The following is a 137,500-nucleotide window of genomic DNA, read 5'->3' as shown; positions in this document are numbered from 1 at the left end:
TTTTTTTTTAGAAACGTACCATAAATCTGGTATGTTGCGTTCATGATCATTTCAGCATAGGGAATATAATTAGTCTTTGCGATGCGATAATGCTTTACAATTATTTATTCCAAGGGAACTTTTATTATAATTTTTATCACATGAAAATACTCATTGTACAATATATCTCTTATGGTAACAAATGACAAAATTTGTTCATTATATATATATATATATATATATATATATATATATATATATATATATATATATATATATATATATATATATATATATATATATAAACATCGTCACATGAAAAAATGTATATTACGTATCGAATACAGTTAACTGAATTCAAATTTAATGTCATAAAAAAATATATATTTTCACTGAATAACGACATAAGATTTCAACCAGAACATTATGTTGCCGTTTCTACGCCTTTACGAACAGACGAAAATTAACGGTTTTCCCAAACCAGTTTATTATGAAACCACTAAAAGATATGAAGATTATGAACTGCCTCGGCTTGACGTGTCACCCTGGGTTAACAGCTACTGTTGCATTTGTGGCCCGAGTTCCTGGTCCCACTCAGATATCGTTACAACAGGAAGTGCCAGTGGCTGGGATCGGGAGTGCCTGCCTAGTGCCTACTAGTGGCTGTCTACACTATAGCATGTTAAGAGGACATGCTCCCTAATCCCCCCCTCGCTTGTATCTTCCACGATTCCTATAATTTACAGTCTTCTAAAAGGCGGTTCTGGCGCTCTCTCGTAGCGTCCTAGCTTGTATCGTTTCGCGAATCCTATTATTTGTCCTGTTTGAAATTGCGTGTTTGTCATCTCTTTCGAGGTCAGATCATATCGTGTTTTTACTTTTATATTCTTCTCGTATTCTCTTCTTGGCTTCATGCGAATGAGGGAATATAATTATTTGCGTCACTATCCCCAATTTCAAAAAAGAAAATGGGGAACGAATCCGTTCATGCTTTTGCAAGGCATTGAGAATTAACTTTGGATATGGTCAGTGCCTGAATGGGTTGCCACTACTAAAACACCCGACATGAAAACGTTCAATGGACCTATGTCCCCTCTGCCTGTTAAAATAAGCAACATTCGGTCTGGTCAGCGCCTGGATGGGTGAAAACCAGGCACTGTCTGCATTCAAACTCGGTAAAAGTTTCTGGACACGAAAACATGCAATCAGAAAACTCATCCTATCCACAAATTCTTTAAAAAATACAACAGGCCTTAAGAGTCAGTTGTGAGTGACAATGAGTCACAGTGAGGCCCTTACTAATCCCTTTTATGGTGGGTTCTGTTGTAATTTTATGGGCATATCTGATTCAGCAGCGAGCAGGTCAGGGTTTGCTGAAGAGGCTTGTTCTGTTAAATTCCACTGAGCCTCTTTTTGACTGAAGGTACTTTTGTACCTGGTAGATAATAGTGTTACGGGTTGCACACAGGTGGGAGGAGGGCATGAGTAGGCCAATAACATTCCAAAATGTTTGGTTTGACTCGTGAGGAGAGCACTTTTAGGGGCCACATTCCCCATATTGAAGGAGGCGTATATATACATGTGTATATACATACATTATATATATATAGTATATATATATATATGTATATATATATATATATATACACATATATATACATATATATATATATATATATATATATATATATATATATATATATATATATATATATGTGTGTGTGTGTACACACACACGCATGCAGATACGCCACAGGAAAAGTGGAAAAGTGGGTGTAAATCCCGGCTGGTCGCGTCTTTATATCTAATACCTCTTCCTTAGGACTGAGACATAGTGGTAGAAATTTACTAAACCAATGTCAGAGTGACAGCACAATCGAACATCAGACACAGCTGGAAAGCCAAATATTCACACGTTGACAGGTGGAGAAAAACGGGGATGAGCAGTTATAGTTAGTTTCTGAAGTCAAAAATCTTATTTACAAGTATGTTTATGATGGAGGCCTCACACACCTTTTTCCGGCATGTCATCTAACTTCCAAAATCTATACATATTACATATTTCTTTTCAAATTCATGGATCGAGTTCATAAATGCATATACTTATAGTCATAATCTTACAGAAGCCTCTTTTATAAAACTCAACTCGATGATTAACCAAGAAACGAAAATTTAAACAAAAATCATTATAGAAATGGAAAATGACGGTAGCCTAACCTTTCGAGAATAATGCGTGATAATGTCAACCCGGCTTCTGTAGGCACCAGAAGAGTATATGAAGATCTAGACCTATTCGTATGAACACAATAAGGAGGCAGGCGAGTGTCTGGAGATTTGTAAACGAAAAACCACAAAAGAGATATGAGTGGCAGAATTTCACAGGGGTCCTTTGTGTCACACGGCGTTTGAGGCCATGATGAACGCAGTGATAATGAAAAAGCACTGTCAGGTCACATGGAGAGCACAAGTGGTGCTCGCGAGCGACAGGTTGGTAATCACTGCTCCACCGTATATGAAGAGCAAGTCCATAAAGAGTAAGTACTGGTATTATACATCAATAAATGTGCTCTTACTTATGTTTCAGAATTTCCCGTGTCTCTCTCGTCCAGGAAGCAAGATAACACTTCGTTGTGTATTAAAAAAAAAAAAAAAAAGGCGTCAGAAGCCAATTCTGGATGGTGCAATAGTAAATAACTCGCGTGCACAGTTTTCTCGAAGTGTCTTTCATTTACACAGGGTAAGTTACTCTATACATTGGACAACAACCGGTTTTAAAACAGCTCTCACACGTGTCTCTCTTGGGGTTATTTTGTTATTTTTTTTTATGAAAATGAGAACGCACCGAACTGTAAATAGTTATGCTCACTTTTTTACCGGTAGGATTTTTCCGAGTGATCATGAGCCATTGCCAGGTCACTGTGACACTTCTGATAAGGATTCATCCTTTTATCCTGTATTTACTTCGTAGTTTTATATATATATATATATATATATATATATATATATATATATATATATACATATACAGTTTGCTTTTATTAGAGATAAGAAGATAGCCTTATGCTCTTATGTAGTCCAGACTCGAGGAAAGACTGAAAAGTGCGAAAAAAAAACGATTTTGTGAATTACGTAGACCCATCTTCTTCTTTAACGTAGACCCAAGACCCATCAAGCACCCAAAATCAATCTTTAGGATAATTCATCTCATGGTTTCATTCTAAACACGAAAAAAAGAACAAATAAAGCATTCACGCACATTTGGAGTTTGGAAGTCCGATTAATCTAACGAAATTAATATTTGTTCTGTTTTGCTGCTACTTGTAATTTTCTATGGCTCTATACACTGCTCTCTCTCTCTCTCTCTCAGCCTAATTTCCTATTCCAATCACGCTCTCATGCGGCAACTACCATTGCGTCACTAATGACACCAATTAGGCCAAATTAGCCGCCGATATGGCTATCTCTCCCCCACATACTCTTGTACCACATAGGCCTATATGCTTCCTGATTTGGTGGTTACACTGAAGGACAGTTTTCGGCGGCCGGCGTCTTGGTTCTTTTTTTATTTATTTATAGTGACTTATCATTCCTCATATGTAGGCCTATTTGTATGTTATTAAGGAAACCTTCCCCTGCCAAGCAAAGGAACCCAGCTTTGAATAACGAGCTCAGGAGCCGGTTATGTACGATCCGTTAAAGCCCAATGCTCATTAACTGATCTAGACAATGAATTATTTCCCTGATAGTCAACCAAAGTGAAGAGTCACAACCGTTGGAGAAAACGAAATAAAGCTAACATTCTCTTCCAAAAAGAGTGATTAAATAACTCACCTTTATCTATGTGTATTACAAATTTAATGCTCGTCCCATTCAATATACTCTCCATTTGCACTAATACATTGCTACAATCTTCCACTGGTCGAAGGCATGGAGGAAATCAATTTCTGTCAACTGTTTCAACACAGCTGTTTTCTTCTTGACAGAATCAACTGACCCTAACGTGACGGAGTCCCTTTACGCACTGATTTAACTTTTGGGAAAAGATAAAATTCGCACGGTGCTAAATCGGGCGAATATGTAGGGTGTATTCTCTAGAGTCTAGACCTTGTCTGTGTCAGTGTTCACAGATTCAGCTTATCATTCGAACACTGAGTCGGCGGTCTTTTCGAACAATCTGACTGATATTTTTCTACATTTTCTTCGGTTCTTTAAGTGCAAGGAAGGTCGTCCTTGGCGTTCATCATCGAAAATCTCACTTCCCTCGCTGAACCTTTTGTGCCACGAGACAGGCAGCCATCCCATAAGCTGTACTAAGCATTTGGAGACATTATGTTGGTGTTTTGTGCAATTGTACTAAAATATTCAAATTGACACGTTCAACTTTAAAACTTAGCGTTTTTTAGGCCCACCACAGAAAACACAACGAAACTAAACGGCGACTTACAATCAACTGAACGTCATAGAGTGTTGCTGCTTGTCATGCGGGTTCAAACATGTTCAAAGTCACCGCACATGCAGTTATGACAGGTTCTGACTGCCTTGTTAACTAGGTGGAATCAAAGTCTCATTATATGATAGACATGCCTCGTATATACTGTACACATATAATATATATTTGTATGTGTGTGTATGTGGTTCATGTTTTGTACGTAATCAGCAGCAGCAGTAAGACTAGTAAGCACTTCTCAAGTAGCTTACGTAAAGTCAGGGAGAAAACCGCAGCATAATTGCTCATATATTCGAAGGCCGAATAATTACCAACCACTAACCAATAGGCCTATTTTTGTGAATCTCGAATTAATGACTTTAAAACCTTCAACGCCTACTATATGAAATTTAAACCGTGAGATTTATACATCAGATGGCATTAAGATACTGTTTAATTTCATAGGTCTTTCTCATTCCAGAGATCCATACTAGGCCTACTAAGCTTCCGGGAGGCCTTCGGCCAAAGGTCCATGCTCGCATAAGCCCAGCCTAAACTAAACAGACTAACAACCAACCTTTCATTCCCTTCATAGTAATAATAATAATAACAATAACAGAGATATGTATCCCAGTTTAAGAATAACCGTAACATTCTCGTGCAAAAGAGGATCATTCGCTAAGTAGTGTTCAGTTCCATTTCTGTTAATCTGAGCGTCCACCTAATAATAATAATAATAATAATAATAATAATAATAATAATAATAATAATAATAATAATAATAATCTAATATATAGTAATAATAATTTCCAAGTTGATCTTGTCCTTCCCGGAGTGAAACTTTCTTTAAAACTTTATTGCCGGGAAAATATCACTATTTAAAAAAAAAAGGAAGAAATATAAGTTTAGCGAAAAATCATCACCGTCGTATCCTTTTCTCTCGTCGTCGAGAGACATATATGTAATATACACACACACACACACACATATATATATATATATATATATATATATATATATATATATATATATATATATATATATATATATATTGTATGTGTGTATATACATATATACTGTATCTCCCGACGACGATAGAAAATGAAACGACAGTGATGATTTTTCGATAAATTTATATTTCGGTCTTTTTGGGGAAATATTGATATTTTCCTGGCAATAAAGCTTTCAAGAAAATTTCATACCATCTGCTGCGAGAAAGAATCGTTGTCTCCTGGTACTGTAATATCTTCGCGTTTTCCCTGAAAGGACGAGAGAAATGCCAGTAGCGCATGCACAGCATATAGCCCCGTAACTCAGTAGGTGCCCTGACTCCAAGGCCTCCAGTGGCCATCTCGGGGATCCTCCAATTCGTCTTGAAGCCTTCAGAGACAGCATGTGAGTACAGTAGGCGAAGAGTGTGGTTGAAATGGACTGGATGACGAAGCAGAGATCGACTAAAAGAGATTTTCCAGAGGGAAAAGTACATCAGGAGAATGTCAGAGAACTTCAGTCTACAATTGTTTACTGATGAAAATATGGACTACTTCGCGGAGCAGGATCGAGGTTCCTGCGATTATGGATTTATTCAGCAACTCTGCAGTTGTATTGTCACTTATGGACGCAAGCTCTCCATTCGAAATAAGGAAGGAAATAAAGAAGAAGAGAGGAAACAACGCGATGTTAAAATGATCTAAAACCTTCGAAATTTTCCTTGAAGACATTTTGGAATCCTTCAATCTCCGGCTCCTGGAAGGAAGAGAAAAATGCCACTAGCGCATAGGCCAAACTCCAAAGTTTCCAGGAACAATCTCCGAGATGCTTCAAATCGTCTTCAAGCTTTCAGAGAGAGCAAGTGTCATATTTGAAAAGTTGGGTTAGAGAAAGCAAGAGTATGGTGAGGGGACTTGGACATCAGAGCAGATCATTTAAAAGGAGAAGATAAGGAAGAGAACTGAAACAAGACACTGGAAATGGAAATTCAGAAGAGGACGAAAAAATAACAAGAACACCCTCCTCAGGATGGGAAGTCCAAAGAGGCTGCTTCTAGGAAGGCAGGTATCCTCCAGGCTGGGGGAAGGGCCTGGAGACGGCCCAAGAACTTCAAATGAGGCCCCAAAGGCTCGCCAGTCTCTTGAGGCCAGCCTTGAAGGGAAGGGTCCGATCCAGAGGCTGCTTCCTCGGAGGAAGGCAGGTATCCTGCCAGGCTGGGGAAGAGGGCCTGGAGAGAGCCCAAGAACTTCAAGGATGAGGCCCAAAAGCCTCAAAGGCTCGCCAGTCTCTTGAGGCCAGCCTTGAAGGGAAGGGTCCGACCCAGAGGCTGCTTCCTCGGAGGAAGGCAGGTATCCTGCCAGGCTGGGGAAGCGGGCCTGGAGACGGCCCAAGAACTTCAAGGATGAGGCCCAAAAGCCCCAAGGGCTCGCCAGTCCCTTGAAGCCAGCCTTGAAGGGAAGGGTCTGACCCAGAGGCTGCTTCCCTGGAGGAAGGCAGGTATCCTGCCAGGCTGGGGAAGCGGGCCTGGAGACGGCCCAAGAACTTCAAGGATGAGGCCCAAAAGCCTCAAAGGCTCGCCAGTCTCTTGAGGCCAGCCTTGAAGGGAAGGGTCAGACCCAGAGGCTGCTTCCTCGGAGGAAGGCAGGTATCCTGCCAGGCTGGGGGAAGCTGGCCTGAGACGGCCCAAGAACTTCAAGGATGAGGCCCAAAGCCCCAAAGGCTCGCCAGTCTCTTGAGGCCAGCCTTGAAGGGAAGGGTCCGACCCAGAGGCTGCTTCCCGGAGGAAGGCAGGTATCCTGCCAGGCTGGGGAAGAGGGCCTGGAGATGGCCCAAGAACTTCAAGGATGAGGCCTCAAAGCCCCAAAGGCTCACCAGTCTTTTGAGGCCAGCCTTGAAGGGAAGGGTCAGACCCAGAGGCTGCTTCCTCGGAGGAAGGCAGGTATCCTGCCAGGCTGGGGAAGCGGGTCTGGAGACGGCCCAAGAACTTCAAGGATGAGGCCCAAAAGCCCCAAAGGCTCGCCAGTCTCTTAAGGCCAGCCTTGAAGGGAAAGGTCCGACCCAGAGGCTGCTTCCTCGGAGGAAGGCAGGTATCCTGCCAGGCTGGGGAAGCGGGCCTGGAGACGGCCCAAGAACTTCAAGGATGAGGCCCAAAAGCCCCAAAGGCTCGCCAGTCTCTTGAGGCCAGCCTTGAAGGGAAGGGTCCGACCCAGAGGCTGCTTCCTCGGAGGAAGGCAGGTATCCTGCCAGGCTGGGGAAGCGGGCCTGGAGACGGCCCAAGAACTTCAAGGATGAGGCCCAAAAGCCCCAAAGGCTCGCCAGTCTCTTGAGGCCAGCCTTGAAGGGAAGGGTCCGACCCAGAGGCTGCTTCCTCGGAGGAAGGCAGGTATCCTGCCAGGCTGGGGAAGCGGGCCTGGAGACGGCCCAAGAACTTCAAGGATGAGGCCCAAAAGCCCCAAGGGCTCGCCAGTCCCTTGAGGCCAGCCTTGAAGGGAAGTGTCCGACCCAGAGGCTGCTTCCTCGGAGGAAGGCAGGTCTCCTGCCAGGCTGGGGAAGCTGGCCTGGAGACGGCCCAAGAACTTCAAGGATGAGGCCCAAAGGCTCGCCAGTCTCTTGAGGCCAGCCTTGAAGGGAAGGGTCCGACCCAGAGGCTGCTTCCCCGGAGGAAGGCAGGTATCCTGCCAGGCTGGGGAAGAGGACCTGGAGATGGCCCAAGAATTTCAAGGATGTTTTCTCAAAACCCCAAAGGCTCACTAGTCTCTTGAGGCCAGCCTTGAAGGGAAGTGTCAGACCCAGAGGCTGCTTCCTCGGAGGAGGGCAGGTATCCTGCCAGGCTGGGGAAGAGGGCCTGGAGACGACCCAAGAACTTCAAGGATGAGGCCCAAAAGCCCCAAAGGCTCGCCAGTCTCTTGAGGCCAGCCTTGAAGGGAAAGGTCCGACCCAGAGGCTGCTTCCTCGGAGGATGCAGGTATCCTGCCAGGCTGGGGAAGCGGGCCTGGAGACGGCCCAAGAACTTCAAGGATGAGTTCCTAAAGCCCCCAAGGCTTGCCAGTCTCTTGAAGGCAGCCTTGAAGAGAAGGAAGGCAGGTATCCTGCCAGGCTGGGGAAGCGGGCCTGGCGAGGGCCAAAGGCTCCTTAGGGAGGCCTGTTCTTTGAGGGCACCCTTGAAGGGGAATGTCCTCTCCAGAAGAGCAAGGCAGGATTCCTTGAGAGATCTGATAAGAAAATCGTTTCAGCTTGATTCCCCGTTAATAGAATGCCCTTTATTACTTTATTTCTGTTTTTCAGATGATCAAAATATATGTTTTACTTTTGTATTATACTCTGCATCACCTAGTTCGCATCAAAATTCTCCCATGCCAAGAATTCATTCAGGGGAAAGTATATTTCATATTATTGTTGCCCCAGTCTCTCTGTAGTACTTTGCGTTCGTTCAGTGCCCCAACCTTGGGAACTTAAGACTTCTCTTCTTCTCAGAGTTCATTGATGAAGAGGGTAATTATCGTCTTTCTTGGGATCTCGGAGAGGATGTTTTGAAGTTCGAGGAGGAAGCTGGTTTTTTTGAAAATTTATAACGTATCGTCAATTTATTTGTACCATTTTGTCAGTTTCTTGGAAATTTTACCTTTCTTATTCCCTTGAGGCCGCATTGTTTATTAATGGCGATGATGACCATAGGTATTGCAACGTTGATACGTATGAGGTCAATGAAACACCCGAAGAGAAGTCCTTAAGACGAAGGACCCAGTTCACGACTGGCAGCCGCTGTTTAAACAGTGAGTCCTTCAACTGCCCTCCTGCCCCGCGCAGCGTAGCACGCGCCTCTCGCTAATAATAATAATAATAATAATAATAATAACAACAACACAGGGACATCTCGAACAATAGACAATTTTTCCATTCCTGTTAAACTAATCCATCTATCTAATAATAATAATAATAATAACACAGGGACATGCAACCCAACAGAAAGATAAACGTAAACATCTCGAACAAATGACGATCATTCGCCTAATAATGTTTGATTCCATTCCTGTCGATCTGATCGTCCCTTTCCGTGCCACGAAATATATATAAAAAAAGGGAAGACTTATCGTTCACACAACTCACAGGCATCATTACAAGGCGATAACCAGCCAATTACCGGATGTCAAATGGGTGTTAACCTCCTAAACTCCATCTGACCTCTCCTTTTTCTTTTATCGCTTTCAAAGACACCGTATAATTTCCTCTTTGGGTTCCATATTCTGGACTCTTCTGCCAAACTTCAATACATATATAGTGATAAATGCCAAACTTCAATACATACAGCAATAAAAAAAAGTCTATTACATGACTTATTGTTAAGAAAAACATAAAACTATTAGAGCTATATCAAACTAATGTGACCGGACAGGCTCTGAATACATATAGTAACAAAAAAGTCTATAACATGACTTATTGTTAAGAAAAACATAAAACAATTAGCGCTATATCAAACTAATGTGACCGAACAGGCTCTCGGTGACTGAGTTTCAAAGGTATAGGCCTATGTATAAGGTGTCATTTAGAACTGCCGTGCAAACGGAAAACATTACCAATGCTTTCTTGTTTGTGATCACGCTTTCGATCTGACTTTCTCTTGCAACGTATAAAATACAATATACACATTTCTTCCATGAGAATACTTGTGTTCTATTGAATTCCCTCTGTTCCGTATTAACATTCGTCTGCGTTATTCGACAGAAATATTAAAACATCGGTCATTCAAAAACACCAATGCAATGGAGTTGAGGCAACAGCTACAAAACTATAATATTACTCTGCCTATCTTTGAAGCTTTACTCTTTTCTTTTAAACATGTTCTCTCTCTCTCTCTCTCTCTCTGATTTGGTTACACAAGGAGTTATATTTCATTACCAACGTTGTCAAAAAAATATGCCATTGCTGCAAGAAGCTTCGAATTGGAAAGACTACGACCCTTAAATCTTGTGTAGCTCCCAGGGTTATTTTTCACCGTTATTGATTAATGCCCAGTTACTGTCTTCTTTCTCTAGTAACTTTAACCTTGTAATTAACATTATCATTATCATCATTACCATTATCGGAATTACTACTGTTACCAGTTTTCTTCTCGCTTCTTCTCCTTCCCTCCCCTCTACATTGCAGGGAAGCTGCTGTTGGGATGCTATATAACCTCCGACATTCGAGCCAGGAGTAAAAAAAGAGAGAGAGAGAGAGAAAAAAAAGTGGAGCGTCGCTTAATAACAATCATAAATGTTCTGACACAAAACTTACTTGTCAAACTAAACGTTTCCTTATTTCCATGTAAGTGGATATTGGCGTGCTTCCCCAACCTCTCTCTCGCTTGCACACATGCAAACACATAGACACACGCGCGCACACAACAAACCTGACCCTCTCTGTCACTCTCTCTTCTTGCATTTCTCTCATCATAATTACTCTCTCTCTCTCTCTCTCTCTCTGACACACAAACGCACGTATCACACCCCTCTCTCTCTTGCATTTCTCTCAGCATCATTACTCGAACGCTCACCTCCTCTCTCTTTCTCTCTAGCTGCTGTTGTTGCTATTAATTTTATTATCTCCCTCAACCACCACCGTCTCCATGCTCCTCTCTCTCTCTCTCTCTCTCTCTCGCTCTTTCTCTCTCGGAGAGCACCCCAACCAGTCCCCAACCCCTCGCCAAGGCCCACCATCCACCATCCACCATCCACCATCCACCACCCAACCATTAACTACTTAGGCCAAATTAACCATCTGTTGGTGAACACAAGAGGCCTTAGGACACTCGGTCAACCGAAGCATTGTTTTGTTTACATTGAAAGAAACAGATGATGATGATGATTACGCTGATGATGGCGTGGGTGGTGATGATAGATATTTTTTATGTTTTTTTTGCGCTCATCTTTTTAACTTCTGTCTAGGAAACTTTTAAATTGAATCTTTCGCGTTTATTACTTTTTTTATAATACAGAAGTTGCGTGAGTAACTTGCAGCGGCGTCACACGAACACATGAGTCTAAATACGAACACATGAGTAAATACGAACTATGGGTCTAAATGCGAACACGTGAGTCTAAATACGAACATATGAGTCTAAATACGAGCACATGAGTAAATACGAACATATGAGTAAATACGAACATATGAGTAAATACGAACATATGAGTCTAAATGCGAACATATGAGTCTAAACAAACACGTGCGTCTAAATACAAACATGTGAGTCTAAATACGAACATGTAAGTCTAAATACGAACACAAGTCTAAATACAAACACATGAGATTAAATACGAACACGTGAGTCTAAATACGAACATGTGAGTCTAAATACGAACACATGAGAACACGTGAGTCTAAATACGAACACGTGAGTCTAAATGCGAGCACATGAGTCTAAAGTCACCTTTGAACGTTCGCTTACATGAAAATGTTCTTGACTAATTAGATGCCTGTTAAGATGAAATATATACAGTATAATCCCAAGATCAAAATAAGTTTTTTTTTTAATTTTTCATCGTTACTTTTCCACTTCCTTCAGTTTTTCCTGACCATAAACGTCCAAAATTCTTGCAAAGATAATGACATTACTACAAAGCATTTTGTCAGTATTTTTACTGCGTGCACTGGAACAAACTTCAGTCTGTAACGCCTGTGGCATCTGGGCAGAGGATGAGTTTTACTTAATGTCCACAACTGTTCGATTTTAGCGAGAGAGAGAGAGAGAGAGAGAGAGAGAGAGAGAGAGAGAGAGAGAGAGAGAGAGAGATGATGTAAGAAGTGCTGCGAGATGTAGGACTATGGAAGAGGTAAAATGCAGTATATTTGACGCCTGGATGAGTTTTACTTAGTGTCCACAACTGTTCGATTTTAGCGAGAGAGAGAGAGAGAGAGAGAGAGAGAGAGAGAGAGAGAGAGAGAGAGAGAGAGAGAGAGATGATGTAAGAAGTAGTGCGAGTTGTACTAGGACTATGGAAAAGGTAATATGCAGTGCATTTGAAGGCTGTAACTTTAGTTTAAAAACACGTAGAACTAAAATACGAATTAATATACAGGAGTGAAATTTTTCAAGGATGCAGAGAATAGAGAATAGAGGTTGCTGTATGCTTGAGACTCGCAAAAAAATGACCAGAACTTTGATGCAATAATGTATAATGATAACAATATATAGCGGGAGGTGAGGGGCATAATGTGATTCGCAATCAATTTTTTTACGGGAGAAACTAACTGGGTTTCACTAATGCAACACAAAACAACGACAGTGGAGTTAATGATATATATGGTGATATCGGATCGTTTACTAAACTAACGTCACAAATTCAAAGGTCAACGAGACTAATGGAGATGAGAACGAGCCTCAACTTTAGCGAGGCTGCATAAGTATAGCTCTCTCGTAGGTTCAACTTAAGCTGACAAGTTTTGCGTCAGATAGGGTACAGTAACAGTCCTCCATAGGAATACTCAAATTGTTGTTATAATACTTAAACATTTGTATCTTTAATATCATATATCGCAAAATAAAAAAAACGTAACCGGTAACCAGTAGATAAGTACATGACTGAATGACTCAATCGCGCATTATTTCTCATGGCATGTATGCAAAGTACAAATTATACAGTTCTAACACGCAAATGCAATATATACCCCTTTAAGAGAGAGAGAGAGAGAGAGAGAGAGAGAGAGAGAGATGTATGGCTGCAATCGAAGGGGCGTAGCAATATTCATAAACCAACATGTCCCCTCCATAAACAAGCGCCCCACTTTGATAGAGACCAGGTAGGCGTTCGCCCGCCATAATTTTTGGTCACTAAGTACAGGTGACTCCTCCGATGAACAACTCCTGCCCCCACCCTTCCTCCCCTTCACCTATACCCTCTCCTGCCCACCTGAGGGAGGGAGAGGACCCTGAAGGGCCGAAATGACCCTGGGAATTGTCACTGGCTTCATCCATCAGCGTTTAATGACAACTCAAGCATCGGCATTATCCCGATGACCGAGGTCTCGCTCATGTGATCACTCACCATCAATACTCGATCAGTGTCGCCCAAATTCTGGGTTGAGGAGAGACAGAGACGGGGTCTTACCTTAGTCTCCCTGGAGTCCCTGAGTCCCTGCGTCCCTTATCCTCGTCGTTCTCCGTCGTCATTATCATTATCGACACCATCATCATCATCAACAGGAATTATATCGGCCCATCGTTTTCAAACGTTACACCGGGGAGGTGGTCGTCAGGCGGGAACTGCGGCTGTGACGTCACGCGGTTTCTCTTTCTCTCTCTGTGGAGAAAGGGAACAGCGGTGAAATATTTCGTTGGCGATGAAGACGATGATGTTCATTATGGGTATGATGAGGAAAAACAAAGAAAAGAAAGCTGTCGGAGGTTTTGCAAGCACTGGGATCTATGAGGTCGTTCAGCTCTGAAACGGAAATTGACAGTAAAAGGTTTGAAAGATGTAACAGGAGGAAAACCTCGCAGTTGCACTATGAATCAATTGTCAGGAGAGGGAGGGAAGTTAAGGTGGAAGTTTAATGAATAAATCCAATATCTTCTAAATGTCAAAATTACTGTAATGTAATGTTTTGCTCGATTCTTTTATTACCTTTAATTCTGCAAGATTTGTTTCATGATTTGTATAGCAAATTAAAAGTAATTAAAAGCCAAATATGAATTAATGATGGGAAATTCGGGGAAAATTTGTTTGTGTGAATTTATGAAGTTATATGATTGATTGAAATAAAAGTTTAAAGTTTTTCAATATAGAAAATAAATAAATAAAAAATTAATTACCTTAAATAAAACTAATTGAATAAAAATAATGGTAACGAATAAAAATGAGATAAAAATAAAAATAGATGAAAATAGAAATAATGCGGAAATATGTTAATAATATATTTTTTATAAAATTATACATCTGGAAATTGTGCGCCAGTATGTAAGCTAACATAGACTCGATATTAATATCTAGACTTATGAAATTTAGTGACCACGAATTCATCGATCTTGGAAGGTAATTTGGTAGGACGTTGTTACAGTCATATTATCAATTTCATTTGACGATTTAGGCTTTTAGTTTTCTGTAAAAGAAAACTCTTGAGATGGCTATTTGTCTGTCCGTCCGCACTTTTTCTGTCCGCCCTCAGATCTTAAAAACTACTGAGGCTAGAGGGCTGCAAATTGGTATGTTGATCATCCACCCTCCAATCATCAAACATAGCAAATTGCAGCCCTCTAGCCTCAGTAGTTTTCATTTTATTTAAGGTTAAGGTTAGCCATGATCGTGCGTTTGGCACCGTTATAGGCGCCAACAACACAGGCCACCACCGAACCGTGGGTGAAAGTTTAATGGGCCTCGGCTGAGAGTTTCATGGGCCATGGCTTTGTTTCATACAGCATTTTACGCTGTACAGAAAACTCGACTGCGCCGAAGAAACTTCTGCGCATTTTTTACTTGTTCTTGCTAGTTTACTCTTGCTAAACTTCAAGTCCTAAAATTGATTTATTTGTTCATTATGAAGCATTGGTGATACAGTACTTTGTCTTAGGTTTTTATTTATAAAACCTAATTCCGTGACTTTTTGTGTACTGTAGATTGTACAGTTACATTTCCTTACCTCAGGATTCTTAGGAATTCACTGTTTTTATTTGCCAAAATGGGGATGGTGAGTGGGAGAAGGACTGTATTCAAGGAAACTGTCAAACTGTTTAATTGATTAAGAAAAGTTACATAATTCCATTAAAACGCTTCTCGTGTTCGAAGAAAATTATATACAAGAAAGATACCACCCAAAATAATAATTAGCAAATATTGAGATATATCACACTCTTGATTATTAGCGTATCAGTAAAATAAAATGAGATAATAAACCTCGAAAGAGCCATGTAAAAAAAATATATGATTTCTGGGATTCTGTGAGTATAAACTTTCATGATTTTTTTATGTCGTGGTAATATGTTTTTTTTTTTATCAACTTTGGTCAAGAGAAAGACGAGAAAGCACCTTGTATTATTCTATCTTTAATTCATTTTTCTCCAGTTAAAGCAACTCCATTTTGCGAAACAAACTCACGCCATAACCAGAGATTTCTACTCCTTGCGGAGAGAGAGAGAGAGAGAGAGAGAGAGAGAGAGAGAGAGAGAGAGAGAGAGAGAGAGATCCTTACAATCTATAAAAAAAAAAAAAAGTTACGCTCACCAACGCGCTAGTCTTGAGAGAGATTGAGAGAGAGAGAGAGAGAGAGAGAGAGAGAGACTGACTCCTCTGTGCACAAATGACCTGCGGTGCGAATTCCATTGCAAAACTCAAAGAAGAAAATGAACTTCACGAAAATAGTTCCCTTTCATTGCATCTTCCTAAAAAATTACTGAGGTAATAATAATAATGATTCCCTTAAGAATAACTCAAATAATAACTCTCTCAAAAGTAACTCAAATAACTCGCCATTCACAATCTTCTCCGAGACTCAATAGACCTAACCCAAACACCCAAGAAGAAAAAATAGTCTCATGTTTATGAGCGCGACTGACTCTATCATCACCCTCTTCATTTTTACCTTGTTATTCTTGCAGATAATGATGCGACGCTTTCCCCTTCTTCATAGGAAAGCCATAAAATCATAAAAGAAAAAAAGTCCTTTCTCGGGGGAAGAAGGAACCCATAATTCATAAGTGACCAGGAGGGGCCGAAGAGATAACCATTTTGCGGTCCACGCTCAATGAAGCGTTGTACGATGTACTTCGTCACATTGTCATAACGTTTCTTTCTCTTTTTATCTTATTTTATTTACTCTCTAGGGGACGCCTCTCTTTTTGCTGCATTATATCTGAATTGGCGATTCCAGGATTGATGGTAATGATGTTGGTAAACCCAAAGCTACCGACTTTCATGCGTATTTTCCTCCAACTCCTCTTTGACATATCATGGTTTATTGGTATTATGAGATTTATGCCCCTAATTTTTAACTCTGTTGTAGGCTGAGTATCGGCTTCACCATTATCATTACTATTCATAAATTTCAGCCAAATCTAACGTTTTTTTCTATGTAAGTATCAATAATAAGATTTAATTCAAGAATGAGATGCGAGCCCCCATAAATTTTTTTATCAAAACTATTGCACACTCAGTGTGAAGCAGTACTGTTTACGACGTTCGAGAATGCAGTATTTGGCAAGAGAAGAACAACCTGTAGTGCGGAGATCTCTGTAATATGCATTGCAAAGGAAGGACAGGTATTTTCCCAGAGAGCAAACCAGACTTTCAAGGTTCCAGTGGAGCTTTTAGTATGAGAAGCATGAATGAAGAGTATGGCCGTTCGATGAACAAAGCAAAAAGTACGAGAAAACTGGTTTTTATGCCTTCGCTGTTCACAGGTAGGAAAATTTCGGGAAAGAGCGGGAAAACGTTATACTATATAAAACATCTGCCAAAGCGGAAGACCGATTGGTTTTAGTACTTGTATAGAAACGAATCCGAGAATGATGTATACTTGCAAGAACACATTCAAATTTTTTCCCAGTTGAAGTTTCAAGGACTTTCGCTACTATAATAAACTCTTCTCGTCCCCACCCTCCTCCCTTCCTTGCTAATAATGGCCACAACTTTGAGCGATCCTAATCTTACCCACATTTCGCTTTTCGTCAGGTTTTCTAATTTTCAGATACCAATGACGTGATTATTTATGCATTTTAATGGTATGCTAGAGAATATTTTTACATAATGCATTATTTTTTATATTCTGCCACTTTATCCCATTGACATTACTGTTTATTATGGCTAAAATCAGTCACCGAGTTATTGTTTCATAAAACCTCAGATGGCGGGTCTCTATAGTTTCAACTGTTGAATGTAAACCACCTGTGCATCAAAATCATGGTCTCACGTAGTTTCTTCTTTATGTTCTACATTTGCTTAATACATAAGTAAAATTGAGTCATGAGACACGAGCTTAAAATCTACAGTTTCTAAAGTAGGTGTAATAACATTTGCATAAATACAGGACTTAGCATACTTCCTTAGGCAAGTACTTTTTTCAGCTGCTCTATGCTCTTGAAAAAGTTCTACCATTTCGTACACAAAGTTCCCAACTTAAAGACGAAAGGTATTTACGTATTCAGATATTTATGTATTCAGATATATCAGTGCAGTACTGGCTGACGGTAGTAGTTTCCAGATCCAAGAGAACCAAGTTATGTGCAGTCTCCAAAACGGTACTAATGTCCAGTAAAATTAAGGTACCACCCTTACGACTTATAGTTCGATCGCAAAACCTTCAGGTGAAAATTTAGAACAGTTCCCAATATTTACAAATTATTGATATTCGAAAGATTTAGGTTACAGTATTTACACTAGGAACACTAGTACAGTAACGCCCAGAAAATGACAGTCTATCTTTTTTAGGCAATTAGAACAATTACTTACTGTAAAAATTAATTTAAATGTGGCAAGGAAGTCACAAATCCAGTGAAACTGGTGGAAACTTTGATTCTACTCTCAAGGTTAGCATAAATTTCAGTTTAACATTTCCATGGATCCTAAAGCATATGAGTTTCTTATAAAAACATAGCAACAGTAAAGTTTAGTATTGATTCTCATAGTATTCCCAAACTAGCAACAGTAAAGTTTAGTATTGATTCTCACAGTACTCCCAAACTCTTATGCCAACGCATAGCTTACATTACACTTCACTCATCCTCTAGATAACATGTTATCTTTACTTTTAATATGATAGTCGTACAGTGTAAGGTCAAAATCAAAGCCCATCTTGTTAAATATGGTTTTTAAAATTTTATTTAAAAATCTGAGTGGACATTGATCTGAAATTACACTTAAACTATGACAAGTGTGATTTGCTTAACATCAGATTTCTCTGAAGCCATTAAAAGTGTCTAAACTTTCGCATAACAGTATGCCTGTCGATGCGGTTTAAGTATATAACACATCAGATGCAGCACAATCACCAGCTTCCATTTGAATGGCGAATGGTTGATCGAATTCTGATCTAAAACACAGGGGGGATGATAGGAATGCTTTGATGAAGTCAAACGCACGCTGACTCTTCAGGCCACACGAACTTCACCTGTTAGACTAGTCGCGAGAATCAGCAACAGCAGCAACCGTTAGACAGCCCTTCTGCTAGTAGCTTGTAATTTGTGGATATACGTGACACTGTCTTACGACGCAATTATTCCACACCCCATGTAGTATGTCCTTATCCAGAGGTACACTGCCAAATTCACTGCAAATCTTACATTTCGAAGTCGTCGACGCAAACCCAGTGATTTCCAGGTGTTCTTGCAAAGAGGAGTCAACAGACAATACCGGTGTAGACGATCTAAACCAGAGCTAAGATTATTAGCAGATGAAAGTGTTAAATTTTGAATTTCCTACTGTCAAAATAAGTCCTGGCAAGAATATAAGTCATGGCATGCCTGCAAAGTCTATAGTGACAATTAGGCAAAATTTCCTTAGATCTACCCTGGGCATTCTATTGAAACGCATATGGAACAATTTTTAACTGTTATGCATAGAGGCTCTTCTTTATTGTTTTTTTTCGTTTCTATTATTAGCACAACTGATTCATCAGACCTGCTGTCAAAAGCAAATTTCCGCATTGAAACTATTGCTAATTACTGTTTCTACTGGGTATTTTCTGCAGTGACTCTACTACAGTACTATATCAGGGACTCTGTTACTATATTTATTATGAATCTTACACGTTCGTCTTATTATATCTAATTTATCTATATGAATTCCAAATAGTTCTGGATCATAAATTGTTCCTTGTATTAATTTCACTTTTATTCCGTGGTCTTCTGTTCCAACTGTCGGTCACCTTGTCACAGCCTCATCATTTTTATTCATCCTCTTCAATAGCAATTCTTAATATTAACTCACTTTAAGTATTTTCTCGATACAATCTTTCAATTCAAGTTCGTCTAAGCACCCTTCGGCGTCTCGAAACCGTACATGTGTGTGTGATCACAGGAAACTATTATAGTTAACTGCATAATAGTTTTTTCTTCAGTTAGGCCTTCTCATGAGAGAAAACGTAGTGACAGCATCAAGGGTGGAGAACGGCCGCTTTTCATCTTCTCTGTTTTCTGATCTTGTCATTAACGTCATCATCTTATTTTCTTAAAAATTCTTTATTGTCTGCGTTTTCATGTTTTTATTTGATAATCAGATTCATTTTCTTTACCTGCATCGTCTTCCTTCTCTTCCTTTAGTCCGTCATTCTCTCCATTAAGATTCATGTTCTCTTCAATTTTTTCGAAATTCAGTTTCGTCAGAATTGCCATTCTCATTGCGATTCTCTTCATTTATTCTATACATCAGCTTCTTGACCCGAAATATCTACAATTCTCCATTGGCACAGCCAGGAACAATGCTATTCTGTAGGAAACCAGTCAAGGAGGAGTACAGTTGTAATTACAGAAAGAAGGGAGTCTACGAGAAAACTATAAAACAGACTGTGGGCAAGAATGTCATCTTTGGCCATTTTCCAGATATTTTACTTACACTGACGAGTTTGAAAAGAAACCCCCCCCCAACAACTATTTGGGTATTTGCAAAAATTCATTATATACAAGTATGTGGTGGCATTAAGAAACCGGTAACATAGAAAAGTATAAAACTGAGTTCATGGAAATCCATTTACTATAAAGTAAGATAGTTTCCATGGCGACAGATCATCCTGTATCCATCTATATAATCTGTGAGGTCACTCAAAGGATGTTATAAAAGCATTGTCGATTTTCGAAATTCGTTCTCTAGACATTTGAACACACCAGATCCAATAGGGTAAATAAGCTAAGCATGAGAGTCAGTCTACCAATAAATAAAACTACTGATATAAAAGCTTTTATAGATTAATATTAATCTATAAAAAATGAAAGTTCAGCTGAAAATCACACTTAAAATTTTTTATAAATAAACATCATCGTAAACCTATCGCCGGCAAGATCAGTAAAGCTTCTATTTACTATTTCTTGCCCATTGAAAAAAAGAGATATATCAGACCTTATATATAACAATTTTTAGGTGTAGAATAACTCAAAATATCATAAATTAAATATAATTCTATATAAGATTAGCTTATTCTATACAAATGTGACATAAATTATAAGAAAGTTAAGAATGCCTACTAAAACCTCTCCTTGTATCTACTCCTGAAGGGTTACACTATCGAGCTCTCAGCTGAGAGGACGTCAACATGGCTGCCCGGGCTCAAGACTTACCTCCCAAAGGTGGATATGCACCTATCTCTTTCAAGAGAATACCTGCGAAGTCGCTGTTTTCGGGTAGGTGTTTAGTTAATTGATAGTTTTATTTTCATGATCTGGGTATACGAAGTTGTATAGTGCTGAGGTTTTCCCTTAATATGAGAGGAAAAGTGTCGCCTCGGCAAGTTTACCGTAGGTTTGACCGTCTCATAATTATGCTGAGTTTTTAGGTGTCCAGGGATTAGCTTTACTTTAAAATAGTCCCCAAAAATCATGGTATGCTATAGTATATGATACAGATATTGCACCCTATTGCTAATATTGGTGATTCTACAGTAAAGATCCGCCGGGCGCCGTGTTTATTACCAGCCCCCCGGAGATTAATATGAAAAACAAATTGCCTACGGCAAATTATTTACGACCATTTCTGTATAGTTTAGTAAAAAAATGATAAAAAACGAAATCTCCATGCAGAGAAAAAAAACGATATCTCCATGCAGAGATTTTCAGTAAATTATCCAACTATATGATGTCTTGGTATCCCAAGCCAAGCTTAGCTTACGGAAAGCACCCCTTAAATTTAGCGTAGGGCCGTTGTGGACGGGAAGTTTTAATTGTTGTCAGTAATTTAGATATTGCAAAACCAGATGTTCCCAAGTGATACAGGCTACTAGGTTTTGATGCAAGTCTCACGAACTAATGCATTTGTGGTAGAGGAGCGCGGTAGTCGACTTCAGTTTTACCTGCTTTTGTCAGAAATGATTGTTTAATGCATTACAACACTTCCCATATCTAATAATAAGATGGGACTCTGAAAGGTTACTTTGGAATGGATGCAGAGTAGGGAGACTGGTAGGCGTGAGAAATCCTAACCTTTCCTAGGTAAAACTTGAGTTTATTTACGCAACCTGATTCCTTCCAGCTGCCGAATGGGACAGGTTACCACCTTTTTGGGTCCCCCGCCTCCTCCCGCCAGGTCAGGGCACGTCGCCCTAAGTGAGGTTAGGTAGGTAAGATCTGGTTAGTTCAGGACCTGGCATTATAGGAAAGGTTAGGTCTGTTTATGTATGCGGAACCTGTCCCAGTCGACATCTGGTGGAATCAGGCTGTGCAACTAGCAACTAAACTCAGTTTTACCCTTTCCTAGAATTCTGTGTCTGACGTATCTAGACCTAACCTTCCTACCTTAACTTTTAATTTTTTATTTTCATGGAATTTTTCTTTTTGTATTTTATTTTTACTAGATAGAAGCATTTAAGAAACACTGATATGACATGTTTATTAATATCATTAAAATTCATAGTATAGGAACCTGTTCTAGTGGGTGTTTTGGAGATGGGTGTGAATATTGAAATTTGCAGCCCACACAGCAGACATATTACAAATGTTTCACTTCAGATACCATATAGATTCCATTTTTTGTTAGTTCTCAGAATTTCCATCTGTAAGGATTTTTTTTAGGTTAATATGCAATGTAAGCAGGCAATGATAGTAGGAATAAAAGTAGAAATTTTCATGCCAGATTGTGTAACAATTTTTTCCTTTTATTCTAGGCCTGCCATTATTCATTGGATATGGCGTTGCAACAGCTGTTGGCAGCTATATTTACTACATGACATTGAAAACAATCAGGTGAGTTGTAATTTTGTAGCTATTATGGAATGCTAATGCTTTCTGAAGTGTAAAACTGAACAGAACTGTAGAAGATTTTGACAAAATTCAATTAAGGCATATCCATGACTTGTCATTCACTTTTATTTGCAATTAGGGCAGTATAGTTCAACAGTACTCTGACTTCCCAACTGATCCATGCATTAAATATAGCTGTGTTAGTGTGTTAGTCAGTGGTGGTTTGCACTCAGCACAATCAGGGATTAGATAATTTTGGTTTTTTATCTATTATCTGTGGGTCAAGTGGTGTGGGTCTCTAGGAAATGAAAAATGCTGAAACACTTTAAAATGATTACCTTTTAATGTATTTGCCTGGTAGCAGGCTTTGTCAGATAGTCTGTAGCATTTTAGATCCCCTGATATCGTATGAGAACAGCTTGCTAATGGGTTTTTCAGGTACACTCTGCCATTTTTAACAAAAAACTTTGTTGACGTTGAGGATTTGTTGTTGATTATGATGGGGCAGTGTGAGACAGAAAATACCAAATAAAAAAAATAGAGCATTGTATTGTCATCAGACCAGTGATAATACATGGTTTAGAAACATGGGCATTAAGAAAGAAAGAGGAGCAGAAGCTGGTGCAAATGGAAATGAGGTTGCTGGGAATTACTGGAGTGGTAAAGACTACCAATATGGTCGAGATGGTTTGGGCATGTAGTAAGGATGAGTGAGGAGGAAGTGAAGAGGGCTATGGTTTGTTGGTGAAGGGTTAGCAGAGGAAGATGCTTACAGTTGAAATAGGTGGGTAAGATGCATTAGGCAACCCTTTAACTTAGGGATTGTGTTGGGGATGAGGAAGATTTATTATTGATTATTGACCACTTATTAAATTGTATATTTTTTTTACTGGAGGTTTTCATTTCATAAATATATATTTTTTGTTTTGTTTTATTCTAAAAATCTTTTTCATATTTAGGAGCGAAGAAATCGAAATGAGGAGTGGTGATAATGCCCTCATGCCCTTGTTAATGGCAGAACGAGACCGTTCCCTCCTCCTACAGTTGCGTAAGAACCGCGATGAAGAGGTAAGCCATTCTTTCAAGTACTTTATTGGAATATGTTAATGTGTTTCCTCTGTCATGGGTATAAAAAATAGTTATGGGAGCAGCTGGTTAGCTGTGAAAATCTTTGTTTTGGTATGGTTGTAGTATATTATCATTTACAGAAATTTTAGTCAAGAAATTGGTCAGGATATCATTTATATAAATTCTAGCCAAGAAATCCTTGAGTGACCATATCTTTTAATGCATCTTTCAATTAAAAGGGAAAAACATTTCAAATGCCCATCCCCATATATTAATTGTACATAAATGAATTTAATGATAGTGGCCATGTAACCTTTGAAATTATGAGGTGAAATCTTATTAAATATTGCTTTGTAAAAGGGCATTTATTTTTTTTACCATTATACTAAAAAAAAAGGGGGCCAAAATTGTATCCTTTCAAATACAAAAAGCAATGTCTTTTACCAGCAGTTGGCCAGGTTTAAGCCTATCCTATCTTAAGTTAAATTTATTGAGAAATGGTGGAGAAATAAGAGTTTGAAGTTATAAAAGTTGTTTTGAGAAATGGGCCTATATAAAGTTAGAAAGTCTGACAGTATGGTACATTGCAGTGTTGTTTACACCAAGGTTTCATAGCTACTGAACTCACTTTCAATTGTCTAGTATTTATAGGAAAGATTAATTTTGATAGTGTTTTTTTAATATGGTATACTTTATAGTACTATACTTCATATTTATTTTGCTCCATTCCTGGTGATTCAGGTTTGGGTCTTTCAGTGACAAGTATTTTCCTTTCTCTGTATTTTCACCACATAACTAATCAAACCTCTCTGGGTATTTGTTTTAAAGTTTGTCTTTTCTATATGCACTCTTTTATCACTGTGATTTACATTATTTCTAAAATACAATGAGCACCAGTACATGTAAAATTGTTAGTTATTTCCTCAGGTCTCTTCCTAGTCTTGGAGTTCAGTACTGTGCAGTTTGCCTTTTTGTAATACGAGTTTGTATCATCGAGTTAATTGGTGATATAGTTAAGTTGTGGGGAAGTGTGTGATATTGATTTGGTGACTTGGAATGCAAGTCAGGACAAAAATTGTTATACATCATAATCTTGTAGGGTGGTACTGCCAAAAGTTTCCAATGTAATGCCCTCTATACAGTTGTAAATACTATGTGCATCATTCCTGTGGCCATAGGTACATTGCCTTCTGCTTTTGTTCTCCCTAATTATCCAACTCTGTTGACTTGATCCGGTTGTCGCATGTAATTTTCTTATCACCGTGGGTCTGAATACTGGATATGATAATTTCCTTGTTCACTATACAGTATTAACTCTGTATTTAGATATTTTAGTTCCACTTGTATAAACCCTATTCATGGTGGAGTTTATGTATTTAAAATTCAGTAGCTTTCTTTCAGTCCAATATTGTTAATGCTTGTGATGAGGCATTTACCAGAGCACCATGTAGAAAGGAAGAGGATATACAGTTCTATATATTTGTTGATCTTTAGAAAGCATTTGACACAGTTGTGTGCGCATTACAGAGGCGTATGAGTAGACTGTAATAAGATTCTAATATCATGACACAAGATAAGTACATAAAAATTCAAAATAAATGGTGTCTCTCAGATCAGGACTGAGTCCCTCTTTGTTTATCATTGTTATGGGTACTAGTAAACTTAAAGAAAAAAATGCAAGTAGGAAAGTGCCTGTGTGGTGTAGGGATGAATTCAATACCTTCTTGTTTTGATATCCATTCTTTTTTTTTTTTTTGTAACTAGTCTCACTTGCTGATCTTAAGGGGTCTACTTTTTATTTTAGTTAAAAAGGGAGCTCTTCATATTTTAGGTGCAAAGTCTCTCACTTTAAAGGGAAACTATCATTACATTGGGAGACATCCATTAATGTTTTGGTTGAAAGAGCTGGATGATATTTGGATAAAAATTGTAATTTGTAAAACATCTAGTTCTTAATGGGGGCTGTGACTGTGTAAGAAAGCATTTCTTCTCTTTATTCTCTATTTCATTTGTTTCTTGAATCATTTTACTAATTATTTACTAGGAGGAAGTTGTAATTATGTTGAAACTATGTGGGTGAACATCATAAATCCCACAGTTAATTTGTTGAAGCTACTTGGGTAAATATAATAAGTTCCATCCTCAAATTCAGCTTATGCATTACTGTATTGGTGTATTTTAATGTTTCACATCCAAATAAAATTGATGATTTTTAAGTAATATTACAAATAGTTTTCAGTTTGGGACATATTTGTTTTTAATTCATTTTTTAATTTCTTTACAGGAGAAGCTCATGGCTGGTGTAGAAGGATGGGAAGTAGGTACTTACTATGGTGAACCTATCTACAAGACTGTTCCCCAAAGTAAATTCATGGATCCAATCCCTAAGGAATACTATGCCCACGGACCTAGCAGCAGTTATTCACGAGGCACTCATTTCAACTTATGGGTATAATTTATTCAAAAGAGGAAGATATTCTTTATTGTAAATAAATTTTAGATGTAATTGCCTTTGTAATAAGGCCTTATATTAACTGTTCTTATATTAAACTGGTTCAACTAATAGTTGGTTCATTAATCATATTTTAAAAGTATGATATGATAACATTTTTTTTTTCCACGTCTGCTTTGCTTAATGGGTGACTTAGTAAATATATCATATATTTACCCTGGAATTTAAGAGCTAAACGGAATAGGCAATGCATATTGATATTGGAAATTTTGTTGACACATTGTATTACATAAGAAGGGAATAAAACCTCATAAAATTACAGTCCATATGGCGTAGCACACCACTTTATAATGAAAAACATGTTTTCTACAAAGTACTGAGGAAATTTATGCTTGGCACATAGGCAAAAATACTACTGCTTCCTGAAGAATGCATGATCTTTTCAAGGTACTGTACTGTAACAACAGATAATTTTCATTAAAAGGAAAATGTGGTTCCATATGGATAACGGCACAAAGAAGCTTTTTAACTGTCTTCTTCGCTTTCTTCGTCTTCATCGTCTTCTAACCAGTCGATGAATTTTTGTATCTGAAAAGCGCAAAATGAATTTTAGCTATGTGATTTTAATAATTATCATGAAAGCTATGTAGTCCACAGTATAATAAAGATACTTGTTTTACATACAATTTTTCCATGCATTCATATAACTTACCAGGCTCTTAATAGTAGCGGAAACTGGTGTAGAACTGCTTTCTTTTTTATACCAATAAATGATGACTTCATTATCCAACACATCATGCACCTGATTTAACTCGTAAAAGATTTTCTGGGCTAAAGGTAGATATCCTTTGTGCTCATTCATTAGTGCCTGTAAATAGATAACTTGGTAAAAACGATTCATAGTGATATCTCAAACTTTTTCACAATGTATATATGTATTTCAAATTGACTATGGAAATAACATTGGAATCATAGGTTTACTAGTTATTCTTCTGGTAGGAATGATTTTTACTTACAATCTGCTGAAGTAAAATTAGCCAAAGAAACATAAACTACTTTCTGAAGTAGTAGTAGTAGTAGTATGTTGGCCAAGATGCCAATCACTACCACTCAAGTAGGGCCACACTAAAACTAGCCAAACAATCTGATGTAAAATCCCTGACTTGAGGTCCCAGTGGTTGGCCTTAAGGCATAAACCTCACACTTAATCAATCAACCTTACTAAGATATGGCAGTTAATCTTTTTACACACTGCATAATTTAAAGTAAAGTATTATCACACTTTACCTGGGGTTATAAAACATAAAGTAAGTTAATGATCAGTCAACAACTGATCCTAAGCCCAAAGAATAATGGGTGCATGCTGTTTGTTAATACTGTAATGGCACACTGAGCTTGTAAAAGATGTAAGCTCCACAACTGAAAATGAGTTCTCAAAGCAAAGAAACACCAGTGCCTCGCAGGTTTTAAGTTGGCAGAAGACGTGAAGAATCAACAGGGAAGACAAAATCAGCAGAAATAAGGGGTGAAATTAAGGGACGTGTTATAGAAAGAGAGACACGGTGCAGAGTTATGATGAGCAATAGGCAACTGAAGAAAAGACATCCTTGAAGCTCTGGCAGTGGACATAATAGGAAAAAGATATAGAGAGACAGATAGGGAATAGATGAGGCAGGTGTCAAGGGAAAAGAGAAGCTGGGAAGAAGAGAATCAGAATCTCAACCCAACAGAGGGTAAAAGCAAAATGTTCAGGACAGGAATGTGGCTGAAGAAATGTGAAAAATAGGGCTAAGTATTAGTATACATATATGATGAGAAGTTGCCTGAATGAAGGGGCCAGGCCAATGCTTTGACAAATTTTTTAATAAGAAATTTAACAGGAATCAGACTATGTTGGCTAAAAGAGGGGCTAATAGAGAACCTAACGGCTGATGAGATTGTTAGTTATGAAATTAACAGAGCCCTTGGGAAAAGAGGATGCATGGCAATGTGAAAATTTCTGAGGAGTAGGACTACTTCAGCATGCTATGATGACATTGGAAAAGGTGCTAAAGGAAAGGTTGAGATAACTGTTAAAATTGCTAATTGGCAGTGTGGCTTCAATGACAGAAGCAGCCTCTATAATGTGGTAATTACAAGAAAATTACCAAACACCAAGGTAAAGATTACATCACATATTTCTGTCTTGAGAAAGCATTTGACAGATACTGAGAAAGATAAATATATGAGCATTATGCAGGTAGGGGATGCCAGAAAAACTCATAAAGATAATGATATTAATCCAGCATAACACCAGAATTTGCATGAAGACAATGGCAGGCTTTCAGAAGAATCTGAGATTACTGATGGTGTCCAACAAGGATTAGCAATGAGACTTTTGCTTTTTATCTAGCATAACACCAGAATCTGCTGGAAGACAATGGCAAACTTTTAGAAGAATCTGAGATTACTGTTGGTGTCCAACAAAGATCAGCCATGAGATCTTTGCTGTTTATCACAGTAATGGAAAAAGTTACAAATGAGTGCAGAAAATGGAGATCCCTGGGAGTTAATTCATTCAGATGGCCTACTGCTAACAGCACATGTGAAATTGCATGGAAACTTTATAATAGACTGTATGGATATATCAATAGGACAGCTCTTTCAAGTTACAGTCAATAGTCATGAGCATCATCTATGCCTGAACCTCTCCTGAATAGTATGGCCCATTACTTAGATATCATCTGTGCTCATAAGATTAATACTAGATACAATAGCGACCCGGACAAAATTCAGTCTTCTTATGTTTTTCATATCAGTGACTTTAGTTTCATTCACCAATCCCTTTATAATATATTCCTGTGTGTAATACAACTCTTGAATTCTAACTTTTCCTCAAAAAAACTTGAGTTACAGTACCTTTAATTTCCCTAAAGCCATTGATCTGAAATGCCATTAAAACAGCGATGAAACCAAATGTGAAAGTTCCTGATACACAAAATATACCTGTATGTATGTACACACACACTTCAGACATAAACATAGGCTGGAAATAATTCAATAATAGAAAATATACCAGTAAATAATTTAGGTTACTTTGCTTAACTGCTCAAATAGCAAGCTTCATCTAATTTCTTTTTGAGATTGTGTGTTTCACTTTTGATCTTTGCTCTGATAATCTTTATATTGGGTCTCTTATCCTCTAAATTTTTATATTTAAGTAAGATTTGTAACAACCTATTCAAGGACTCAGGTGATGAAAACTTATAATTAACATGCTTACCTCGATTGCATTAAGCACAGTTATCTGATCTCTTGGTTTACGGACATAATTCTTAAATACGTCGGGGAATTTAGATAATGACTTCTTTGTCAGAGCCCAAAGACCCTCTGAATCATATTTTTCAGGCTCCTTCTCCTCACCTGCTCTTAAGATAGCCTGTAATAAGAAATTCTGATTAAAAATTAGAGTAAAAGCTATGGTTCACTTGGATAAATCCTGAACAAAGCTGCAAGTTAATGTAATAATAATGATAATATATTTTGAGCAACAATTTTTACTAGACTACTTTGGGTAATCAGAGAATTCATCTTAAGCCAAAAAATAAAGATAACATGCAGCTACGGGTCAAAGGAAAGCTGCAAAAATTTTATATAACCCTGATTAGTGAAGTACTGTACAATGAATTGCCCAACTCTACTCAACTAACTAGAATATTTAACTTCTACCCTTTGACAAGTAAGGTTCCTTGCTTTTAGTTCAATAATGAATCACTTAATGCATTACAGTAGCACACTGGAATAACAGAATGCTTTCTTGGTTTCCCTATACAGCGCCACATAGAATGTCTCATCGGGAAAAATAAGGTTCAGCATTTAGCACAACCAGGATGAGATGACCAGGAATGGGTACTGTTTAGTGGTGTATGGGTGAGGCAAACTGGAAATGGATGCTTTTTAGTAATACGTATGAGTATGAGAGAAGGAAAGGTTTGCTAGGTATTACTTATTTCTTTTACATCCTTTGTGACAGCTCAATCTCGAGATCCTCATGCACGATGGCTCAGTTTGAGCATTACCTGGTCATCTAAGCAGGATCAAATGGCTGCAACTGTTAATGAATATATAAGGCCGATGGAGACTGATAATTGCCAAAGGCTCTTCATTCCCCCTTTGAGTGGATTGATATTTTATAATTATTATTACAGTAGTTAGTTTAAAGAGTCCTAGGTCAAAATCCATTTAGATGGAACCACTTCCTTTAGTGACAGGTATGCTGTGCTTCTTTCATTGTTATATTATATAAATTAATGGTTTTGTGATATCCAGCATCTTGTTACCCACCATTCTGTAATTTGTTTAGTGCCGAGTACAGTATAACTAAGACTACAAAGAGTTTTTAGCATACTGTATTCTATATTTTATAAACTAGTTAAAAATTTTATTCTCTAAATTACTAGATTACAACTAATATAATATCTACTAGTAATTTAGTATCAGGCATATCACATGACATGCAAGAGTCCATTACCATGAAGTCCTACTATATATTCAATTCATTTTTATTGTAACAGAAATTTAAAATCTTTTGTCAGAAATCATGTAGTATAACTTGCTGAAACTGCCAGAAGATGATGGAAAACACTACATCAACTCATTTCTACTAAGATGCACTTGACTCCATCTAATTTTACAATAACTACAGTTACTAAGTAAGAAACAATAAAAAGACATGACTCTTTTATATTAAAGTGTGTAAATAACTGTACCTCATAACATTCTGTGTAGTATTCATTATAATATTTCAAACTTTCTGGACCCCTTATAGTTGCTGTGACACATTTATACGGATTCATTGTATTCACAAAGGTTCAGTATCTGCTGTAACTCCCTTTGACTAAAGTTTTCTACTTTTAATGCCTTAATAAACTTTAATGGTTTGATTAATAATAGGAGTACACATATTTGTGCTTGTGAAATGATTACTTCAATAACCATAGCTAAAGGTCCAAGGCAAAAAAGACATTACAAAGGCATTTAGAATAATTAAAATGGACCTATACTTTAATTGCTGATTAATAAGTTCTTTAAAATATACTGGTGAGCAATTTACTATACCTGTGTAACAGTTGCTAAAACTTCTTCCATGCTCATATTATAAGCATGCCTAGAAGCATTAATCTCCAGTACGACATTTTCTGCTGCTGATCCAGAGCTTAAAGCATTAGTGACGCTTTCTCTAATTTCACGTCTAAATTCTGAAAACAAAACGAACTTTACTACCTCATATTAAACGATACTAAAAATATAAAATATAATAATATTTAATCAAGAATTAAATTTTGAAATCTTGGTTTATAGTATAAAAGTATATTCAATGAAGACCATAGTTAATAATTTACCATATTCCCTCTGCTCATCCTCATCTCTCATGTGAGCATCCTCACCCATGACTTGATCTATATCTTCTTCATCCGACAGTTCCTCCTCACTGGATATTTCTTCACTTTTCTCTTTACCCCAAACTAGTTTCCTTAATTCATCACCATCGTCTTCCTCGGTAATAACAAATGCATGACCTAGGCTGCCACAAATTTTAGGATCAGGCTCTGCAAAAGTGTATGGGAAATTATACTGGCACCTTTACAAAAGAGTTGATTTAATCAATCATAATCATTAGGTATTTTGTGTCAGGAGTTTCCTTGAAGATTTCAGATGCCAATGAGATCTCACTAATTAACCTTATACATTTCAAAAACAAATGTACATCACTAATTTTGTTGAAATCATTTTGTTTAAAAGCTGAAAATTTCACTACGACTTTAATCTTGTTAATTCTTTCTTGGGAGTCTTAAATATAATCATCACAAGAGTTATTCATGATTTGAAGTCAAAATGAAGTCATTAGTTTACAAAACAACTTATTTTACAAATCCCTCTATATTATTTTTGTGGAATATTATTTCAACATTAATTATTGTTATGTGGTTCCAAAATACACGCAACACTGCCCAAAAGGATCTGTACATATATATGTGAAAAATAAAGCAAGACAGTTACAGAAGCTGGGCAACTGTAAGATAGAAATGATGAACATTACTAGACAGAAAGCAACATTAAGTTCCGAGACCCAGTGGAATGTTGTTGCAGCCCTAAATAAAACATGAATACAGTAAAATGAAAAATTAAATGCTGTACTACAAAACATGTTTTCTTATATTTCCTTAATAGCTTATTGTCATTTAGATGATAAAAAATGCCAGAAAACAGGCTTGGGATATTACGTTAGTAAAACTTATAAACTTACAAAATTTTGTGGAATGAACTTAGAAATTTTAACCCACAGGACACACTAAATAGAAAATAAACAATAACAAGAGGCTAGCACTAAAGATAAATGAGCAAAATTTACAAAAACAAAGATTTCCTTAAGACATTTGAATTTCATTAATACCATGATTATTTATTTAGGAAGGCTTAATGAAGAAACATTTTAATCTGTTTTCACTAAGATTAATATTTATGCTGAATAAAAGAATTAAACTAGCTAAGACAATGTTAAATAAGATAATGACAAAACAGAAAAATCTAGTACAAGTTTATCAAATCTCAAAATACCGTTTTCCAAAATGAGTTCTAAAAAAAGTGGCATTCTTAAACAGCTGTCACTCTACAGCAGATTTTAGTAATGCCACCTAAAATGAACAGGACACTCAAGCTTTACATTTCTTGTCACACACATAACCTTCTTTGTTTTTATTCTTGAGAAAGGCAACAAGGTCAAGCCTATATTCCAAAACTATATTTTGCTGGCTTTTTTTTCTGTTCTCTAAAGCCAACATAATCTTGAATGACACATTTTAGGTGTGTGAACCACCATAATTGAATATCCACACTGATTTCAGAGAGACTTCTAGAGCAACAAACCAAGTGGTGGTATTCTCTAGATAAATAATGTCAGAGTTACAATTAAATAATTAAAAAACCTAGCCCCAGGAGTTGGGGGGGTGTAAGTTATCCCAAATCAGTGTTGGGCCCAAGCGTAGATGAACAGGAAGGGTTGGAGTCAGAAAGTGCATCTGTTTGTAAAACACCAGCCAAAACCAATTATGAAATGAACCGTTCAAGATAGAAAGAACTCAAGGAGGATCATGAAAAACAAATAATTAATGACTTATACATACTTTGAGCTGTATTTTCTTCTTCAAACTCATCAACTGGAGGCACTGCTGAAAGGCATGTCACTGCAGGTATTGTGATATTGGGACCTAATATCACATTTGCTCCCAACACACAACCTGGTGATAATACTACACTCTCCTCCAGTTTCACATTATCACCTAGATAGCACTGATCTAGCACACAACCTTTCTAAGAAGAAGACAATAAAAATGTTGATTAGCTTTCCATACTGTGGTTGCAAATCTTACAATAATAATCGGCAAGGAACTATCTGTTTCTATGTATATATGAGGAGCTCTTAAGTTTCAGAAGTTTATAATCTCAATATGAATTACAAAAACTACTTACTTGTATGGTAACAAGAAGAAATGACACCCTGACAAATTAGTTTAATACTATTGAGGTCAATTATAAGAAGAGCTTTAAAACACAAAGCGACTGCATTATCATATACATAAATAACTAAACAGTATTTCATGAAAAATACTGAAATGAAAATAGTCAAGAGACAATGCTGTAGTTCTCTTTTCCCAAAATAAAATCCACAAGTATCTACAATACAAAACAATACTGATGCTCGTTTTCCAACTAGAACACAGGTAAATGCTAAGTTGAATAGTGTACCAACCTTTATATAAACATTATTCATTATGAAGGAGGAATTGATTTTCACATTATCCTGAATGGTGCAATGATCTCCTATGACCGTCCTCTCTAGCTGTGCTGTTAAACTAACTTCTGAACCAGCTCCAACAACCACGTCCCGACCACCACTCCCTCTAATGAAGTCAAAATTGCAATTACAACATTAATTATCATTAGTGTGTAAAAATATTACCAAAACCATGTCTACTGAGATGTGGAGTGGCATGGCATATTTACTTCTATAACAAGATAAAGAACTTTACATGTTAAGTAAATGTTTATCCTTTCTGCAACATGTTTGATTTATTGATAAAACACTCTGTTTTCAGAATCAACTCATTTACTCTTTCATACATCAAAGAAGCTACCATTTAAGAAATTACCAAAACGAATCATTTATTTTTTAGAACCTCTCTTTTCCAACCTTCCCTATAAAACCAAGCAAGATACAGCTGTGTTTTGGCTCATGGGTATGGCAAAATGTAAGTTATGCAGCACTGACATTTTCATCTGAATGACAATAGTGTAAAGCTATTAAAAAGATCTGTAACAACTTAAAAGTAATTAATTCATCATCATCATTATTAAATTTTTACATAAGATCATCCCTTTATGAGTCTTCATGGGTTTTGATGTAAAATGATTTCTCCCCACTCACTTCTGTCTTATGTACATTCCCCCTAAATTTCCATTTGGTCTACGCCTTCATCTATGTCCCTCCTTCATGTCTTTGTTCTGATACTGCTGTCTTTCTGACTAATTGTTCTTAATTCCTTTTCATAAAATGTCCCAACTATCTTTTTCTAATACAGTATCTCTCTATAAACTCCTCATTCATAATGAGATTTCCCCATCACACTTTTTTTTAATAATTTCTAGCATTTTATAGCCAAACTTTTTTCAAAATATCCTATACAGTATTTGTCACTGTCTACATCTCTGCTACATGTAGTAAAAGAAGTTAAACATTCCTCATAGCTTTTTCTGTCTACCATTGGATTACTTTTATTTATGTAACACCTAACTACGATTATTGGTTTTATTGCTGTCTTCTTTGCAGGCTAAGGCAAGTCAGTTCAATAGGAGTTAACTTTGGATTGAAAAGACCTTGATGGCTATATGGATGTCACATAGCAAACTAAACTATAACCTTTTATTATTGGTATGCATTTTAGCAAGCAAACAATCAAGTTACAGCTATGGTTTACATTACTATATCACAAGTAGCAAGTAGGAGAGAGAGAGAGAGAGAGAGAGAGAGAGAGAGAGAGAGAGAGAGAGAGAGAGAGAGAGAGAGAGAGAGAGAGAGAGAGAGAGAGAGAGAATTTCAATTTTCATAAGAAAGTACAGTACTTATATATTCCTGTTTAATAAATATTTAAGAACAAATCCCCGGGGCCAGTCCTATGGTAATCTAGAAATATGACTCAGTCCCCTAGTGAAATTATTTCATAACATTCATTAACGCTATATTTCCTCTCAAAGGTGTGGGAGGCCTGATTATTCTTCGCCATTGAGTTCTTTACCAAATCAGCTCTGCTAATACAGCATTTGGCAATGATAAAAAAAGGCATCAATTAACAATAACTGCAAAGGTGCACCAACAGAATAACAGTCATGTGTAATTATAATCATATGACTTGCTATTCATTAATGATGGCTATTAAGAATTATGGCCAACCCTATGAGAGCTGATAGTCAGCTCAGTGGTCTGGTTAAACTATTTTAATAATAATAATAATACTAAGAATTATACTGAGAGAATATTCTTTCTCCTTTCTGCTTTTTAGGTTTCAGGACTTCAATATTACATCTTTGTAATATTATAACAAGAATACATATGACATAGCACAGCCACAGGACCTAAATATTCTGTTGCAAATGACTCAAATGTATTCTGACCAAGGAGACAAATTTCACAAATAATAATAACTCAAAGTCAATTGAAAATGAACAAAAGAACATCTAACTTCAGCACGTGAATGAAAAGCGTACATAAAGTGGCCGACACTACTCTATATCATTATTAAAACATACAATAAACAACTCTGTTCTTCTATAAAACTATAAACTGTACTGACAGAAACAGACAGACTTATAGAGTATTGAAAATTGTTGGACAGAAAATAAAATATAACACGAACATACTAACTTGTGGAACTTAGCAGATGCTTCCCAGTAGTTATTGGTAAAGTCATCATAGAGGTATCTTATGCGATGACTGGTTAGGCTTACCTCTGGTACCAAGGGGTAGGCCTGGCGACGAATAACTTCGCTACTGCAAGAGCAAATAAGAGATGGGTAACTCTCCCATCATTACACAGACAGACATTTTATTGGGGTGTTCCACAAAATGAACCTATAATTGTAACCAGAAAAGGCATTCTGATATTTAAAACATGTGTTAAGGGAACAGAATGTCTGAGCTTTCACAAAATATTTTTGAAAAGGAAAAGAGACTAATGACATTTTACAGAAAACTTCACTAGGAGCTGGAATGGGATATAATAATAATACATTAATATTAACAACAATAATAATACAGTGATTATTATTATTTCAGACCAATAATGCTAAAGCTTATTTGTTTCAGCTCATATATGACTTACACCAAAACCAATACTAATAAAACTATAGAAAGTTAAAACTGTAAACAGCAATACCTAAAAAGAAAAATAAAAATTACTCTTATGGTAATTGCTGAATGTTGAAAGTAAAACATAAGCTACGCTAATCAACTTCTTACCTTACTGTCTCATATAATGGAAGGGAAGTTGCTCGAGTTGCATAGCCAGAATCTAATACTTCGCATGCAATTGCATAATCAAGAAGTTCTTCCTGCTCTATCACTCCACGGATGAGACTGTCACGGGTTCCATAATCAAAATTATCTGAGAATAATGATGGAACAACTTCTGAACAAACAGCAATACCCGGGTCTGACACGGAAGGCAATACACGGAGCTGACTGCAAGTTTTCAGTAACTCCTGTAGTAACAAAAGATATGGAGGTTGTAATTAATACAAAAATTTCAAAGAACAAAAGATGAAAATAAGGCAAAAGCAAACAATGTTTTGTTTTTTAGACAACAAAAGACATTTATACACTACATACACAATTTTTCATCGCAACAAGCGAGAGAATAAAATATTAACATACATATGTATATGATTGCTTAGAAACCAAAAATTATGATCACCAGGAAGGAAATAAAGGAGTAGGTGCAGTCTGGGAAATAAGAGGATGCAGTGGGTTTGGTACAGGGTGGAATAAAACAGATCTCATGATTGCAAACTCATACATTGTGGGGGGGATTATCAATGCCTGGAATGTTCACTCAAGAGCCAAAAATCATGACTATGGAGACTGTTCAGGAAATTGATAGAGAGGTGGTATACATACTGGATTGTGAAACAGTTAGAAGGCAGTAAAAAAATAAAACGTCTGGATATCTGAAGAAACTGCTGGACTGTTGATGAATATCATGCTTTGGAAACATGGGGACTTACAAAGAAAATGTAGGAAATTTCAAAAAGGCATAACAAAAAATGCTAATAACAGAAAACGATTAAGAAACAGATGTGTTCAGAATACTGCAAAAATTAAAATCTAAAAGAATGAGAAAGATTAGGAACATACATGAACAAAAAGATGAAAAATCAGTTATTCAGACATCAGGACACTGAGAAGTAGAAGGACTAGAAAATCACAGATAAATGTTATTTAATAGGCTTCAGACCAATTTGGATTTACAGTGTAAAGTGCATATGATAGAAATGAATTAAAGGAACTCATTAGAAGTCTAACCTCATATATGAAAGATTAGCCACAGAATGGTAATGTGATGATAATGATGTACTGTACATTCTCCAGCATACAATAAAACTAATGAGGCATGATATAGTACGATTTAATAGCCACATTATGCTAAAAAGTGATTCTGATAAACTTTGTTTGAGAATATTATCAGTAAAAATTTGCAGTGGCCAATAAATTATTTGCAGTCGATATGAATTTTGGCTACTTAGTGGTTAGGTACCATAGTCTTTTGGCAATCTGTTCAACTTGAGGATGGCCACCTTCATAATCTTAAGTTTGCTGTACTTGCTGGTCTGATTATGTAAATTACAAACAAGTTTTTTAGTCTGATTATACAAACTAATAAAACTGTAAGATTATATTCACAGCTAGTTACTTATTTGATCAAGCAATATTAGAACCTCCAAGAAAAATGTGAAAAAAGGTGTTAGCAGATTTCATGCAAATCATCATTATGTAATATAAAACATAAACTAACAAGTAATTACCGCAGGGATTGAGAGCTTTGACTTTGAAGAGCTGCGACGAACATGATGGAGAACTTTGCCAGTCGTTGCATTTGCAATGAGTGTTGCTGTACTCTCATCATCCCCAGTATGTTCTCCAGTCTTATTCATGTAGAGTAGAGTCATTATGAATTTCTTATCAGCAGATCGACGTTCTCTGAAAGATGAACATACTGCATCATAAGCTTGTTCCAAAAAATAATAATTAAATAATGATTTAACTGATTATTCAAATAAAATCAGTGAAAAAACCTCAACATACAGTTCTCCCTGGTTATACAACTGGAATATGTTCCATCACAACCAGTAAAGAGACACACTGGAAATCAATCTTAACTTTTTATGGAAAAATATGAATGCTTTCAAAGTGATCATCATCCATCCACCCTTACATCCTATATAAAAATTTTTTTGTCAAAAAAAAAATAAGCAAATTCTACAAATGAATAAAGAGAAATGAGATATGAAAAACATAAAAAAAGTCAGAAAACACCAGATTACTGTTATCCATATCATAGATTTCCAGTCTACAAACAGTACTGCAAGACTGGTGCCATCTTGGACAGAGCTGGATTACTAAGAATATACTATTTTCTTTTATTTGATGCTTACATTTCCTTGACCACAGTATCTGGGAAATTCAGACCTTGAATGTGGGCATTTCATAAGTGATGGGTTTGTGATGGAACAAATTACTTCTGCACCTAAATGCTTAACACTGGCTAGTCTGACATTATGAACAAGTCTTTGAACTATTTATTCTAAATACAAAAGACTATTGTTCAGCTTTACAGCCACTGCTAATCAACAATTAAACCAATTTAAAATAATAAATTTTAAATGTAATTTGTATTTTTCTTAGGATACAACAGTTCCTCGTTAGGCGAGTCGGTAGAGTTGTCGCTTAGCACTGGCTAGGCCCGAGTTCGAGTCTCCGGCTGGCTAATGAAGAATTAGAGGAATTTATTTCTGGTGATAGAAATTCACTTCTCGCTATAATGTGGTTAGCCACGTAAAATAAGTCTAATCCTTCGGCCAGCCCTAGGAGAGCTGTTAATCAGCTCGGTGGTCTGGTAAAACTAAGGTATACTTACTTACTTAGGATACAAACCTACAGTTTCACACGTGGAGTTACTTGTGCAAGATGAGCTTCAGCTGTTTTGACTAAATTTTCTAATGTCCACCTCTTTAGGCCCTAAAATGTTATGCAACACAGCAGAGTACTTACTTATGTTTTGTCATAAGAGCTTGCAGGTCAATATTTGCTATGGTGTCTCCATGAATAAGGAAGAAATCATCTTTTAGCAAAGACTTTGCATACAGATCTCTCATAGCATCACCCATCGAGTGACAGTCCTCAGAAGCAACAACAATGACATTCATGCCACGTTCAGCTCGACGTGCTGTGAAGCCTCTGAAATCATAAATAACAGTAAGCAAAATTACAAGAAGAATGACAACACATGTAATATGTGATATTCATGTATGCAATAATTTCTAAACTTTAAACTGGTTGATGAATAAGATTACCAAAAACATTCAGCAGGGAAGTGACAAACTACATAATTTGTAGAAATGGAAAAAAAATGACACTTATTTTGTAGATTACATAACTTAATTTTACTTTAATACTTGTTATTTCTAGTATTAAAGCGTACCATAAAAAATACTGAAGAAATCTAGCTTAGCCCACAGGGTACATAATGAGTTAGTACTGTAATCCAATAAAGAATACCATGACAAAAATGTTTAAATCCTTTAAACTACAAAGACACTTTACTGTGTGATGTGACCAAAACACCAGGCTATTAATGTCTTGCTTATCCACTTGCTGTAAAAATACTGTACAGTATATGCTTTACTACTAAAGCTGGGAAATGCTACCCAATACAGTACATATCAATATTCAAAAGAATATTACAAAATTTTAATGAAAATTATGCTCTTACAACAGAAATTAGTTTCATCAATGCCTTTCTTCACTGTTCTTGGTAAACAGACCATTACAGAATTCAAACTATCTTGTATCTTGTTACTAGTGCTAATCCCCAATGTAGCTTAGAGGAATCCTGAGACTTCCCAGGTAAAAAACCATCCCTCTGAGCTCAATTGGTTTTGAGGTTTCTACTTCTGATTCTTTTTGAATGTTAACAACCAGGATGCTTCCCTTATGGTTATTGTTCCTTGACATTGCAGATGTAGCAGTGATTCAAACTATTTGTTCTGGTGTCACAAGGAGTGGATATTACTCAGCAATTTTGCATCTGCAACCTATAAAAGTGATAGAAGCTTTCCTCAAAAGTCATCTTCTACACTTATAAACTGTCTAACTTGTCTTTCTCTTGGTGATGGGTTAAATTCACAAAAGGGGTGTACAGTTGGTCTGCTTACCTAGTCTGCTTCCTTTATTAGCTACTAGTAAAATGTTCACAATAGCTGAGGAAAAAAATTCATATATATTCAAGATATTTTGCATTTTTCCTATAGTGGAAACTTTCTTTAAGTCTTTCAAATGGATAATCTTTAGTGATAGCTGGTTCTGTCTTTGTAGCTTTGCAACAAAGCAGTTAATGGCAGTAGGTGAGTGGCAGACTACTGCCCATTCAACTGTCAGTAAACCAAATCACTTTTTACTATGGTGACAGACAAATGGAAGGATGGCTAAAGGTGGGATTATGATAAAACACCTCATGTTTACTTGTCTAGGATAGTGACAAGAGCTCAACCACAAATGGAAAACTACAGTTAAAGCACAAATGCCCACTTAAACTTGAGGTGTTGCAGTCTAGGCCATGGCCAAGTGCTAAAGGTGAGCAACGAAGAGTGAGTGGGCTGTACCCCACCCTGCCACTCACCTACCTGTAACCTTCAAGGATGACTTACTTCTCTTGTCACAGGAAAAAATGGAAATTGTCTGTATGTCAAGACTGGCAAAGAAAGGCATTCATACAATAATGATTTGTACCTCCATGTTAATACATTCTTAGAATTTGAATTAAATGTGATAGATATATTTTAGAAGACTGCTTCTCCATACTGCACCATAAAAACTGATATATGATTACTGTGCAACTAGATCATTGTACATGAAGCAAAAAAATGAAACTACTGAAAATAATCACAGTGTATACTTTACCTACTTGGCCTCTCCATGCAGTGCACAGTAAATGGACCAAATCATAAAAAAAACAAAAAGTAAAACCATCGAAAAGCTATTTGGGAAAGAACGCATTTTAAAAATAGATATAATCCTTTCAGGGTAACAGCACCAACAAATACTTATATTAAACCACTAAATATTGATGATCATTATTAGTGTTTTCTTGTGATTATACATTAGTTTAACAAGAGTGCTGAATCACTGACTCACATTTCCAAACTAATAGATTGCCTGAAGAACTTATTCTTAAAAGAGAGGTTAAGACTGCAGCATGGTAAGGATTAAGCTGGACTGCTACTGATGGTTAGAAACCAATGGGAATGGAAGAAAAGTCAAATGCTGATAGCGCTGAAGCTGGGGCCAAAGGAATACTAAAAAGAACTTTTAGAAGCATCAAACATGTCATGCAATGCAAACTGAAAGTGGTAACTCCCTAGAGGAACAATGAATACTGTGCTAATTATCAGTTGCTTTAATTCAGCTTCACAAATTTCAAAAAATTAAACCTGGACACATGTACAGGTTAAACCTGGACTACTCTGACAAAGTTCTTGAATGACAAAATTTGCTTGCTGTTTGTATACTTTTCAGATATTCTATGTGAACAGACATGAATAAGTCTTATTTCTTTGAATTCTATATATTTTCCAAGTTAGTGTATATTTTCATAGGCTAGCCAGGGTAGGAATTTTAGGTAGCCTGGAGGTAGCCTAGCCTAAATAAGCATACTCTATATTCCTATATTTGCACTTTGGGTGGCTGTATTAATAAGAATAAAAGAGGAGTTACTGAACACACACACACACACACACATATGTATGTATGTTACATGCTTATAGTCATTCTTACACACACATATATATACAACTTTTACTGAAGGAATTTAAAACACGATGTAAACTATCACCAGAGTATGGGGCATGCAAGATCTTTTGCCTTTACCCTCAGGTATTCTTATGCAAACTACATACAACAGGAAAAAAGGATTACAAGGAAAACTTAGTTGTTAAGAAAATTTCTAAGATAACAGGAATATAAAAACATTTAGTGCATGCAAGTCATTACAATCGAAGCTGCTCTTCAGATGAATAACAGCTGTCTTGGATTTGCTAAGGAATTACATTAGCAAAGGAATCGGGCAAGGGGATCAACTAGATTTACTGATAGTGAATATGGCCTTTGAAGTTTCTCTCTCTCTCTCTCCATTGAAATTATCATATTATTAATAAGTTTTAAATCTTTTGTTCTATTAGTATTGGAATACTGTTCTCCTCTCTTGATTTCTGTATATTCTTGGGAGCTCTACACTTTACACAGTGCTGGTCAACACAGTGATTTCCTTTTGTTTAATGACGGTAATTTTGAATTTGACTGTAACCAGAAGATATCCTGCCTTGCTATCCTCAATAATCTCTGTTTTACCAAACGAATTTCATTACAGGCAGCCCTTAGTGCTTAAAACCCCAAGAAAAAGTGAGCTCTACTCACTCGGTGGACGATCAGAATCCAAATTTTGTTGAGCTGCCACACTGTCACCCCTTAAAGTACCAGAAGTCTTTCATTCCCAACACCAGTAATGTAAAACTTTAATGTAATGCTGGCAGTAATATTTCGTTCTCTGTAATACTAGTTTCAAGTGCCTTGCACTATTATCTTAGTTTTCAAGGCTTATATTGTCTGTTAGCCTGATTGCTTCAATTTTCAGTAATACAATGTACATACCGTACTGTAAATACAGCAACGTAACTGTGAGTAAAAGCTTTCCAAGGGTAAAATGAATATTAACTAATGAAATGAATCAATGGCACCTTTACCTTTAGAGTTGCCTGTATGATATATGCAAGGCTTATCCTTTGAAATAAGTACTGTACAGGAATGGATATACTAACAGTATCAGCTGCAATATAACTACATAGAAATCTTTCCATCAAAGTACACAGTTTATTTCTAAATTTCAACGTTCTAATTTATATCCATGAATTACTCTCTGCACGGTTAATTTTCAATACACCATCCTTTTGGGAGGAGGACACTTCAAGTCAATTTTAATCATGTCATTCTTATATTGTACATTATAGAACAGCTACACCACATTCTTCTTCAATTAATGCAACTTGAGTAAACAGTGCCTTGAAATAAAATGCTTTCTTGCAAATTCTTCACATAACAGTATGCTACATTAAAATATAACTTTTTCAAGTTTAAGATGAAGCTACAAATAAAATTATTACTAATTAATAAAAAAAAATATATAAATCCAGTAACTATAACTGTAAAAGCACTAATACATAACACTTACTTGCAATGCTGTCGTATCACATCTGCATGAGGTTGAGCACGACAGTAAACAATGACTTCATCAATACCACTTCGTTCTAACCAATCCAGAGAATAGTCCAAAAGTGGTGTATTAACCAGTGGAACCAACACCTATAAAATTGAAATAAACATTAGTCCTCTGAAAAACTGCTGTTTTCAAAAGGAAATTGGAATTTTTCTAGATATGCAGTTGTTAATATCAACAAACAGTTTAACCACACTACATAATTACTACAAAATGATACTTCTGCAAATTCTGATTCTGAGCTAGGCAAGCTAAGTAAATTAGTCCTGGTAACCTAGTTGATGTTAGATAAGGGGTTCCACAGGGGATGGGGCACTGCTCCCAGCCAGGTAAGAACCTGGCATCATAGGTTAGATGAGGCATGAATACATCTCTGTATTTCACTCGATTTGTGATTTCCCCCATCCAAAACCCTGATTTCCCACTAAGGTCCCCCATAATTGTAGGATATATGCATGCACATAGATATATATATATATATATATATATATATATATATATATATATAAATTTATATATATATATATATATATATATATATATATATATATATATATAAATTTATATATATATATATATATATATATATATATATATATATATATATATATATATATATATATATATATATATATATATATATATATATATATATATATATATATATATATTAGTGTGTGTGTGTGTAAAAAGGGTAGTAGGGGTCCAGTTACCCTAAAACTATTAAATTTGCTACGTTATAAAGGCAAAATATAAAAGTTCAAAACACACTCTAATACAAAAGGAATTTATATTGACAACTCCAGAATACGAATGAAACTTAAAGCATTACTTTACCACAAATGATTTAACAACCCAACACAGTTGCGTCATGAAAGAAAAAGGACCAGCAGTTGACCAGCCTAATGTCAATACATCAACGAACACAGGGTTAAGAAGGAGCAGGATACCTTGGGAAGATCCTGAGAAATGGTACGGCCGTAGTCCTGACGGAAATCTGCAAGAACCACGCATTGCAATAGCTTCTCTTCACTCAACTCCCCAATTTCTTTTGGTTTCGGGGCCATACTGTCAAGCGAACTGGTAACTACAAAACCGTGTGTTGGAGTTTGTTTACATCGACTGAGAAACAGGTGAGGGTATAACCCATCAGAAGGTTACAATTCTGAGTAATGGTTCTCCAAAGCAGAAGCGACAAGCGTAATTACCAGCATTTACTGAACAGTTTTCCTCTCATTATGGTTGAACTGGCAGTAATTTGGCTGTTGCATAAAACCTGTTAATTAGAATTTTAATATTTTTGGCATCTATATGGATATCTTGCATCGATAAATCGCCATATATAGTTTTAAATAGATTAATATTAACGGAAAGGGAAATCAAATGAAACTAGAAATATCATCAATTCTTTATTTTCATAACATCATCTATATAGAAGGTATCAGACCTGTTTACAGTTATGTATTTCAAAGCATTAATTTTCTGGTATTACACTATCCGTTTAAAAAGAGAAAATGTAAAAACGCTATATTTAAACCAATGTCGAAGTTGTAAGAGGTGCAAAAAAACGAGCAGGTAAAAGAGAGCTGCTGCTTTATTCGAGATCCAGGCAGTTTATATAGCGGCAGACTGGCGCCGTGCCGCGAAAGACAATGAGATTGTGTATGACCTGAGGTCGATAATAATTAACAATATACAGCGAGCAAGTACAATTTACAATATAAAAACAGACGGAATTCCAATATGGATATAATCTTGATGCACAATTGACAAAGGTGAACAAATATTGACAACAGTTTAAATGATTGAAATCGCGTGACCTGGCACGTTAGGCGTGACCAATTGTATAGGCGAAGAAAATGGGACGCCACCATAGAAAACTTGCTCAGCGAAGACTTAGCGAATGACACGTTCGATGGAGACTCCGCTGACGGCTCTGTAGGTGGCTTTACAGATCTGTCAACCTCATTTCTCTGTAAAATGTCACATGAGATAAATTGGTATCATAATGCCGGCTTTATACAAGGTCTGTTCCTACTAAAGCATTTGTTTGTAAGTACTGCGCAGGTGTAGGCTTAGTCTTCTCCAGCTATATTTCAAGATTGCTTAGGGTTCTCTTATATGCAAGTTTTATAAAAAAAAAAAAAAAAAAATTCACTCTGAATCTCATGTTCAGCTGTTTTCACCAAGGTAGCGCAAGACCAGATTTGAGTGCACTACCAGTTTAGCACATCCACTGGGTCAGTGATTTTCATCGAGAAACCTTATAATAATCTCATTGTCCTCCTCTTGGCAAGTGTCGAAATAAATGTCCTCTTCTCTCTTTGGACTCGTAAGTTACTCCTTGAAGTGCGAACGAAAGTCAACATATTTTCCCTGAAAGAACCCTGTCACATTATTGCAATATGATAAAGCATTTGTCCATTTTGAAGACATTCGCGTTCGAAGATTCTGGAATAAATGATTCAAACGAAGGTATTTTACAACTTTAGTTCTGTTGACCAAAACCGCGATGTTATTAAAAATTTGTCCACCTCTCTCTCTCTCTCTCTCTCTCTCTCTCTCTCTCTCTCTCTCTCTCTCTCTCTCTCTCTCTCTCTCTCTCTCTCTCTCTCTCTCGTCAGGTGGATGTAGACAGGTTTTGTACATCGAGTACAATGTAAAATGGAACAAACTTTATTATGTACTGTGACAAGTCTTAAATCAAGTTCACTGATAGCCTTTTAAACGGAGATCATGTTTTAGGTAGTGTTACTTTGTCTGTTTGCCAGTGTGTTAACAGGATTACTAAGGAAGTTATGGATGGATTTTGACGAATATTTTAACAGAGAAAGTCCTCGTGACTGACAGGAGCTGATTGCATTTGAGTACAGATAGGGACGTAACTTTGCATGTAGCATGTGTTCGTTCAGCAACAGAAAAAAAATATATATCAAGGGAAAAAGTATGTTTTTATCTTTGGTCAAATATCCGGCTTTCTGAATTCTAGATAACTACAGTAAGTTATAGCCTCATCTCTCGACTCTAGTATAAGTTGAATTTCTTAATGAACACGTTCTTAAAATAGCCGTACAACTTCAAGGTTCATTCATATTTTCAAAACTCGTCTTTGCAGATAATAATAATAATAATAATAATAATAATAATAATAATAATAATAATAATAATAATAATAATAATAATAAGATCTATCGACCTTTATTCGTAATTTGAACTTTGATCAGATAAATCTTCTTGAATTATACTCAGTACTTATGTTGTAGATGCCAAGAGACTTGGGGAGACTTCTCAATGATTTCAAACGATGGCTGGGTATGTGCTACCCCTTCATGAATTAAATTAATGCACTCGGACGAACTCATGGAACAACTCGGCTCATGGATATGGATAGCAATGTTAAGTCTATGACTGAACAGTAAGAATGGAATGGAATAAAGAATTTAGGCCGAAGACCTTGCAAGCGCTGGGACCTATGAGGTCATTCAGCGCCGAAAGGAACATTGAGGGTAGAAAGGTTTGAAAGGTGTAAAAGGAGGAAAACCTGGGGGTTGCACTATTAAACAATTGTTAGGAAAGAGTAGATAGGAAGATGAAAGAAAGAGAATATGAATGGAGGTACAATAAAAGGAATGAAAGGGGTTGCAGCTAGGGGCCGAAGGGACGCTGTAAAGAACCTCAAGTAATGGCTTAAGGTGAAAAGAGAGAGTTGGAGTGGTTGGACAGCAGGATAGAAGAAAGGAAGTGGAATGGAGGTAAAGTAGAAGGCTAAAGTGTGGGTGCAGCTAGGGGCTGAAGGGGCTCTGCAAACAACCTTTAGTAATGCCTTCAGTGAACCACATAAGGTGCACGGATGGCACTGACCTCTACAGGGAGCACCACTAACTTGCTTATTTGAGTGAACGATGCTCGTATAAGCTTGAGCCAATGCAGAAATTACAATACACGTGCGTGCGCACACACACATATATATACACACACACACTTCAACGTTAGGTTGTCTCTCCTAGCATGGGTGGCACTAGAGATATGATCTACACACACTAGGCATTATCACTTCCCTACTTTAACTTATGAATCATGGACTCATTAACTGCTTCCCACACTTATGCAGCAGACTCATCAGCAGCATGTCGAAGCCCTCAAACACGGCCGCGCTGCCCCATTCATTCAAACTCTTCATAGATATGAAGGCCTCTCCTTTTTTCAGTACCTCTTTCACTCACCTCTTCCTAACCAACTCGAACTATATAAAATGTCTTAATTTTCGTTTCAACCAAATCACAGTCAATTATAATAACTCCAGTCACTGTTCTTCTACCGTTACATCCATCAACTTGCTCTTCCATCTACTCTGTAATAGGAGATAATTTAGCAAACTCTCGTCTTCGACATTTTCTTTTTTCTCAAGTATATTTATGAATCTTCTTCTTTGGAAACCATGTATTCCCAATAGCTGTTGTCCTCTGCAACTTAATCAAACCTATCTATTATTTTCTCCCACATTTGTTTTAGTACAAACGTCTATTACTTAGTCGTGCATTCATTCCATGGGTATGTATGTGTTTTTTTTTTTCAGCCATTATCGGGTTTATTAGGAGAGACATTTTTGTTCGTTTGTGAATGTCTATACCAAGGCCAGAGAAAGAGAAGGTCTGCTCACTTCCCCCCAAATATCCCCATGTAGGCGGAGCTTCGTCCACCTCCTTACTGCGTCAGCAGGTGAATTGCCGTAATGAGCAGGTGCCTCTAAGATACGTCATCGCCTACGTAGTTACCCCAGGCGGGAGGCGACGCCACCCAATTGGTTAGACCTTGTCTCTCTTGGCCTTGGCTTATACTTTGGTCTATAAATTTTCTTTGGGAGAAAAGAAGACTGGAAATAAATTCGCGCCCTCTGTTTACTCTCTTGGCATTTTTTTTTTACCTAATTTTGGTAAAAATTTAGCAGTTCATGCATTTAAATAAATAAACAAACAGACAGTACCTTGACTCTAAACTAAAAAAAGATTACAGGCCCGAATTAAAATGGTTCTTGTGCGGAAATTAGTCTCGTATACCTGTCAATGTATCCAAGAAGTATAAAAGATTATACTCCCATTTAATCTGAAGGTTCGACTCGGACCTGCGATATCTGATTAGCGTATTACAGATAAGATACCAGATGTTTAAGCTTTCGGGTCTGCTCCTTGCTAATTTTCCTCGTTTTTCTTTTTTTGATCACATTATTGGGATATGAAGCCAGCTATGGTATTAACAATTTGTCTGTCACGGTGACAAGCAAAATTATTTACGCTTTTTAGTTGTCTGTAAAAGAAAACTGTTGTGCCGGCCTTGTCTGTCCGTCCGCACTTTTTACTGTCCGCACTTTTTCTGTCCGCCCTCAGATCTTAAAAACCACTGAGGCTACAGGGCTGCAAATTGGTATGTTGATTATCCACCCTCCAATCATCAAACATACCAAATTGCAGCCCTCCAGGCTCAGCAGTTTTCATTTTATTTAAGGTTAAAGTTAGCCATAATCGTGCTTCTGGCAACGATATAGGAAAGGCCACCACCGGACCGTAGTTAAAGTTTCATGGGCCGAGGCTCATAAAGCATTATACCGAGACCACCGAAAGATAGATCTATTTTCGGTGGCCATGATTATACGCTGTACAGAAAACTCGATTGCGCCGAAGAAACTTCGGCGTATATTTTACTTGTTGTGTCTTGCAGTGGCATATATATATATACTGGCAATTATACAAAGGCTCTTTTTGGTAAGAATATTTCGTGCTAGGTAACCTTCATTGCCCAAGCGTTCCGAATGCATTGAATAAAGGTAAGATTCTTTTTTACCCACAATGCAGTCTGTCCTAGAGTGACCTTCACTTCGAGAGCCAGCAATATCGTTTCTTATCGTCCGTTGCCTCACCTTGTTATCCTTGCTGCAGCTATCAAAGTGCCCACTTCCGCTGGAGATATATTTGTAAGTTGCATTCTCGACCAACTTGGCTATTGAGCGATACATGACTTGGAATTACAACTACGCATGGAAACATATTTCATGAGTATGACTGTGAAATAATGTCAACTATGACATGTCACCTAACTGAGGATTGAAGATTATGGGATGGTTAACAAATTATGATTAAAATCATGGGATTATGCCCTGAAGTGTTTTTTCTAACCAGACACTTTTACTCCAAAACAGATAAACAAATAAAAACTCTGTTAAACAAGTTTGGATTCAAAGCTAAAAATAAGTATTCAGTTGAAACAGGAGGAAAATATTTTGTAAAGTGCAAGGCTTCGTTTGTATTGTTAGTATCGAAAAATATATAATTTACTTCTTCTTCTTCTTCTTCTTCTTCTTCTTCTTCTTCTTCTTCTTCTTCTTCTTCTTCTTCTAATTAGTATACTCGCTGTTTTTAATGAGCCTCCTTCAGTTTTTTTTTTTTTTATTTTTTTTACATCTTAAACGACCCACTCCATAACTGGTTTTGACAGATGTTTTATGATCGGACGCCCTTACCGATTCCAACAAGGGGTGGCTCCAGAAAAAAAAACAATACAAAAGTCACCGTCACGTTCATACTGTAAATGCTGATTTCTGGATGAACTCCCTGTGCTGACAACTTCCATGGAAGTGACCACCTAAAACACCTAGCACTTCTGAATTATACTCACGTTCTGTTTACATATCATTGTCTCTATTCTCTCTGTTTAACCAAAGCATCTCAAAACACTTTCACCTAACTAGTCTTTTTGCCACTTTTACATATCTCCGCCTTTTAAACCATTTTACTTCTTTTTGCACAACTTATGCTGGGTAGACAGTTCATCTCAGAGCTTCAACTTTTTCTGTTCAACATCCTTACTTTCATTCCATAAAGGAGAGTTGGCTAAACATTACCTTCATACATTGCAGCTTTAGCTTCTATAGACATTCCAAGTCTTTCCCCAATCTTTTGCATATACCCTGCTACCTTTCTGGCTTCTCTTATTCTGCGACTCACCCCTCCTCTAATCCTACCATCATCCAAGGTACATTACATTCACTCCCATATATCTAAAAGAATCAACCATTTTCTCTTGTACTATCCATTTTAACATTCATTGTTCTATTTACCGTCATAAGCATACTCTTGCTTCCATTTACTTTTAACTTTCACCTCTTACAAACGCTTTCAAACTCTTTTACTTGTTTGTGCAGTTCCTCTTTATTATCTCCAATTAGTAGTGCTTCGCATCGACACATATATGTTCTCACTGACAGTGTTTCTTAACTACTTGCAACTCATAAATTTCCTGGTTTCGTTCTTGACAGCAAATTCACTTCTGAGAGACATAACTGGTCAATCTCTCCATCAATTAAAAAAACAAACTGCTGTACTGAGAAGTCTTTCAAGATTTTTGGAGACCTGTTTGTCACGAAGAAATGCTTCACGTCTTTCTTCCATACTTTAGAAATTGTTCCACTGTTTGGTCCTAGACAGCTGACTTATTAAGATGGAAAAAATCAAGTTCTAATTGATACCTTGAACTGTGAATGATGTATAAGATATTTCACAATTCTGAACCTCCCTTATACTCAGATCTTTCCAGACCATACCATCACCCCCTTGTAGTTTTACTTTTATTTCTTTGTAAGTTTTGTAATTTTTGCTCAGTACAGCTGAAGAGGACCTAAGTGAAGGTCGAAAGCTCCTGTTCTGTATTTACTCACTTAAATTTGGTTGTATAAAGTGACTTTTTCTTAACCATTCAAGACAAACACGAAGAATGTGTTTTCAACACTGGATGCAGAATTCTTAAAATTACGTCTATTCTTCTGTGAGTCTAATGCCTCAGTTTTCTGAACGTTTTATTTCTGCTGTGACTATATTTTGGATTACCTTCTTAATCCTGTAATTGACTTTTTTGGAATTTCAGAGGTTCAAATTTGATGCAAATGCCTTTTTCGCTTGACAGGCTGATATAGCTCTCACGAGACAGTTTATGTGTTATTCGTCTAATTCATTTTATTTCTTTATCTTATTTTTTATAAACATCTTATTTTTCTTTGTTATTTCTATTTCATAGTTTGTCCTTTGCTTCTAATTTGCCTTTCTGTACTAGGCTGCTTTCTCTATTGAGGCCCTTGGGCTTGTAACACTTTGCTTTTACAACTACAGTTATAATAATAATGATATTCAGCCATTCCACACCCCATTCACAAACCATTTTCTTATATCACACCTATTCATATCCATCTACACCTATTGTCTTTAGTTTCTCTCATCACTTCATCCATAAGTATGCGAAAAGCTATGGAGACGTAAAACATATTTGTTCCAGACCCACTTTTACCCCAAACCAGTCACTCTCCCATCTACGTATTCTAACACTTGCTTCACCCCATCACAAAAACATTTAACTACTTTCGACAGTTTATCTCCTATTGCTAAGTAACCAATTGGTTCTTAGCCACGTAAAATAAGTCTAATTCTTCGGGCCAGCCCTAGGAGAGCTGTTAATCAGCTCAGTGGTCTGGTAAAACTAAAGTATATTTTTTTTATGCGCCAAGCAAGTGCTTATATAGCCTGTCCCAGCACAGTAAGAAATAAAAGAAAAACGTCAAAATCACTTACATAAATAGTATTCCATTCCAAAACTCACATCTAACAAGTAACTAAATAAACCCCAAATTAGACCTGTCAAATACCCAGTTAAAAAAAAAAAAACAAAGTAAACATAACCCTGGGTATTAGCCTGCTTAGAAAATAAAGCAAAAGTGGACAAAAATACATAAAACTCAAAATTCACTGACTTACAATATAAAATGAGGAAGTGTGGTGTTGCAGACAGCGGATCCTGAGAGCGACTCCTTCCCACAGCTGTGATTCTCAGGAAGGAAACTGTTGATGGAAAAACAACTTCGTTGGGAACCAATGACAATCTACTAGAGAACAAATCACACAGCAAATGGCTCTGGATTCATATGTACATATAAGGATAAAAAAAAATGTACATTGCAGTACATTAAAGAGAATGAGAATGTTGTACATTAAAAGATGTATCTATCTATCTATCTATCTATCTATCTATCTATCTATCTATCTATCTATATATATATATATATATATATATATATATATATATATATATATATATATATATATATATACTGTATATAAGTTTGTGTGTGTACATTTGTGAATAAGTGCTCCAAATTGAGGCTGTCACACATTAAGCTTGGTTAAGCATAATCCTTTCTTTTTTTCGGAAGACACAAATCCTCTGTAACATTAAATTTTCTTCATCAGATGTTTATGTTTGGAAACCGGGAACACGATGTCAACCGGTTTAATCAAGTCTTTGTACTCTTGATTAGTATGATATATGGCATTTTCTGCCTTCCTTTGTGTTTTCTTAATCATTTGACCGCGTCATCTTAAAATAAATGCATGTCTCCACATCAGAAGAGAAGACTTTTGGTTTACGTTTTTTTCTGTAATAAAAAAGGAAGTGAAATTGACGAGGATAAATCATTTTTGTTGAAGCAAGTCACGACGAAGGGGCGGGGCGTTATTTCGCCAGGCACCGCGGCTGATGAAGGTAAACAAACACTTACACCTATACATTTCCGCCCCCTGTGACACTCGAGGCTATAACACATCAGCAAATAAAAAAGAAATAAATATATTTTATTAAAACTGCATGCATACTCTAAAGCATCTCGTAATATGTGATGTAGCTTTTATAAGCATTCTCTATCATGACGGAAAATGTACGGAAGTTCTAACAAAGGGTATTTCTGTGTAGTACTCTGGTGGCTAACAAAGCTTGTCACACACTAAAACCAGATGTGAAAAAGATGATATAAAAACAGGTAATAAAGGAGAGCAGAAGTAAAAATGATTTAAGGGAAACGTCAACTGATTCGTATATTGCAAAGGTTAAACCTACAATGTATGCCAATTTTACGTCTGCAAATGAAGCTATGCATACATACATACGCACGAGATGGCGTACTTCCACAAGCGAAAGCCCCTACAGGAATATATTAAAGCTGAAAACGGTTTCATAGACCCACGACAACAAAGGAAACAACAAAAAATAAAAACCAGAACGTGTTTGAACACAAAATGACTTATTTAAAATGGGCACCGATTAGAACTTGAAACAACGAGAATTAGAAGATCAAAATAGAAACATAACAGTGGAGAAACAAGATAAATCTTTGTCGAGAATGAAGAACATCGAAAAGAAAGACATGAAGGGTAACAATAGCATCGGCATATCGAGTAATAGTAAAAGGGCTACGCGTGCGCTCTCCAGCTTTTCCATTCACAACATTTGTGTTGGGGTTCCAACACTCCGCTGATTCGTCTGTTTCAATGAAATATCCTCTTTAATACATATGTATATTGTTCTCATCAATTGAATATATTTGAAAAATGATTACTGGAACACTTTCAGTACACAATAGAGCAAGTTATTATTTTTTTACATGACCAAAAACTCTTGGGTGGTGACTAACGCCGCTCGTATTTACTACCATAAATTTCAGTGACATGGTGAATCCAAAATTGGAGCTTTTTGTCAAAATAATGAATGATAAGGATTATTAGAATTTAAGAAGTGGATTTAATGATTATATAACAGGAACAAGAATATACGGGATACATTTTTGCAAGCAAGGCGGTGACTACTGTAGATATAACTCTGAAAGGACTCTTGGCAGTGGACTGTAGACCAAGTTTGACATTCTACTCGAGAGAAACTTGATTGGGTGACAATAAGTAAGGTGTCTCAGAATAAAGATTTAAATCGGAATAACATCCGTACATCATTCTTCTACTAAATATGCTTTTCATGGAAATCGATAAGATTTAATAAAATTATCTGCCATTTCACTATGCAATTGAAAATGTACTATGGGCAGCGGTATGGGGTTTGAGCCTCAGGAACCTGTAATGATAATGAAATAACCCTATTATATATATATATATATATATATATATATATATATATATATATATATATATATATATATATATATATATATATATATATATATATATATATATATATATATATATATATATATATATATATATATATGTGTGTGTGTGTGTGTGTGTGTGTGTGTGTGTGTGTGTGCAAACTGAAAATCTGAAGATTTACACTCACTGGCGAGAAAGAAAAAGTAATTATATGTTATTGATTAGCTGTGTAAAAAATCATTATATGTTGTGTCTGAGTGAGTGAATACACTGTGAAGTGGTTTCCTCCATGCATGACGTATTTCGATCTTGGGCCTTGGTCAACTTTTCCGTTACTTGATTTGTCTCTCTCTCTCTATGGATATTTATAAGTGAATCTGAATCTAAAATTAATGATTTTTCGAACAGAATTTCCAGTACTTTCCCCAGTCGCGAGACTCCATTAGACACGTGGACGAACACCAGTGCGTGCATGACGGTACCACGTCCAGCTGACAGGAACAATATTAATTTCCTTTTTGAACAAAGAACCACACCTTGCACTAGATACGTCAAATCATCACAAAAAGGCAAACGTACTAATATTACTGTCAGTAATGTTTGGAAAATGACTATTTTACTGGTTGTGACCGGGCCATTCTTCTCTATTATTCAATTTTCCCATAATGCTCGAGTTCTGTGAGCCTTACTATTACCGCATTTAATTTCAAAGAAAGGATTTTGGCGATAACACGAAATTTTAAAGCCTCCGGATTAAGATAATAGCGAATAATATTACACATACTTTCTGGGAACTATGATTTGTTTTACAGTTATCACTTACAAGAAAAATGATGATAAGGAACTTCAAAATCCGGAAATAATGTGCAGTCTATTATTGATGGAAATTAATGGCAATGGATATAATGTTTCTTATATCCTTCTTATAATCAGTTCATATTTTCGTCAGCAGCAGAAACACTAAACCCGGGATAGAGGGAAGAGACAAACCGCAACAACGCCATATCAATCCGATTTACTGGAAGAAAATTTTAACCTATGTTAAACTTCGCTTTACTTTCATTCCTGATAACCGAAAAGTTTATTTAGAGTCACTCGTAACGGCTCTACCTTTCGAATTATATGTTTCCGTAAATGCTGAGGAAAAAAGGAGACATTCATGGGAAATTTTAAAGAGTATTGAGTAACGATCCCAATAACCCTAGAGAAGCAATACAACTTTCGACTGTTAGCCTAAAGGCACGTGGTAGAAAGCAATGAATCAGTAGCGGCCAGGATGGCAGATCTGGCGGTTGGAGGCCCTAGTTTACCTCTCACCCGCAATGTATCTGTCAGACCGAAGGATAAATTGCACGGTTCTCCCAGCACAGGCAGTGACGAAGGGCACGACGTGGGATTTGGGGATGACTTCGACCCCTTCCACGACGATCCTGACGAGCCAGATGAAGTGGACAGTTCTCTCTCGGCCCCCCCTGAGGAGAGGTGAGATGCCCACGGGTTGGGTTGTAAATAAACACTCATAAAGCCTCGTTTTGGGATTAAATTGTCACTTTCGGGGATGTTACGGGGTCTTGGATTGTATGGTAATTATTGTACGCCGCATTTACGCATTCCTTAGTGCCGCCCAGAGCTGTATATCGTCGTGATTGCGAGGACAAATCACGTCATGTATTTGTTATTGAAATAAACAGAACCAAGGAGTGTCAGATTTGTGGAGTTTACGCTGTTTTGATTGATTAGGCGTGGACGTTGATTGGGGCGGTTTTAGTGTAATTGTTACCCCCGAAGTTTCCTTATGGGACACTGATTCTGAAAGGCTTTCATTCTGTGGTGAATAATGGTCTTGGGAGATGGAAGAACAGCGAGGCTGTTGAAAGGCAAAATTAGGCAACATGACCTAGGCTAGGACGTCAGCAGGCGTGATTCGTTGCTGTTGGACCCCAGGAAGCTGTTTTAACCTAGCCCGTATTATTTTATATCCCCTTTGTCTTCCGCGCTGTGCTCTATGTCCCACAAAAGTGCTGAGCTGAACAAGAGTAAGGGATTTTGCCATCAAAGATGTGGTTTTGCTCAGTATGGGCCTTCTGGTAGGCGGTGTCCTGGATATAAATTCCAAGTAGCTGAATCGTCTTTCATTTAGGGGGCCTACTAGCTTAGTTAAGTTCATGTCCAAGATAGAGCAGTTAATTAGTGATTAGATAAGACCTTAGAGCAGTTAATTAATGATTAGATAAGCCTTAGATAAAAAGCAGTACTGGAAGCATTGCTCCAAATGAAATTTTAACTTATTTTATCATGCCACAAGACTTACTGAGATGGACGTATGTCAGAATTAAAACTGTGGTTCCTCTTGGAAAGAGGTTTGAAGGTTCTTGTTATTCCAGTCAGCTTATTCAACCCAAAGTTGAAACCCAGCCAAATGATGTCTCACTGCTCATGAAACTCTGTTGAGTCATAGCTTACAGCAGTATTTTCTGATGAGTGAAATAGCTTAATTGCTGTTCCAGCAGACACTGTTGCAGCAAAAAGTCATATTAATTTTGTAATCATACATGTTTTTGTCATTTGACAGTGTAAAGTTCATAAACAGATCTCTAGGCCATTTGTATTACATTATTAGTAGTAGCTTGCCCTTTTGGTAATTCATTTGTATTTTGTTGGGTAGCCCTTCCCAGTTGCATGTTTCTGTGTTTTGTACTTTGCTTTGGTCTGTTCATGATAAAGGGATTTTTATTTTTTTCCATGGTTGGTATATAAGGAGTGAAACAATATATTTTGTCCATGTGTTAAGCATAAACTTACATTTGAAATTTAAGGATGTGCTGCTCTTGTGTTCAACTAGAAATTGTTGGGGTTTGAACAATAAACAACCATGTGCGCATGTAAGTAATATTTTAGTAACACTGTTTCAAATGAGATCATTAGTTATGCGTTTCATAATGTCAAGTTATAATGAACACTGCCTGAAATAAACAAAAAACCTATATACAAATATCTTTACTTGTACTTTGTACATTGTGAAAGTAACTAGTTAGATAGCTTATAATTTATAAGTGTGGTAGGAAACGTAGCATAGAATGTTTTCTTTTATTTGTTGGAATTGCTGACATTCTTCTTTAGTATTATAAGGCATTAAAGATAAAGGTGTGTGATTAAAAAAATTCTCATATTGTGTACGATGGAATAATTTGAAGGTGGATAGGAAAGCATAGCATAAGATTTACTCTGAGGAAGTATTTGACTTCTAAAATTAATGATGTAGAACACACACACTATCCTTCGCATTTCTGGATGGACTTGACATTTCTTATTATCAAAGTGTGAGAATTAGTATTGTCTTTCAACTTCAGGTTGTATCCATGTTGCTGTCTGTTCTCTCTGTTACTTCTTTGTGTGTGGCACTTTGATGGGACTCAGTGTTATAACCTGAATTCATTTAGTCATGACTGTTAACCAGGTGGTTGATGTTTCTCTTGTTCTTTTTCTTGAAATCTTCAGCTGAAAACCTGTATGGACAGAGTCAACAGACCATAAACCCAAGAGGGCTCCAAAGGGAAATCAGCCTGCATAGAGAACCAAGTTAAGGAAAGACAGATAAATAATCAAGTATGAAGGAATAGAGATTAAAACTAATAGTTGTACACTTGAGTTTAGGAGATGTCAGCAGTAAGCAGAAATGAATTTGCTCCATGCTTAAACATTAGGAGATCAGAAGATTCTACAATAACACTTTACTTTGTAGCCAAAGTAAAACTCCTAGCAAACTGAGTAGTAGTAGACCTTATACTAGAAAATGATGCACTGTTTGCAGCAGCAGCTTGCATAGTGTTGCTAGTGAAAACAGCTAATCAGGTAAAAAGGGTTGAAGGGGATGTTTGTTATTGCAGTACATTTTATGTAACAAACAATGAATTCACTGAAAATGAAATACCTGTAAGCTTTGCCATTTCGGTAAGCGATCAGCCAATATTGACTTATCCAAATCTGGGGTCCTGTAGCTAGCAAAAATATAACGACTTATTTGTCAACCACAGACTCACCAGCAGTGTTGCATGACATCCACACTCATGCAGTGGTCTATGAGATGTGGAGAAACCCTCTCTAATGTACAAAGCCATTCCACAAGCTCTTGGAATGGCATTACGCTTGAGTAAAATGGGCTCTCCTAAATCCTAGAATCACCAGTTTTGAACGTTTTGCAGATCAAGCACACGAGTTTCAGAACAAAAGAAGGTGTAAAAATTGACAGCAGCAACATTCAAGTTTTAATTCTTATATAAACCATGGCCAGTGTTATATAAAATATATTTCTGTAATTGATCCTGTGGACCAGGATTAAGTTCAGTATTGCCAGAAATAAGCAGTAACATATAAAGCAAGCATAAAGTGAATATTTGGAAACTTAAAGAAATAACAGGTACAATGTATACTTATAAAATCAAAATAGAAAAGTGTATGCCCATAAAAAGACAAAATTAAAGCTGAAATTCAACAGGTCAGCGGGGAGGAGCTGGCACACCCACCAAGGACAGATACATCTCCATGTAACAACTCCTATATCCCTTGAAATGGTTATGTATTGTGGGTGGCATTTATTGAGTTTTTGTTACGTTTTTGAAAAATTAGTTCACTGTAATTCTGAATGCTCTGGGGCTAATGTCAAGTTCACTGGTGTGTTGAAGGCTATGTGGTTTTCCTTGGGTATTCCTGGAGATCCTCCTTTTGGTACCTTCTTAGACCGCTTGGTTGTGGAAAAGGGGTCTTCTACAGCAGTGCCTGCTTTGTAGGTCACTGCCTGTACCCTACTGTAGTGGTTGGTTCCTTTTGAAGAAACCTCTGTGGCTCTTCATTCTGCTGGTACTCTTGGACTTCTCCAGTCACCCACTTCAACTTTGTTATTTGGCATTTTGGGAGGAAAGTGCATGAGACATAATGGAAGTAAGATAAGCAGAAGGGTACATCTTCTTCCTCTATGTTGATAAGCCCTTCCTCTTCCCCTTCCTTATTAGAAGATTGCATTATCACATGAATCCACAGTTTTTTTCCTAGGGAGACACAAATTGTTGACTCATATTGAGACTTCCTGTAAAATGGTCTCTGCACTTCGAGGTCTGTGCCATGCTATGGAAGTTGTTGGGAGCACTTCAAAAAGATATTTTTGCCGCCTATCTTAACCTCAGTCTTCCAACCTATTTTTCAGCCCTGACAGAACAAGCAGCATTGGGGAAAGTGATGCCTTCTTGGTTCCTGTTGATAATTTGGAGCTATATGCTCTTCTAGCATTCATTCTGATCACTCCAGTTGAATGATATACATAAGATTTTGACAGTTCCATTGGACCGTTCAAAGATTTCTCTTCACTTTGAAGACTCCATTTTAAGCGGCTTTGGCTTCTGCCAGATGCAAGCTGTATTTTGTACATGTGTTAACTAGCAAAATATGTTACACATAGAATCAGAAGAGCATTGGCTATCCTATGTACTAGGCTTAGTAGCTAAAACAGACAGCTTCTTTATAGCCACCACCTTTGCCTTTCCCTCTCCGTGTTCAGCTTGGACATGAGGAAGACATGCTTGCATCCTGTATAAGTCATGAGAATATATCTTATGAAGACCAGTTTGATGGGAATGTGGATGATGATATGTAAAGCATTTGCTGTACTTTAAACCATTAAGTGTTTAATATTCAAACTATAAGGCTAATGATACCTGTTATAGAAAATAACATGCTATTCTTCAGACTTTTTTTTTATGTCACTTGAGTCATTCAATAATTTTAGTTCAATAATTTCATGCCAATGGTGTTACAGCTAACTTCAGTTTTTTATTTTAGGTAACTGTTTTAGGTTGTTAGTACTTTATGAAGGTTTTTTGTTTAATTGTATTAAAATGTGCTTTGTTGTAATGGCACAAAAAAAGAGAGCAGTAGAATTTTTTTGTGCTTTTACAGTTTACTTGTTCCATGTGTATGTAAATATTTCTTTTTTAGGTATATTTCATTGTTATTGTTTAGTGGAGAGCTTGAGACTTGAATTTAGTGACCATAAAGGGGGTACAGTATATTATATTGTACATATATTCAAGGGACTAAGCCAGTTTTCATGGAGTACAATTCCCTTAACACCACTATGATTATTTTAAAGGCTGTGAACTGAAATAACGTTATCTCCTGATTTCAGCTGGTACCATGGAAGACTGGACAGAGCACAGAGTGAGGAAAGACTTCGGTTATTTGGGAAGTTGGGAAGCTACTTGGTTCGGGAGTCCGACAGACGACCTGGCTCATATGTTCTCTCCTACTTAGGACGTTCAGGAGTTTCCCATTTCAAGTAATTATGTTCTTACTTTTATTTTGTTGTTTTCTGAATAAAATGGTTAACTATACTGATTGGTATTGAAGGATTTTTCTTTAGTTTTAGTTAGTAAGGAATTTTTCAAGTAATTACATTAGTGTTGCCTGGTTACTCTTAATAGTTCATTATTTTTTAAGCTCCTGTATGAGTAGCTATTTAATGTCATTTCTGCAGGATAACAGCAGTATGTGGAGACTTCTACATCGGAGGCCGGCAGTTCAATGCCTTGAGCGACCTTGTAGGGTACTACACTAGTATGGCCGATCTGCTAAAACGCGAAAGATTAGTCCATCCTGTGCCTCCTCCAGAACCTGTGAATGATCTTCGTAAAGTTGTTGCAATTCTTCCGTACACAAAGATGGCTGACACAGATGAACTCTCGTAAGTGGGCCACGATCATTTTACCTTTGTTGTTTATACTTAATGAATTTTATTTGCAATTGGGGGTGTTCTTGTGAACTACTCTGTAGGACTGCATATGTTTTGGGCCTCTTTAGTGTCACACCTTTATAAATTCATTTATTTTTATTACAATAAAAGATTTGTAACCTCTGTGATTGTACAAGATCCCTTCTATTCCCCCCACCGATTTAGTTAAATTTCATTAAGTTTTGCAATAGAGTGCAGTAAATAGACATATACCAATTTGTTTTGTTTAGAGTGTTTGTGGAGGGTTTGTGCATGTATGCAAATACAAAGCTTACGAAAATGGAAGCTAGAATACTGAGACTTGCATAGCTAACATGATTCATGAGAACATTTATTAATAAGTAAATTTTTCTGCTTATGATCACTAAAATTGGTTGTTCCAAAGGTTTCAGAAAGGTGATATTTTCTTCGTACACAACGAGCTAAGTGATGGTTGGGTGTGGGTGACTGCACATCGCACTGGTGAACAGGGCACCATATTCTCTGACCTCGTGGAAACACTCGATGATGATATTGATCCTAACGTTGTCTTCTCATGGTTTCATCCAGATATCACTAAAAATGATGCCATAGATCTTCTAATTAAGGGTAAGTATGCATGTGTGTGGAAAGGAATCTGAAAAGCATGTTGATTTTATCCCTGTAATTACAGCAGGCATTTGATCTTGAGTAAGTGTCTCCTAAAGTCACCTACTGTATATGGTAACAGATACTTTTCTGATTTAAAAATCAAGAGTAAAACATTTTCATTTTACTAATTATTAATTTTTTGATGAATACATTTTAATATTTAATGTTTTTTCATGGTTTCAGTACACAAGTTATACCTGCATTTCTACATAATTCTGAAGACTGTTGTATTAGACTACTTAGTAATTTGTCAGGTTTCTAGTAGATTTTTAAAAAATTAACTTTAGTAAATATTACTAAGTTTCCTGAATATTTTCCTATGTTTTAATGTTTTAATATACTTATCATGTATGTAATGACAATTTATAGCCATTATTATGACCTTGGCCCATACTTTAGGCTGAGGTAAGTTATCAAAAAATAAATTATTCAGACACCCCTTGGTCTTGATATTTCTGGATAAAAGGCTCTGCAAAATTATGAATATGCCAAAAATTCTTCTTCTTTAGGGTAAGTCATTTTTAACTGCATGATAAAAGTGTAACAACTGTGTGTTTATATTGTGTTTTACAGCTGGGCAAGGTAGCTTTTTAGTACGACCAAGTGACAATTCCCCTGGAGACTACACGCTTTTCTTCCTAACCAATAACATTATACAGAGGTTTCGGATAGAAAAACGAGGAGTAAAGTATGTTAAGATTTAGTCTTTTGTTGTTCTTTGGAATATCAAATCTTGCATGTACATTACTCTACAGTTGTCCCTTGAGATTTGCCGTGATTTAGAGGCATGTGAGGATGTGATTGTGCCAAATCTGCGCATAAATTTTTGACTCTCTGAAGCTCTCTGTTAGTACAGAAACTTCATGACCATGAATTTTATACTATTTGGCTAATATGGACACTATATTAGCCATCACCAAATTGTAAATTTCTCACTAATATAGTACAGTAAGCAAATACAGGTAATGAAAACCAACACTAAATTGGAAAAACAATGGATGAGGATATGCTAGTATCCACTTCATTCTAGTGGTAACTTTCAAATGATGATGTAAAAGACATGTCTGGTGTGCTTTTTGCTGTACAGTCATGAGACTGGCACACACAAATTATATATGTAGACAAGTACTGTAACTGATTGTTTAACTATTGTTATCAATGAACATACACTGTACCTTGTTTATTAACTGTATGCCATTGCTGTCTCATAGTAGAGTAGTGGATCATCAGCGCCTTCATTGTTGTCTTGTTCACTTACCATTTGTGCCATTATTATCAATTTCACCTACCATTTGTGCCATTATTATCAATTTCACCTTTTTATCTTGATGTACTTAATGGTTTGTTCATGCCTTAATGGCAAGGAACCACAGCAGCTGAATTAACCCTTGATAGCTAACTCATCAATAAAACCTTTTCGCAAAGACGGGAAAAGATGCAAGAATTGCCAGATGAAAAGATCCCTTAAAGAGCAACGTGCTTGTGAGTGAGACCACTGAAAGTGTTGTGGTGGCCCCAAAAATTGAGTTTAGGCTTGTACATAGATTTTTTCTAAATTTAACCTTTTTTTGTACAAAACTTTTTTGAATTATGTATTATGTGTTTATGGCAGTTAGAATAGACTATTATTAATATATTTTTTACATTTATGACACTAGACATCGTCTGTGGCTTTCCATGGTATGCTGCAAAACTCCCAAAAGTGTACCCAATTGATTATTTATGGTTGAACCATGAATGAAAAATGTAAATATCTGGGGATGACTGTATGGTAAATAGTACCTGATGCAGTGTGTTGTTTGAATCACTGTAATAATAATTTAAATGCAATTGCTGGTTATGAGTGCAAGATACATATACTGAATAATTTCCCAGGTACCTGATGGGCGGGAGAACTTTCTCGTGCCTCGATGCTGTTATCAACAGGTATAAGACGGAACAGATTTTAGAAGGCCATACCCTGGGCAATCCTGTATGCAAGGTATGTATATTGCCTGCATTTCTATGCTAGTTAAAGATTGATGCTTGTATGGTTATAGTTTTTTGATTTGGAATGCAAATAAGGGTGCTGTAAGAATGATTGGTTATATAATAAGATTATTTTTATCAAAATTTTTTTATTCTATTGATTCGGCTCCTTTTGGTTTAACGGGTCATTTTGAAAAATTCACCATTTTTCAGAAGACAGTTTGGGATTGTTTGAGAATGTTCTGTACTTTTTATTTATGACTGAATAGTTAAACAAAACCACCCAGTCACTCATAGGGCTCACCCAAAGGGGTTGTTCGTCAGTCACTAAAAATGCATCAGGGTAAAACTAAAGAAATTGGGTGGCTGGATGGGACAAACCAAAAGGAGCAGATGAAAAGTAAAATGAGAAAAGCAGTTGCAAAGATCCTATATTACTGTCTACATTTTCTGTGCAAGATACACTATAAGGAGTGCTCCTTATATGAAGTTTTCATTATTGGTTAATGTATTTCCGTAAAGATTTTAAGTTATCTTTTTGCATTTAAAGTTGGTTGCTTTTTTCATTTAGGGCACTTTAAATCTTTTTTTTTTTAAATGTTCTTACTGTGGTTTTGAAGCATCAGTTGGATTGCATTAGGTGTAATATTTTTGTGTAATATTTGTTTGACCAGTTTTGTGCCCAACTGTTTATTGAAAATTTATAAAACATTTTGTTCTTGGTTAGGTTTGATTTCAGTAGTTTTAAAACTTGTCCATTGCTAAGTATAAAACTTTCAAAGCAGATTATTACAGAAATCTTTTCCCATTTCAGCAATTGAGTTCTGGTGAACGTTTAGGTCTGCCCATTGTCCCTGTGAAAGAAGTTGAGCAGCCAGAAAAGATATATGCTACACTCAATGAAATTAGAGAAAAACTAGGTGTTACTAAGTTTAAAGGTAAGATAGACCATGCTGTTGCTTGTGAAAGTTTGCTTGAGGTGCAGAAATGTTTTCAGTAGCATTAGAATGAAGAGATCTCGTGTTTCTCCTTTTTGCTGTTTTCACAGTGCTAAAATTTTTTCATAAAGAGTACATCATGTGTGGTAAATTTTGTTTCCTGTTATTGGCCTTTTTATGAAAAATATGTATGTATACAACAAATTCTTGGAATTATATAATGCACCCTGTGTGATACTAGTGGTCAGTTATTTTTAATTTTTTTCAGGTATTCAGAAGCAGGGTTGGCTTTATAAGAAGAGCAAGAAAAATAAGAAGTGGAAATGCTTATATTTTGTCCTCACTGACATTCTTTATTATTATGATAACCCTAAGGTTAGTATAGAATTTATTTTAGTACGCTGTATAGTACTTTGGATTGCAGTGTTAATTAATGCATAGTATGTGGGTTCAGTATAAGGTCTGCCAATGTCACGTTGCCAGTAATCCATCAGTTTTAAAAGTCTGGTTTTAGTAGATACAAATCTTGTAATTTGGGGAATATTTCAGGCAAGATTCTAAATTTATCATCGTTACTAGTTGAATGTCACTTGGGGTACAAAGTTTGCATTATGTTTAGAGCAGATACCAGATACTGGGCATTTTCTGGGAACATACAGATCAAAACTCTCTTAACTAGTATCAAGTAAAATAAGTAAATGAAATTCAATGATTCTTCAAGTACAGTAGTTAGATTTTGTGTGGAAAATGACATATTGTGGATGTTTAAGATAATCTATATTCTGCTTTTACTTTTATTATTTTACAGCGCACTAAACCTCGAGGCGTGATCGACTTGAACTGTTCCTATCTTTACCAAGTTCACGACAGCTTCTTTGAGCGTCCTAATTGCTTCCAGCTGGTGGAGAGGGAACTTCCTTGTTTGGCCACCGTCACTTACTTGTGCTCTGACTCTCAGGTATTTTTTTGTGATACAGTTGTGTAGACGAGTTTTTATTTTTTAATGCTATAGTAATCCTACCCTTGAACTAAACAATTTATCCTTCTTTGCATTACACCCTTCATTACATTATATTGCAAAAGGATTCAACCTTTAACACTTACTGGTAGCTCAGTATATACTTTATGGCGATGGCTTCTGCAGATAACTTTGGTAGAGGCAAATATTCTTGGAGGGGGAGCATTCTACTTGACAGTCTATGCTTAGCCTGACAAGCTTAAATGGTTTATTTCTATTAAAGATTTATGTCAGTCTTGGAAATACTGGTAATCTGCAACAAGATATTCTGAAGTATTACGGATCGGGGATGGTCATTGTGTAAGGGAAAGTATAGTCTAGCTCATGAGCTGGATTCCAGCGTGAATTATATTTTTATTTTGTTAAGAACCCTCTATTGCCAGAAGTTTCTGAAAAAAAGTAAGAACTATGATCAGTCTAAGCTTGTGCGTAAAATGTAATGGTTGGGATTTTGCTATAGTATTCAAATGTATTGCACATTTTATATCTATTGATAATTTGCAATTAATTAGTGGAGGTGAGGTATTAGGTGTTATGACTGTGCTAAATATTAATTTACGTTGTACTTTGACTTGTTTGTGGTGTTCTGCTCATTCAAATGGAGATATGTGGATTTGAACTGAAATAAGTTTTTTCCTTAATGAATCCAGTGCAGCCTAGTTTTATTTTAGCACTGTACAGATTATATATCATTGTATACTGTATTAACATTTGATTAATATGCTTCTTGTACTTGTTTCACCCAGGAATTAACCAACGACTGGATGGCTGTGCTGCGGCCTCTGTGTGTTCCCCAGATGGTGGGAGCACCCAAGCTACAGACCTTAAAGTTCATGAAATCCCTTCACCTTACCATCATGCAAGCTACACGTCTACCCTCCAAGATTGTTCCCAGCCCATATTGCCTTGTCTCTTTAAACCAGGTTTGCAAGTTAACCTTCAAGGTTTATATTTTTAGATGTTAATGGCATAATATTTTCTTAACTTGGACAAGCAACATGGCCTGTTAGCATGTTTCTGTTCTCAGGGATCTTTAGTGTAAGTAACATCCAATTCTCCTAATTCCTTTACAGACCTATTTTTTTTTTTTTTTACTGGTGCTGTTATGCGTAGTGAAGAGAGGTGATACATTAGTTTCTGAATTCCTATTTGTTTTAGTAATCATGTATTTCACAATAATTTTCCAGCCTTTGTTGCTGATCTTCATCATATTACAGTACTTCCAAATATACTTTTCTGACTGCCCCACAACATGTTAAACACAGTCCTAAATTTTCATTTGATAACAAAAATGTTGCATCCTCATTTCTTTCTCCATGTGGTAGTTCCTCAGATCAAACCCCATTTGCCTTGTCATACAATTTTGTACACAACTTTATATAATTACTATATTTCTGTTTTATGATCCTGTATGTTTGAGGCAGAAAGTAATTGCGTTTAAAGTTGTACGGTGCAATTTTGTGAAAAGTTATTGAAATATGTGATTACAGAGCCTTTCCCTTCTAGCTCTGGCAGTAGTTCAAAAAGAATTTCTAAATTTGATTGAAGACTGAGGCAAACTATTAATCAACTATTTGGAGTATTCCCTGGCATGTGGATTGTGTTCCTTCACGACCGGTTATAAAGGGAAAAATCATAAGTTTAAACTTTGTGGGAAAAATAAGTACGTGTTCCAAGTGGTTGTCACTCATTTAAAAATACAATTGAATATCTTTCATGATACACGGACATAATTTTTATGCATTAGTATGTGTTTTTGTATGTGAGAGATTTTAGTAACTTTATACATTCATTGCTTTGATGATGTTGAATGGCTCTCTGGCCACAGCAGTAGGCCATATGACCCAAATTTCTTATATTCATTCATAGATGTCAAAGTATGAGGGATCTTTGCTCATGTAAATATGAAATGAAATGAAAATACAGATAAAGCAACCAATTCTGCAATAGTTATGGCTTATTAGCATAGGTGGGTGGATGGGTTGCTGTCAGGTAACTCTTTACTACTTACTTTGCTTGTTTCTATAACTACATATTTTTTCAAAGTTTATTTGTAATGTGTGTGTGTGTTCACCTGTAATGGTCATCATTGAATTAATAGTTATTCATAATTCCCCATAGCAGTCATTAGTATATATAAATAGTTTTTCATAATTTCCCTGTAGTGGTCATCAGTACATAAATAACTATTCATAGCAAATCAGTCAATCATGAGTATCCAAAATCTTTGTATGTTACATCTCCAGACCTGCCACTTCTGAAATATTCAGCTTCTGAATAGGTATTGAAATTATGAGTGACAGTGTAAACTTGTACCCTGAGGATCATTTGTCAGATGTGAGAACTGAGCACATTCTATCACATGTCCTGCTGCTTTGCATTCCAGCAAGAGGTGTCCCTAACTGTGCTTCTGTCCATCATATATAATTCATTCTCATATATAATTCATTCTCATTGTTTTTTCTTTCTTCTTTATCAAGCCACATTCCATGTGAATCCAGGTTCCTTATGTCTTTATGCTGGGAGATTATCAGTCAAAATCTCAGGTGAGGTTTTTTGGAGGAGGTGGTTTCAGGAATCACTCACTCCTCCTGTCTCTCAATTATCAACCTCTTCCAGTTAATATTTGGCAAGTTCCTGCTTCAGTGTCATTGGAAGGGCATTGGTCGCCTCAGTGCCAGTATTCTTACAGTTGTGGACTTTAAGCTTTTACACTTGCAGAATGTTGAGATACCAGCTGTCATGAATGTGAGCACATAGTGATGCCAGCCTACCTTTGCTATCGTCTTTCTTTAAGATAAGCATAAGGAGCGGAGTGTCTATTCATTAGAGCTATTAGTCTCAGTGGGTCAAACCGTACTGTTGGTGGAATGTTATACCCCTCTCCTTTCTTCTTAATCGTTTTACAAGTCTGTTTTCATTGGTACAGTTTAGGGTTCTGGGCTTCTACAGCCTGTTTGAATGGTTGTTCTTCAGTGGTTTTGGCTGTAACCTTTAAAGGTTCAATCCAGTGGTTTTACTTTTTGGGTGTCCAACTTCTAATAGCACCCATTGGGAATACATATGGCAGTTATAGTCTTCGAATCAGTCAGTCAATTTTAATATTGGATCCTTCTCTACTCACTCTCCCTCCATCACTCATATGCTGAAGTGCCTCCTTTATTCTACTATCTCTATTCCAGCCCGAGAAGAACCCTAAAAGAGTTCAGAGGTCTGGTTAAACAAATCATTTATAACTAACTAATTCTACTATCTCTTCATTAATTGAAAATTTCAGAATTGGCTAATTTGGAGACTTTGCAATTGTGCTTTGGGCCACTTATCATTAATAGGTTAGCATGAAAAAAATGTTTTATTTTTAAAAACTTAAATGTAGGAACTGTTGGAGAATTGGGATCACCCATCAAATACACAGCTACATAGGGCCACCCATTTTGACCCAGTTCTGATATGTTAAGAATGCCATAGTACATTACTGTACCAGTAAAACACATTTTGTTTAAATGCCCAAATTTCAATAGACAGTGATAGTTAAGGGACACAGATCCTTCATGGTAATTTTATCAGAATCTAAAACATTTTCTATCTATTCAATTGTAGATTTTAATGAAGCTGTAATTTGTAATTTTTTGAGAACCAACCCTTTGTTTTAACTCTGAAAGTGTCAAGATTTTTTGCTTGCGGATTTGGTTAAAGTGTTTATGCAGTAATTAACTAACTGGTTGCACCATTTATAAAGCGCATCTTTTGTGATCTACTTAGGTATGATATTTCAGAGACAGAAGACAAGAAACCTGCTGTTGTGATAGGTGGACAGATCTTAGAATTAGAGGAACATTTTTTTATCGTTTTGTATATGCTGCAACATATATGAAATGATAAGTAGCTAGACTACTGGTAATTAATAATGTCCTCTTAAGTGAGGGCAAAGATTTGTGATTGATACATATGGCCTTTATTGCTCTAAACAGCTGAAACATTTACACTGGCAGGGAAAATGAAGGAGATTTTGAGGTGTTACTATTGAAGATTAGATTCATGACTTGAATACAGGGGGAAGATGCATAACAAATGAGGCACTCAGAGGGATATGTTGCCCAGGGACTGGAAAGTAAACAGAGTTCTCAAAGAGTGAGGTGGTTTGGAAATCTGATGAGTAGGGAGGTAAAAATTGCAGTAGACATTGAAGTAGAAGGATACGACCAGTAGAAAGGCCAAGGAAATCATGGTAAAAGTGAACAATTGAAGACCCAGAGCTGATGAAAGTTCAAGTAGAAAGACCACTGTACAGAGAAGAGGAGCGAGGACTCATTACACATCTTAAATGCCATAAATGGAAAAACTGACATAAAATTTCCACATCAAATTAGTTTGCCACAGGGCGGCACAACTGACAGTTTGAAGGAAATGTATAAATGTAGTGCTAGATGCTCATGCATTATTTTTGTATACTGAAGCATTTTGTTTCATTGTTGAGAATAAGGACATTCCATCAGTAAAGTATTTTGTTGCTGAAGATCAGAAAATGGGATATTTTTCCATGACATAAACTAATTTGATGTAATTATGTTTTATATGTTTTCATCACAATGTTTTCCAACAAGAGACAATAACAATAGGTACTTCTAGAACTTTCATCACAGTTTTTTGTGATTCTTTAAATTTCATGCCACTGTTAGTCTATATTAGTAGGTATTTACTAAATTATTATTTTTAATGTAGAGGATTAGTATTATACATGTTTAATTATTTTTTAATTTAAATTATTAGATGCATCTGTTTTATTAAATATGGTGTATTTTGCATAATTTTAATGTAGTTTTAGCATTACAGTGGTATCTTCAAAAATATTCTAACATCCTTCCTTGTAGGTGAAAGTGTGTCGAACAAGACCCAAGCCAGGTCCTGACCCTGTTTGGGATGAGGAGTTCATCCTGGATGATATACCTCCAGATGTTGTTATGTTTACCATAACTGTATATAACCACGGCAAGCGAAGCAAAGACTCTGAGGTGAGCTGCCTTTGCTTATGCTTTTATGTATGGTATAAATTAACACTCTTCATTTCTCTAAATGTGCATGAGTTTTAGGAAGTCACGTTATCAAGATTTTTAACCAAAGACTGTTTATTATAGCTGTTGCATTGTACTGTATGTTTGTTCTGATTCGTCTTGTTTTAGGGGATTTACTAAGTAATTTCATTTTAATTTTCATAATGTTGTGTTCGGGTATTACTGATTGAAATGTTTTATTAATAACGACAGGTAGCAGAAGTAATGGTTGAACTGAACACTTTACAAAATGGTGAAGAAGTGGAAGAGTGGCATCCGTTAACTGGTATCACCCCGGTTGGTGACTGGGGAGCTGTCAGGCTAAGATATAGGTATGAATAAATGGTAAAAATTTGTTACTCTTAAGTTAGAAAATGATGGATAAGTTGGAGCCATACATTCTGAGCTTTATTTATAAATGCTTAACATGGCTAAGTTGTGTTCATGTAGAAAATTAGTTGCTGTCAGTTTTAAAAAGAAAAATATGTAATTGGTGTCTATGCATGTTTATATATGTTGAGATTATCTCATTGTTTGAAGATAAGTTGAAGCAGTGGTACATCTGATATTTAATATCTCTCTGTACCTGAATGGCTTGCTGTAAATAGTATTGCAGGCTCTGCTGTAACCTCCTCCTTTTGGGCTGCATTGATTTATGACACTTACTGTCCAACTTCGGGTATAGATCACCAACTTGGTCTTCCTACCTAAATTGCTATTTGATGGGATTGTGATGAAACAAATTAAAGTTTTTTAATGAAAAAGTTAGTTTTTTCATACAAAAGTGACTGATAGCAACCTTTAGGTTCTACTACAACTGATCTGTGTATTAGACAAAGTCTGTAAAAGCTTGGGAAATTTGAAGTCCTTGATTGTGGTCATATATGTGTGTTGGGTTTTTATCGGAAAAAATAGCTTTGTTAGCGAAATTCAGAGTTCATTTTTGTTTATACAGAAATCAACTTTCAAACTGAAAAGACTACCAAAGTACTATAATTCAGTTTAGAATTGAAAGTACAGTCAATAACTGCTGAATAGTAGGAATAATGCAGCTACAAATTGTAACTTGTATTTCCTCGTAAATTATATGGATGTAAATGAGTTTATAGGAAAAGTAAATTACATAAATACAAGAATAGTAAATTACGAACCTCTTTTTAGAACAACTATTATCATAAGAAACCAATACCTGATGATGTTGTGAGTTTACATGATTTCATCTTGTCATGTTTCAGATATTTCCATGACTTGATAATGCCTTGTGAAGAATACAACAGCTTGAAAGAATTGCTTCTGGACCCAAGTCTAGAGGCAGTGCAGGCCCTTGCCGACGTTTCCCACCGGGACCGTAACCCCCTAGCTACCTCCTTACTTCGAATATTCAGGTTTGTCTTGTTAATGTCGTGCTTTCATTATCTCCTTGTCTTGTTTTTAACTAAGAATGTTTAACTGCTCCTGTCTCACACTGATGATTAACACCAAAGCAAGAAAGACTAAACATTTTGAGATTCAGGCAGTTACACAAAGCCCAGATTACTAATCAAAAGTTTTGAAATTTTAAAGGTGGTACAAACAGCAAATTATTGGTAAAGGTTCATAAATGGTTTTTTGTTTGTGAGAGAGAGAGGAAGAGAGAATGGCAAAATCTTCTGGCTTAAGGCATTTTCAAGCAAACACCATACCGTGAAACAAAGATTCCAGATGACAATTAAGGTTAAATGTGTACATAACCATTTTAGCGTACAAAGGCCATTACATTTGGAATAACTTTCAGGTGACAAACAGCTGTCTAGGATTAACTTTGGTACTTGGATAAAACCAGGTGAGGCAGTGGACAAGTAGTCAAAGTACTAACATTCTCTAGTTTCTCTTTTAGATCTTCAAACAGTTTGGTGCAAATAGGGTCAGGAGTGTGTAGACCTGAGCTTAATAATATTTTCCTTTGTTAGTTGTATTAATGCAGATTTAAGGGAAATTCTAGATGTAATAATTGTACATCTTAATATTAAACTAATATGGGACAATTCAATTCTATTCCATTTTTCCTTTATGCACAAAAAGACCATTATTCATTTGGCCAGGTACCTCCATAAAGTTTATGGCTTTGCAACAAACACCCTGATTACTTTTGGGTAAAGCATTGGATCTTTTATTATTGTAAATGGTTCTTGATTTTAGTTATTACTCCTCTACTGGAAGAAACAAATTGCAAATTCTTCCAGGACCATGTGAATGATGTCTTCCCATGATTTTGTCTCAGTCTTTAATAATTTACTGCAGAGATTTAAGATGTAAAATATGTTCATGTTTTCATGGGCTATGTGACTTTTTTTTTTAGGGAATGAATTGTCCAGGATTTGTGAAGACTGCAAAAGTGGGCAAATGTAAATGATGAGTGTGTTGTGGAATAATTAGTATTGATTTTAAGAAACTATTAATTTTGTCAAATAACATTTACCATGAAGTTCATAAATTTATTTTAAGGTTATTTTAACAAGTAATTTTTAATTTGTATTTGATTTGCTTTTATTACCACACTAAACTACAATTACTGTATTCAGCTTTTCTGAGGAAACCAAAACCATTATAACCAATATGTTAGCATGAAAGCCAAGTTTTCTGAGAACAATATAAGGAAAGTATCTCCAAGCACAAACACATAGTTAGTGAGAGTTTGTTGTAGCACAGACATTTTAGGAAGATTTCACAGAGGTGCCTGTGGTGATGACACAGTGCCCAGAGGAACTAGTAGCTTCAATAACTTTATCACAACCAAGAAAAATTAACAGGTCCTTATCAAATGGAGCACTAGTGCTTCCCTGCCATGCTGATCAGTCACCAGACACATTCAAGTGTCTTATGTTCAGCACTGAAAACTTTAGAGAGAGCAAATGGTGCTTTAGGGTTAAGGGGGTTGTGCATAGTATATTTCTTTCCAGCAGAAATTTAGATCTGTAGTTTTCCCTATGGGTTGTTATAAACCTCAAAAATAAGTAAACAAAAATTTCATGCCAGTTTAGACACATTTTCTATATTGAATGGGAAATCTTCCTCTGCAGGGAACAACAGGTCTATTGCCTGTCTTTGACTTTAACTTACCTGAGTACATAGCCTCCAAGACCCAAGTTCTGAAGCTTATTTATAGTAACCATGTGGTTAGCCAAGTAAAAGGAATTCCTGAAACCAGTTTGGAAAGGTTTAATCATTCCATTGTCAAGGATTTACTATTTAGGTTAAAACCTCTAGCACTCAATTTTATTTATAGGCTTGAGAATTCATGCAGATATTATTCTTAACTTTATTTAAGATATTTTACTAACCTATTCATCTGAAAGATTGAAGGTATTGAAATTATCTTCTGCAAAAGATCATCAATAAACAAAAATCATGTGATACTTCAGAAATATTTGTGTGATTTTCCACAAGACAGTTCCTGCTGATGTTGTGGACTGTTGCCTCATATCAAGATTAATTTTCTCCCATCTAACAAGCAGTACTTCCCCTGCACAAGTTGCATTGCTTCATGAAGAGAGTCTTTGTTTTGGTGCTTGGCCCCACTCCCAATAAAAGCTTAAGTATTATTGGAAGAATGGTGATGCTTTTGAACAGTTGATAAGAAAAATTATTACAACAAGTGTAGAAGTTGATTTTGTTGGTGTTGTTCCTGTCCTTTACCTTCATAATTATAAGAATATTTGTTCTGTCAACTTTGCAAGTCAAAATGTAATCCATGGGAGCTTTTGAGAAAGTGATCAGTTTATCCCCCATTAATTTTTCCCAGTCATAACCAAACAATTTGGTGTGTTAACATTTAGGAATGAATGCCGAGAGCATGATCTTCTCCAACGACTAACTGAGCACGAGATTGAACGAGAGCATGAAACTAGTACCCTGTTCCGTGCTGCCTCTCTCACCACAACGCTCCTTGACCTCTACATGAAGTCGACTTGCACCGAGTTCCTTACCGAAGCAATTTCTGACACCATACACAGGATCTTAGAAGCTAAACAGTCATGCGAGGTATTTGATAAAATTTGATTCACTAGGAGATGTTATAGTTGGTTAAAAAAATTTTTCTCCTTTAGTGTGTCTAGTTAATTTTGCTTTTGTCTTTTATGTAATTCAGTACAGATATTGACATTTTTTTAGTTTGTTTATTGTATTTAGATTGTAATCTATTGTAAAATTTATTTACAGCTCAACCCTACAAAAATGGACAACCCGATGGATGCGTGTGCGAATGCCGAATTTTTGTTGAAAGTTTTAGATGACATTACACAAAGCATCTTCTCATCTGCCTCAGCTTGTCCTATGTAAATATTAGTTTCTGTTTGTTTCACTGCAAACCCAGTTAGTACATTTTAGCCAACCTTATGAAAGGTAAAAAAGATCTTTAACAAGGTCTGGTTGAACTGTTTTCATGACTCACTCATGGTCACAAAATTATCCCAGACACTCCAGGCCCTGCTAGAATGAAAAAGAAGAAAACAAATGGTTGACAGTGCTGCGCATGTTTGAGGAGATCCCCAACTTTGTTATTGTTGTTCTTATTGCTTTGTTTTAGTTTTCATTTCTTTTGAATTCAGTTTACATTTACATGTATTGCTGGTATTTTTGCCCATTGGTTAGGTGGTACGAGGTATTTTCCTCATTTCCTGGAACAGCGATAATTACTGCTGATTTACAGCGCATATGCACCTTTTTTGTTTGTTCTAGAGTTGTTGGGGCAACCAATTACTTGATTGCAGGTCATCTGCTAAGGGATTGCCTCTACTCAGACTATTAGGGCCCATTCCAGGCACACTAGGACACTTCTTTTCTGGCAGTACCTCCCTCCTAATTAGTGGGTTGTCACATAGGAATGGTGATAGGTTTGTGCCCATGTAAGAACAATTACCAAATTTTTTAAAGTATTTTGTATTTTTCCTAGGTATACAAATCTGAACCTTTCATATTGCAGGAAACCTTCCTCTCCCTACCTGCTTCTTCTGCCAGTGGTGTATATCTTGCAAAGGAAAGTTCAGCGGGGAAAGTCAGGTGAAGGGCCATATCCTTCCCCCCCCCACCTTCATGGGTATCTCCATGTTAGTTAGCACATGGGCTGTGTTCAGCACATGCACAAAAGGTACTTCAGTATGATAGGATAAGTTTTGTATCCCTAGGAAAAATGCAAATTATTTTAATTTGGTATGTTTTGATCATATTGAAGTTGGTAAGATTAACTGATTAGCAAATGAGAGGCCAGTTAGTTACCTTTAAAGTTAGTTTTTGTTCAGCATTGTGCTAACATTAGGGCATCTGTACATAAAACATCTGCAAAAACCAATTATGAAGTAGGCCGTTCAAGATAGAAACAGCTGTAGGGGCTTATGAAAAACTTAACCAACCTAGGGATTAAACTGAAAAGAAGGTTGCCTTTTGAGGCATATTATGAGTTGAGCAAGATTTTCTTTCATGCTATTTGCTCAAATTGCATATGTGCTTTTGCTTTTGTTTCATCACAACCTCATCATTCAGTCTCTCCTCATTCATAGTCATTTGCATGTTTCCAAACATTAACTTGTTCTAACTGACAGACAAGCAGCAGTAGCATGGTGCTTGTACTGTAGTACCCATCACCGTGTCTGCAGCATTTTTAACAGCTGAGCAGAATATACCTGACTGTGTTCTCCACTGAGGATACTTAATTTATTGTTGCCTCTGACTGTAATTTTTTATTTATTTCCATTGCCATTTCTCACAATATTGTTATGAGTAAAGTATATTGCTTCTTTGCATGTCAGTGGTACTTCATTGATTTTCCTAGTGAATTTCGACTACCTGAAAACCCAGCAAGCAACCTGATAAAAGAATTTTAAGAATTGCATGAAGCAACAGTATATTCAAATTGCCTGCTAAAGCTAGCAGTGGTTAATAGGGCTTCCAGCAAGGTGTTTTGCAATTGTTAAGGGACAATTATTTCTTTCAGTTTTATTCATAGAAACCCAGAGTTCTTGCTTCCCACCCTTGCTCTTTCCTTGTAGCTCATGATCAGTCAACACAAATATGGGATTGTTGAAGTGGCTAATGTGTCTGGGATGATTTCATGACCACCAGATTGGCTAATTATAATTATAAAGTAATGAATTTTTATGAAATAATGAATCCTTACTTTTTGTTAGTTAAAACTACACAAGAAATATAATTTAATGTCATTGTTTTGAATGCTTTATTTATCTTGCTTTGTTAAATATCGTTAATATTGTTTATTAGATTTGACTTTCATGAAACTTTATTGAATGTTAGGAATATCCAAAGTAGTGCTTTTATTGTTATTACATGTATTTTCACAGGCCTTTAAGATACATATGTGGTTGCTTGCAACGTAAAGTCTCCGAAAAGTGGCCGGAAGACAGACTAGTAAAAACAAGAGTAGTATCAGGTTTCATTTTCCTGCGTTTGATTTGTCCGGCTATCCTCAACCCTCGACAGTTTAACTTATTACAAGGTCAGTGATGTCTGCTGTGCACAAACATGTCTGATATAGTAAAATTTTGCGTTTGAAAGGTGTAAAAGTTTGATTTTGAAAGGTGTACCCCATTTGTGCCTTATAAGTAAGATAAGAAATGAGATGAAAATTAAAGCCCTTCACTGTTGCTTTCAAATGATCTGGAACATTTCCCTGCTTACAGAACCACCACACCAAGTTGCTTCACGATCGCTGATCATGATAGCCAAGTGCCTACAAAATCTGGCTAACCTGGTAGAATTTGGTGGTAAGGAGCCTTACATGGAAGTAGTTAATCCATTTATCCTGAAAAACAAGGAGCGGATGATTTCGTATCTTGACTTGTTGTCGGTAAGTTTTCTTCATAATTGGATTAAGTATTTTGTGTGTGTTTTGTTTTTCATTATTCCAGTTATTGCAATTCAGTATTTTGGAATTTATTGGACTGCAGTCAAGTATTCCAAGGGTCATCAAGTAATTTTTCCTAATTGAAGAGTAACATTTCAGTGTAATCCCATTACTTTAACATTTTAGATTAAGCCAGCCTTGTGTTGGCCCAGGCTGTTGCTCTAGGGCAGCATGAATTACTTTAACGTAGTTCATTCATATATACTTGCAAATCTCAGACATATCTATCAACTTGTAGGGCTCTGGTAGTTTACTCAATCATTCACTGTCTACTCTTATCCAGCTTTGATAGAGTTGCTGGGTTTAGGGTGAGTGCAGTTTGGTTAAAGTGACAGGTTTATGTTGACAAATATTAACTCAGTGGTCTGGGTAAATTACTAGATAATAATAATAATAATAATAATAATAGTGAGAAAAGTGATGGACTCCTAAGAAGGCAGGATGCAACCCAGAACCCCACACCATACAAACCACCCAGTCGAATAGGATGACCTGTAATAGACAAAAAAAAAAGATAATAAATGAAAAAAATAATAATAATAATTAAAAATTGATAAGTATCAAGACCTGAAAATAGAAATTGTACCCATAATCCTAGGAACATTGGCCATGATCCCAAGATCCCTGAAAAGGAATCTGGAAAAACTAGATGCCGAATTAGCTCCAGGACTCATGTGGAAGATTGTGCTAATAGAAACAGCACACTTAGTGAAAAAATGATGGACTCCTAAGGAGGCAGGATGTAACCCGGAACCCCACACAATAATAAAAACCACCCAGTTGAATAGGATGATTGTGATGGACCAAAAAAAGTAATAGTAATAATCCCTACCTAAATTGAGATTTGTAAAGCAGGTTTATTGGTAAACAAAAGTAATACTATGAAAACCAGTTTTTTTTTTTGTATACAAACCAATTACTTACATTGAAATTTTCTCTCCTCCCTATCTCTCTTTCATATTTACAAAAGTTAAAACTACATGAAAAATCAACTGGGTTAGCAGCCATTAACTTGTGGGCCTGTACACAAAGGTCAATTTTTTGACAAAATGAGAAGTAATGATATTGTGTTGAAAAAATAAAAAAAATTTACTTTAATACTGTATAGTTTTCTTGGTACTTTTAAATATCAAGTTGGCCTTCTCTATTTATTGCTAATGGGCAGTATGGAATCATCTTTGCAGAACGTTGGTGAGCGACCTGAAATTGAAGAGCAACCAGTCAAGAGTGAACCATCTCGGGACTTGGCTCAGTTACATCATATTTGTGTTACACACCTAAATGACCTTACAGCTAAAGCAAAAACACAGGTTAGTTTTTGTCAGCTTAGTACTTGTATGTTGTCCAAACATATTAAAGAGTGAGAACCTTCATTTTAATAGTTGTCTTCGGTTATTTAAGGATATATATATATATATTTTGAAAACTGGATTACTTGCCATTTGTTGTATAGCAATATTTGTACATCTTTTTATTTTGTTCATCTACTAACATACGGGTATATTTAGTTTCAAGCATAAACTTTTGTATTACTGTATTCCCTTACTATAGGCAATAGGGACACCTTTTTTTTCATTCCCTTATCCATCAGTGTGGAGGGTATGTAACATTTAACCCTTTGGCCTATTGACATAATAGAAAAACATGTCTGTTGTAAGTGGCAATGACTCTAGCTATAAACATGAGTGTTTGCTCAATACGGTATCAAAAACAAAAGCAGAAAAAAATTAAAATGTATATAAAATCCAACGAGAAAATTAATGAGTTTTCTAAAAAAAAAACTTGCCCAAAAAAAGAGTAATGCAATAGAATTTTCATTTTTGTTTCATAATATATGTATAATAGGTTCCTATATACAACAAGTTCCTGAGTCATTATCATAAAGGTAATTATCATTAGGCTATTAAATAAATTTTGCAACAGTTAGTTATAGAAAATACTTGAACCAAACAAATATTTTGGCACAGTTTTCATTGAGTTATCTTTATCCCCATCACTTCAGGTTGTTGTTTGCTGCAAAAAGCCAGTGCAGTTGCAGTTGTGCATTGATCACAAGTAAACAAAATTTAAAATTGTTCAGAATAAACCCATCATTCATTTAGAAATTGTTCAGAACAAACCCATCATTCATTTAGAGCCCTCAGTCATGTTCAAATGTACCCAGCTATGTTAAATCAAGAGTAGCTGACATTTCGTTCACATATGCAATTGGATAATGTTGTTAGTCACTGTCCATATCATTGCTGACTGCATCACACACAGATATTCTTGTTAGGGGTTATATCACATCTATAAAAACCATTACAATCAGTAAATTGCAGAATATATGGAACAGTGAACATGATAATAACAAATCAAAACAAATCCAGCCCAGTGTTGGAATATAGAATTCATCATATGAAAAGACAGATGCATACGAGTAATTTTGACATGTCATAGAATTAGAATTGGTCATTCTCATTTGGCCAATGGACATTTGATTAATAGCCCACGTGATCCCATTCCTACATGTACGGACTATAGTAACATTAATGGTTGAACATTTTTTATGTGAATGCCTGAAATATCATTGACAACCAAATTCAAGATTTAGAAGCAAAAACAAGTCAATTTAAGAAATTTTGTCTGAATCTCCATTTTCAGTTAACTCAGTTATAAAATTTTTAAATGACTCTGTAGTAAATAAAATCTAAACCTTATTAATAAAGACAAATCCTTCAGGCCATGCCTGTGAGGTAAATAGATTAGCTCAGTGGTCTGGTAAAAAAAATAAAAGAATAAATGTAGATTTTTTGTATGCCATCTTCAGCTGTTTGGAATATATAGATTAGTACTGAAAACTGACATGGAGAATACACACTGTGCAGCATGGAAAGGTTAAGCGTTTTTGCGGGGGAGGAGATTCGTTGAATTGGTGGTTGGGTTTTTGTTGGGGTTGAAGCACACACTGTGCTTGTACTATTTATACAAATATTCATACAGTACATAGTACTGTACTGCTGCTGACTAATATTCTCCATCATACACTAAATAGACTGTTAAGTAGAGTACAGTGTCTCCTCATAAATACCAAGGTTACCATGTAAAGGGGAAGTTTAGCCTAGTGCCGGAGCATTTCATATGTGGTTGCTCTGGTTTTTGTGTTTTTAATTGTCACATGCATATAGCATTCATTATGTTGTACTACAGAGACCTTTGCTTAATGAGGTGCTGGATTAATGGGTGTATTTATAGTAAAATGTTTTTCATAGATATTAAATCATGCTGACCTTTAAATTCCCTCCTCTTGAACCTTCAGTTGTGAGTCGTATAATGTGAACAATATAATACAAACTGAGAAAGGTTGTGAGGGAATGAAAGTTATTCCTTAATTGAAGGCCAAACCTAGGTATTCTGTCCTGCTGTCATTGAAGCTATAAGCTCTAGTATAGTAATACTGTAGGTAGTATCTATGAAGTGAACACTAATTTTCTTTGAAGTGCACTCATTGTTATTATCAATTTCAGTTTGTTTCTTAAATCATTGATAATTGTAGTATTGTATATTAAAATTGTCTGAAAGCTCAGGTCCCCATATTATGTAAATTTTCTTATTCTTTCTCTTTAGGTTACGTTGAAGAAGTTGGTGACTGTGACAGATATGTTGAAGAAACATAAAGAAAAGTATCAAGAGATGATGAGGTGATCTTCGCCAACTCCCGGCCCTGTGGACTGCTGAATTTCCAGCTATCTGTTTCAGAGCCGGGATGTTTGCGAGACAAGAGCCTGTGCCTGGCCCTGTAAAAGTGGTAATGCTAAACAGTGTATGGAACTGGGGTGCACATGGTCAATACTGAAATGACTTACTATATCATCTGACCCTGTGGAATATAGCATTAGCCACGGTGCTTGAATTGAGTAAGGTGACTTTTTAGCTTTGCGTGTTAAGTTATAGTGCAATGCTGCGCGGAGGTGGAGTTATCTATTGTTACTCTTGAGTGCTCTGCTGCTGTGAGGTATTAGTATTAAATTGGTGTTACCACACAGGGATCAGGCAATAAGTGTGTCATCAGCAGGACGAAGATTGTGGCTGCACTTTATTTATCCTATAAACTACCCTCTTTTCCCTCCCATGTAGATAGTGTAGTGTAAGTGCAGCCTCAATATTGCATGGTGCCAGTCTCAAAGAAAACTTAATTTATTCACTGATAATGAAGCAGCCTAAGACATGCAATAATAATCATTTTGAGTATTTTGTAGACATGGTGCTTTTGTCTACTCTCGTATCATATGTTCAACAAGGACGCTTGAGAGGAAGGGAGTGAGAAAGGAAGCGTGCGCATGTGTGTGCATTTGTGCAAAGGAGAGAGAGTTTGTAGGGTGAGTTGTTTCACCCAAGCATTTGGAGTCTGGTGATCTTCCATGATTTCTTTTAGATTTTTTCTAGTATGAAGTTTTTTTATAGTAATGAAATAGGTATTTAAAGGGCACAGGTATGATAGCAGAAGCACAATGTTAAGAGTCAGGTGTGCATATAGTCTGAGTACATTGTTATATTATTTTGAAATCCCTTAGTCTGTATCTTCAGACTTGGGAGAAGGAAAAAGAAATAACATTTCATCTGATGTGATATTGAACAATGTGACAGTGAAAAATTTAGTCATGGAAGTGACTGAATAACAGAAAAGCACAGTAGGTAGAGGCGCAAGGTCTAATTGTTTGCAACATTTTGGCACAAGTTCATGCTAATGATTTAATGATATTTTAATCGTGGTTCATTGCAAGAATATGGGTAATCTTTTAAATTGGTAAAACATAGATTTTAGATATGATTTGAGCCAAATTGCTGTGATCTCTTATAACTTGTGGATTTTAACTGTGGACGTCTTGTATAAACTATTTAAAGGTATAAAAAGTGTATAGATGGCGTTGGTGCTAATACGATGGCTTTGGTGGTGGATGTGGATAGGCGAAAGTTAGCTCCAACCGTCACAACTGTACAAGGTTTTTTGATCTCACCAGTGGCCTATTATTCTGTTGTATTGTGTACTTTTGTTTTATTGGTGCCATACGAAGGAAAATTTGAAAAAAAATTCCAGAAAAAGTAGCTAGTAAGGCTTTTGCAGTTCATTCAGTGAAAGAGAATGATGTCTGCATCTTTACTCTGCAGTGATATATATATATATTATATATATATGTATATGTATATTTATATATATGTATATATATATATTCAGAAGATTTATGAATATTTTTTAATTATAATGATGATGAAGCTTTAATGATTTTTCTTTGTGCTTTGCGATAATATTTTATATTAGCAAATACTCAATTTTTTCATTATTGAAATTGATCAGACGATTCCTTGAACACATCTAATTATTTTTATTGTTTATAATGTTGTTATTATTTTTTTAATTATCATTATTGTTGATTATTCTAAATGCTCAAGTTTTAACTTTTTACATCTTTTCCTCTCAACGTAGATGCAGTTGGTTAAGGAAGATTAAAGGCAGTTTACCCATGAAGCAATTGTTAAGGAGGCTTTCCCAAGTCTGAAAAAAAGGAGTACTAGATGTTCATTTTAGCATGTGTGTGTGCATTGATATTGCATAGGGTTATAAGGAAACTTAGTTTTTTGTATTTGCCTATTTACTAAGGGGTTGATTGTCTTAGGATTTTATCATGTTTCTAGGGGTTTCTTCCTAAGGGGCATTATTCCTATGATTCTGCATAAGGGGAGAATGTTGTGAGAGTGGTTTTTTGGCAGTAGTGGTGTGGATACAAACATCATGAGGAGAAAGGGAATTTTATCTTCTGTTAAAGTGTTGAAACAGCAAATCGGATTCGTTGTCCTGAACGGAAGTGTGTTTTTTCGGTTGCAGTCCTTATACAGATTATTATTTTGCATGCATGGTCAGAGTTTTACTGTAATGGTGAATGGCAGACCATTTCATGTTTTATAGTTGAAGCCTTGAATCATACTTTGTGGCACATGAATTAAGTAAATAGATTAAGAAGAATTACCTAATTACTGAGCATTTCAAGGTCATTCCTTTATCTTTGATTTGAACTTGTCATACCTAATTTTATTGTGCTGTAATAGTGGCATATGTAGATGAATGAGTAATGGTACTGCTATTGGAAATACCATTTTTGGTAATTGATATTTTTATAATTTGTTTATATACAAATCTACAGTTTGAATGTCAAGAACTGTAAAATATTTTGTTTTGTATTGTGTATCTGGGCCATCTTGGTGTTAGGTTTTTGCTGATGGGTGTCAACAGTTGGCATAGCAGGTTTTCTTTTAATGCTGGGGATAATCCTTTTGATGTTATGTATCTGAAGTTGCATAAGCAAAGCTATTATTTTATCAAAATGCATATGTAGTCGTACATATGTTTTTCTCTTCATGGATGTAATTTTTAAAAATACTAAGTCAAACACTAAAAATCTATTTACCATGCCAGACACACATCACATTTACTTAGAAAAGATGTCTTGAATTTTTTTGCGATTGTCAGTCATTCAGCCTCACAGGGGTGGATGTTTCACTTGTGAGATGTTGGAGTGTTTTTTGAGGATTTATTACAGTAATTTATAGGAGAAATTTTTTGTTTGAAACTGTGAATTTTTGGAACTCAAAGAAAGACTTTCAGAGGAGTCTTATCTATCAAATCCTGGGTATCTGACAGTATACATATATGCATGTTTACTAACTATGCATGATAATAAGTATGCCTTTCCCATGAAATGGGTATCTTTTATCGGGGACATGTTGGCAGGGAATACATGCTAAATATGTGTAAATGTAATGGCCTGTGTTTTGCTTTCTTTTGAAAATTTCAAATAATCTGACAAGAAATTTGTAGTAAGCTTATTACTATCACCTTGATTAAGAATACAAGGTATATCAAAACCTTTTTGACCCAGCAAGATTTCTCCAGCAGTCTTCATCATTCAAATGTGGAACTTTGCAGTCAACTTCAAAACTTGCATATCTAAAAATAAGTAACATGTCTAACGTTTCTGGAGCTATGCTTGTTTTGAAAGAAAAGTCAGAAATACTGCACCAACATCACACTGTCAGATGATTATTTGATTTTGTGGGCTTCTAGTATTAGAACAGTCAAACCCCTGTGTTAGGTGGTACTAAAATTTTGTGTAATTACATGTTCATGGATAACACTTACAGTAAGATTTTCATGATTATTTATGTAGTTACTCTTGATAAATTAATGTCTGCATACCAGGTAGGTGAGATGGTAGCTACTCAGTTCACCTGAATACATTTTATCCCCCAAAATATCGAAGGGTATCATTTAATTCATACTTTTCTATGTCAGAAGAGGTGAAATTTACACAAGTCCCACAGTCATCTTTTTATGTGCTCAAACCCCTTACATAGTCCTGTAATTTTTGGGAGTATAACATTCTTAGTTTATAGCTACAAATACAGTGGTTTGATTGTTGAACTAAGTTTGCTTATTCTTTGTCATGCAATCAGTCACATTTGCACAATATTATTATTTATGCTCTTGGTACTATTTTATTTCAATTAATAGGAATTATATGAATGATTCATCTGCCCTCTATGCCCTGGTGATAAAGTTTAGTTGGTAATGAGTGCATATAGGAATATGTGTACAGAACATTTTTAGCTATTAGTAACAGATTTGCTTTTGTTTACATTGTTTACAAATAAGTGCCATAGGTATGCCAAGAAGGGGGTCAGATTTTTGAAAGAAGTAATGTTAGACAGGGTAAGATTGCCAAATATGAAACGGCTGCCATCAATTGTGCCATTTTACTTTTATGGCTTTGCAATGTTTTGATTTTCAGCTGCATTGAGAATTTGTAACCTTATTGATTGGGTTGAGTATTGTTGAAATCTGGTTAGTCTTCTGCAGACCATTTTCCTGTCACATCTGTTTAAACTACCATTACCTTTTTCGTTCAGTTATGTTTTTCATGCGAGTTTTTTTGTTATTTATTCTACAATAACCTGAATATGTATAGTAAGGAAGTTTAGCTCCAGGTTATAACAGGATTCATCTTGCTTAAATTTTATAATCTACAGTTTTCAAAGCATTTAATGTTATTTCAGATTCATCTTGAACTCTTGCTCAATTTCATATTATCCTTCTAATTCTTGAGTTGCCTGATGTTTGGGAAATGCTGCTTAACTTTGTTGTGGGTGTAAGTATTTTCCGGTGTTGCACATTCCTTGAATTTTTTAGTGACTGTATGACAGTGAAATTAGTATGGTCCGGTTACAAAAAATTGAAATCTTCATTTATTCCTATTCCTCTCTTCAAGGAGGGAACCTCATTTGATCTAAAGATAAATATATGATTCGGAGTTCTAGGTACTGAAAAATAAATTTGACTATTTATATTTCTCATGTATTTGTGTTTTCATCTGCTGTAGGAGTGGTAAGATTTTAGTAGTGAAAATTATGGTAGGATGCAAAAATGATTTGGTTGCCATCCACAGGAAGTGTTAATTCCCCCTCTTTTAATTGCCACCAGTTGGTGTTCACTAATTTTGAAGGAATGATGAACAAGGATCATTTTTATAGCATATTGTTTGTTACCTTACACCTGCATTGCTCTTTTGTCTTGTAATTGAATGATAGCATAGGTCAGGAGGTAATACATCAATAGAAGTATTATTTTTAATTAATTTTACATCAGTAATTGAAATCTGTAATTTTCATTAATTAGAATTTGATATAAAAAATTTATACTAAATTTTATTAGTTGAAGTGAAGCCTCTTGATGCAAAGAAATCTCAAAAAAGTACACTTCTGGATAATACCTTTGGCTCTCTGCTCAAAGTTACCTTAGAGGAACAGTATAAGTTGATATTTGATTGAAATACTCACCTATCTGTGGGAGCCATACTAGACAAATGCAAGATGGCCAACACCTATGTTGAGGAAGGGCTGTATTTCTACTCTTTTTGAACCAGCTTTATGGACAGTTGTATTAAAACACAAGTTTTCAAGGTTCTGAGAGGAATAACAAAAGTCTGGCAGCTGTATGGGGCCAGGGTAATATTCAAGGTAATTTTTCTCATGGATTACACTTAGAGTTGAATTTAAAATCAGTTGTAAATCTTTTTATATTGTACAAATTTAGATACATTTGCACTACACTAAAACTAGTTTAAACAATTGCGGAAAAGTACAAATTAAAATTCCAAGTGACCATGGTAGAACTCTTTTAGAGTATCTTTATTGGAAATACTTTAGGATTGGTAGATTAGTTTGCTGGACAGACTCTCTTACAACATTTGCATTTGCTCCTGCATGCCCTTGGGCTAGCATTGAAAAACATGCTCTGCTTGCTTCAGACACAGAAGTCCAGAAAGGGGACCACTTTTTGCCCTTCTCACTTGCTGTTCCTCAGTGTGGGTCCAAGTGATGGCTTCGTAATCAAAAGATCACAATATATATTGGAGAATACTTCATGACAGACTAAGCTGCATTATGAAAGATTTTGAAGTGACAGTCTTGGAGAATTTAGTAGACTCTTTCAGCAATCTAGGGATATCCATCTTGGGTTTGTTCAGTAAGCCAGTCAGAAGGATACTTCATGTGCTTCAATTAAGTCTGTTCTCCCTTGTGATCCAAAGTACTTACAGGAAAGGAACCCGATAGCATGAAAGCCTTGTACTGTTTTGAGATTACTAGAAAATAAAAGAGGAGAGCAAGAGATTTTGTTGAATTATGGAATTTTAAATACTCTATTCATGTACTATACTGTAGTGAACTTTTACCAAGAGCTAACTCTTGGCTAGATCATCTCGGTAACTTGCCATCATCATGTCTTGAACCAATTAGGAAGGATGAGAGACTGAATTTCAGCATTGTTTATTTTTCTTTCTTTTACTGTTCCATTTTGAATGTTAAAGAATACCAACTTCCATTTACAGAACTAGCATTGAACATGGTTGTTTTTGTTTATTTATTATAGAAGTGAGGGAATAGATATTTTACCCATTTTCAAGAGGATATGAATACTTATAGTTAGAGCAGGAAGTTTGTCTCCAGGTGGGTGCAAAAGTCATTGATAAATAAATTCCATGGTAACAGTTTGGCTACCTTGATTATTTATAATTTTGTTCTTATGACTGACTTCATAAGATTTGTAATGCTTTCATTGTACATGTACTGTATATAGGTTTGAGAAATTTAAGTTGGTCATGCTTGAATTTTAACAAGACTATTTCTATATGAACTTGGGAACATGAAGTAGAGAGGTATAGCTTTGAAATACCATCAGCCAATTATTCCTTCATATGTGTAGGAATTTTGAGTGTGATATACAACGCTTGGGGTATTACTATATTTAGAATTTTTCACTGGTGAATCTTTGCTTTTGTGGGCCTATGTATTTTTCTTCAGAATCTTGTGTAAGTTGCATGTTGCTGTACAGCATATAAATAACCTCCAGTGACAAAGCTATTAACTGCCATGTTGGACTGCACTTGTAGTCCTTAGTAACAGATTTGTTCCCAGTTATCCATTCTCTTTGATGAATTTCCTGAGTTTGTCGACACGTAATATGTGAACACTCACTTTCCTCACCATAACCTCAATTATATCTCTTGATTCTCTTTTTCTCTCTTTATGCCTCTAGGTTTTGTATGTTGTAACTGATTTTGATGGGTTTTTCACTATTGATGGCCTCTGTTATTGCTCGTCGCACAATTTTTTTTCTTGCTCATTTTCTTTTTACTTCAGAATATCCTATTATACTTTGGGATACAAAGTAAAACTTGAAATTTTCTTACTTCATGGTAGTGGGTGTTGCCTCCCTTGAGGTTGGATAATCTACCATTAATAACTTAGGTCAACTCTGTGCGCACAGTATGGTGACCAGCCTTCTTTAAATGCAGTGGCCCTTAGGTCAGGTCTCAAAAGAGTTATGGTTTTACAGTATTCAACTTCATTTTGTAACTGATTAATTATGATAATGTGATAGCTTAATTGGAAGGGTGTTCTACCCCTTCAATCTGTACACCTTCCTTTCATTCCATTTGTACATCTTGAACACTATACAAGTGAATAAAGTTTGTGGAGGAGATATAATCCTTTTGTAGATATTTAAGGGTCAAGAATGAGTTAATAAACCTTCTTCTCAGCCTTCACTGTAAATAGTATAATGCTGTTGAATATTGTGTTCATTATTTTTAAGTGGGTTATCTGAGAGGTTTGATGTAGAACTATTTGGGAATAGCTAAAGTGCACTAGCCTCTTCCCCCTCATTTGTAAGAACTGGTGATTTCTTTTTGTGGGGAAATGTAGTGTAAAAATGGAAAATAATATTGCACTATTATTGAAGTAACTGTGTAGGACATCCCATAGATTGGACTTGAATTTCATGCCAGAAAAACTCAGGATAAAATCTTGGTTATTTTATTCTTTTGAAGTTTGGAACAGCAGCTGAAACTGGGACCTTTTAAGGATCCAAAAACATTTCAGGTTTGTTAGCTGAATTTTATTTGTGAACATGGGGAAATAAGTTCCTCCTTCCTATCTCCTCCCCATCTGAGCCTTCTCACCTGTGCTGTAACTTTTATTTGAGATTTTGATGTGGGAGTTTAACTTATTCTGGTCTTGCATATATCTTATTTTATTCCTCTTTATGAAAGATGCAATTTTTGCTTGGGACAATTACTTCCTGTAGTGCTGTACTACTAGTTAACACATTAGCATGTGCTAGATTGTGGGTTCAAAACTGTCAATTTCATCATACTAAGTACTTTGATTTACTTGATAAATATGAAAGGGAATCGTAAGATTGATGTTTAAAAGTGAACTGCAAAAATTGTTCTAATTGCTTTATTAGGTTCATAAGCCCCATTATGCTCTCTCTCCTGTATTATCTCATATTCTCTCTCATAAAGGATTTTTTAAATGCTTTAATCAGATTTTTTTTCAGTGTCCCATTTTTATGCTCAAAACTGAATACGGTAATCTGCTTCCGCTTTCCTTGTATTTACATGGCTTCCTTTCTTATACCGTTTATTCAAGCCCGTAACGCTTAATAATTAGTAGGATTCGAGTCTTAATGCAACCATTAACACAATTACAAATGTCCCAACCATAAAGGAATGAGAAATGCCATTTCATTAAGAAGCAGTACTATTGTTAATAAGGCACTGGATTTTCATGAATATTCCTGTATAGTGGAATTTTTCAATATAAAGGGACCTTGAAGTGATCTTCACCAAGCCAAACATTAAATTATTAATTTTGATTAAGAATTGTATATTTACTCCATAGATTCAAAATCTTTAGAAATAGTGTATTACCCAAGGTCACAATACCAGGATTGACAGGAGTTTTTGTATCAATAAGTGTTGACGAATTTTGTATATTTGTGTATGTAGAATCACCCATAAAAACTATTTTATACACTAAGCATCAGTATGTAATGTCACCTTTTGAATGATAAATGACTTACAGAATTGATTTATGAGTACAGTTAAGTTGAATGTACTATAGTTATGTACAAGACAAGATTTTCTCATGTAGGTCCAGTGTTACTACGTTATGTTAAACTACCTTTGTACCAAGTATTGAATCATTATAATAGCTTAGGAACAGTATAGGAATTACCGTAGTTGTTTTTTTTATTCGTAGCAGTATACCCTGGCTGTAAATTTTTTATATTCTTTATATAGTTCTTAGGACAAAACTTAAAATTCTTCAGACTAACCATCAGAGTTACTAAGACTTGAAAATTTAGTCCTCCTTATTTTTACGAAGTGAGAAGGAAAAATTTTATTGTCTCTTAAGCAGGACATTTGGATTTCTTTGCACTATTCTTGCAATATTTCTCCCAGCCTCTCTGCCTATCTTTGTTACTGAAGAATCACTATTAGCAAGATAAAAACATTACAGTAAACAAAATTAGGAATTGGAAAGGATTCTTGTACTAAAAGATTCAAGTTGAATATTAGAAAAAACTATAGGATTGTTGAATGTGTTTGTTACTAGCTTGGATGTGCTTAAGCTCTTTAGTTATAATTAATGTGCTGAGCCCTCAAATTCAAAACCTTGAGATTAATTTAAATTTCCAAGAGGGTTTCATGTGTTGTAGTTTAATTGAGAATCCTTTTTGAATATTTTTTTTTTAGTTTTGTCGAGTTATAATTCTGGGAAAGCTGTCTTAATATTAAAGTTGAAGTATTTATTGAGTTCTTTGTATAGAAGGTAAGAAGGTTGGTATTGCAATAGGCAGTGAAAGTTTACGGAACAAAAATTTAATTCATCATTACCTAATTCGGTTTTTGCTCAGGAAATTTTGACCTGACGATCAATCGAAAGGCAGTTTTCTTTAACGTGGAGGAAATCTTGTCTTTGTATGGACTGGCTTTTAAACGAAGATTTGATGCCCGATTGAGCTACATTTTTCCTATCCTAGTCTATTTGTATTGATCTTTGCCTTTTTTTATTACATTATCTGGACCAAACATAAACTTTTTTTAATCAATAACTTCTAGGATTCCATTTAGGTTCATAAAGATTGCCAAGATTTGTATATATACTATTGTTTCCAAGTGATTTAAGACATTTTTTACCCAGTGAATGAGCAAGTAAAATACTGTATACATTTGCGTTCCTTGATGATGTAGCACTTTGAAGACTTCTTGGTTTCTATTGCCTGTTCCTAATTCTGACACATGTCTAGTTTCCATAGGTAAACTATTTTTGTGAATTTATAGGATGTAAAATAATTTCAGTCTTTTGTTATTGTTTATACAATGATGCTTTAACAATATAATATTAGAGTGTTGTGTGTCTTTTATGTCAGCCTGTTATAACTTGAAGATACCCTTGTAGCAAAAGTTTCTTTGATATCCGACTGCGTCACCTTTATATTTATTCGTTTTACTTGCAGTCAGTTCCAGTGTCTGTCGTAGTACTTGATCCAACGTTTTCAAGCTACATTCTAGATTTCCATTAAGTTGGATTCTTTGATAGTCAATTGGAAAATCCTTTACATGATTATCATAATATATACAGGAAGGGAAATTTGTACTGTTAGTAAGCCCTACCCATAAAACTTAGTCTGATCTTGGCTGGCTGGAGTTACTAAAAGTGGTATGTATACCTAAATAGTATTACTGAGGTGGCCTGACTTTAAAGGATGTATGTATATATTATATTCTCTAATTTGTAAATTACTGATGGTTATGGAAGTCACCTAACATGTCATTACAGCATCCCTGCATTCTTGTTACCATGTAAACTTGTCTTGCTGATGATGAAACTTGTGTAGAAACAGACATGACTCGTGGAGAAGATTTTACCATTCTCAAGACTATGCCAGATTAGTACCAAAAATGAACAAGACCTCAGTAATGAGGCTACCAAGGACTATGAGTGGGAAAACCAAATTCAGTCCCAACATTTATGGAGTTCAGTATGTCATTTGGAACTGACAACTTGCTAAAGTTGTAATTTTGCATGGGCAAGCTCAAGGAACTTGGTAATTAGAATTGCTTAGAGTATCTAACAACATAGCTCTGAGATTGTATGAACTACCAAATTGTGAATGAGCACAAGACAAATTAACGCACAGTTTCGCTATAGTAATCTCCCTCAAACCGTCAAGATTTTTAATGAAAGAAGTAGACTATTGTTTCCAAATCCAACACAATGCAGAAAAACTTCCATGCACAGGTATGGACATACTGCCACAAAATGCTTGGAGAATTGTTTGATTAAAGGCTCACTTGATCTCAAATCAATTACAAATGAAACCCCAAGTGCTTCAGCACTGGCCAAGAACATCAAGCTTTTCCTAACAATTTCTAGTCCACATACACAATGTTGAACTAAAGTCATTAATGAGCATAACAGGAATGGCAATTAAAAAAGCTAAACGGACAAAAATTAATTTGTTTCATAACAAACTCAGCATTTACTACATTACCCCAAATTTGTGGCCTTTGTGAATTCTAGGCTCTTGCTTTTGATATAAAAGATGACCTGTTATCTGGGTAGCTGTGCTGCATGTGTATCCCCATGAATTGTAGGTTCTGGGCAAATAAAATTTTATGTGGTTTCTCATGTGCCTAGCTTGTTAACAACAAACTCAGTAATCACAGTTTTTGTCAATTTAATTTTTTTATATTCACCATTATAAATCTTGCAAATGTATAATAATTATCTCCTCCTTTTCGTCATTCGTGTTTAGAGGATGATCTTGGGAATATTACAGACAAGGGATATGGGAAATTATAGAACATCCCTTCCCAAATAAAAATAAAAAAAATTTATCCAGACTTGTCTCTAAACACTTCTAAGACTACAGAATTAAATTTTTTTATGTACTTATCCTGGTTGTCAGGACAGGGAAATGATATCCAGGTAATTATATCTAATACTTGAGACAGGTGTCAAAAATAATTTTGGATATTAATGCCCAAAATATGCTAAATGAATACAATTATTTTGTAGGTTTAAATAAACTACTTATAATTTTATTTAATATAAAGTTCTGACAAAGCTGTAGAGAAAGTATTCACTAAGTATAAATATGGAAATGGTTTTCTCAAAAACTACTGACACGGAAGCAGGATAGATGAATATCAGAGCTAAATGACTAGAAAATCTTAAAAAATGAAAGCATAATCACTAGAAAATCTAACATTAAAGATTGCCAGGTGTAATATTTTTTTTAAAAATGGTTATAGGGTGAAAATAAACCCTAAAGAGATATCCTCAGATATATTACGCCCTCCCAACAACCAATAGGGCGCTGAATAATCCTGATGGGTTGCGGCGCTTGGTCTTCAAGACCTAAATTTCATAAGCAATCAATAACCAATAGGAGAAATACTTCCAAAGACTCCTAGTCAATAAACAAAACCTTTGGCTAATAAAAAGTGATAAAAAAAAAGTTTGGTTGTAGGCTTTTGATTGGCCACGGAAATTCTTTGGCGCAGCTCCTTTTCAAATTCCGACTCAGTGTAGTGCTAGACGTGGAAGTGGCAATGTCAAGTAGGTGCTTGTATTACGAAGGAAGGAACTAGAGGTAAGAATACATGGTATGTTAAGTGTGTGTTTTTATAGTCTTAGGGACATTCATTCCTGTATATTGGAGAGAGTATCGTTGTGACGAAATTTTGTTTGCAAATTTTCGCTAAAGGTTGTAGAAGGACAATGTCTTTCGAAGCTTAAGGGCCCATTATTTAATTTGGAAATACTGCCGTGCCTAGTTTTTATGAATATCTTAGGGCTGTTGAAAGTGTTCGCTGTCCATGATACAATTTTGATGCCAAGGAACGTTAACAATTTCCGTAAGTGGAGCCTGGCAGGAGTTTACGTCACTGATTCCTTCAAGGTTTTTGTACTGGAAGTAAACTGTTCCTATCAACGGAATAAATTTCCTTGTAAGGTAAAGCAAGTTACAAGAAGTCATTATATTTAACGTAGATTTCTTTTTTCTTGTTGCGTTTACACACCAAAAAACAAATCGTTTACTTAAGAGATACGCAGAGAACCATTTATGTGGGGGAATACTGCAGTCACCATACCCTGCGAGTAGCCATTTGCAGTACAAATGTTCCACTTGCGTGTGTCCAAAAACATTCTTACTGTACTTTAGTTTTGCCAGATATTAAATGGAAACTTTCAGAAGTCTGCAACATCATTCGACAACTTAGAGGCATCAGCCACTAAGGCACTGAGCCACGCTCACCAGTTTTCAATAGTTTCAGAGACCTGGACTGTGATAAAAAAAAAAAAAGTCACAGTTTCGTGCATTTTAACGTCCCCAAACTCTGAATACGTTTGCCTCCAAAAATTTATACCTGACGGAAATTTAAGTAAATAACGAATGACAATGAAGTAATGCTTATTAATTTTAGATAAAGCATATGTTTTTATCATTAAACGTCAATGTTACTTAAACATTTACAATTGTAAAGTGTTGAAACTTATCTTGCTTACAAAGTTAAATTATCGCGTTTCATTGTCAGCGTCGTCTGCCTTGTGTGTGTTACCAGGAAGCATTTAGTATAAAGCCTTAGAGATTACATATTTATCCAGAAAGTACTGCATTATTAACAATAATTTTTGTATATTGAAGATATTTTATTTAAGAACGATTCAATTATAAGATTTGAGTTTTTAATATTTGTTTTAAGAATAATAAGACAATAATTCTTTCTTTAGAATGACCTGCAGACGAGACAGAGTAGACGAAATTTTTGCAGGGAAACAGGCCTAATATAAAGACATGAAAATGAAATTGAACTATTAAAAGAGAATTGTGCCATTTTTTCTTTTAGTATTACTTCTTTGGTAAATTCTAATTTTAATTAATTTTCGACTTAATGATTAGCTGTGAATTTATGTATATTAAAAGAGTTCAAATTAAATAGTTTGGAAAAGCTGCCAGTCATTATTTTGTATAATAATTATATAACTAATTTCTGTAATTTCTGCGACCTAGCCTTAATAGCTAACGAGTAATAATGTATTTCATAATTGATACTGTATACTGAGCAGAGAGAAATTTCACACAGTGTTCTGAAGATCATAGACTATATCTTATACACTTGCAAGATATTACCAGTTACTTTTATGTGTCATTATTTTACATTGAGCTTTTAAATGATCGTGTTCCGACTCATATGTGTTCTTCTAGATATAATTTAAAACTTCTTTAATATCAATTCAGTCCAAGTTCTCTGTAACGATGCAAATGTTATTGCATTTTTATTAGTTCTGTTTCCCACTGTGAATGATGTTTATCTATGGTTTTACAAGTCGACTTATCAAAAGTTCCAAAATATATAAATTTTCCACTAAAATCTAACTTATTTGGTGTTTAATGTTTAATAATAATTAATCTTATTTAATTTAATTCCCCTGCATTGTCTTTTTATTGATATTTGGTATTGCACTAAGTTTTACTTTTATCCTCTCGTCAACTTTTACTACTTGCACGACTGCTTGTTTTACCAAACACACAAAACAGAATACCTTTATAATTTCTTAATTTTTAATTAAGTACACCGTTACTGAGTATTATTACTACTCAATAATAATTAATAATTTTAAGAATATCTTAGTTTTGTGTGGTTTGTCAACAAAAAGCATATTTTTTGTAGAGTTTTAACTATAAACAATAGTTAGATATAGCAAAAAACCCAGAATTATAACAGTTGCTATGTAATATTTATATTTTGATTTATTTTAGTAAATTTGCCTTAACAAATAACAAATTTTATTGTCAAAGAAGGAAAAAATTTATTTTAATCCAAATCGTCTATCACATTGGTAAAATTTCCTATCTTACGTAAAATCGAATGCTAAACTTTCGGTGTAAACAAATAAAGTTGTCAATTACTATTTATATTTGAAACAATTTTATAGTTATTTAAACTGTCAATAGATGTCTACACTCTACAGCAGTTGTCACCTAGGTCCGAGAGGAAAACGAACGTAGTATTAAGTATGTATGTTGTTTTGAAACTGCTAAATGAATCGAATAAGTTATAAATATGGGTTTATAATATAAAACCAATGAAGCTAAATATTTTAGAGGTATTAATTATGTTTCATCCCTTTTTGACGAGTTGTTTAAACTTTTATAGGCCCTGGTTTCCCAAAGAAGCCTAAAGTCAACAGCAGGACGGAAATTCAAGGATTCTTAAATTTTAGGTAAGATCTAACTTTACTTTGGTGGATATTTGTTTATTCTGTACTTTATTTCAATCGAAGGTGACGGCACAGAGTATTCAAATGTTTTTTGTTTTATATTCTGTTGGTGTATCAGCTGTTGCTGATTTGCAGTTGAAATTTGTGATCACTTGGTCAACCTTCCCTGTCCTCGGCCATTTTTTTTGCCTAATTGGTCATTCTTCTTTATTATAACGAAAGTAAGTAATCGAGAAGGTCGTTAATACTAATATTTCAGCGATATATAATTGATTTGGTGCTGAAACTAGCCTTCTAGACCTAGCCTAGTGTAACTGGTCATAAGCTATTACCTAGAGGCAACCATATCCTGCTCAAAAGTGCCATATTGCTTTCATAGTTAAACTTCATGCTGTTTAAGTGTTGTTCATAGGATAAGGATAATTTTAAATATAACTGTCTATTGTAATTGTACAGTATTAGCCTAAGGTAACTTAAATTGTTGCCCTTAGCCCAAGGTTCACAAGTAGAAGTGTAGGCTTGAATGTAATCCATTCTTAGGTTAGGCCCTGTGTTATCTTTTGTGGTACAAAAGGTACTTTTTTTTTTGCCTTAATACCAGTTCTTGATATTGGAGTCTCTTATCTGTGTTCATAAGTCGCATTTATTGGCAGGCTTAAAACGAAATACATAGGCCTATCAAAGTCTGTCCAGATTTACTGATAGGCTACTGAGATACAGTTGTATATTGTAGCGCACTTGAATTTTCTGTAAGTTCTTCATGTTTTGACAGGCATACTTACAGTTTGGGCTCCTGATTTAATTTTGTGGCTGCATAATGGGTAAGGATGGTTGGGTATTTTCAGCATCTTTTTTTTCTTTCAGTGTGAAACCTGATTGGTCATTTCAGTCTAGGTTGCAAAAATAAGTGCGATTTTGGAATTCTGGTATTGCTTGATTAAACCAGCCTCTGTTATCAGTCTTGGCTCTTTTGTTACAGATGTATAACACCTGTTCTTTGGATTATTTTGGCTATATTGTAAAATTCCACATGAAATTTATTAGTGTGTGTTGAATGTTTCTGATGTTTGTTGCAGTAGCAAATTTGTTGTATTTAAAGAGACAGGACCCCATATATCCAACAATTATGGGGAACTGCAGTGGGAAACCTGGTTTTTGAGTGGGGAAAACACAAAATAAGTGAAATTGAGTGATATGTTATCGTGTTCCCTTGATACTTTTGCAGTTCTGATTCAGATTAAGGTAAGACTTATTGAAAGTTTTCAAAGTCATAATAGGGCATTGTATTGCACATTTGTTGTTCCTAACCCAAAATCCTTGCTTTTCCACTGTGGTTTCCTTAATTGAAGGATATAAGTGTGTTCCATTATCTCCATAACTACTAACTTAATATCAAAATGAATGGCAGAAGCGTAAAAAACACATCAGTTGTAAAGAAAAGGTTAACATGTATGTATAATTGATTATTCAGTAACAATGAAGGAATCATTACGTCATCAACAGTGACATTGCTGAAAGTTTTAGGATAATGATAATGTGTTTTTTCATGTCTGGGTACCTTAGAAGACTGGGAAAATATGTGAAATAAATGAATGCTTATGAAACACAGCTTTACTTAGATAAAAGTTGCTCAAAGTGTGTTGTCAAGTGTTGTAATTTATGTTTGTTTTCAGCTAAAGAAGTGGGTTTGAGTTATATTACTCCACAATCAAATGTTTAAGAGCTGATTTTTTTATTTTGTTTATGAATAACCTTAGTGATGTGTGTTATGTGAGTAATGCCACTTCCATTCATAACAATATTTGTGAAAAATATTTTGTAATCAGTACTGAAAGACCACATTTTATTTCAGACTGAGAACTGATTGCGAATCAAACAACTTCTTCACATTTGGATTGGTGGACTGAAATTTCAGATAAGTATGCCTTAAAATTATAAGCTTACCTGCAATGTATTAAGGTTGGCGTTGAAAAACTATAAAAAATTTAGAGGCCTATGTGCAATATTTTGCAATTTATAAGCTTGTTAACTATTGAATTCTTAGCATTTATTTTTAAACATTTTTGAACTCTCAAGGAAGGTAAATTGATGGCCATTAACTATGATCATCATTCCTTAAAAAAAGATGGCAAGTTTGAATGTCCACATGCCCTTTTTTTCATGTTTATTTGAGTGGTTTTAAATAAATCTTGAAATTTGTGTTTATTTGGTTGGTTTTTAAGGAATGAATAATTTAGTATGCTAGATTGAATTGGGTAATTTAGGGATAGGGTTTGCAAAACTGGTCTCTAAAAATTTGGGCAACACAATGTATTTTTAAATGATGCAGGTCATCAAATCTTGTATTTGGCTAATTTTTTTAAAGGGAACATTCAGTGGAAGATTGATGATTTGAACTTGAAAAATGAAAGTTTCTATCAACTACTGAAGATATTTAATTAGTATCATATTGTCTTGCACAGAGTAAAGCCTTTTGTTCATTTATTTAGTTTGAGGTTTTCCTGCAATTGCAGCCTGCACTGATTATACAAACTGCCTTACTAGGACACTAATACATGGGGAGGGCTGGTCAGGATATGGGGTACCATTACTTGACGGATTTGAACTGAAAACTTGAATACTTATTGCAATTTAACATGACGGGCAGGGAACATGGAAGAAACGTAATAAATAAATCTTGAAATTATTAGTTTATGGACCTTTACTTGCAATAGTCTGCTAAAGTAACCAATACATTTGGTGAATCAATGTGGAAAGCCTAAATTTGTAGAGAAAGATAAATTTTTGAATCCTGAAAGGTTGAAATTCCGTTGAAGTGAAAATTTTTACAGAATTTGGGAAGTTGCTGAATGGTTTAAGGAGGTTATAGTAGTGCAAAAGTATTATTATTATTATTTTTTTTTTTTTTGAACATGAGACCTTTCCTCAAAGAGATATTGATTTTGGTTGGTTTACCTTTCAGGTTCTCAACAAGACTTTTTAGGATAAGGTTGCTAATCCCTTGCCATTTCTACCCTGGTTTCAGCCCCTCCCAATTGGTTAACAACTGGGTACCAGTCAATTTATAGGGCCAACAGGGGTGCAATGGATTTTTCGTGACAGGACCACAGACTTTTCTCCCCTGTGGGATTGAACTTTAGTTGGAGAGGTAAGGTTGTTAATCACTGAGATATAGGTACTATTATGATAATGGTTAAAATTCATTTGCATTAAAAAGCCTCTACCGTGTACCAGCTTACAGTGAAACATACATTGTAGACCAAAATTTTTTTATTACTTTAATATTTATTACTGCAAATTGAATAGACGTTTAGAAAGATGTTCTTAATAAAGCACCACAAATTTCAGCAATGGCAAAGACCACATGTGCTATTACTAGTATTAAAGACTTACGATTAGGAGGCTTATTTTTTTATTGTAGCTAATTATGTCCTTATTTGGATATTTTACGTAAAAAATAACTCAATTTTCCATGATGTCATTAACTTGTTTCTCACCTTTCCAGGTGATCAACTGCTAGCAAGTTCTAGAAGGAAGTACAGTACCTGTACTTCAATTGACAGCTTTTGAAGTAAAAAAATCCAAAGAAGCTGTGGAGAACTTTATAAAGGCAAGTGTTTAATGAACTAGAAATGAGGTGTTGGGGAAAGTTTATTATTTGGGTGGGATAGAAACAGTAATTCAGATGAAGCTGAAACCAAAGGGTTTAGATGTTTTGGTTTTACAGCACTCAGAATTATGTAATTTTTGATTGTAGCTAATTATGTCCTTATTTGGATATTTTGCATAAAAAATAACTCAATTTTCCATGATGTCATTAACTTGTTTCTCACCTTTCCAGGTGATCAACCGCTAGCAAGTTCTAGAAGGAAGTACAGTACCTGTACTTTAATTGACAGCTTTTGAAGTAAAAAAATCCAAAGAAGCTATGGAGAACTGTATAAAGGTAAGTGTTTAATGAACTAGAAATGAGGTGTTGGGGAAAGTGTATTATTTGGGTGGGATAGAAACAGTTGTTCAGATGAAGCTGAAACCAAAGGGTTTAGATGTTTTGGTTTTACAGCACTCAGAATTATGTAATTTAAAGTTTTGGGCTTGGGGTCTAGGAATGAATGAAAATGGTGAAATTAGAATTATGGACTATCAATGCCCATAGCTCTTATAATATTTAACAAAAAAACTGAATTTGATAAAGGATTAGTCTTCACAACAGGAAAAGTAGCAAGGGAAGTACTGTAGATCTTTTTAGTATTCATAACTTTTGTTAGTAAAATCTTGTTATTTTAATATCTTTAAGTTCTGTAAGAGAATTATAGTTTTCTATGACATTTCTCCAATAATTATAGGTTAAGCTCTAATGTTTTAAATAAAATGGTTTGGTATTTGACAAGTACCCTGAAGAAGCAAGTAAGTGGAAACAGTAAGAGGCTCTTTTTTTTTAAAATGAGTGATCCGACCATGTGAGTACTTGGAGGATTTAAGACACATCAAAGAACGGTGGGCCATGGTACTGTAGTGCTAAAAAAATGTTACAATTGTCAAAATGTTATATTGTGTTGCTGGGCTTATAGCTGGGCAAAAGTAGCAGTAATAATAATAATAATAATAATAATAATAATAATAATAATAATAATAATAATAATTAAGATAATAATAATAATAATAATAATAATAATAATAATAATAATAATAATATTTAACATATGAACTTGTTTGTTGCAATTTACTCACTGAAAACTTACGCTAAGAAGCCCTTTTTGCTTTCTTTTTAGTGGACTATGCAGTGCAGTGTAATTTTTATTTACTTAAGTAATATTGACTAAGGTGGCTAAATATAATTTCATTAACATATTGTTGCTAAAATACTAGAGAAAGGGGCCTATGCTTAGGATGCTTGGGACCAGGATTGTAACTAATACAGTAGTCTTGTTTTGATACCTTGTAAACCAGATCTCAATTTGATTATCATTAATTTCTTTCTCATCTTTTCAGGAGAGCATCTGTAAACCGATTGGTCACCAATTTCAAACATGGAATTTTAGAAGTATCTTTGGTGACGAAGAGGATTCGCTTTGGAGATGGTTAATTTTTTTTTTTTATTAAATTTGTGCCAGATGTAAGTAGTGGTTATTCACAATTGTTAATTGTTGCTGATGGTTCCGTTAATGTAAATGTTGGAAAGAGTCATACTATGGTATAGAAAGATTACAATCTTACTTCCTGTGAATATTAAAATTAGGGCAGGGTTAATTTTGTAATACTGTATTGTATCATAATGTATAAGTGTTAGTTTATCAGGGTCAAAACCTCTGACCCAAACTTGAGTAGAGTTCAGCTTTGCTTCTTGTAATATCTAAGTGGGAACTGTAGGAATCTTTATTATTTGAAGTCACTTCATCATGGTTGAGGATTTGTAATTTGTTGTTTTTTATAGTTTAATTTTGCTTTGTTTCCTCACTGTTTCAAGATTAATAGTTTTACATCAATTTCATATTGGTTTGATGTTTGCTGTTAATTATTAGGTAGCCTATCATGATTCATGATACATATGTTTTGGAAGTTTAATTTTCTAATAATTGACTTTGGTAGCTAGCTCAGTACTATGCTTAAGGACACTTTTCTATTTTGAACAAGATTTGTGGAAGGTTAATCTTGTCTGTTGAATAGTTGGGTATGGTTGATAGTACGTAAGTTATTAAAAATGACTCGTATCTTTAAACTGGCTGTCAGGTAATTCGGTCAGTTTTAGGATATATATAATGTATTCAGTTTTATTATACAAGGTTTCCAACCAAGGTTCTTAAAATTGTTGTGAATTCAATATCAGCTGTCAGGTTGCATCGTATGTTTCAGGTTACATACTATATTTTAAGTAACTTTCTTTTTCAGTTAAATGTGAGCTATTAGGTAGTCATGGCTACATTTGATATTGAGAAGCAGAGTATGTTTAAGGTCAGGTAGTTGACTTTTTTCATAATGTGTATTCAATTTGAGCTCTAGTTTTGATGTGCGTTATCCCACACTCATTGCTCAATGCATGTTCATTGGTGTACAAAGGTTTTATAACATAGGTTCTTGTAAGATTAGTAGGTTAATTTTATTATTTTCAGTCATTTCCCTGAAGTTTGGTATTTAGAAGGCATTGATTTTATTGATTGTTTGGAATATTTTTGTGGTAGTAGGTATTATGATAATTTATTTTGGTCTTACTTGGATGGCTGAAAGATTTGTTCTTTTTATAATATTTGGATTTTGTTTATTGCATTACTACTTTTAAAATTTTTTTTATAATTTGGTCATTTGAAAAGGGAGCTTCAGACAAAATTTCTTCAAATGATGTGTTCAAAACTTGACATTTGTCATTTACATTTTGGACCTTTACACACAAAAATTTTAATTGTTGTTGTTACTGTACGTTCTGAATATGGTACATAGGGAGTAGTTCATATTAGCTATTATTAGTCAAATATCCATGGGTCAAAACATGAGTGACCAGTTCTAAGACAAGCCAGAATTACTTGTGTCTTGTTCCTTTTTGATATTATGAATTCCATATTCCAGGATTAGGCTTAATTTGTTTTAATATGTTAGTCTCAGGTTCAATATTCCATATAGTCTTCCATTTACTGATTATAATGGGTTTTAGGGATGTTATACAGTATCTGGTAGGAACATCTACATGTGATCTTGTCATAGTTGTTGCAGCTTTGGCTTTAACAGCTTCTTCATTTCTGTTAATGCCTACAATAACAGAAATTTAACATTTTTTACAATCTTTGGAAAGTTTGTGAAAGAAAATATTTGTTGTGGAGTTCCTGGAATAGAACCTGGGAGGTTTAAGTCTGTGCACATTAGCTAATATTTTCTGCTAAAGTACAAATGATCCATGATATGTCTAATAGATAGATAGTTTCAATCATAGTAGGGGGTTTTCGTTATTCCTTTTAGTGTTAATCCATACTTTTTAGCTATTGAATTATATCAAAACATCCTTGGGCATGTCATTGTAATACTCCGTAAGCATTATGCATGTTAAGTACACTTAGAGCCTTTAGTTACATAGAACTTTTAGTTTCATACAGGCTTTTTAATATCAGCTTTTAGTTACATGCAGGCTTTTTTAATACCGGACAGATATTATAGCCTGAATATAAAGTTTTTTATAATCTAGGATAGAGATAATTATAATTTAAGCCTGAATACTGTAAAAGTTTTTATAATCAAGGATAGGAGATACTTCAGAATTTAGTTTATTAATTTAATATCTCAAGATTAACACCACACACTGTATATACAATTTTATAAATGTTGCCATGATAATAATGTGTCCTGATAGACAAAAATAATTTATTAAATACTGTATTCTTACATTTTTACAAAGGTTGCTCTGCCAGTAATGCATCTTGCAAACATTTAATCATTAAATAAATTCTCACTGGACACATTTAATCATTAAATTCTCATTGAACACAAGACTAATATAGGCTATATATAGTCTACAGGACATGAGAATATTTCAAGTGCAGTGAATACATTAAGGATAACTGGCAGTCGGAAGAAGGGAGGATCCTTTGATGGGGACCACAACTTTTACAACCTCCATTGAAGAGATTGAAGGTGGAGACGTCTGTGAGGAACAAGCTTCTCCTGGGATGACATATGACCTAGATTGATCTGCCACTGACGTGCTGGTTGTTTTTGTTTGGACAGGAAGGACTGTATGATGATCTTGTCAATATGTGGCTCTGATGGAGACCCTTGCTGCTGTCATGTCTATTAGCATACCCAGATCCTGGATGTGTTTTGAGATCTCTTGGGTGGAGAATAAGAGGCAGCCTAAGGTCTAGTTCTGGCTACATTGGCACATGAAGGGCCAGAAGACTTATTCATAGCCAGCTGGACCAGACAATCATTAGTGTCTGCTCTACTTAGAATATCAACTGTTGCCTCATCCTGTTCCTAGGAAAATGTGACGAAGATCCTGAATGGTTCCATTTCTCAGTGCTAAGGTAGAATCAGGGCTAAAGAATCTGGAGATCTTAGAAAGGGCAGCGTCTCTTCTTTTCAATAACCAATTAGCCCACATATTTGCTGTTAGGTGAGACCAGATATGAGATGGTCTTGCCACCAGACTGCAGTAGTCTAAGGAAGGTGGCATACCCTCAGTGTCAGTAGCAATGGCAGCTAAAGAAATCTTGTCTTCTATTGTCAACCTAAGAGCGAGCCATGAAACTGCCTGGAACGCCTAATGTGTTGTCAACTTCATTGAGACCAACTCTTGATGTGTAAAGGAGGTGCTCACTGTCTCAATTTGAACTAGGGAGAAACCTGGTCCTAGATGAAGCAAGTACAGATCTACCTGTCTGGATTGTAATATGATGTTAGGGATTGCATTGAAATGTGTAAGTTGTGGAAGAGGTGGTGGTAATATCTTCAATGACCTGCCAGATTGTAGAGAATTGTACCATTCAGAGACATAGAATTGACTTGGTTGAGGACATCATCAGCATGAATGGAGCATGGTAAGCCTGATGATGCCCTCATCTCTTGGGACCTGCAAGTGTTGGACTACTACTGCATACACTGTCATCAGTTCTTGGTTATCTGCATCAAGAGAAGAGGACCTGCTTCTAGGGAACAGTACCCTCAATCCGTCATGTCAAGCAAAATAGAGGGATCACTTGCATCCTTGTTGATTGTGGTGGAGCATAGGAATGATCGGGGCCCAGGACTTTCTTGTGGAGATGTATTGTTCAATCAAAGGCACAGGGACCCTGTCTTTATTGCAGTCCCATCTGCGAGAACGAGAGCATGGATGATGGCTGTGGTTGAGTCTGCGACCATAAGGGACTCTTCTTACGTGGAGAGGGCTTCTCATCAGGTGTGATGACTCTTTAACGGCAGCCTTTTTCGTTCTTCTTAACAGCCATGATATCAACGCTCGTATCTTGAGCAGGATGACTGGAAGACAACAAAATGACCTCAACTCTTTCAGGAGAAGCCTGATCTGTAGATGTATGGCTCTTGGCACGGACTTCTCTGATAAGTGCATTGCCACACAAGAATCAGTAACTGGGCAACAGTCATCAGCAGCTAAGGCAGAAACATATGGCTGTGACCCTTCATAGTTTCATGGCTGTCCATAGCCTTGATACAGCTGAGATTAGCTGACCGAGACAGCTGAAGTAGACGAAAGGTTGGTCTTGCTTCCAGACAAAGGGGAGATGGAGCGCCTGCGGATCTTCTTGCGAGGAGGAACAATGAAGTCCTTCCTCCTATGCCTCTGTGGAATAGAATGAACAGAGGACGAAAACGATTAATGAGAAGAGGACGATGGCGAGGGAGGAGGAGATCTATGACGTCTCTCTGCCGCTCCAATTCGAAATTGAAGAAGTTTCTTCAGAGGACCTACTCCTCTCCAACAAGGCTTGGAAAAAGAATTTGGAAGGAGCAGATGTATATAAGGCCCAGAAGCAGGAAGCGATGGAAGAGGCATGGCTGATGAAGCAACAGTGTAGGCCGAGGATATTGTGGCCGTAGACATGCAAGCAGACGTCACAGACACCGTAGTTCTAGTCAGTAACATGGCAGAAGCAGCTGGGAGACGGGAAGACTGGAGGTGGGATAACAGACCTCCAAGGTGAGGCTCCTGGTACGCCTGAAGACATCCAGCATTTGTTCAGCCTCACAGCATCCATACCTGAAACAACAGTACAAGAGATGACTGGTGTGTCACAAGGAAAAAGAGGGGGAGAGAGGTCAGACTCTGGCTACTCTCTCCCCACTGACTATCACCCTGCTCTCACTGACCTTGTTCTAGCTAGCTAAGAAATTTTCCCCTACATAAAAACCGAGTACTGTATATAACCTTACATAAACAAATTTGAATAAAAATTATAATTTCTACAGATTTTTCCTGTCTCCTTATATTGCTCAAAAATATCAATTATATACAACTCACAATTTCCCACCTTCCGTATTAACAGTCATCTACAGGAAAGTACCATGCACAAAACTTTAAAACATAATATATTCATGTATCCTAAGAAAGTATTTGACATAGTATTACGATAAATGGAGAGTGGCAGAAAGACTCTGCACAAGTGAGGGCAGAAAAGAATAACACGATTTATAGAGTAAAGAAAATGATAGGTATAGAATACCAAACAAAATGAGACAAATGTTCAAAGTCCATCTAGGATTAGCAAGAAGTCTATTATCTTAGTAATGGTATATTCTGCAATGAAATGCAAAATGGCAGGAGGGAGGGTAAAACAGATGATGACCCAGACCAAAAGGGAATTCAGGTAGAAAGTGCACAAGGCAGATGAGGAAGGAAAAGAACTTATTAAACCTGTATAGTACACAGCAGACACACAAACTTCTATGATGATGATCAAGTGAAGATGTACAAAGCTCATACTGATGACAAAACATGAGTTCAATCGGAGTCCTCTTCTGAACTGCAAGAAAGAACAGAGAGAGAGAGAGAGAGAGAGAGAGAGAGGTCCAAAGGGAAAAATAATTACACTCATATCCTAACTAGGATAAAAGCCTAAGTTACTCTGTACTGAAGAAAACATACACAACCTCAAACAGACAAAGTTAAAAAAGGGAAAAACAGCCAGGCATGTGTGAACAGCTGGATATGAGGACAGAAACCCTGGTTAGCTAAAACATCAAAATGTGAATAAAAAAAAAAAAAAATTCTTTAAAGAGAAGTTAACAACTCAATCACCCTAAAGCCTTACACAAAAACAACTAAACAGAGATTTGATTACTGAACACTCCAGAAACATCAAGCACATGAGTGTGATAGATAATGAAGGTGAAACCTAGTAAAGGGAGCTTGCTACTCCCTACCAAAAAAATTAGACCTGAATTCAGTTTTTGGCAACAGCAGGAATGAATTTGCTGCCACATTGTACATTAAATGTAATACAGTGTCAGAAGAAATTCTCGGAATAGCAACCTGGGGTGGGGAATAGCATGAAGGGGCAGACCTTACTAGAGCTAGCACAGTTTTGTTTGTTATCTTGATGACTGACTCGGCTGTGAGGCTAGAACTGACATCACAGTCATGCAAGAAAATAGGACTAACAATCTGCGTAATGGAAAGAGATCAATGAAATACGGGCACCAAGAATATAAATTTACAATGCCTGTGTAAACAGCAGACAAGGACAAGAGAAAGTAACAAGGTGTAACAAATAAATGTGCAGGCTTTATGGTTGAATTGTATCTGGAATGTCATTCCCCAGATGAGCATAATGTCAGATGTGAAAAGGCTGGGAAACATGGTTAAGATCTCATAGATATGGTTGGTAGCATGAAGATGGAAGAGGAGCATACTAAATGGATAAAAAAAGTAATGAAGCTGAAAGTTTTTTGAAAAATGATCTGTGCATATTTCTCATCCTATGGCCATGTCTAACAATTCCCATGGGTTTAGAATATCATCTCTTCTACTTTAAACATTTTGGAAACCTAAATAACTGAAATATACCTGAACTTGTTTCTCTAACTTTGTACTTACAATTTAAATTGTTAACTTTTTAGAATGTAATGTATTTGGACTCAAGAGAAAAGGTTCAAATTCAACAACTTATGCGTGTATTACTATCCATTTGCTGCCTCACTATCCTTGTTTTTTAAATTTTTTCATACTAGTGCCAATGACCAAGACCTGACAACTTTAACCCTTGCCTGTAGGCTAAGAGGTACATCATAATTAAAGCATACTTTCTCTGATAATAAAATCAATCAAGATATGTACAAAGTAAATATATAAGTACAGTACAGTATATACCAATTTGGCAACCACAATACAACATATCTGAATTAATTTACAAATGGCAGTGTTACAAAACTTTCAAAATACTAATTTTCATATTAACATGATTTATTTCTATCCTCACCCAACATTCAGCCACAGACTCACTTAGCCATTTAGAAAAAATACAAAATAGAAGGGCTGCATCTAGCTGACAAGCTTAAACACTAAATACTAAATTGTACCCATTCCTGAGTATGCCTTCCTTACAGCTGGGAATACAGTATATGTATACATCATCTGGCTAAAAGCTTCCAAAATGCAATAACCACAAATCTAGTTTCAGATGATAGGCCCCCAGCAATTACACTGATCCATTTCTTCCAAAAAACATGGGGAAAAAGTAAAATATACCAAGTGACTGTAGCAGACTGACACATTAGACCTATAAACATGAAAATAATCTCACCACTATATACCTATACCCTTGCCAGCTCAAAAACACCAACACAGTGTACTGCCAATAATACTTCCATGTGTTGGGGGAGGTCACACACACACAACAATGAACAAAACTAAGCTACTTTCCTTGTTTGCTCAAGCACCCAGTTTCTCTGCCATTACTGAAGACTACTTGACCTTTATTACCAGCAAAAAGTACTTTAATCCCCTTCAGTGATCCAACTTCCTCCATTTTAATTTCTCAAAGGTTCTTTGGGTGACCCACAGGGTATTCTAGACACTTGACTCAGTGGTCCTGTGCATACAGCAGTAATAACCAATAAGTGTATCATATAAAAACCAGAATTTTGTATGCACCCAGATACATACCCATTTTTTATATCCAAGGTGTCTGTGATCACTGTATAAGATATTTCTAGTCTCTTGCTGGATTTGAATCACCTGTAATGAAAAAAATTGCAAATTACTATCTCAATATTGTTACTTGAAGTCTTTCTTACAATATCATACAGTACACATACTTCTCTTGATATTCCAAAAATATTCTTGCTTCGTTAACTCCTGTTCCAACGAAAACTTTTTATATTATATAAATGCTTACTGAAATGGTGGTGATCAAGGCGGAATTCTTCATAGTAATGAAATGGGACAAACATTTTAACACTAAAAAATGGGTGGAAAAATTTGTTACTGTCCATTCATACGATTAAATTCATGGATGACAGGTCAGGCAACCCAGATTAGAAGATCAAACGAGTCAACAGATTTCAGTAAGTAGCGGGGGATGGGAGGTTGGGGGGGGGTTATAAATTTATATAATCCATGCAAAATAAAGACCACTGATTAGAAACTCTAAGGATTAACATCCTCATTCAAGAAGCTAGACACCAACCTTAAGATTAGTGGGCATGTTTAACATTTTAGGATCTGTCTGCTGACAAACACAAGTAAGTCTCCAATTTCCTTAGCAGCTGGAAAAATATAAAAAGGAGGTGGATGAAGAAGCTGGGATGAAAGTAGCCTGGAGCAAAGGATTCACCTAAAGACCTGGTTTACAAACCTCTACCGAAGTAAGTCTTTAAAATGACTTGTCCAGGAGGTAGAACCTCATTAAAATCTTTCTCTTGTCCACCTATCTGTCTGCCTAAAAATCTACAAAAACTCAAATTTTCCCTGTACACTTAACACAAAATATTTTCATTTTAGACTTTAACTTTTGAATTCAGAGGTTTCAAATACTGAAGAAAATTTATATTTCACTGTATTTTATCTTAAAATAGCAACAGAAAACTACATAGGTACAGGTACCTCAAAAACTCACAAAGCACAATGCACACTCATGCATGTGATCTATTATGGGCAGATCTTCAAATATGGCTCCATAAATGTTTAAGTTAACATAGCTGAGAACAGGATTAATCAGAGATTACAAGCTTACAACTGTCTGTCCTTTGGTAGGCAGTCTTACACCCAGTGCTTTACAAAACTAACCATCAAGAATATTAACCTTAAAATCCTAATCAACATCCCATAAATAAAATGTCTTGGAAGACATTATTAATCTGTTTTTCATGCACTAATAAGAATTCCACTTAAGAAATGTGCACAACATAAGTCCTATAGATTTTTCAGTGCAACCTATCTTGCTCGGCCAACACTTCTAATACCTGATACCTGTCACAGAAGCCTTTATATAAATTTCTAATTTCTAAGCCTGTTATCGATAGTAACAAGTATGCTCAACCCACATTATCAGTAGAGTAATGCCTACACCATCTCAATATTTTCCTTGTAATAATTACTTGCATTACACAAACAGGGTGTTAAGACAAGCAAGTATGGCACAACATGGTCAGGTTACATCTATGGTACATGATGTACAGGATCTATGGAATTGGTTTAACTAGAAACAATATTATAAACTTATTAAATTTTGATGCATTACTCTCCAATACAAAATGTATGTCTATTCACCCAAGATTAGCCTGTTTCACCTAATTCAGTATGCTAAAAATTTGGATGTGACTCATTACTTAGTTTTGAACACTTGATTATCCGCAAGTAGATGGACTCCTAAAATTCATCTACCTTCATTTAAATTAAATTATATTTACCTAAACTGAAACAAACATGTCTAGTGTTCAAGAAATTTTTCAGCAGCATGACCAAAGTTCCTTTTTTACTGCTGCCAACTATCCTTTACAGTGGATTTCACACTTTCACCACGAAATGAACTACTGTAGTATTGATCCCCTGCCAACCATAATAATAAGGCAAGAGTTGCTTATTCCACACTTGAGTATCCCAGTTTATGGTGTTTGTCATTTAGTTTAGAAAATTTATATTCTTGACATATTCAAAACAATGAAGCTGTTCATTCTAGCCTTAGACTAACCACCATACTGTGAATTTAATCATTCCAATAGATGAAGATCAAGTATTCTAAGTTCACACTAGTAGCCTAATGCTAACACTACTATGGCTCAATTAAGCATCAATGCCCCTGGTGTGTGCACAAACTGCATCATTTAACACACCCTTCCCTCTTCACTAGCATCAGTCAAGACTCTATGAATCTCCTGAGGCTTCTTGGGTCCTGCTAAACTCTTATGGAAAATATTCACCTACAACACCTTACTCTATCTTATTTTTTGTAAGTTACCTCCAAAACCTAACTATATCTTCAGGCACATTTCTTTACTCCATGGACATTTTGTAGTCCGGCTTCCACCTGCATTTCCCCTTGATGAACATTTGTGTCAAAACTATGTTAAGATTATTATTCGAGATATTTTCTCTTATGTTTAATTCTGGGGCTCCTGTTCGAGTCTTCACTCCCAATGAAATTAACACTGATCTTGCACTCTAATCCTACATCAGTAAGTCCTAACCTAAGAATAGAAGACATGCATGCCTATGCTTCTACTTGTGAACCTTAGGCTACGGCCAAAAACCTTGGTTTCCATTGGTTAATAGGCTACAGTTGTTTAAAATTTTACCTATCCTCTGAACAACATTTAAAAAAATGATTTATTTTCACCAAGACCACAACCTGGCCCATATGGAGGTAAAGTATTGGTCACCATTTTAAGCAAACAGCCTACCCTGGGGCCGGTTGAAGTCGGTAAGTCAATAGTCTAGAGACACTTTTTTTTATTTAAAGGTTAATTTGCATATCGCCCTGATATAAACATCAAATAATAAATAATATTCTCGCGACTTTGAAGTAAATTTACATTCAGTACAATGAAGAATGGTCAACTGGGCAACAAAGTAAACATGGCTGATGATACCCTACCCTATGACAGGTCAGTAAAATCAAGTCACATAACCAACTGAAAATGCACCAACAGCTGATATAAACAGTAAAATCAGTACACCAAAGCATCGTTTAATAAACAATGCAGCAACGTTGGATTGAATTCATACCAAGAATTAACCAAATATTGACAAAAAACAACGTTCGAATTCACCTGTCTCTCGAATGAGGACTTGCTGGGTGTTCAGCTGGGCTTTTATGGCTGGTTCAGTTCAAGGAAGCCTAAACAAAACACAGATCCAATCCGCCAAAAAATGGAGAGAACATAATTAGTATCTCTAAAATGTTCAGTTCAATTTGTGTTATATTATAAAATTTATGTTTATAAGTTGAAGGCATAAGTTATGTAATATATTAAATGGTTTCAGAACACTGTACGTTTTAATTTTAGGCTTGTTTTCCTCTTGGATAAGTGGTGTTGCTATATAGTCATCTATTGACAGTTAAAGTATTAAAAAAATGGTAATCGACAACTTTTTTTTTTTTAGTTTACATCGAAGAATTAACTTCGATTTTAGGTAAGATATATGAAATTTAACTCATTAACTACTAAGGAGAGTTTGTGGCATATACAGAAATTACAGTAAGTGGCAATTTTTACACAGCACGTAAGTTGAACACTTTTGATATCCGAAAATTTACAGCTAGACCATTCGGATTCAGATGTATTCAAAATAGAATATGCAAACGCAGCTACAGCAAATTGAATAAATGGACCATCTATTTCTTTTGCCAATGTCCTCTCATTTTCCGATCTTTGTTTTAGGCCTGTTTCCCTACAAAAAAAATCGTCTACTCTGTATCGTCTGCTGGGCATATTCTGAAAAAGGACTATTCTGATTTTCTCAAACACACGATTAAAAAATGAACTTAATAACTTAATAATGGTTATGTAAAAAAATTCTTATTTTGTTAACGTCATAACCAGTACTACTATATTTTGCTTAAAAATAAGTAATCTCTGAAGGTTTTTATTAAGAAAGTTTTGACAATGCAAACAAAGCCCACGACTTTCTGCAAATGAAACTCAAAAACTTCAGTTTTTTAAGAGTACACGTTTCACTAAGATATGTATTTACGCTCATTAAATAAAACAATGAAATAAACGGAATTAGTGTTTTAAATACATAGTCGCCTACATAGTATATGCACAGACGTGGCAGCGTCACCCCAGAACACAGGTTGGGAACTGGAAGGATGACACCTTGTGAAACCACTCATTTGAAAAGAAAAATGAAATGTAATAAATGGTACACCCTAGACATTGCTGTCATAGGAAGTGCCATCAAAAGTTTGTGGCACAGATATTCTGTAAAAATCACGAAATGGCTGGGGACGGGGATTACAATCCCATTCCCTGGATTGATATTGCAAAAACCCGAAAAAGGATAAAACACATACAGGACTATCATCTTTCTTCCATACAGGATGAAACTGCTACCCTCATGCCCCTCTCTGGCCTTGCTGCAACCCACAACAATCAGCTAGCCATCACGTACTAAATCACAGCTTTGGTCAATTGAGGCATAATGGATATTTTGGGAAACAGGACATATGACGTATGCCTTAGCCACCTGCCCACCAATAGGATTGAACTCAGGCCTTGGAAACTTAAAACATGTTATCTGGAAGTAATAATGGTAAAAATGTTGTAACGAATCGACTAAATTAAAACCTACACAAATATAATTTGTAAAATACATGTCTTTGAACATTGCAGAACACCCCAGCACTCACAAGAGTAAATGATGCCTCTATCTCTCTCTCTCTCTCTCTCTCTCTCTTTCTTCGTATAAGACACAGTTACACACAGCAGCCAAAAGAAAAGATTTATTTTCATGACTCCATATGGCTTGGGAGAATGACTTCAAAAAGTGACACCACCGAGAGAGAGAGAGAGAGAGAGAGAGAGAGAGAGAGAGAGAGAGAGAGAGAGAGAGAGAGAGAGAAACGTTACTACCACACTCAGTCACATTTAATGTCAGTCGAATAAAAAAATATTATTTTGATTATTATTAACAGGCATTTCTCTTTGTTACCAAGATCGTCCTTTATAATCATTTGAGATAATTATACATCATAATAATGATTTAAGTGTTGGTGTTCATGATCGTCTGATTATTATAAAGTAAAATAAAAACTTAAGAAAATAGTTTGTCTCACCACTCAATTTCACCACTCAATACATGCTTTTCTAGAAATGGTAAAATCATCCTCAAATAATCAACCTTGGACTATTTATGCTCACTCAGCATGCACGCACATGCACATACATATATAAATACACACACACATACACACATATTATATATATATATATATATATATATATATATATATATATATATATGTATATATATATATATAACTGATGTCTGGTATCACAGTTTTGCATCTTTCCTGCCTACATCTCTGAATATGTTTATCTATTTCAATTTCGTTTCCTGTCTTCAGAACTAGAAGCAAATAACGAATTACAATTAAGTGACGCTAGCGTTAAATAAAAACACCCGTTTTTCGCAATGTTCATTAGTGTTATTTGCATACTGGCAATAGTAAGTGCTTTTATGATGTTGGAGTCGAGGTCGAAAGTCTCCTTTAATTGATACCAAGGGAATTCCGTCTTTATTCCCTAAGGCCAGATGGTCAAGAATGTCGTGCACAGTGATGACAAGCACCAGAAACGTTCACCTCTTCAGCTAATCCTATTTCAATTACGAAATTAAAAATCACAGTAATTATGCTATTTATAAAAATACGTCATCCATTTTTTATAGCAATGATAATTTAACAGATTAGGACTGCTAATTTAACCTACACAACAGTAATATAGAAGGTATATGAAAAAAATCGTCAAGAATATATTACTTAAAGTTTGGTGGTTACTATTAATAGTAATAATAAAAATATCTTATGGCTATAAGCTTTGTGACTTTTTTTTTATTGGTTTAAAAAACTGGAAACGAGTAGGATACGTTCAACCACATGGTGAGTATGTTTGTGCGTGTGTTTGTAGATCTGGACATTCCTAAAATAGGATGTGTTTTTATCTCCTGTAAAATGTAAAAAAAAACAAAAAAAACAGGAATTTTTAAAATTTAAATGAAGGAAATAAACGTATTAGTTTCTTTTCATGAAAATAATCTGACACAATGAGAATAATTCATTTTTATGATTATGTTTTGCTTCAGATGATAATTCATGATGGAAATCTATCAATCATCTTTTTAAGACATCTCGTATACAGACGAGAGAGAGAGAGAGAGAGAGAGAGAGAGAGAGAGAGAGAGAGAGAGAGAGAGAGAGAGAGAGAGAGAAGGGGGTCCAATCCACTGGGGATGTGCCGAGAAATAGCTGCACACAAGCCTGTTTATGTATATTTTCATAAGTTTGGTCTAAAATCTCAAAGAAATTTACTTCCGGAATGGTCATATTATTGTGGTATGCTCGGAATGATTTACAACGCCCGCTGAGTATTCTATGGATTAATGGAACCTCATAATAATAATAATAATAATAATAATAATAATAGTAATAATAATAATAATAATAATAATAATAATAATAATAATAATAATAATAATAATAATAACACAGTAAATATACGAATGTAAACACGAAAAACACAACGTTTGAGGGACTGAAGGGCTTTATCTGAGAAATGGACCACCCCTCCTTCCCAGCAAACATCTTACTATTTACAGATCTGTCTAAAAGGAAATTGAAAACAGGAAAGACTTTATCGAAAACATATCTTACCACAGAGAAAATGTTAAGTAAACAAGAACAATCACAGGCAAAAATTACAAGGAGCAAGGGAGCAGTTTCAGAGGTACGGCCATGCTATTACTACTACTATCACTACTCCTGCAGTTCTGCTGCTATTGTACTTGTACTCTACAGGATTTGCAAACCTGCAAAGTAAATTTCCCAACCTGGAACCTAAATTGTGACTTAGCTTAATATGTTTTTCTTAACGTGAAGCTGCACTCAGGTAACTAACTATCCCTTGACTTTTATGGTAAAAAGTGCAGAAGATCCTAAACTAATTTTCCTCGTAACCTAATCTTTTCCAAGGGGGCTGTGCACTGACCTGAACGAGGGTGCACTGGTCCTCCCCAAACTTCATCTCATGCAAAGGGTACCACTTCTAGTTCAGCATTTGGCAATTTAACAGAATAGCTTAATATGCATGAAGTGTTATAATTCAAGAGTAAAAGACACTAAACTATTGATTTATTTAGTAGCCTTGTGTGTTTAAAAATACGAAGAAACCCATGAAAACCTACACATCCTCTACGAAGTCAACATTAATAGGAGAACCACTGTGGGAAAATGTTTATGGGGTGGGGAATGTGAAAACTAATAATAAAATACAGGGATGCATCCTTACCTAACCTAGTGACTTAGTTACTGAGTCCTACTTGACCAGGGGCCAAAGTCTCTGCCTAACCTACTCTGGGGCTCTGTGATTCATAGTGTGATTAAAATGGACGCAACCTAACGTAAGCCAACCTACTGGTTGGTGTTATGAATCCCCGACCCTGCCTCAAATGATCTAGGGCCTTTGAATTACAAACATGGGCTTGGCCAACATACCTTGGTTACATGTTTTCTCTTTGTTGCTTCCTTCCCTTCTCTCCTCTCTTTAACCTACCCTTACCCTAAGTTTAATCTACAGTTTGTCACTGTTGTTCTAATTTATTGTTAGAATTAAGTCCTTTCAAACCACAAATTATGTTCTGCTGCTTTTCACTAAGGTTTTATTATAACCTGGTGGTAGGTTTTGATTCTTCATCTTCATTTGTAAACTGTTGGGAGCCAAGACTACAAAAGACATAGTATCTTATATATTCCCATATTTTTTTGTGAAATGAATATATTTCATGGTACTATACATCATTATTTATCCTCTTGTAATTTTCAGTTCTGTTAATGTTACTGCATGATTAAGTTAGTAGTCCTGAGGTCTGTTTGATTTTGAATGTGATAGCCTTTTTTTTTTTTAATAAGTACAGCTTTCATGAAATTTTTTTTCAGGAGCTCACATGATTTCTGTTAAGAAGATGGTGTGACATCTGAATGTGTATAATTATTTTGGGCTTAACAAAACAAACAAGATGTCTTCTGGTAGTGGGCCTGAGGCTGCAGCCATTCAGGTCCTTACGCGAGCCGTTCAGCTCGACACAGAAAAGAAGTTTGCTGAAGCTCTAGCGTGTTATGAACAAGGCATCAGATTGTTACTCCAAGCAGCTAAAGGTATTGTTCAAGTTTTATACAGTTGAAAAGAAAAAAATGAAAATTGTGTCTTCATGTGTCCATTATTTGCATCTAAAATAAACTAAGTCATGATGACATTTGATGTCAAAAACCCTTTTGCTTTACCACAATACTATGCTGTATATTACAAAATCTGTTACCAGGGTATTAATGTAATAACCTAATAATAGCACTGAAAAATGAGAGTGAAAAATTTCTCATAACTGATGCTTAAATAGTTTTGTTTTTCTTAATACTGTCCTATTAACTGCTGTATATTAATCATTTTGTGTAGAGGTGAAAGATGAAACCAAACGTAACCATTTCCGAAAGAAAACTGAAGAATATTTAGCACGCGCTGAAGCTATGAAAGAAGCTGTGAACAAGATACGTACGCTTGGACGCACTCACAAACAGGTGTCTTATTCATCTCTTTGCTTGTCTAACAAATGCTTTGTCCTTTTAAGTAATTTAAAGTTTATTATTATAATTATATAATGTCATAAGTCTCTCTTGAATTATATTGTGATGAATATGTTTTAAATGTTCTAGTATTTTGCAACCTGTAGTAGTATTAAAATGTTTAGATATTTTATTTAAACTTTAATTAGATATTTTATTTAAACTTTATACCATAAACTAATATTAGAGTATATTGTTTTTTATGTCTGTTATATCAAAGATTGTGATGATATTTCTATTTGACAGATCCAGATAGAAGATAATTCAACTGGCCACAGTTATGAAAGTATATTTGGCCCTCTAATTGACAAAACTCTCTCCTCTGTTGTGGTTGAAGATGCCTACATACGTTACACCCACCAGGCAAGGACTCTTTATGTTTTAGCAGACATTAGTAAATATAATACTTTGTGTTTAAGTTAGGAATCTGTTTCACTTTCTAAGATTATGGAACTTTTAATAATTTTTGTTGGGTAATTTCTTTGGGATAATCTCTTGACCCCAAATGTGTAATTTTTGCCTCTGTGAAATGTATAGTTATGACTGAAATATATAGTTATGACTTGTGGCCCTTTGCAATAGCAGCTAATAGCTGAATTAGGTTGATAGGCAATGGCTGTTCCTAAAAGACTGAATTAGAAATTAAAGGATTCACTGAATGTGATCATGAACAATTGGCAGTACCTACATTACTACATTACTGGTAATCCAGTTTTCTGATACTATAATTATTAGGGAATTTAACTAGAACACTGATTCAAATCACTTGAGTCTCATTGAGGTGGCCTAAAGGGTTTGACTTTAATAGTAAAAAAAATTTTAAATTGTAATTCTTTGAAAATTTGATAACCACAAAGTAAAAAAATTGATAGAGGGTAGCAAAATTTCCTAAACTTACTTGTTTACAAAGCATATGTTGGTTTATATATAGGCACACATAAAATGCATTTTTAACAGTAAGTGTTGACTTGCTTACAAGATTGGGTCATATGGGTTAATTATTAAATATTAATGGGTCAAACAGGTGTCATAAGTTTGAAGATTAGACAGAATTGCTTCTGTAGTACTTCTAGTCACAGATTATTATTAGTGTTTGTTGTGATATATTATTTAATAATCTTTTGTGCTGAATTTATTGTACACAGTTCTGCTGTGAAGACAGAAGCATGGTTTGGTAAAGTGGTAAAGATAATTGGTTTGGTCATTGGGTGATGTGGCTGCAAATCATATACCTTATGAAGATTTGGAACAAAGAGTTGGCCTTAATATCTTATATGTTCAATTAATATCTTATATGTTCAAATGTTTGTTGTTTATGATCTTCAGGAATATATGCATGCATTAAGGTGTAGTGTAAGTTTGTGCATACCTTTTTTCTTCATCATCTATGGAGGGAGTACTCCCTACAGTGGATGGAAAATTAGGGATCACTCCCTGAATTGGTTGGAAAATCAACTTTAAATGAGAAAACTCACTGAGCTTGCTAGCTCTGATTGGAAACCCATTAGGGGCTACTGCTGTCAGTGCACCTCACATGGCGTGCACTTAGGCATCACTTAAGGTTCTTTGCAGTTTCACTCTGGCTCCTAGCTGCAACCTCTTTCATTCCTTTAACTGTACCTCTGTTCATATTCTCTTTCTTCCATCTGACTTTCCACCCTCTCTAATAATTGTTTCAAACTGCAACTGTGAGGTTTTCCTCTTGTTACACCTTTCAAACCTTCTTACTGTCAATTTCTCTTTCAGAGCTGAATGACCTCATAGATCCATAGATCTCAGCGCTTTTTGGCCTAATTTCTATATTCCTTTCTCTGATCAGAAAAGAGGAGAGTGATTGTTGAAGAAAATGTTTCCCTTATCAAATGGTCTTTTGGTTTGAGAGTATGCCACAGTATATTTACCAAAGTATGATTATTCATGAGCAGATCTGGTCAAGGTGCTCTTGCCTGCTTTCTTGCTGTAATCACAAGACCAGTTTAAAGCTTGATAAATTATCCAGATTTTTGCATGTTTGATGATGTATGATGATATGAGTTCTTATGGTTCTTTGCAGAAATGTACTGCTGAAAGAGTTGTGGATTTCTGTCTTGTGTATGGCATGCTAATGTATCTGACTTCAAGGGTCATAGGCTGGAATTTTATTTTAGACTGGCTCTTAGGAAAACCCATTTGTTGCTGTTTTGGGTTTTTGTGGTCCTTCTGTTTATCAATGAGTCAGCAGTGGAGAAAGATGGATCACAGCCTATTTTGCCATTTTCTTCAGCTTCCTTACAACCAGACAGGAAGTAGTCTATAACCTTTAGGTAGAATTTAGTGTATCCCACTCAGACCCAAAATTAACAGTTCATGTGGTGTCAGGATATTACTCTCTTTGGAGGTCAGCTCAGTACTGAGTCATAGTTATTTGCTTTGGTCTTTCCAAACCAATAAGGCCCTTATCAAGGAAAGGATGTTTAAAGATATACCCAAGTAATGTATTAAGTGTTATGTTTGGTCAGTATCCCTCTTATTTTGGTGTAGATCTGGTACCTGTACTGAAAAAGAATGGTTTATTCTTATCTACAGAGCCTGTGATTTATTATCCCAAGTGCGTAACTGAATTAAAAAAACTCATGGTTCATACACCCCAGAAACTACTCTGTCAATTGACCTTTGTATTATGCTATGTTGATTTACTGAAATTGACGTACCTAGTTTTGATAACTTTGCTGACGTAATTATTTACTTACAGATTTATAACTTTCTTCAGTTCTGTGAGCTCTTGGTGCATAAAGCCGAGTGCTTGCGATCTATTTGTCTCCAGACCACGCGTGATCCTAACCCTGCGGAACATAAGTAAGCAGAATTTGTACTTGTGGCTTTCTTGGAACATCATCTGTTAGAATTGGAAACAAATCACAAGAGAAATAGTTAATACAATGTATATATGTTTGTATGTTAGGTAATAATAGCCTTAATGAGTAAATGTATAAAGAGTGTCATTCAGGTGCAGTATGCATTTAGAACATTTTGCTGAATGGATGCTGAATTTATTAAGCCTTACAAGACAAGATTAACTCTCCTAGTGCTTTTAATTTACTTAGTTCTTATGATGAAATTATAGAAACACAAAGTTAATTTACTATTGTGCTATTAGACAAAACCAATAAAAATTATAGTTTATAAAAGAGACTGTGCTATGCTTGGATTTCAGCTTCATAAAACCAATGAAATCAGTAATGATAATCATACGTATAGGTATTAGAAAATATTTTTATTCATATGAAATTAGGCTGTTTAAACTTATGCCCCCATAATATATATTTTTATATATACCTTCCTCAAAATTTCATACAAATCCAGTTAGTGTTAGACTACAAGTAGTTTTTATTTGATTCCTAAATTGATTTAAAATAAATAACAAAACAGATAGTGATGATGATAACCAGATCAAGAAAAATATAAAAAAACATGTAAATTACAACCCTATGTGTCCTGGCGTGTAATTTCACATTTGGAGCATTTGCTGTCACACACACACACACACACACACACACACAGCTCTCATCAGATGCATTGTGGTATTGTATAATGATTGTTGCCAATCAGACATAGAAATGTACTACAACCATAAGATTAAAATTACCTGGAATAAGATAAACTGCTGATATGTTAAAATTTTGTATGAGAAACAACTTTGTTAATTTTAAGAATTTTTCCAGAACTCAGCATCAGAGATTGGAAGAGATTGGAGCATCTCTGGCAAAGCACAATGTAAAGTTATCCATTGAATATTCAGACTCTATTCATGATCGAGAAATCAGGTAAGCATCGGTTTCTTTTATCCATGGTTTTAATAATAGCATTTATAAAGCAAAGTTTTATAAATGCCAATTACCATTTCATGTTAGACCAAAAGTGTTTACTCTAGAATTGACATTGTACTGTTTACACTCCTTTAAGTGACAGCATTTGTTAGGCCCTGTCATCTGTGCAGGGACTACTGTTCTTTGGTAACCATGTGACTACAGGAGGAATTTATCTTGCATAAATATTACTCCAGATCACTGAATAAAATGTCTGGATTCTCATTGGGCTGGCCCAAAAGATGTATTGAATAACAATCAAAACATTGAGTTTTAGAAAGTTAAAGCTGAACAGATGTGGGAGACAGTAAAGGATAAAAAAATTGAAAACAAAAGGTAAAGAACCTACATTAATGCTTAAAGTTCTCTGTGCAAGACACTGTAAGTAGTCCTGTAGCCTCATTTGAGTTGATTGTGTACAGTTTTACCTTCAGGTACTTTTTCCCAGGTTAATTCTTTGTAGGTCCAAACCTCACCCACAGTTTTGGTACAGTTAATTTCATGAGATGCAAGATGCTACTGCTAGACAATTGGTAATTATCCAGTGTAGCTTTGTAAAGCTCTGATGGTTTACCCTGTCATCAGACTCTGTCTTAGAAACTACAGTAAGGTACTTTTAATTTGCAGACAAATGGAGGATGTCTTTACTCAGTACTACCATGCTAAAACAGTAATTTTTTCCTTATAATTTCATAAGATGAATTGATTTTGATTTGATTATCATGTTAAAGAAGAATACAATATAAAAGAAAATAACTGTAGTGCATGTGATTGAGAAACTGAAGGTTTAAATCTTATGTACAGTAATTCCTAATTTTTTTTCAGATTTGACAATGGGTGGATTATCAAGATTGGACGAGGACTTGATTATTTTAAAAGGCCCGAGTCCAAGTTTTCAATAGGCTGGTCAAATCACCACTTTCGAAAGTGTCACCAGACAACTGTAGACATATTTCATCAACAGACTGTGAGATAAGAATTCCCCAGTTAATCTGCTTTTGATTCTGCAGATTAGAGAGTGCCTTGTATTTTTATGTCAGTGATTACAAGAATGCATTTTATTACCACTCTGTAGAACAGTCTCAAATCTCATGTTCAATTTCACAAATTTTATTTATACAATGAGATTCACATAACATAGTGTAGGGAAAGAAATGGACTGTGATAAGAATAGGCTTCAGGACTTAGTATTATCCATGATATGTATTATTATCCTTGTTTCATCCAGGATGAACATTTTTCCTTTTAATAATTGTAGATTAGCTCATACTGACGGTATCACAAAACTTGATCTCATAGTATAGTGCTGGCACAGGTGTCAAAAAACTTTGGTTTTTTAAAAGGGCTTCAACTGTAGATATATTTTAAAGAAATCTATACTGGAACATAATAAGATGGTGATTTTCTTGCCACAGTACAAATACAGTAACTGCATTCATATGTTGCAGTGAATGCATGAACATGTGTATGATGAAAATGTTGAATTGTTATCAAAGGTTTTTCTGAGGATTATTAGGGCACTTTTAAACGTGATGTCAAGAGTTGTGATGATGAAGAGATCAAATTCTTACCCTACAAGATTTTTTCTGTATGAAAATGAATTGTATTCACGTCAAACTTTCAAGTATTTTGATACATGCTCAACCTGACTGATAAAGTTCCATTAATGCTGCATTAAACACAGGTTTAACATAATATATTCACTCTCACATTTATCCCACAGTAAATGAAGGTTTACTCAATTAAAAGGTGAAATATAGTGTTAAGCTCCAGTATTATTAAAGTACAATAGTGATTAACTCTGATGATTAATTCTGATTATAAATAGGTTATGTTTTTATAAAATTTAAAACTCAAATTCAAGCAGGGTTTTATATTTGGTTCTTTAAGACCATCCCAGTACCTACTGTATTTGCAGGCGTATAACATTTACTTTTACCCTTGCAATAAAAAGGGCAAGGAAATTCATGGTGTGCATTACAGCGTGATTGTCAAGTGTACAAATTTAGCCTGTTGGCAGTGTACATGTGTTTTTTTTTATGCCTAGCAGATCCCACAGTCAGACATTAACTCAAAATACTGTGGTTTTGTAACTATATTAGACTACTGTATGGGTCAGTGTAACAAAATGTATATCTATGTATTTTGAAATTTCTATTTCCTATTGCAAAGATAATATAAGGCAATTTAAAACTGAATACAATCAGTTAAAATGTAAATTCAAATTGTCATTTGTTATAGTAACTGATGCACTTTAAAGCTGTCTAGAAAATGCATCAGAAGTGATAATACAGTACCATACCAGGCTCCTTTCCTACTTGTAACTGGCTATATTATCCATGTAAGGTAGTTTGAGAAATTCATACGATTGCTCAAGTTCATTTGTAAGATTACTCTATTTCAAGGAACTACAATGTGTTTTGATGATGTAATGATAAATCTTTCATGCACAATGCCATACAAATAACAATAATAATGATGTAATTTATCTTTAGTAGACGTAAAATTACATATAAGAAATAAATGCTAACACAGAGATAAAGGCAAGAAATGGTACACTAAGCTTACACTTATTGCTGAAGTAGGCAAAGGTCATTATTATTATATTCAGAAAACGAAATACTTTTTGAGTGCAGACCAATGGCATAGTTAAAAATGCAAGTTTCACTGTTTGTTTTCCTTTACCATTTAAATACCAACAGATATGAAACTTCTTAATAACTATAGTTTGGAGACAGTGAAGATCAAGGAAAAGAAGGGTATTTTTAATTTTTCAAGAATAGGGATGCATCTTATATGATGGCAAATGTGGTATTTATCTTACCTGAGACCTAAGGATTACAAAGTCTCGTGGGTTTCTGCGTTCTTTTATTATAGTTGAAGTACAGTATATGTTATCGTAGGACTTTACAGGGGCCTGTAATGGTGTTCTGTTTTTATAATTTTTTAATAAAATATGGGAAGGGTCTGTCTGTCTTTAATGTCATGAGAATTATTAATAATAAACTTTGTGAACAGCATGTTCTATTTTCATTATGGATCCTTATTAGGTATGTGGCTGAAAGCGCACACTGTTGCTTTTAGGATATGTTATAGTACTGTCTTCTCCAAAGGGGTTATTGTGTGTCCTCATACATTTTAAGTCAAGAATATTCTCTATAAATTGCTACACATATCACATATTTGCTGAATATATTTTATATGATGATCTTGCAAGTCTTAAATTCGTTTCCTTTATGTTGCCTGATGACTTTTCCAGGTTATCAGGGGAAACAAACTTATAAATTGCTGTTTTTCATGGCTTCTTGCAGTACCATGGTGTTGGTTGAGGCAGATTTGCTTCCTCTTGCCCTACTTATAGGGGCAATGTTGGTTATGGAGAAACATTAATTTGTTTTGGTACTACAACTACCTTTAGGTGTCTCAGCTCCTTCTCCAGATATGTCCAAAAAAAGAATAATCCAGCTCACCATCTGCATACCCAGGCTCCAAATTCCCTCCACTGGCAGAAAACAGTCATATTGAGTGTGTCTGCAGGTCTGAACAGGCCTGTTAAATTAGCTCCCAGAGATGACCAGCTCTTGCTTTTCCTTAATTGATTATTGCTCTTTCTTTTGTGTGTCAGCCTTTATTATCCCTTGTTTCCTTATCTTGGTGATGGTTTTGCCTAAAACATTATACTGTAATCTGGACCTCTTAAGCTTTAAAGATAAGTCTACTGTATTGTCAATTTTGAATCTTTGGATTATTGTCTTTCTATTTCTACTGCTGATACTCCCTGTAAGTGTTCATTTTATTTCAAACAGCTGCTCTGTTCGCCTGTTATTCATTTGTTAGGAATGAACCCTTTTTATACTAATTTTGCCTTGGTATTTTAAATAATAATGATCATGGATAGCTTGACAGCTAATTAATGAATTGCTTAAAGAAGTTCACTGGTCTCGGCAAAACTCAGCACTTCTTTTGCTCCCTGTTTTGCTTGTAGTAGTTAATCACAAACTATTAAGTTCGTTTTGCATAATCACGTAATACTTGTGATTTTCCTTGTTTAGAGTAATTCATTATCAGTCCAATCCATGTTCTCAAAATTTTCCTCATGTTGCAGCAGTTGCTGAATGCAACACTCACTGTCCTTGGGATTTTAATTTCCTACAACTGCTATGATGGATGCTATCCTCCTGTAGGACAGCATCCATTTTAGGAGAGATGTGGCTTTCCTTTTTTGCCAGATGCCAGGTCTAAAAGGTATCATAAATGGCAGGCTGCTCCATGCTTGGCAGATAGATCCCCTAGCTATGGAAGCCGTAGGTGGGGATATCTTAGCTATCCCTTGACTTAAAGTGGTTTTGATTCTAGCAAAGGTAGACTCTTAAGAGTAGATTTCTTGATGTTGCAGATAACTTAGAAAATTCAGAAAAGGCTAGGAGGCTGGTGGCATCTTTGGAATGAGTGTTTATCCTCATTATCCAGGATAAACACTCATTCCAAAGATGCCAGGTAGTCACCAATCCATTGTTTCCTTCAAAAGAGCAATACTATATAGCATCCAATGTGTGATTCAGACCTTGAAACCAGGTTTGGCTGCCTTTTCTGTAGACAAGTCCTCCAATGATGAAAGGGCCTACCTACTCTGTGTCACATGGAAGAATTTCCGAGATGTTTCTTTCCCTCGACAGAGGGGTAAGAGTAATGATGAGACTAACTACAGAGGATGTATCTGGCAACTACAGGGACTTTTACAGTTTGCTGTTGTTTATCCCCAGTGTCTCGGAAGGATGGAAGCCCATTACTAACACTGCTGCAGTGCTGTTTGCAGGTGATTCTTTTCTGGATGAAGAAACAGCACTGGTTCATTGCTCTGTAGAGGACAGCACTTTTTCGACTTCCCTGATCTTGAAAGATGCTTACTCTCAGGTCCCAATTGCTTAGTCTTTAAAGATATTATTCTGGTATGTTTGGCAGGGAAGGGCTTTTCAGTTCAAGGCCCTTTAATCTGGTCTGCCTTCAGCCCCAAGTGTCTTCACTTGTGTTCAGGTCTGGGTCATACAAGAGGCCTCGAGCAGTTCAGGTACCTCTGTAGAACTTTGGAGACACCGCAGTTAACTCACTGATGGGTAGCCAACACTTTTGGCTATCCATCACCTGTGACAAGTAAGATCTGACTAAAGCGAGAGACAATTTATCTGTGAATGGTGTTGTGGCACATTGACATTTCTGGTGAAGGCCATGATCAAAGTGGATATGCAGTGTCTATGGTTTCTTAAAGGAGTTCTTAAAAACATCATCCCTGCTACTATAAAGGAGAAAGGCTTAGCTCAGGGTTAATACCTTAGCTTATAAAAATATCAGCCATGTGCCAAAATAAGGCTGGAGAGTTACTGGAATGAATGAAAACTGATCATGCAAACAATTGGAGGGAATGATGACTAAAAATGATTGAATGACTATCATGATTGCTTATGGAAATCAATGAAATTGACAAAGACGCCAACTGCTGGAAATTAAGTGAATATTATTTCCACATTATTCTAAAGAACATTGGAGAAATGTTTAGGCTAGCAATCCTTCACATTTCTCCAATGCAGAGATCAATGGAAGTGGTAAATAAATTCCCCAATTGATTCAAGGTCTATAGATAATACAGAAAAATGTAGGTAGTAGGTAATGAATAACCCATGTGATGGGATAGTTCCACCACTTAAATCTGGGAACTAAAAGAAAACAGTTAAATCAGTTTGATTAACTGGCTTTGCTGGATTCAAACAACAACTTGGAAAGATGGTTTGCTGGGTATCACATCTCAACCCAAGAGTTGTGACAACCCCATGATTAGCAGTGCTTGCAATTACACTTTAGAAAGGTGAGTAATTTTTGCTTTTAAATGGTCTGTAAAAATTAATTACCATGATGAATTAAAACAATCAAAGGTTAATATCTACTAAGAAAACTAGTAGCCTTTGGCAAGGAATTCGTGTTCCATAAATAAGAAGAGGAAAAAAATCATGAATGAATATAAATGAGATTTTAAAATTGACCCAGAATGTAACCAACAAAAATACCGATCGAAAGATTCAGCAAACTGCTGAACGCCAGTTAAAGAGAGATGCTTCCAGTCATAAATTCTAAAGAAATGAACAGAAACCAGTCTTGCGCAACATTTAATCAAAGCTGAGGATGTCGGAATTCCTGCACCATGACAATAACATGCAAATGCAAAAGGATAACATCGAAATGTGTAACCCGCATCACTGCTTTTACACCAGATCAGCACAATTTTACATCAATGTATGATTATTGTAGCGCCGGCAAAAGTTAGTTACGAGAATTATGCCTGCATATGAAGTGCTTTTGTTTCAAATCAGGATGTAATGGACTCGCACGGCGCATTATGAGAGCTGTATCCGAACCATTATCGCTCAGCGCCAGGCATCGGCCAAAATTCTATAATGCATTCCATCCCAATGAAAGCTGATTATGCGGAAAAGCTTTCAGCTGTCCTCGCAACAGGCAGAGCGCGAGAGCATTCTTTCCTCCATCTTTGTTCTCGCTGGCACCCACGCAACCGTGCTGTTGTTGTAGATTAAGCTGGTCTTATGCCAGCGCGGACTCTTGCCCCTTTGAGCACTTTATTATGATAGACTTCAGAGCAAGGATATAAAGCCAGGGCAAAAAGTAAAAAAAAGGTCAGTAGACATCGTCCTTGGAAACTAGGAGGAACCTTTCAAGATACGAACATCATCGACACCTAATAAACTTGGATAAACCACCAAACACTTCAAACACTTCAATAAACCTCTAACATACCTGGATATACCTTTAGCTTGAAGGGCTATACCCTCAAAACTCTTTGATACACTTCATACACAACTGGATGTACCTCCAACCGAATAAGACATTGATATTATAATATATATAAAACAATATATGGAAGGCAGCTTTGTAAGCGTGTAGGCCACATCAGATAAGTCAGTCCCAACCACGGTCTAGACCAAGAGAGAGAGAGAGAGAGAGAGAGAGAGAGAGAGAGAGAGAGAGAGAGAGAGAGAGAGAGAGAGCAGAAATAACAGCACCTGAGAATGTTACCCTAATCCATTTCCTGAAACCCCTTCATTTTCATAGTCAGGAGAATCGAAGTGTGCGTGAAGGTACGAGTCGATGGAAATCTGTAAACAAAACATATCAGATTAATCACAAAGCACGGAGGGAGCGAGAGAGAAAGCGAACGAGTTCGTGCTCGTAATTATGTCTTTAGTTTCATTAGCGTTTCGTTGTCTGCTACATTTAATTAAAAACGGTTTGGTGTTCGTAACTTCAATAACATCCCAATCAAACTATCTCTTGGTCTAGTTGTGCTTAGAAGGAAATTAATCGTCGGATTTTTTTACGTTCGAAATGATCAGGAAAGTAGTTGGGAGAATTCTGAGCACTTTAATTGAGCAGAGAGATTAATTATTTTACTAGGTCTGTGCATCCCAGCAGCCGTCAATTTCATCATTTGATTTTTTCTTTGGCGGAGGAATTGATTTTAATCTCTGAAATGTAGATTGAAAGAACTTCGAGGGCTAAACAGATTTTCATTTATGAATATCAGATACACTACTTGGTGGGGACATCTTTGTTTTAGGTTTTATCAACAACTGGTATCTTATGTCTCATACATTTTCAACACGCTCCCCACTGCCGCTCTTAAAATTAAAATTATATCACGAGGTTTCAGTTTGTCATTGTATGTCATATATACAGTTTTAGCCTTTTACTTTAAAAATTCTTGTAACTGTTCCATATCGAAAATTGATCCACACTCCATCTCCCTTGTCTAAACCCAAGCTGTTCTTTCCCTGTTAGTCCTTCTGTCATCTCTCTTTCTCTCTCTCTCATTTTATATATGTATATATATACAGGGATACACACAAACACACACACACACACACACACACACACACACACACACACACACATATATATATATATATATATATATATATATATATATATATATATATCTCGTATATATATATTGCTCGATTCTAAAGACTTATCCCTCCGAAAATATCGGTAATTAATCTAGTTCTTCTTATTTTCTAGAGTCCCTGGAGCTGCTGAGCTCCGAAACAAAGTAATTAGAACGCCTTTTGCAAGATAAAAGACCCATCACTCATCAGAGAGAGAGAGAGAGAGAGAGAGAGAGAGAGATTTGCGGTACAATCACACGTATTTTTTTTTCTGATTTCAACTGAAATACAAATACCTGGCCATTCAGATAAAATTGGCAGCATAACCTGCATGTCGCTCCAATTCTAACTGGCCTTCAATTGCATCGTCCCAGCAAATCCAGGAGAGGGTCTTGTTGCTCGATTGCATTTAGATTTATCGGCCAGAAATGAACCGCTTCGAATTTCTGGTGTAATCAAGAAACCGGATCTGCGAAGCCTCGGTGACATTTCGGAGGAAGGAGTTGTTTGTTGCCTTCTCTAATCTCGGTGAAATTGCAGCGCTGTTGTTGCAATTCGGAGAAATACACCTTTTGATACGTATACGGCTTTCCGAGTGGAATCTTCATTTGTCAGATGTTGCATTACTGGATTATTTTCCTTGGTCTGCCTTATTAGTTTTTTTTTTTAATTCGTTTTCTTAGTATTCCCGTTTTCCCTTTTATGAATGGGTTTCCTATTCTGTGGGCGACAGGGGCGTCATTTCAGATTTTTGTTGTTGGCAGGGGGGGGGGGGGGCAAAGAAGATTTGGCGAACCTAATCAGCTGGTTTTTTTTTTATTTTGAGCTGTTTCATGTGCTTTTTGAAGCACATAAAATAGATAGATAGATATAACTTAATGTGATGGCACATTTGAATTTCGTGGGAATAATGGAAAACCAGCTGCTGTTACTTCATGGGCTGGGGGCGGGGGTGAGGGGGGCAAGTTGAGGCTGGGGGGGGGAAACTTGAGTCTGGGGGGGCAGTTGCCCCTCCCAGCCCCCCCTAAATGACGCCCCTGGTGAGCGATTGCTTCGCAAATAAATGGTCTTGAAGCTTTATGAGAAATGAATCTTTCCTCATTTCGAAATAACAATGGTAATCAGCATTATCTGTTCAATTACCAATAGAACATTTGCTTCTCCTTGTCTTCCTCAACAATAGACCTGATTATCCATTCGTTAGTAATCAGGCCCTTTAGTCGTAGAGAACTTGCTGTTTTATTGACGGCATGAAATGCATACTTAGTAAACTATTGAACACACGCGTAGGGTGGGTTGTAATCTGTGAGAAGAATTCATTTAAAGGTGATGGCGTGATATTTTCACCTCGCTATCTATTTCGGATTGCTATTTTCGCTATTATATATAATTGCTATTTTATATATATATATATATATATATATATATATATATATATATATATATATATATACTGTATATATATATTATATATATATATATATATATATTAGTATATATACAAATACTGTATCTATATTTTATATATTATATAAAATATATAATAAATCGATATATATATATATATATATATATCATGAAAATAGCAGCTAATTTGAAAACGAATAAATCGATATGTGACGGTCACGCCCAAAAATCTTATAGAGCTTCATACGAAAGATGAACCTCGATAAAGAACACTATACCGAAACAAGAAAAAGATCTCCATAACAAGTATACCACCAAATAACATTTCCATACGTAGGAGCAATTAGACAGAACATTGATTAATGCGAGGGACAAATTAAAAGCACAGACATTCTACAGGATACGAAAAAAAACGAAAATCGCACTGAATACTGCAAGGAAGTCATCACCATGAAAATGGCGTCGTGGAAAGGTAGAACTTCCTCTGGGAATACAGAGGATCCACGCACGATTTTAACTGGAATGAAATGGCGATTGGCATATTGGCAAGGAATGAACCGGTATTGGCGGTGATGGGTCGCTATAAGGCCCGAGGGCCAATAGAGCGAGTTGCTGGTCACACTTTGCCGAATTATAGTAGCGCGGTTTGAAATTTAACTACGAGCGTAATATTTATCGGGTTACGGGAATTGATGTCAAGCGCTTGCTTCTGTAACCCTACAATCGGGATGCATGACTAAGAGAAGTGAGTCATAATTATAAACAATGAGAGTCAGGTAATCAAATAAAACCAGATGGCTGGTTAAACTACCGAATAATTAGGAAATAAAGAAAATACAATGATTCACTGGTGAAAAATAAATGAAAATACGGAAAACATCATTTTCCACGTACGAGTCCCTACTTTTAAATGCATGCTGGAACTATGCCTGAATGAAAGCGAAGATGTGATGAGGGTAAGGTTAAGGTCCCTTTCAAGTAGAAAACAAGTAACAAGTAAAAAAATACGCCGAAGTTTCTCCTGCGCAATCGAGTTTCACGTACCGCGTATAATGCTGTATGAAACTCTCAGCCACGACCCATGAAACTCTCAGCCGGCTGTGATGGCCTGTGTTGTTGCGGTGCCAGATACACGATAATTGCTAATTTAACCTTAAATAAAATAAAAACTGCTGAGGCTTGAGGGCTGCAATTTGGTATGTTTGATGAGTGGAGGTAGGATGACCAACATACCAATTTGCAGCTCTCTAGCGCCCGTAGTTTTTAAGATCTAAGGGCGGACAGAAATAGTGCGGACGGACAATTAAAGCCATCTCAATAGTTTTCTTTTACAGAAAACTAAAATGGAAAATCGTTATTTAAACTTGGAACAGACCTTAGGCACCTGCTGCAAGTGGCAATGGATTAGAATGAAATCGAGAAACAACTGGAGTGAGGTGGTTAGCGAATATTTATTATTTAATATAGTACTTAATTCTCTGGCTTTCCAGTAATAATAATAATAATAATAATAATAATAATAATAATAATAATAATAATAATAATAATCCCTTCACTGTAACGCGATCATTTTAAATTTCCTTCATGGACCCTCTACTTGAACGGAATACAGTATAACAAAGCATTTGTATATTCACTTAAAACATCTCTGTTTAAGTTACACGTATATCTGGTTCGTCTCCTTATCGAGATATCAAGTTCGAGTCCCAATGGGGAATGACGATTTCGGTCAGTTTCCTGAAAAATCAAATGTGGTTGTGTTGACCAGAGCAATGTATTTGTAGCGGTTATAAATTTGAAGTGGGTTACAGAGAGAGAGAGAGAGAGAGAGAGAGAGAGAGAGAGAGAGAGAGAGAGAGAGAGAGAGGAACGCTCGAACATGTAAATGCAATTGCCATTGCAATCGGATGATAATATTCCATCATGAACACAATTGCCTCTCTCTTCATTGTAATGGATTTCATTTATCAGAACACGAATGGTCTATTGACAGTGAATATCCAACCCCTAAAGATTTAATGATGGCCATTGGCTCTCCCGATATTAATATTGTTATTAAAAACGAATGAACGTCCATGTGAATCAAGACCGAAGACTATTTATTAACTTGCCTAAAAGCTTCCACAAAATAGAAACTTTATACTTCAGAAAATAACACTGACAAGACCAGAAACTAAGAAGCTTCCACAAAACAGAACCCTTTTTGAAAACAACTAACACTGTACTGTAAAGTACATTTCTTTTCAGCGGCGGGACAAAGTCCCCTTTGTTATCCCTCACTGCCGAAAGCATTCACGTCTCGTAATGCCTTATTGATTAGGAAGCATTCAAAAGCAGCGCCGTGCTTCTTATCATGAAAATGAGAGCGTTCTCATTTGCCGGGCGAACTGCCGCTTTTGTATGCAGCCTGAACGACATGCGAGGTCTGTTTGCTGGCGAAACAAACGCAAATAATATCTCCTCCTTGGAGAAGTCGAAAAGGTTTTGTTTGTCTTCTTAATCAAACACAAATTGCCCGAAAATTACGAAAGGAGATGGGGGATAGGGAAGAGGGTAGAGGGGGTGAAAGACAGGGGAAAAGGTGGAGAGGGGAGGGAATGGGTTGACTAGAACTAATCTTTCAGCATATTGTACTCAGAAAGAATGAATGGCAACGTCGTTTCTACACTCATTATTTCGCAGAAGTTTCCTCCTTGAAAATGAATAAAAACCTGAGATTCAGGTACAACGCGTTGCATATCAAGTAAAACACTCAAAAACATTACTTTTGACAAGAGAATGTAACGAAATACGAACTCTCACAGCCTACCCCTTTAACGTACCTCTGGAAGCGGAAGAAAAGGAAGAAGAAGGCGCCGAAGAATGAGTTTTGGCGCGAATGAATAACCTTCCCGAGGAGAGGCTCTGTTTCGGGAAAAGAATTCGACTGTTTCAAGACGAAAGTGAACGTGGCTGATAAATGTAGTCGTTGATCCTATAATTAAATGTATTTAACTAATTTCACAACATTTATACAGGCGTTTATGATGATGAGCACTAAAACAGGGTATTAGTAAAATATTCTTATGGAAAGTTAGACGATCTAACGGATTAGTAAAGAGAAAACATTTATTTTTATATATTTCTTATGTGCGAGCGCGTGGCAGAACGGTGTTGCATTTAAAACAATATTGATATTTTCAATATTATCATATTTTTGTCTTGTTCGCCTTTTTACCCCAAAGAAAGGCTACCTGCTACTTTTCTACTTTTTCAGTAACTACTTTGGGTTGAGTCTGCTAACCCCATGCCCTTCTCTAACAGCTGCAATCAGTCAGGGTCGACTAACTACCAGGTACATCACTCACTGTTTAGCGCAATAGAAGCACAATAGGATTTAATCGGACGTGTCTAGAGCGCTCCGCTTCTCTTGGGAATCAAACTCGGGCTCTTTAACAGATGAGGCGAATGCCAAGGCCACTAAAAACCGTGAGGTCCTATATATTATTACTGTCATTATTCATCATGAGAGAACTATGACGCAAGAGGCTGCGGATAAGTGGAGACTTGTGGAAGTGAAATCACTGGAAAGACACGAGTAACGGAATTTCAGAGGCACTCTTCGTCTCGAAATACTGAGCATTGGTTAAAGAAAAAAAAAAAAAAAAAAAAAAAAAAAAATAATATATATATATAAAAAAAAATATATATATATATATATATATATATATATATATATATATATATATATATATATATATATATATATATATATATATATATATATATATATATACATATACAGTATATATACAAAACAGACTAGCTGTTTGTAGTACAAATGCTTCCTGTTGATGATAAAGATTACAAATATTTACTGTCTTACGCCATTTAATACCAGGCCTCATAGCAACCCATTGCCCTCTGAACAGGACCACTAAGGCGTACTGAAAGCTGCGTCAGCGTAAGAATGCATAAACTTTTATGACAAATTTGAGAAACTACAACCGGTATTAATTAATTTTTTTTCGTATGTTCATATGAAACTGCAGTTCCAGTTGCTTGTCAAGGCGACATCACGCAAACACAAACTTGAACTTCTTCAATAGGGCCTCCAGTATTGACTACTTGGTGTGAAGTTTGCCTTCAAAAGTTTATAAGATAAAAAAATATAAAAAGAAAACGTACTAGTTTGTGACTGCTCCGAGCGAACAGTGGAAGTTTTTCGTGATGAAGCGAACCAGTGCAGTGGCCAGCTTCCGAGACCGCGTTAATTTATTTCTTTCCTTGTTTTATTCCTTCCAGCCCTTTTCACGTTCTTTCAGAATCGAAGCTAGGATGATGATCAAATACTGACCTGGAGATCAGAGAAGGGCCAAATTTAAGAAAACAAGGAAATAATCTGGATATGCAAAATCTTATCCTCACTGAAGAGAGGCAGATCTCTCTGACATAATTACAAATAACAGCTTGAAGAGATAGCAGTAGATCTGATTTGAGGTCTAAATTAACTTGCAGAGTGTATGGACCTGTTTTAAGGAAGCTTATTTAGAGAAATTATAATTACCATTATTCTTTGTTGATAATGGTAAAATTAAAGTTGACATTTCTCTCACGTCGAATAATATGTGGAAATAAAAACAAAATTAAGGAGGAGTTTTTTAAAATGCCTGAGCAGAAATCCCGTCGATTTACAATCTTCGTTGGCACAAACACCAAGATCTCTCCCCGGGTATTTTGTAGCCGCGAAATAATTTCGGACTCGCATACGACCCCGCTTTCCCAAAATACACACACTTTCCTTTTTCCATTAGAAGAGAAAATGAATGGAAAGAATAAGCGCGGCGAGGAATGCTCAAAATAGAACGCGACCATCTCGTGTTGCGTGATTCCGTCTCACTTGGCTTCGGTTATGCCACGGCGAGCTTCTTGGAAGAGTTATTTGTTTTTGTTTGAGCGCCTCCTCTTTTTTTTTATCCTTCTTCTTCTTCTTCTTTTATTCTTCCTTCCTCCTCCTCCTCCTCCTCCTCCTCCTCTTCTTCTTCTTCTTCTTCTTCTTCTTCTTCTTCTTCTTCTTCTTCTTCTTCCATTTCAGAAAGCTTTTTCTGGGCGCCTTTATGTTTTCTATATTTTCATGCAAAAGGAGCGTCGTTTCTCTATTATTTTGAGCTGCTTCATTCTTCAGTTTCAATACGATTTAGTTAGAGCACTCCTTCTTTTTCTTCTTCTTCTTCTTCCACTTCAGAAAGATTTTTCTGGGCCCCTTTATGTTTTCTAAATTTTTATGCAAAAGGAGCGTCGTTTCTCTATTATTTTGAGCTGCTTCATTCTTTAGTTTCAATGCGATTTAATTAGAGCACTCCTTCTTCACCTTCTATCTTCTTCTCCACCTTCTTCTTCTTCTTCCATTTCAGAAGGATTTTTCTGGGCCCCTTTATGTTTTCTATATTTTTATGCAAAAGGAGCTCCTCTTTCTGTATATTTTTGAGCTTCTGCATTCTTTGATTTCAATACGATTTAATTAAAACGTTCTTGTTCTTGTTCATCTCCTTTTTCTTCTTCTTCTTCTGAAGGTGTTTTAGAAAGATTTTCTGACCGCCTTCATGTTATATACATTTTTAAGCAAAATGGCCTCCCCTTTCTCTATTGTTTTGAGCTGTGGCTTTCTTCGCCTTCAATACGATTTAATTAGACACTACTTCGTCACTTTCTTCTTCTTCTTCTGAAGGTATTTCAGAAAGATTTTCTGAGGTCATTTATGTTTTCTATATTCTCATGCAAAAGGAGCGCCTGGTTCTCTGGAAACAAGAAATGTAGTTATAACATGTTACACCCAAAATGGGGATGTTACAACAATGGCGACGAGGATGGGATAAGAGAACACGTACTAACAATCATCTCATCCTCTCCCACAGGTAAGAGGAAACAAAAATGTTATAACAAAGCTTCTTTGGTTACAATACGATTTTATCTAGAACACTTACTGGGAACAGAAAATCATTTGTAAGAGGATATGAGAGATTTACGTGTACAATATCAATTATTTTAAAATTCAGACTAAAAAGGAGAACTTGAATAAAGTGAAATAGAAGCAAACGAACAATGCTAGCATCGCCTCTGGATGAGATTTGCAAGAGAAATGCGTCTGGAAATGAAATGAGAAAAAGTGACGGCTTTGCACCCAATTAACCTTTGGATATTCTTTGTTGTTAAGTTCTCGGGGCTCGCTTGTTAGGCTCCATTATGAAAGACTCTTGAAATCAACCTCCCAACCAACCAAGCTAATCTGGATCAACTCGCGGTGTTGCAAGCAAGGCTCGCGAGAATGAACTGCTGGCCAAATCGTCGATGTAACATACGTAATTAAGAGTACCATAACCACACACACACACACACACACACATACATATATATATATATATATATATATATATATATATATATATATATATATATATATATATATATATCATGAAGCTACAAATGTCGCTTAGTATCAAATCCACGCTACCTCAGGAATATCCCCGATGGGAATTATCACCGAAGGGGAATTTATAAGTGATATATGGACGGACAGAGATGATGGCTCAGTTCGTGGGATCGAGACTCGGCAGTGCCCGTCCATTTATCACTTATAAATTCCCCTTCGGTGATAATTCCCCGATATCGGGGATATTCCTTTGAGGTAGCATTTGATTTGATATTAAATCACGGTGTAA

At 35.7% G+C, this 137,500-nt stretch overlaps 4 protein-coding genes and 3 long non-coding RNA genes across 7 annotated transcripts in view; 4 read left to right on the top strand and 3 right to left on the bottom strand.

The window, feature by feature from the left end:
- LOC136846131 (uncharacterized) overlaps positions 1-3,949 on the bottom strand; it is an 87,363-nt gene extending 83,414 nt beyond the window's left edge. The window contains exon 1 of the long non-coding RNA XR_010855327.1: positions 3,811-3,949. This is a non-coding gene — a long non-coding RNA (uncharacterized lncRNA). The remainder of the gene's footprint in view (positions 1-3,810) is intronic.
- A 16,618-nt stretch (positions 3,950-20,567) lies between these two features.
- On the top strand, positions 20,568-25,875 carry ND-B16.6 (NADH dehydrogenase (ubiquinone) B16.6 subunit). The gene is made up of 4 exons (XM_067116871.1): positions 20,568-20,693; positions 22,169-22,247; positions 23,204-23,312; positions 25,597-25,875. The coding sequence occupies exons 1-4, from the start codon at positions 20,606-20,608 to the stop codon at positions 25,765-25,767; spliced, it is 447 nt and encodes a 148-aa protein (XP_066972972.1). The 5' UTR covers positions 20,568-20,605; the 3' UTR covers positions 25,768-25,875.
- Positions 25,876-26,080: 205 nt separating this feature from the next.
- eIF2Bepsilon (eukaryotic translation initiation factor 2B subunit epsilon) lies at positions 26,081-44,619 on the bottom strand. Its single transcript, XM_067116869.1, has 13 exons — positions 44,351-44,619; positions 43,356-43,486; positions 39,125-39,310; positions 37,879-38,053; positions 36,317-36,558; positions 35,723-35,848; positions 33,554-33,704; positions 32,928-33,114; positions 31,146-31,352; positions 30,862-31,001; positions 29,027-29,182; positions 26,477-26,632; positions 26,081-26,352 (listed from the first exon to the last, which is right to left on the bottom strand). Exons 1-13 carry the CDS (start codon positions 44,465-44,467, stop codon positions 26,290-26,292), a joined length of 2,037 nt encoding a protein of 678 aa, XP_066972970.1. The 5' UTR covers positions 44,468-44,619; the 3' UTR covers positions 26,081-26,289.
- Positions 44,620-55,301: 10,682 nt separating this feature from the next.
- On the top strand, positions 55,302-82,328 carry vap (RAS p21 protein activator vap). The gene is made up of 19 exons (XM_067116866.1): positions 55,302-55,852; positions 60,549-60,698; positions 60,897-61,103; positions 61,537-61,739; positions 62,355-62,469; positions 63,657-63,762; positions 64,564-64,687; positions 64,956-65,062; positions 65,496-65,645; positions 66,452-66,628; positions 70,577-70,717; positions 70,970-71,088; positions 71,992-72,141; positions 74,572-74,776; positions 74,954-75,069; positions 77,089-77,243; positions 77,428-77,594; positions 78,836-78,961; positions 81,258-82,328. Exons 1-19 carry the CDS (start codon positions 55,647-55,649, stop codon positions 81,333-81,335), a joined length of 2,802 nt encoding a protein of 933 aa, XP_066972967.1. The 5' UTR covers positions 55,302-55,646; the 3' UTR covers positions 81,336-82,328.
- A 13,712-nt stretch (positions 82,329-96,040) lies between these two features.
- LOC136846123 (uncharacterized) lies at positions 96,041-104,080 on the top strand. The gene is made up of 8 exons (XR_010855325.1): positions 96,041-96,117; positions 96,260-96,326; positions 98,176-98,242; positions 99,286-99,471; positions 99,829-99,933; positions 100,165-100,269; positions 101,316-101,439; positions 103,819-104,080. It is a non-coding gene; the product is annotated as an uncharacterized lncRNA (long non-coding RNA).
- Positions 103,568-112,105, bottom strand: LOC136846124 (uncharacterized). Its single transcript, XR_010855326.1, has 3 exons — positions 112,032-112,105; positions 108,928-108,999; positions 103,568-106,023 (listed from the first exon to the last, which is right to left on the bottom strand). It is a non-coding gene; the product is annotated as an uncharacterized lncRNA (long non-coding RNA).
- A 3,600-nt stretch (positions 112,106-115,705) lies between these two features.
- Positions 115,706-124,463, top strand: LOC136846121 (MIT domain-containing protein 1-like). Its single transcript, XM_067116865.1, has 7 exons — positions 115,706-115,871; positions 116,918-117,136; positions 117,432-117,553; positions 117,845-117,961; positions 120,330-120,433; positions 121,300-121,401; positions 122,269-124,463. Exons 2-7 carry the CDS (start codon positions 116,998-117,000, stop codon positions 122,417-122,419), a joined length of 735 nt encoding a protein of 244 aa, XP_066972966.1. The 5' UTR covers positions 115,706-115,871; positions 116,918-116,997; the 3' UTR covers positions 122,420-124,463.
- Positions 124,464-137,500: the final 13,037 nt, after the last annotated feature.

This window comes from Macrobrachium rosenbergii, chromosome 14 (genome assembly GCF_040412425.1).
Source record: "Macrobrachium rosenbergii isolate ZJJX-2024 chromosome 14, ASM4041242v1, whole genome shotgun sequence".
NCBI classification, from domain to species: Eukaryota; Metazoa; Arthropoda; class Malacostraca; order Decapoda; family Palaemonidae; genus Macrobrachium; species Macrobrachium rosenbergii.
The sequence above is the reverse complement of the archived record's forward strand: the minus strand, read 5'-3'. Positions and strand labels throughout refer to the sequence as shown.

Coding starts and splice junctions, on each gene's coding strand:
- vap (XM_067116866.1), top strand. CDS start 55,647: ATGGCAGATCTGGCGGTTGGAGGCCCTAGTTTACCTCTCACCCGCAAT. Junction 62,470..63,656: donor ATAGAAAAACGAGGAGTAAA/GTATGTTAAGAT, acceptor ATAATTTCCCAG/GTACCTGATGGGCGGGAGAA. Junction 77,595..78,835: donor CGTATCTTGACTTGTTGTCG/GTAAGTTTTCTT, acceptor TCATCTTTGCAG/AACGTTGGTGAGCGACCTGA.
- ND-B16.6 (XM_067116871.1), top strand. CDS start 20,606: ATGGCTGCCCGGGCTCAAGACTTACCTCCCAAAGGTGGATATGCACCT. Junction 20,694..22,168: donor TGCGAAGTCGCTGTTTTCGG/GTAGGTGTTTAG, acceptor CTTTTATTCTAG/GCCTGCCATTATTCATTGGA. Junction 23,313..25,596: donor GTAAGAACCGCGATGAAGAG/GTAAGCCATTCT, acceptor ATTTCTTTACAG/GAGAAGCTCATGGCTGGTGT.
- LOC136846121 (XM_067116865.1), top strand. CDS start 116,998: ATGTCTTCTGGTAGTGGGCCTGAGGCTGCAGCCATTCAGGTCCTTACG. Junction 117,554..117,844: donor TTGGACGCACTCACAAACAG/GTGTCTTATTCA, acceptor TCTATTTGACAG/ATCCAGATAGAAGATAATTC. Junction 120,434..121,299: donor CCTAACCCTGCGGAACATAA/GTAAGCAGAATT, acceptor GAATTTTTCCAG/AACTCAGCATCAGAGATTGG.
- eIF2Bepsilon (XM_067116869.1), bottom strand. CDS start 44,467: ATGGCCCCGAAACCAAAAGAAATTGGGGAGTTGAGTGAAGAGAAGCTA. Junction 31,002..31,145: donor GGATGAGCAGAGGGAATATG/GTAAATTATTAA, acceptor TTTTGTTTTCAG/AATTTAGACGTGAAATTAGA. Junction 26,633..29,026: donor CTGTGCTTAATGCAATCGAG/GTAAGCATGTTA, acceptor ATCTATTTACAG/GCACTAATGAATGAGCACAA.